The sequence below is a fragment of the Podarcis filfolensis genome (genome assembly GCF_964270895.1).
Source record: "Podarcis filfolensis genome assembly, chromosome: 2".
NCBI classification, from domain to species: Eukaryota; Metazoa; Chordata; class Lepidosauria; order Squamata; family Lacertidae; genus Podarcis; species Podarcis filfolensis.
The window spans coordinates 41,439,605-41,583,783 of record NC_139605.1 but is presented as its reverse complement, the minus strand read 5'-3'; the positions used below and the strand labels follow the sequence as shown (position 1 = coordinate 41,583,783).

Below are 144,179 nucleotides of genomic sequence, written 5' to 3'. Positions count from 1 at the left end.
ATGCTGTTGGACTACAACTCCCATCATCCCTGAGCTCTGGTCTTGCTTGGTGGGAGTTGTAGTTCAACAACATTCTGGGGACCCACAGGTTGAGAAAGGCAGATCTAGTCCATCTTGGCTTAGCTCTGATTTAAGGCAAGTGACAAAATTCCATAAGGAATGGGGACTGGCATGAATGACAGGTGCTGAGCGGAGATGGTAAAAGCATGTAGGCCTTATTGGCCAAAAGGGTATGTTGCTCAAACTGACCCAGAGGCTTGTGTGCCTCAAGAGCCGGAACCATGAAGAGCAGTTAATTATTTTTAATACGCTTCTCTTGTGAAGTTTTGCCAGCTGGTGCCAAGCCAAGGTGGTGAGAACAAGACCCAGGGACTTAGTCAGGCATGGCAGAAGAGATCTCGGAGGAATCTGAAGAAGGGGGCCAGCCAAGCAAAGCAGATTCTTTCATGCTGTGGGCCATACCGAGGCCTCAGGGAAGGGCAAAGGGACAAAGAGGCCGCAGTCCGGTGGTAGAGCATCTGCTCAGCATGCAGAGGTTCATTCCCCAGTATCTCCAGGTAAAGCTGGCAGAGACACCACTCCGAAATTCTGGACAGCCACTGCTGGTCTGTGTACATAGCACTTATCTAGAAGGGCCAATGATCTGGCTCCGTATAAGCCAGCTTTCTATGTAACTTGATCTGTGAATGTATCCCTTTGTGCAATTTTGGGTGGAGCACCACAGAGTACAGGTGTTCCCTGTACTGTGAAGCTGCTTGGGCTCATATTGCTTACAGGACTTGTATGTTTGCCTTTAGCCACCTGCCTCCAATATCAATTTAAACTCCTGTGAAGAAACATATAGCTGCATGGGTCTTTCACACTGAAATAATGTGGTTGTGGCAAGTGCCCCAAACAGTGGCAAACACACATAATGTGCCATTTTAAAAATAGCTAGTTAAGTGGAAAGGAGGCTCACTTAGACAAACCGATCACCTTTTGCATATGGGGCAGGCAGCAGGCTGTTCTGTGTGTTCAATTTCCTGTGTAAGAAACCTGCCCCACGCAAGAGGCAGACAAACCAAACCTACTTCCTCCACATCTGCATGAGTTTTCCAAACCACAGAGATAAGAAATGTCAATTTTAGTGCTTATTTCTCACGATATACATATTTTGGATGCAGTGTTGCCAAACATACCCCTTAATATAATGTATTTTTATGTCAGTTTCAGCAATATACACATTTCTGCACACTCCTACATCTAGCATATGCTTTCTTGTGTTATTTGCTTGGAAAACTGCATCACAAAATTCAGAGAAGTGCAAATTTCAAAGGATGGCTGGGTTTCGTTTTGCATACTGTTTTGGAAAGTGCAAATCAGGTACACTTGCCTTTAAGTGTGAACTGGAGCAAATTTCTCCTCCATCTTTATAGCTAGAGGCAATTAGGCTCAAACTAAACCCTGAGCGCAGGGTTCTGTTATTCACTCCTCCTTTGTTTTAAACACTAAGCAACCTGAGTCAGGCTATGCCTAAGGCGGGCATGAGGAATCTGTAGCCCTCCAGAGACATTGTGGAACTCAAGCTCCCATCAGCCCCAGTCACCACCACCAATGGTTAGGGATGATGAACTCCTGCAGCCTAGCAACATCTAGAGGGCCATAGGTTGCCCACCTCTGCAGTAAGCAAGAGAAGAGCATGTAAAGTGGGGGTGCTTTGCCTGCTGGTTCTGTTTGAGTGACTGGGGAAACCCAGCCAGATGGGCGGGGTATAAATAAATTTATTATTATTATTATTATTATTATTATTATTATTATTATTGCTTAGAATGCCCTTCTGCAAGCTGCTTTGTCACCCATGCAAGAAAAGAGAAGAATTCACTGTACCTTCCCTTTTTCTACACAGGGGTGAGGGGTGGGGTTGGTGAAAAAACAGTTTAAGGATTGTGATTCTGAGCTGGAAAACAATATGCTGCCATGACATGGTGGTTTGAACACCAGCATGTAGCATGGACTGGCTGGATGCAGAGGCACCAGCTGGGGAACCCCCAAGAGAACCCCCAGGGGAAGAAGGCTCAGAGCCAGGGGATTGGCTGTGGGAAAATGATGAGTGGTCAGACGGAGAAGAGGAAGCAGACTGGGAGAGGAGATGGTGGAAGCTGAAGAGGCAACAGGGTTTAGTGAGCAGGAAGAGGCTGTGGCAGAGAGCAGTCCAGAATGAGAGGCAGAAGTGGAGTCTGGAGAGGAGTAGGGAAAGGAAACAGAGATGAGGCAGGCTGTTGAAGAATCCAGGGAGTCTCCCCCTCCTGCTGCAACCAGCTCACCTTCCTCCCTGGTCTCCCAGAACATGAAAAGGAATGAGGAGGACAAAACAATGAGAGACAAGGCAACAGAGCCTTCAGCTGCTGGGGAAGGAATCAAGAGAGGAACTTTAGAGAGTCATGGGAAGGCGGGGATCTTCAGTCCTCTCAGCTGCCTCATTGGGGCAAGACATACTGCGAAGAGTTGCTGGGAGCACTAGGCCTGCACTGTTTTGGTTTCTTTGACTTCACTGACATTGTTGGTTTTATTGTTGACCTATTCCCCACAACTTCAGTTAAAGACAACGTGGAGAAAAATAGTTCTAACCTCTCCTTCTAACAGAAGAAACAGGGGGCAAAGTCACAACACAGAGACAGAAAGGAAAGGAGATCAGCTGCAGTCCAGGGCATCGAAAATCTGCCTAGCTCTCGCTTTTTATCTGTCTTGTTCAAATACTCAAGAGTGAATGGTATTCTCCCCCCTAGGAAGCAAGCGATTGTCTGAGCACGCCTTAGGAATGGCTTTTGGAGCCTTGATGTCAGCTGTGACTTCCCCTTATTTTTGTTCTCTCTTTCTTGGCGCCACCCCTGCCTCCATAGCTTTCTAGATTGCTCTGAAGACAGAGCCACTGTGCAAGCAAAGGACCTTGTGCTTTGCTTGGGAACATGTGGAGATGCAGACTGGTCCTTATCCCTCGAGATTAGCAAAGGCTGTTGCAGATGGTAAGATACGGTGCTACCCCCAAACCTCGCCTGCCCTTGTGCTGCTTGCAGCCCACACAATCAGCTTTACATCCTGCCGGGCTGCACACCATCTGACTCTAGCTAGTTCAAGAGCATTAGGGCACTTTAATTAATAATAAAAAAAGGATCAAGGTTTTTCCCCCAGTGAAAAGGTTTAATTAGCCTCCTCTGGTGACATGAAAGCACATAACGTGCCGTGGGTTAGAACAGCAGCAACTCAAGAAGCAGGCATGGAAAATTCCTCTTAGCTTTGCTATTCCCTCTCCTGCATTCACCACGGCAGGATACATACCCTCTCCAGTGACAACTGCAGCGTTGAGAGGGAAACGTACAATTTTATTTTTTTAATGGGGCCAACTTCTGCTGCCATGGAGCATGCATGTTTTTTCAGTGGCCTGACACACAAAATTGTTCGCAGAGCATCAAGAACGACGAGTGAGCCAGTGTGGTGCAGCTGTTAAGGTATCAGGCTAGGACTTGGGAGACTGGGGTTCGAATCCCCACTCAGCTATGAAGCTCTCCCTGGGTGACCTTGGGCCAGTCACTGCCTCTCAGCCTAACCTACTTCACAGGGTTGTTGTGGGGATTAAATGGGGGGGGGGACACACACATTAGCACCACCTTCAAGCTCAGTGGAGAAAAAGGTGGGATATAAATACAGCAAATAAATAATAAAACTTCTTCTTTTGAATAATATTTTGACTCCAGTGAGTCATTGGGCCTGATCAGTAACCTTTGCAGTCATACACAGATACACAGATACAGGTCTGTGGGTGTGGGTGTACACACACAGAGAGAAAAAACATTTAAGTGGTGTGCAGCAAATAAAGTTCATAGCAGACAAGAAATGTATAAAAGCAGAATATGTCATAACCCTCCCCCCTTTTATCTTCTGTCTCACACACATTCTATCAAATGAGATATTCAGATAAGGAGGTGCTCTTCATTCATTTAAGGTCAAGCTACACATAAATGCATAAAGAGGTGTTCTCATTGCACAGAACCCTTATACCCACACAGGAGTTTGGGTGCTGGAAAACCTTTACAGACAACCGTGGGCCATGTGCTATTGTTGAAGGAAGCTGATGCGATGTCAAGATCAGGGCACAAAGGCCTGTCCCACTCCCTAGTGAACATCACATGGTCTCTATGCACAAGTAACAATAGACTTCATGCGCACAAAGGTTCCTGCTTCAGTCGCAGAGATCAGCATACTGGGGAACATAGTGTAAGGTGGTAATTGCTGGGAGATGGGCTGGAAGCATAGATCTGTCAAAGCCGACAGGTTTACATAACCCAGACAATGTAGATTTAAGTGCATGCCGCCTAACTAGCCACCATTGCACACTCCATGAACAGGGACAGTGGAGACCAGCGACCGCATCGCAATCCTTGGCTGCCGAGAGATTCCCTGGCTCCTCTTCAGTCAGGGGACATAACAAATGAAGTCATAACAAAGGCAGTAACGAGCTCAGCTTTGGAAGCATTCAGAGACTGGCTGAATTAGTAGCCGAGACACAGGAAACATTCGTGCTCAGGGGAGGGAGAGTGGACACCAGAATCATTTAAGGTCTTGTGGCGCTCCTTGCTGAGCATGGCCTAGACTATCTGCTTGTGAACTGTCTCACAAAAACAGGCACAGCTTAATTCCTTGATATAAATCCAGAGATAGTGATGGACCCAGTGAATGGGCTAGAAGAGCTGTGTCCTCTGCCTCCTCCTTTCCTGCCTTGCTCTAGGAAGCAAATGAGGCCTTGTGGGCTGGGTAGAAAGGGACAGGGAGTTGTCAGGCATGTCCCACCGTTGCCTCCAAGTGCAGAGCTTAGGGCATTTAACATTACAAATATAAAAGATGTCCCAGTATTATAGAGTGTGTGTGTGTGTGTGTGTGTGTGTGAGAGAGAGAGAGAGAGAGAGAGAGAGAGAGAGAAGTGAGGGTGGGGGGAAGAGAGGACAGTTCTTCAGGAGACAAGTGATGAGAGGTATAGATGAGAATAGCTTGGTATCATAAGATTGTTGTTGTTGTTTTGTTGTTTAGTTGTGTCCAACTCTTCATGACCCCATGACCAGAGCACGCCAGGCACTCCTGTCTTCCACTGCCTCCTGCAGTTTGGCCAGACTCATGTTCGTAGATTCGAGAACACTGTCCAACCATCTCGTCCTCTGTCGTGCCCTCAATCTTTCCCAACACCAGGGTCTTTTCCAGGGAGTCTTCTCATCTCATGAGGTGGCCAAAGTATTGGAGCCTCAGCTTCAGGATCTGTCCTTCCAGTGAGCACTCAGGGCTCATTTCCTTAAGAATGGATAGGTTTGATCTTCTTGTGGTCCATGGGACTCTCATAAGATTAGCAGTTGATAAATAACCTTTCTCTTGCTCTCAAACTGGATCGTGGTAATTTCTGAGGAATAATCTACCTGATCAGTGGCTGATAAATAACATTTCTCTTCTTCTCAAACTGGATTATATGGTCATCTCTGAGGAATAATCTACCTCGGATGCAGTAGGCCACAAAAAAGAAACCTGTAGCAATTGTTTTCTTTGCCAGCCTTTTCTCTGCTCTTGGCTGCTGATGTGAGGAACCATCGCTCTGGCTCTTGGCTTGCCAGCTTAGCTGCCTCTCTTGTCGCTCCTATTTTACCATGCGCCAGATGTGCTGCCTTCTTCTCACTTGCTCACTTAAGCATGTAAATGGGTCAGTTCTCAGAAAAACTGGCACAGGAAGGGAGGCCCCTGTAAGTCACCACAGGTTGCCCTGCAGGAGCTGGCCAAGCATGAGACACATTCCTGGGAAGTTATTATGTTTTTTCCCATGAACTCAGCTCAGCTTTGATCACAAAATCACAGGCTGCTTGCCTGCGGACTCCTTGCAATACACCTCATGGCAAAAGTACAGGGAGCAGCGAGAGCTATTAAATTGCTGGAAATGTAAGGAAACTGAAGGTACTTTCTACCACCTTTGGTGGACGTGCCCAAGGATCAAGGCCTTCTGAGAAATGATCTATAATGAAATTAAGAAGGTACTTAAGTGTACATTTCATAAGAAACCAGAGGCCTTTCTCCTGGGCATGGTAGGCCAATTGGTGTCAAGGAAAGATAGGACGTTCTTTATGTATGCTACAACAGCAGCAAGAGTTCTTCTAGCAAAGTATTGGAAGACACAAGAACTACCCACACTGGAAGAGTGGCAGACGAAAGTGATTGATTATATGGGACTAGCTGAGATGACTGGCAGAATCCGTGACCAAGGGAAAGAGACGGTGGAAGAAGATTGGAAGAATTTTAAAGTTTATCTTAAGAACTGTTGTAAAATTAATGAGTGCTAAAATGTCATGGGTAATGTAAAACAGAATTGCAGTGATAAATAATTGGGTAAGAGGAAAAAGATTAGAAACTGAATTACAAGTACTGAAATTAGGGGTTGCTGGAAAAGTTTAAAACAGGGATGCAGAAAAGGGAGGTATGGGGAAGTCGTGGAAACAAGGTTCAAGAAAGAGAGGTTAAGAAATTATATGTGTTTACATGTTTGTTTGTTATGTGTCGTCGATTGTTAGTTGTATTGTGTTTTAATATATGTTGTAAAATCAATAAAAATCTATTATAAAAAAAAGAGAGCTATTAAATTGATGGTTCTGATTCTCAGGGTGTCCGTGCTGGTCAATTGTCATGGCATGCATTCTGTTAATACACCACTAACAGCTTTCACAGTGTGTATTTATTACCATATTATGTTGCAATTCATGCTTTACCTTCGGGGTTCTTCACACAAAAGTGGTGCCTAAAAATAGATTGCAACCATACCCCATTGCCCCTTCGCCTTGGCAAAATTATCAGGGCAAAGGTTGCACAAGTCATCCCTTCTCAGCCTTGTTCCTGCTCCCCCACTTATCAGGAGTTACAATGAGAACCGGTTCTGTGTCTTGCTTAATACAACTCAAAGCAGACCAGGAGGTTTGGCTGCTGTTCACAACTGCTGCTGCCACCATCAGATGGCCAGATTATCTGTCATGGCTGCTTTAGTAGAGGTTCCTGCATTGCAGGGGCTTGGCCTAGGTGACCCTTGGATCCTGTGCAACTTGACAAGTCTATGGAATAGCATAGAAGGCGGCAAGCCAAGCAAGGGGGAAACAGGGAGAGAAAGTCTTCCTAGCAGCTGCTCCCCTGATCTCCTTCAGCGGCTCTGTCCAATTCCCTTTGTTCCACAGAGGCCTTCTTGCCCTTGGCTGTTTCTGCTCCCTATTATGTGTCTTACAAACCCCAGCATTGTAGCTCAGCTCAGCCTGCGTCACTAGCGTGGGCAACTGGTATGTAGGGCCTGGGAAGAGCTATGCCACCTTGGTGGATGGTTGAGCACAGTGTTTTCCTCCTGCTCAGAGGAACACTGTCATTTTTATTTTTTACTCTGCCTGGAGAGTAAGTAGCCGACTTTTCTGCTGTAGCCGACTATTCTGCTGACCCAGTGAAGAGCAACAGAGCAGCCTGGAAGCCAGAAGGAGTGGCATTTGGCCAAGACGGGAAAGAGAAGGCACCAGCAAAATCTCTTTTTGGAGGAGTCGGTCCTGTTTGAAGCAGCTGAGCTGCAGGCAAGGAAGAGCCTGCCAAGCTTTCTTCCTGCCTCAGGATCCTCTCCAGGATTAGAAGCACACGTGAAAAATAAATAAACCGGCAGCCAATCCATGGAGGCAAAGCATTCTAGTGGCAACACAACAGAGCAGTGAACATACTTCTGCTTGTGAGAGGAATGCGGTAACCTCCACCTACAGTGGAATGATGCAGATTGCAAAGTCAGTCTAATACCTTAACAAAGGGGTGGATAACCATAGGCAACGGGGGCCAAATGCGGCCCTCCAGGCATCTGCATATGGCTCTTCCCACACCATGCTCCCCTCTGGTTCTGATTTGCACCCTGAGTGTTTGTGCTCAGCTGGAATGTGCCCTTGAACTCTGTGGGGTGTTCTAAGTAGGGTGCAGAAAACAGCCCACTGTGCAAAGGTAAAATGTACATTGCTCCCCCTACTTTTGCCTCTGGCCTTGCCCACTTGGCTCTCAGAAGATCACCTGGAAATGAATGCAGATAGAAGGGGGGGAATGGGGGGAGGGCAAGTGTTTCTAGATGCATCAGCCTTTATGGGGATTTTGAACATCTGACTCTGAAATGATGCGATCATATCATTCTATGCAGTTGCACCTGCCATTCCCTTCCTGCTGCTTTCAGTCCTTCCTCCCTTCCAATCTTTGTCTCCACCTTTCAATACCTTGTCTGCTCATTTTGCAATTTTGGATTATTGTCCCTTCTTGTCTTTTCTAAGAAATTTCCCACAAACACATCTCCAGTAGCCAAAAGCTTGGGTGGCAACCATGTTACTGAAAAAAGTAAAAAGTTGGCAGCCTGATCCTAGCCATGCTTAACTCTGCTGAATGGAAAAAGATATATTTCCAAGCAATTGGAAAGCAGAGCTCAAGGGTTGTTTTATTTGTTCATTTCTGTTTTCCAGCTGTCTATTCAATACATTGTATAACATAATTTTATGCACTCAATTATTTTACCTATGCTATGTAACAATTTTTTGATTGCACATAGCCAAGGGCACTATTCAACTCACTCATCCTATTAGTGCAAAAATTACCACTAGTGTTATGGAACTTTCCCCCCTCTCCTCCCCCAGGTGTGCCCTGTGAGCTCCCCAAATCTGCTTTGGGAGGTTGGGGGAACCCCTGGAACAGATTTAGGTAGGAGAAGAGGTGTGGAAGTCCCATTGCACTTAGGGGACCCTGACTTAGCACTATCTAGAATACAAGCCTGAATGGCTGAACACAAGGAAATGAGATGCCTGTGGCGGAGGAAGCAGAAACCCTAAGCCAGGGTAGTCAGTGCAGTATTCTCCATAAGCTGTGGACTATAACTCCCATCAGGCCCAGCCAGCATAGCCAGTGATCAGGGATGATGGGAGCTGAATCCCAAACATCTGGCGAGTGCCATGTTGGCTATCCCTGCCCTAAGTATATTTCATTAGATGAAGTCTTTCTGCCTGTAGAGTTTTCCCAGAACCTGCTCTTTTTATAGAACAGAAGCCTGTGCCAAAGAGTGACATGGAATCACGTACCGACTATTAGGGAGCGTGGAAGAAAATGCATCTAGTAGCCCTTGCCCGGAGAATATCTCTCTATCTCTCTATATATCTCCTTTAGTGGCTATAAAGAGTGCATGTCAGAACACAAAACACACACCCTCCCCAGAGCCTACAAGTAACTGGCTGCCTTGTTCTGTTATTCAACAGTTCTGGTTGAAAGGTTGCAAACACAGCACACCCTTCCCTGAGGACCAGAGACTGTGGCAGAGGGCCAGATGCCTTATCTCTAATACAACTGATGCAAAGTAAGAGGCCAGGGAAAGAAGGCCTGCTGGAAAGAAGGCCCGCTGTGACCTGCCATATTTGCTCTCTTCATTTAAGGTGACTGGTGCTACCCTTTAGTAGATGTCCGTCTCTCTGTATTTGGAGAGTTCCAGGGGGCGAAAAGGTCCCACAGTAGCTTGGGAGATGGGAATGGCCTGCTCACTTCCTGCTGGGACACTCCTTGCCAGTGAAAGAGGAAATGTTCCTCTCCCATTGCATAATCTTTTGCTGCAATTTTTCTGCTGTTTCTCCAGTCTATGTGAAATCAAATGCTAGGGAAATAGGAGGCTCCCATATATTGGCAGGGATGGGGGGTGCAGGGGGCAGGAATCGATGCAGTCTGCATTTAAAGGTGACCATATGAAATTTTCAGTTTCCAAAACAATATGAGAAGTGGAAGAAAGCCATCTTTTGAAATGTCCACCTCTCTGAATTTTGCAATGGAATTCTCCGGCTAAGTAACGTATACAAAAATGCAGTTACTTGGGTAATGTGACCATTAAAATGCATATATTAGTGGGGAGGGAGTGTGCATATTAGGCAAAATTGCAAAAAAGCATATATATTAGGAGGAATTCACACTAAACTGCTAATGAATTTTCATGAGGACCTTTTTTTAAATGAAAACTTATGGAAATGTGGAAAACTACAGATGGGAAAAGTGAGAAACTGAGAAAAATGGACATTGGCTGATTCACCCATCATTAATCACTGGTTCATTTAGTCATGTTCCCTCCCCAAGTGTATATTTTTTGAGGGGGGTGGCAATCATGGGAAGATACCCTTGGGAAAGAGACCTGTCAAAGTTCAGATAAATAGTTCCAGAGGCTATTGTGGTAAGTGGTTTTGTTTGTCATAAAAAATGGGGAAAGTCTGGGGGTGCAGTTCTCCACCTCACCTTCCCAGAAGCACCCTCTGTGAAGCACAAAGAGCTAATTGCCTGTTTTGTGGGGGAAGCCGCCCCAATAGTCTAATTTCATCGCTTGTGCCCTGCTTTCACAGCCGAAAAGTCCGGAGGAGAATGATGACTCACAGGAAGAACACATTTGTTATTCCTTCCCCAAAGCACAGTGATTTGAGGGCACAGGGGAAATCATTCACCGTGATGGAAAAGCTAGACCTGCCCATCAAAACAAGAGATTTCCCTGCCTCTCCACCCTCTCCCCTTTCAAGCTCCGGTTGTTTCCCAAGTCAGCTTGATTTCATTTCCCAGAAATAAGAAGGCAGCCAGGCTGGGGGAGAAGCTTGCATGTTTAACTTATATGGGGGAAGTGAAGCAACAGTTCTACTCGGAAGGCTGAAAATTCCCTGGTCCACCTCGACACACCTTGCTAGCAGTGCAATCCAACTCAGGAACGTGAGAGACTGCATCTGATCTGGCCCATTGTTTGGGTTGCATGCAGAGCTGATGCACACCCCTAGCATTTCCATCAGGGAAACAGCACACAGAGAAGGCGGAGGCCTCCCTTTCCTGGGGCTGTAGTCCTGATTCAGTCCTACCCACCCACCCATCCCAGGCTGCTTTCAAAAAAGAAAATAGGCAGGAGGTCTGGCCCTTTGAATAAATAGAGAAATATTCACTCCTATAGTTCATACAGGCACTGCCAGCTCCTGCCAGTGCATTTAACTGGCCACAATGGTCAGAGGCAGATAATAGCTGAAGGTGTAAGAGCACGCCAGGCTCTTTTTGTCTCTGAATGTTCTTGCTTTCCTGGCAAGACAATTTTCCTAGCCTCCTTTCTTCCCCAATGTAGTTCTTGTTTTGCCTCATGCAGCCATCAGCATCTTTGTTCCACGATCTTGATGTACTGATTCTCAGTAATGGCAAGAGAAAACTGGTGCTGTGCCAAAAATTTCTTCTGCTTTTCCCCCTCCATCAACCAATAGGAAAAGCAATGGCCTTCAATTCTGGTGAAATTTTCATGGATGCATGCAGTGTTTTTGTTCCCTTTACCTTACATTCAGGGTATCCAGGCTGTTTTATTTTATTCTGCAAATCATCTCTCCCGTGCTAACTCTGCCCATGGGATTTTTCAGATCAGAAAGCGTGGGCAGCTATGGAGGCTGCAGAGTGCTAAAGAAATGTTTCACAGAAAGAAGAGGAAGAAGACGGAACATACCCCCCTTGGCAACTTGATAAGGTAACCTCAGTACCTTACCACACCTATGGAAACTCTGAAGAAATTGCCTGTAAATAAATATAAGTCATGATCTGGAATACTCTGCTGTTGTCAACGGCCCTGTCCTAATGTGACACCCTCTGGAGGCAGCCAATAGGGGGAGAGAGAGACATGGAGGGGGCATGTCTGGGCTGCATAGTCACCTCATTCAAAATCAAGTTATTTATGAGTCAGGTCTTATGGCAAGAGCTTAAATGTTGCCATCACAAAAGATGCATTGAGTTCTGTTGTACTAGCCTGACCGCCTACGACTGCTCTGTGCTCAGTTATATGTGATATAAAGATAAGGCCTGGTGAGGGGAGCAATATCTCAGAGCTTGCAAGGTCATCGGGAATGAAAGCTGAATTGTGAAGCTTTCTGAAGGAGTACAGTGAGAGAGTGCCTGTCCCTTCTAAAGACCACCTCTCTGTCGCCTCCCAGCCCCCTGTGCTGTGATGGCTAAAATTTCACATACCAGGAAAAATCCTACAATATGATTCTAAGAATTCTGCTCAAGGATCAAATGTTTAAAAGCCAGCTAGCTTCAGCTGCATCCTGAGGGCCCCAGCCCAGAGGAGGAGTTAGGGGAGCATGGCTGGTTCAGTTGCACTGGGCACAGAGCCTTGGGGATGCCGTCACTATGGACAAACAGTGGCATACAAATTTAATAAATAATAATAACTATAATGTAGAATGGAAGGCGAGAGGGGTATGTGGGGGGGGGGGGGTGAATTTTGGCATTGCATGGTGCTGCTGACATCTGAGACCCCAAGATCCACCACTGCCCAGTTTCTCCGTCATGTTCTGGTTTCAAAGCTATTTCCGTCACCGTACGTGCACCTCTATGGACTACTATAAGAAGCATCCCTGGGGACGCGCTGCAGCTCACTGGTACAGCAGCTGCCTTGCATGCAGAAGGTCCCATGTTGAGGCTCCAGCATCTCTAGGAAGGGCTAGGAGAGACTCCCATCAAAATCCCTGGAGAGCTGATGGCCAACTAGTGTAGACAATCCTCTGCTATGTTCCTGTTTTCTCCAGATAACTCCACTCAGGGTCCCCATCGCTCTGGCCTTCATGAGGCTCCGCAGGCCTCCACAATCACAGTGATGTCCTCCTCTCTCTAACTTGACTTGAATGGACAGTGATGGTCCAGGCTGTCACTTTTGGCTTCATGTGCAGTGATAGCCTTGCCGTTGTGTTTCTTGTAGAGTGTCCGTGTGTCCTCCTTTACAGAGGACAATCTTTATTCTGAAGGGCTTCCAGGAAGCAAACGCTCTGTCCTCCATTTGAAGGCCTCTCTGATCCAAGTCTGGTTTAACGATCAAGAACCTCAAAAAGGGAGAATGGAGGTCCCGAATTTGTTCATCAGCAGTTAGCAACACCTGCACATTAGAATGAGCCAACACACAAGTCAGCAAGTCACACTCTTCACCACTATGGTGAGATGTAGCACTATTTAAATGCCAGTAAACATTCCGAAATTCCATACACATAAATTAGCAGGTTCAAATCAGTAACTACTTTGGTCCTGGTTTTTGGTAATGTATTTCTCTTTTCGGTTGATGCATAAATGGTCACCTTAGCTGCCGGGTGAGCTGAGGTTGATGGGAAAGTGATGGGAAGCATATTTTGCAAGCAACAGACGCTGTGATGGGTGGTGTTATGGCTGGAGGAGGCTCTTTAAAACAGCACAGAAAGGAGGACAAAGCAGAGATCAGGGCTAATAAGCAGCTGGCTGAAGCCGACTCCCCTGAAAGGAATAGAAATAAGCCTTATGTAACTGGATCTCTGTAATCCGCCTCTCTGTTGGGTTTTGCCTTGGACACTTTGTGAAGCTCAAGGAGGTCTTAAAGTATCTGACAATAAGACAGCATTTAAACACAGCCCAGTGTCCAGCCAGGTGACTACACAGAGACAAGAATAACCTGGTGAGGGCAGGAAGGAGCCATTTGTTGGTTTAATGCAATAGACGGGGGGGGGGGTATATCTCTTATTCCTCCATCCATCCTCCCTTCTTGACATGGCACTAAAGGGGCTTTGAGATTTAGGCCTGAGATGCAATTATGCAGGATAATCCTTTGCTGCCACAGAGATGTAAGGTTCTAAAAAGAAAGGCCTTTCTTTAAATTAAGAGGTACTTGATCCTGTGCAATGACAAGTTGTGTTCCCGAAACTCAAAATATCTGACCCTGCTGTTATAACTGGTGTCAGCATCATTGCATCAGACTTCTGAAGAAGAATGTGGAGGGACTGATTGAACGAGATCTCCAGGTAGGTTGTGGACATGGGCTAGGAGGTTCCTGTGGTTGTGGGGTGGGGGGCTCTAGCAACTAGGATGGAAGAGAAAATCATTCCGTTTGCATTTCTACGTGACCCTATCCAATCTGCACTTCCCAGACAAAGATGTGAATTGAAACATAGTCATCCTTTAACATTTGTACTTCACCCAAAATTTGCAATGCAGTTCTCCAGCTAAAACATGCATGGAAAAATGTACATACCAGGTGAAAGAGTGAGCAAAAATGTGTATATTCGTGAAAGGTATGTACAAAAGGCATTATATTAGGAGAAATTGCTTGCAAAATGCATGCCTTAGGCATATTTGTGTGCAAAAATGCGTATCCTAGAAGACTTTTATTTATTTTTTGCAGAAATCATAGAGTTGGAAGGGACCTTGAGGATTCTAGTCCAACCCCCTGCAATGCAGGAATATCCAGGTGTCCCATACTGCTTGCCCTGTGGAACACCCTCCCACCAGATGTCAAAGAGAACAACAACTACCAGACTATTAGAAGACATCTGAAGGCAGCCCTGTTTAGGGAAGCTTTTAATGTTTGATGCATTATTGTATTTTAATATTTTGTTGGAATTTTGTTGGGTGGGGAACAGCACAGAAAGATTTGCCCATCCCTCCCAGTAACCTGCAAGGCTGCTAACTTCACTCATGATGGTCAAAAGCAAAGTAAATGATTTAGTATGTGCAAACATATGCAAGTTGTTGCTTACAGCTTTCGTAATTCAGTTTCCCTTGATGCTGAATCAACACCTTTCTCTAATCACAGAGTAGGCACTCCAGGAGAGGGATAAACACACGATGGAGAGGGGACAGAAAGGGCTGAGGAGGTTTGGAAACTGACACGAGGCGGAGGAGCACAGCAGTTTCGCTCTTTGGCAACGGGAGGGGGAGAAACAAAGCGCAGAGCTGCGCCGGCTCGTGGCTTTCCTGGCAGCGGCACGTGAGGCAAGAGCTGCTCCAGCTGTAGGAAACAGAAACTGCAGCCTCTGCAGCTGCTGGCTTGTGAGCAACTCTCCTTCCCCGCAGTCTCTCTCAGATGGAGGAGAATCTTCCCCCAGCAGCTCAGTAGGAAAACAAAACAGAAAACGCAAAGGTCTCTTTCTCTTTGCAACATAACAATGTAGATGTAACCTGGATTTCCTTTCCCTTTGTGCCACAGGAGGGAGACAGACCACGAAGGACCATGGAAGAATGATTTCCCTTGAGGCCAGACCACCCACGGCCCATCTTCACCCCCCCCATCCCCGAGCATCAGAAATGTCAGATTTCCAGGTGAAGGTGCTCGTGGGTGCTTCCTCCCCAACCAGACACAAGCAGGTTGCACTGTCTTCATTTCACTTCCCCGTTTCTCTGTTTCCGGTCACAAATACTGAGCAACGCCTCCTCCCCCTTTACAACCTATTGCAGTTTTACTCAACAAATGCAACATAACATCGTCGCATTTTCTCTCCCCTTCCCTGTCTGAGTGATGGGGAACTTCTGGCTCTCCAAGTGTTGAAATACAACTCCTCCCATCCAGAGGCTTAACTAGCAAGTCGGTTGCCCAGTGCGCCCTGACCCTCCTCCCCTCCTAGCTACACCTCTGCCACCATCCCTGGTCCTTTGGAGTCCCAACAACCTCTGCAGGGCCACAGTTACCCCACCCTTCTTCCAGGCAGGTCTGCACCATACATTTAAAGTACAGTGGTACCTCGGGTTAAATTCTTAATTCGTTCCAGAGGTCCGTTCTTAACCTGAAACTGTTCTTAACCTGAAGCACCACTTTAGCTAATGGGGCCTCCTGCTGCTGCTGTGCCGCCGCTGTGCGATTTCTGTTCTCATCCTGAAGCAAAGTTCTTAACCCCAGGTACTATTTCTGGGTTAGCGGAGTCTGTAACCTGAAGCGTCTGTAACCCGAGGTACCACTGTATATGGCTTCCCCCCAAGAATCCTAGGAACTGTGGTTTGTTAAGGGTGCTGCAGCTCTGCGAGGGGGAAACTACAGTTCCCAGGTTTTGGGGGGGGAGTTGTGTGTTTTAAATGTGTGTTGGGTGCCCTTTAAATGTGTTGTGTGGATCTGCCCTCTATCTATCTATCTATCTATCTATCTATCTATCTATCTATCATCTATCTATCATCTCATATCCTCCAACATTTCTCCAATGAAAATAAGGACATCCTAATGAAAAGCAGGACATTCTAGGATCAAATCAGAAACTGGGCTGGCTTCTGTAAATCTGGGATTGTCCCTGGAAAATAGGGACACTTGGAAGGCCTGCTATCCATCTGTCTGTCTGTCTGTCTATCTATCTATCATCTAGTGCTTTTTTTCTTAAAAAAATATGTTTAGGGGTACTCTCGTTTTCCTACTCATATTGAATTACTGTCCCTCAATGAGGCCAAACTTAGATTCACAACATGTGTAGGGGTATGCGTACCCCTGCATACCCCCAGAATAAAAGTGCTGTATCTATCTATCTATGCATGAATGGGTGATATAAGTATAGTTATACTGGGGGATATAGTTATATTCCACAAAGAGGAGTATATGGTTCATTCTACTTCACATATGCTGTATACCTTTCTCTCCCAGAATCACAGTACACATTCCTCTCTGACTGGATATCAGGCAGCTCCCTATGACCTGGCAGGTTACGGACTTCAAGATTCGCAGCCTTTGTTTGCTTCTGATGTAATTCATTTAAGCCAGAGTTGCTACCTCAGTAATAGGCCTGCCTTGTTATGTCGGGGAGTGAATCGATGAGCTGGGATTTCACTCTCCCTTAATTTGATGTGGTGTTTGAGGCTAAGTGGTGCCCCTTCTGTCATAGCCTCTGGCTTTGTGGTGGTCATTAGACCTTTTACGTCTCTGGGGAAACGCGAGCGTCATCGCAAGCCTCACAAGCTGGGAGCTCCCATGAAACTGTATCACCGCAAAGGGCTGTGGGAGGCTCCTGGGTCTTCTTAATGGAACTGAGGTAACTAATGGGACTTGAAGTTTCTCGTACGGAACCTCCCAGTTACGAAACCCAAGTTGTTATTATGTTCCACTTGACAGGTCATCCTAGGGAGGAAAAGATCCAGGCTGCTCTGTCAAAACAAAAAGGAGCCAAGAAAGCATTGCCTCTGAGGATTAATTATACAGACCGTAATGCACAGATGCAAAAAGCACTCAGATCCTAAGCACAACGCACTTTCTTGGAATCAGAAAATTGAGAGCAGATTCTCAAATAAGCCTAAACAGGGTTGTGTTTTCAGACAGCATTGGAAATTGGTAAACAAATTAAAAATGCACTTTCTTACTACCATGGTGCCAAGGGCTGTTCCAGACAGTGGCGGAGCGTCATGCTCCGGCACGGGGAGGGGGGGTGTAGAGCAGGTGGAGGCGGGGCTGGCGCACATCCCAGGGGTGTGACGCGCCACCCACAGGAGCTTGGCATGCATCCTGGGGGTGTGGTGCCCAGCGCGGGCAGGGGGGCAGCCACGATGGCACCCCCCCGCACTCCTCTTTCACTGCCAGTGGCTCCAGATAATCTATTTATTGAGCACTCATTCTGATCTGCTTGCACAAAGCTGACATGGTTGGACTACGGCCAGTCTTTATTGTACATGTACTGTACCACTTTGGTAAGGTCTGGTTGCAAAGTGGTTTGTAAATCTGCAAATAAAGTAAGGGGAAGGGACAAATGTGAAGGGCGGGGGGACTCTGATGAGATGGAAAGATGGGGCAGCTTCAGAAGGTGCTGAGGCCATGGAAAATGAGACTGGACTTGCATAGGATCCCTGAGCCACAGGTTGTCCATCTGTGCTTTATAGCGGGTGTGGGGAACCTTTGGCCTTCCAGTTGTTGCTGAACTGCAGCTCCCATCACCTCTGGCCATTGGCCCTGCTTGCTGGGGCTGCTGGGAGTTGTAGTTCAGCAACATCAGGAGCACCAAAGGTTCCCCATGCCTCCTTTATATAAACACTGACATTATGGTCTCCTCTGTGCTGGAGAAGTGAACCTGCTTGAATGCTTCCTGTGTAAATAAACAAAGGCAACAACCTCCCCAGCCTGCGGAAAACAAGAACATCATAAAGAAGGCAGAGCTAAAATCCATCTCTTGCATGCTCAGCTGCCATGCAGAAAGTTCTGACTGGAGAAGATTAAGGCTCATTGGCCTTCTTGTCCGGGCTGCATATGCTGGACCCATCCTCTGAGTCCCATTGCACTCATGGCCCTTTCAGGGATAGAGTCACACTAGGCAGAATAAATGTTTGCACAGTTCCATATATATCACAGATCGCAGGTTGCTGGTGATTCTGAATGAATTTCAGGCTAGCAAGGATGCAGAGACAGTGTTCCCAGACTGGAAGGGCTAGTAAATCAACCTTGCCCAATAAGAAGAGCCTGAAAGTGCCAGGATTTAATATTTCAGAGAGAAACCTCCCACCTACTAACTGGTTCTCCTGGCAATCTGATGGACAGCATGCTTTTATCAATACTGGTCAACCTTCCCAATTTCACCAATCAACAGTCAAATGCATATGGGTCACTTTTACTCATCCCACAATGAGGAGGTGGTAGACCTGTTCGGCTCTTGCCAGTATCTGATGTGTGAAAGTATCAACACTTCCTACATTAATGAATAACCATTTATGGCCCTCCTGAATCCCCAGCGGCTGTTGACATACGTTGGGATCATTCCTAGGCTAAGCAATTAAAAAGAACTTTTATTGCCACATAACGTTGCGTGTTTTGCCAGGGAGTTCTGGCTTTTTAGGTGGCAAAATACCTTCCTCTAGATTCTAGGTTTCCAAACAGTGCAAAACCGATAAGGAACTTTGGTGTGTCATATTGACAGTACCCTCCTGTGGGTGACAAAGTAGAAGCTCCTCACTCCTTTGCAATCTGCATAAGACCTGGGTGGAATCTACACACATAAAAAATGCTGTGAAAATGCTGTTGTTGTTCTTGTTTTAAAAAAAAACATTTTGAAAAATACATTGAATTTGGCATAGCTCGCTGTCACCATCTAGTGTCTCACTTGTATATTGCACATTACAACACATTTAAAACCTTTTATTTGCAGCTGTATAGCTGAGTCCCTGGATGCCTCTTAGTCTGTGCAGGACACACCTTAGGGCTACTCTGCAATTCTGCACAAGCACAGAATTTTCTTGTTTAAAAGAAAAAGCTAATGGGCTTTAGGACTAGGGAATAGCTCAGTTGGCAGAGCATGAGACTCTTAGGGTCATGGGTTCAAGCCCCATGGTGGGCAAAAGTTTTCTGCATTGCAGGGGGTTGGACTAGATGACCCATGAGACCCCTTCCAAATCTACAATTCTATGATTTTATGATTCTGTAATAACTTCCTGGTAATAATGCCTAAGCTACCCCCTTTACATGAACTAAAATGCATTATTATGCTTTTTTAACGTATAAATGCAAATATATCTCATTTATACAGGTTTCAGCACTTGGCTTTTCTTTGTACAGTTCAGTCACTTGCAGTGCAACATACAGAAAGGGATGGGTTACGTCTTCCCCTCCTAAACATCAATCATATAGAAAGCCAAAATTGCAGTGGAAATAAATTTGGGTAAGTAATCAGCAATTCCTGTCACCCTGTTGCTAAGACAGCATGTATTGGACCCATTCCCTAGTTACATTTCCTAAACTGAAAGCAGATATGTAGAAATTGCCACGAGGATTAGCTTGCCTTTTGTTGTTGTTGCCGTTGCAAATATCTCGGCTCAGCCCTGTGCTGTTGTGAAGTGTGTCAGCCTGGCTGGAGAAAACATCTTCTAGGTTGAAAAGAATCATGGGAGATGTGTGTCTCTCGCATGCTGAGCTGAGGATACAAGTTCCTGATGTCATTTTAAGAAAATCATTGGCCTAATCTTGGCTGGGTCTTTTGTTTGTCTATCATCTGGAGTTTGTTAAATCCTTTTGACTTAGTAGATGTGGATGCTGTTGTGTCATTCATTGCGCTTGCCAGCACAGCAGCCCTCAGCCACTCCTGCTTTGGTTTTTTTTACAGATGTAAAAAAAGAGGGTGACAGTTTATTCCTTTTTCCCCTCCTGCATTGTTGTGTCAGTCATCTAGAGGCCTTCTTGGTGCAACGAAGACTAGAAGTGACTTAGATCATTTCTGCATAGTGGCCCTGAGGATGTCAGCAGAGAGCTTGGGGTTGGGAAGGCAATTATGTGGTGAGATTCTTGCCCATCCTGGCTTGTTAAGGCCAGTTGAGTGAAGCTTAGGAGCCTACTGGCTGAAACCGTCAGCATTCCACTGCTGGGAGGGAGGGACAGTTCTCTGTTAAAAGAGGTGGTTGTCTGCCCGCTCCTGAAGAAACTGTCTTTAGACGAGGAGGATGGAGCCAACCTGTTTTTAAAATCTAAGAAAACCAATCAAACATGTGGTGGCAGAGCAAATTAAGGCGTACACAGATGTTGCATCCTCCCTTGACCCATTTCTGTCAGGTATTGGGCTTGGTTATGGAACTAGGATGGCTTTAGTGGCACTGGTTGTCCTATTTCCTGCCCAAAAAACCATGACAGGTACTCTTACTTGAAAAATGTGAACATTTATTATAGCAGTGTAACAGTACAAACTTGGCATCGAGGAAAAAAACAAGTATCTAGTCTAGGAGCTCTTAAATGGGAAGGGAACAGCAACAAAACAATCCAGCCCAGCATCAAGGGCCAGCATTCAGGCATCTGAGATTAGTAAGAAGGGTTCCAAGACTGAATGGGAGCCATGAGGTTGTTCCAACAAGTTTCCCCGCCTACATGCCAAATGTTTAATCAGAGGTGGTGAATACCCAGTACACATAAGAATCCCTGCCCCTTCAGGATTTCCTGAACTGTAGACAGGCTTTCTGCCTATGGGGTTGAGTTCCCTGTTTCCTCTTGATGCACCAGCTCTCCCGGGTGGCACCACTGAACCCACTCCCCCCCCGAATCCCCCTGCTCCATCAGAGCAGGGTGTGCTCCTGAGCCCCCCTCATCTTCCACAGATGAGTAAAAATACAGCCTCCGGGCCTCCTAGTGTTTATTCAGAATCTCCTTTCTTGTAACTGGAAGCCATAGATTCAGGTCCTACCCTCTGGAGCAGGAGAAAACAAGCTTGCTCCATCTTCCATGTGACAGCCCTTTAGATACTTGAAGATGGCTATCATATCTCCTCTGAGTCTCCTCTTTTCCAGGCTAAACATACCCAACTCCCTCAACCATTCCTCATAAGGCTTGGTTTCCAGACCCTTGATCACCTTGGTTGTCCTCCTCTGCACACGTTCCACCCAGTTTGTCCACATCGTTCTTAAACTGCGGTGCCCAGAACCAAGGCAGAATAGAGTGGCACTATTACTTCCCTTGATCTGGACACTAGACTTCTGTTGATGCAGACTCAAACAGTATTAGTATCTGTTGCTGCTACATCACATTGTGGACTCATGTTAAGTTTTGAGTCTACTAGATCCTTTTCACATGTCTAAACCACAGAGCCTAGGGCAGCGGTTTGAATCCCTGCGACGGGGTGAGCTCCTGTTGTTCGGTCCCTGCTCCTGCCCACCTAGCAGTTCGAAAGCACGTCAAAGTGCAAGTAGATAAATAGGTACCGCTCCAGCGGGAAGGTAAACGGCGTTTCCGTGCGCTGCTCTGGGTAGCCAGAAGCGGCTTAGTCATGCTGGCCACATGACCTGGAAGATGTCTGCGGACAAATGCCGGCTCCCTCGGCCAGTAAAGCGAGATGAGCACTGCAACCAGAGTCGTCCACGACAGGACTTAACGGTCAGGGGTCCCTTTACCTTTACCTATACAGGCATTGCATTGAAATTCATGCTGTTAGCCTGGGGCTAGTTTGAACACAGAACACAGCAAGCTGACTCATACTGAGTCAGGCCATTTTTCATCTACCTCAATATTGTCCACACTGACTGGCAGGAACTCCCCAGGGTTTTAGACAGGACATTCCCAGACCTATCTGGAGTTGCTGGGGGCCTTCTGCTTGCAAACAGATGCTCTAACCACTGAGCGACAGCCCCACTGCTATTGATCCTTTGCATTTAGAAATCTTTGGTTATTTTATTGTCGATTGTATCATTTTACTTTGGAGAAGCTATCAGAAGTTTTTGAGATGTTGTAAAGGAAAATCTGCTTGACCCAAACAACAAAATTGGCTAGTAATGGATTTGTCTTTGGGGTTTATTTAATGCATAGGGCAGCAAAAATGGAGCATAGGTTCCAAGATTAACCTCTTTAAAAATAAAATTCATATATTATTTGAAGGATAAAAATACAGTCTCTGTGGCCCTGTGTTTACCCTGCCGTCTTCAGCGCCCTCCAATTATCTCTCCATCTCTCTTACGCTGCTGTATAATTTATACCCCTGCAGTGGAGTGTTTTGAAGTGGGAGGTCAGGACTTGTGAGCTATGAGCCCGGAGCCTTAAAATTACCCCCTTGAGCCCCTTCGAGGTATCATTACGGAGCCCTCAGAATAGACTGCTGCAAAGTCTTGGCTCATCCTTCAATTTATCTGAATTTGCTTTATTTCTGAGCTGCACCCCTCAACAAGTCTACTGAGCGACCATGACTCTTAAAGAAACGGTGGCCTGAGAAGAAATCCTTGGAGGAGCTGTGGAATATCCTTTTGCCTGGAACACACTGGCTTGTTCCTACATCGCAGCAGAGAACCAGGGTATAAGTCTCCCTGTGTTTTTATTCTCTTTGTGTCAGGCTGCTGCCAGCGACTCCCATGGCTGGTTGCCTAGGAATGTACAAAGACAAGGAAGGTTCTTCCCATCCACTTTTTATTCAGTATTTACAGAGAGAGGCTATAGAACCCAGCCTCTTGGATAATGCCGTTGTCCCAAGTGAATCTCCACTCCACCCACTGTCTCTCCCACTTCCTCATTCGTCAATCTCATCATCTCTACGGGTGCTGATAAGTGCTCTCTGCCTTTGAGCTCTTTGCTCTCCTAATTTCAAGGCTCACCCGGTTCTGGGAGAGGGGGGTCTGGAATGCTTTCTAAAGACAGTGTCCATCAGCTGTCGCCCCCCTGGTGCTTCCTCTTTCTCTTCCTCCTCCTCTCCCATTATTTCCCAACTTTCCTAAATTTATTTCCTAAATCTTCAAGGATGCACTGGCAGCCTCAGTGTCCTATTTGGGAATGACCATCATAATCATAGAATTGTAGAGCTGGAAGGGACCCTGAGGATCATCTAGTCCAGGCATGGGCAAACTCGGCCCTCCAGATGTTTTGGGACTACAACTCCCATCATCCCTAGCTAACAGGACCAGTGGTCAGGGATGATGGGAACTGTAGTCCCAAAACATCTGGAGGGCCGAGTTTGCCCATGCCTGATCTAGTCCAACCCCCTGCAATGCAGGAATATGCACCAGTCCCATAAGGGGATCAAACTTGCAATCTTGCTGTTATCAGCACCATGCTCTAAACCAATTGAGCTATCCAGGCTCGATTTCTTATCTCACTATTGAGTACAGACTGAGGAAATCTTAGGCCTCGTCCACCCTCTCCGTTATGGAGCATCCCTGGTATGGGAAAATCCAAATGGAGGGAGGGGAAAGGGTGAGAAGGCAGTAATTTGGAGGAAAATGGCATATAGACAGCAGAGAATAAATGGAGATACAGGGTGGTCACTATCCACATGGAACAACAATGATGATGGATGAGGCTTTAAACTCAGAGCTGACTCCCCGGCTCTGCCTTTCAAGTATGAGACAACAGGCTTCGCATTCAATTCCACAGTCAAGTGGCAAGTGGGCCATGGAAGTGGGAAGGCAAGAGTGCCTCCTTCTTCAGATCCGTCAAGAAGAGCGAAAACAGCCAGCAGGCATTCTTGGGTGTCCCTACAGTGCCAGAAAAAAAGTGCTTAATTGACAAGAAGAGGCCGTAGCAAAATCAATTGGACTGTTTTTCTTGGGGTAAACAAGCCAAGACGGACAAGTTAATGGCTTGCGAGAGTTTGCCTTGAAACCCTCCATGTGCACATTTGCAGACAGAGAGTCCCTTCACACTCTGCCACCCATCATTCTCACCATTTCCCCCCTTTTCGCTTGCCTTGTTCCCTGGACCTTGTACGACCTTTTGTCTTTTTCTTCTTTTTCACTTCTAGGAATTCCAGCTGTTGACAGCAGCTGAATGTTCCTTCTCTGGGACTTCAAGGGAGGGGCCCTGGGACACTGCCAGGAGCCTCTATAGATTCTCTGCACAACAGGTTATGTAATAGAGCCTTTCGACAAAGAGGGAAATAATACAGAAAGGCAACAACAAAACTCTGCTGCATCTGCAAAGACGAATGATGCCAGCGAGCCACCCAGATGCAGACAGCCCCTTTTTCTTTGGGTTTCTGTTTACTTCTCACTCTCTGTAAGCCAGGCTGGAGATGAACATGCTGGTGTTTTCAATTAGGTCTCCTCGGCCGGCTCTCTCTCCCCTGCCTCACTTCTTCTTGGCAGCAGGGTGACCTTGTGTTTACATGCCCTGCTAATGGAGCCTGATGTCCTCAGCCAGAGGCAGCGGAGATGATTTATTCTCACTGTACAGGGATTGTCTTTCCCTGCTGCTGGCTGGAGACGTTTGTTTTTGTGTTTACCCCTCGATGGAGATAAATGAATTGAATCTTGCCAGTTGAATTCCAAGAGGGAAAAAGGAAGCTAAGTAGTGACTGGCCTAAGGAACAGCACCAGTGCTTTTGAACTGCAATGAGGAGCAGGACTGGCCTTTCCATGAAGCAGAGTAAGGCAGCTGCCTCTGCATACCCTCCGACATTTCGCCAATGAAAATAGGGACGTCCTATTCCATTATTATTATTAGTATTAGTATTTTATAATTTATACCCCACCCATCTGACTGGGTTGCCTCAGCCACTCTGGCCAGCTTTCCAAAATATATAAAATCATAACAAAACATTAAGCATTAAATAAACTTCCCTATATAGGGCAGCCTTCAGATGTCTTCTAAAGGTTGTATAGTTACTTATCTCCTTGGCTCGGGGGTCGCATAACTCCATATCCTTTGACGAAAATAAGGACATCCTAAGGAAAAGAAGGCCATTTCTGGATCAAATCAGAAACTAGGATGGCTTCTGTAAATCCAGAACTGTCCTTGGACAATAGGGACACTTGGAGGGTCTGCCTCAGGTAGCAAATTCTGAAAAGTGGAAAGTGGCAAAAGAAAATGCGTGCCCTGTGGTCTGCCCTGCAGCCTCTAAGCTAAGTTGCTGCCTGAGGTTGAGGTAGTCTTTTAAACTACCTGAGATTGTCTTTTAAACTTCATTCCAGAGGTGTGAGAAGATATGTATGACGGACTCAGTCAAATCTCCACTCTTTTCTCCTTTACATCATGTGTATAGCCATCACCTCGGTCCATGGATCTACCCACCTGTTGCTTTATGTTCCACTTTTGCATAGTGGGGAGATTTGTGTTCTGCTCCGGACTCTGAAGCTGGATATGACACATTGTCCTTAATGTCAACGGCATAGTTTTCCCATCTTTGAGTACGAATACAAAATGCAATTTTGCAACGTTGTGAGATTTCCCCGGAAAAGAATGCTGTGGAACTCTTAGTAGTTTAGGCTGACCCAGCACATGTGCTTGCCAGGAAGGACCTTTCCCCTGCATGATTTCCTGTCTGTGGTGCATGATGTCAGGGTACCATGTTGTGCAAACATTACTGCGTGTGATCAAGCACTGAGGATGAGCTGCCTCACTGGAGAAGGGCAGTGAATCCCTCAGGTTCCTGAGCAGACAATGGCTGGCACTTAGACTTGTTTCCTCTTGTTTGAGAGATTCTCCCATTCTTTGTGTTATCAAAGTAAACTTTGGTAGGGCATGTTTCTACCATCAGTAGCCTCCCTTTGGTCTGAGCATCTCAAAATGGCTACTTTTTAAACCCTTGTAATGCTAAGCTAGGGACCCTCAACCATTAGCTGTCAAATTAAAGTCTTCCTTGCTTTGGTGTGCGTGAAAAAGAGTTAAAATCTGAAGTCTAGAAACAAAGAGGATATAGCCAGTTTTATACTCCTATAAAACCCTGAAAGAAGCTTGAGGCCAGAGAACAAGACATTTTTTTGTCCTTTAAAAGTGAAATCCAATTGGCCCCCATCTAGCATGAACTACACAGTTACTGCTCATTCCTATGTGGTCTATAGAGTAGAAGGCCTTTGTGTATGGAGCTCAAAGGTCAGATGGTCTCCTTCCCAGTCTGCTATTGTGCCCAACATTTGCTGCCTAAGGTTGGCTTCCTGTCCCCTTGTCTTGTGGTCTGCCTGCCTCTGAACACAACCCACCGCCTTTACGCAACATGATCCAGTGAGTATTAATGCTTCTTTCCTTGTTTCATTTGAGAAATGGGGAAGAAACACACCTTGAGTGTTTCATGTTCCCGTTCCAGCCCTGAGGGCCATTAAATCCCATCAAAGCTCCATGTACTTTTTGCTCAGTGCCATATAAAGGTGGAACAGAATAGCTTCTATGAAAAACAACAACACACGTTTGAAGAATGGTTGCTTTGTTTGCGTCATTTCATCTGTTACGCAAGCAGTCTAAGGATTATATAAAGGTATCAAGAACATGGGTGTCCATGTTTATGATACTCTGGAAAATATGGGGCATTTCAGAGAAGCTGGGTGTCAAGGGCAATAGATGCCTGCTTTCTGTGTGCAAGAAGAATCACTTTATACAGAGGGTACATAGAAAATATTACTGCCGCGAACTGCAGCAGTCTGATGAGTGGTGCCTATATGATCCATGTTTGTTGCAATTTGACTATTGATTCATACTCCCTAGAAGTGCCTTTGATTTAAGTGGCTTATTAAATTGGGTTTTTTATATACCGTTCCCTGGGAGGGCTCTAAGCATAGGCCTGCAGCAAGGGTTTGCCTAGACCAGGGGTAGTCAACCTGGTCCCTACTGCCCACTAGTGGGTGTTTCAGGATTCCAGGTGGGCGGTAGGGGGTTCTATGGCACATGTTACTGCAGAACTGGTGGGCGGTAAGGAAACTTCACCATCAAGAAAGATGCATTAGTGGGCGGTAGGTATAAAAAGGTTGACTACCCTGGCCTAGACCAAGGGAAGAGAGGAAGTGGGGAACATATGGAAGTTAGTTGGTTCTGTAGGGAACTGTGCACAACTAACCCTAACACAATTTTAGGTGGACATTCATAGTGCCTGAGGTGTACACCAAAAACTGCAAGTAGAATGGGTTGTGTCCAGATTAATGGACACGACTAACTTAGGTCCATTGATTTCAATGAGCTTATTCTGGGTGCGACTAACATTGGCTACAACTCAATGTGCAAAGTGGTCCCAGAAACTTAGCATGTATGCCTGGAGAATAAGGAGCTGCCGATCAGCCACAGATCAGCTCCAGTTCTACTGCAAACTACCCATCGCCCCCATTTCCGCGTCTGCAGCGGTGCAGAGATGGATAGGACAACATGTAGCCCAGCACCCACCCACCTAATAAAGGCTTACTTCTTGTGGCTGCAACTGAAACAGCCAGCACTTCCACGGAGTCCCTGCTGAATGTGGCATGCATCTGGGAGAAGGGGTGAGCACTCCTTCCCTGCCTAGCACCTTCCCTCTTCAAACCACCCTCCCCATGGTGCTTTCTAGGGTAGAACTAAATGCCATGAAGCAAACATGGGGTTTAAAACCTCAGGTTTGTCTCTTAATGCTCATGTGGGGCCGGAGGGTGTTTGCAGGAGAATCTGTGGGAAGAAAGCGGTGCCTAATGATGATGTCCACCACTCCTCATCCTATGAAAGGAGTCTGGGAGAGGGATGCAGAGGACAGTCAACACATGGAGGAAGGCTGAAGCATCCTCTTCTCCATTGAGTGAGATTCTCCCCCTGCCTCCACATTGCTCCTCACCTATAAGCGTGTTTGGGAAGCATGTTCACTGGTGTGACACCTATTTAGATGTTCTGCCAAGACCTAGGATCCCAGTCTGGGGTCATTTCCACCCGTCTTCTAGTTTGAATCAAAGTGTGGAGAAACTTTTAAGCCAGAGGGAGGGATAGATCAGGCCACTTGCTGTTAGAAGCTGACTCACACTGAATCGGTTTGTTGATCTACGCCACTCACCATTATTTAATCTGGCAGCGGCTTCCCAGTGTTGCAAGCAGAAGTCTTTCCCAGGTCTGCTACTTGTTATGGTTCATCTGGAATTACCAGGATTGAGCCTGGGGCATTATAGTTCCATCACACATGACCTGGGTCACAGCACTTTCTTCCCTCAGAAAAGGCTGGTGTCTCGTTGCCTAGGTGATGGGGCCTGTTTGTCAAATTAGAGGCCATGGCTCTCTTTGCATGCTTCTTGTTTGCTATGGATATACTGTCCTCACCAAGCAATAATTTATGATGTTTGCACAGCACTTGGAATTGCCTAGAAAGCTTTCCTATTGTTACCTCAACAGCCCGTGAACATAGGTAAAGGTAAAAGGTAAAGGACCTCGGGACGGTTAAGTCCAGTTGAATTCGACTATAAGGTTGTGGTGCTCAACTCTGCTTTCAAGCTGAGGGAGCCGGCGTTTCTCGACAGATAGCTTTCCGGGTCATGTGGCCAGCTCTGGTGCACGGAGCACCGTGATGGAAGCCAGAGCAAAAAGAAAACACTGTTTACTTTCCCGCTACCTATTTAACTACTCACACTGGTATGCTTTCAAACTGCAAGGTTGGCAGGAGCTGGGAGAAAGAGAAAATGGGTGGGTGGATTGGAACTGCGGACTTTATAATCTGCAAGCTGAAGTGGGCCGGTGGTTTAGACCACAGCGCCACCCACATCCCTCTTTACCTTTAACATAAGAATGTATGAACACAAGCAAAGCCCCAGAGGCCCATCTCATTTAGCATCCTCTCCTTACAATAGCCAAGCAGGTGTCTCTGAGAAGCCCACACACATAACTTGAGTGCAACAGCACTTTCCCTGTTTGCAATTATCAGCAACTGGTATTCAGTAGTATTGCTGCCTCTGGCTATGCACAGCAGAGCCATCACGGCTGTGAATCACCCTGAGACCTTCAGGTATAGGGTGGTATATAAATTCAATAAATAAAGATAAAATAATAAATAATAATAATGACTAATAGCCACTGATAGCCTTATTGACAGGGCCTGGACTGAGGAGGAATGGTGGGGGCCTCTGCTCCTTTTCCTGAACCTTCCCAAGAACTGGAGGACAGTATAGATTTAGAACAGTGGTTTGCAGAGGGGCATAGTTCAGAGGCTGCAGAGGGGAAAAGCTGGGAAATATTGGAAGAGGAATAGCAGAAAGAAGAACAAGCACCAGGGAAGACACAGCTGACAGACTCAGTGTCCTTGGGAAGCATTCCTGACCCCCCCCCAAACTAGGCGGGCATTACGGGTAATAGAACAGAAAGCTCAGCGACAGAAAGCTCAGATTAACCGGTGCAGGAGTGATGTAGAATAGGGATGACGTAGGGGGGTGGGACTTTACTTGGAGCAATGTCATCATGGCATAAAGCAGGCATAGGCAAACTCAGCCCTCCAGATGTTTTGGGACCAGTGGTCAGGGATGTTGGGAGTTGTAGTCCCAAAACATCTGGAGGGCCGAGTTTGCCTATGCCTGGCATAAAGACTACATTCCTTTCTCTCTCTCTCTCTGAATACTGAATAAATTCTGCGGTAAGGACCCTTAGTGTTATCTGCTTTTTTGGCTGCCACTGGGGGAGGGATAGGATTCCCTGAGCCTTGATACTTATTCTCCATGAATTTCTCAAACCCTCTTTAAACCCATCCAAGTTGGTGGTCATCACTACACACAGTGGGAGTGGATTCTGTCGTTTAACTATGTGCTGTGCACTTTCTTTCGTCTACCTTGGACCCCCACAATCATGGCTCTCAGAAGCACCAGAGAAAGAGGATCAAAGGACCTAAATAAAGGACCCATCAAGATGCAGTGCCCTGGGACAAGCAAGGCATGAGAACTCCTGGCTTTGTCTTCAGTGCAACAGGATGTGAGGGGTGTGCTCTGCATTCAGCTTGTGGCACTTGCTGCGCTGCTGTCTTCATGGAAACGTGGCGTAATTATCCGGAGTGTAAACAACAGCTGAGCACATTCCAGGGAACAAAAGGAGTTGCCTGAACACCTGGCCCCAGCAGCCACCTGTTGCTGCCATTCTGTGTACAGTATGGAGACAAAGCTGGTGCCAAACACCAAAGCAAATTGCAGCATTATAAGGGACTGCTGGGAGGGGATGGGATAGGGCAGGCTTCCTCAACCTCGGCCCTCCAGATGTTTTGAGACTACAATTCCCATCATCCCTGACCACTGGTGCTGCTAGCCAGGGATCATGGGAGTTGTAGGCCAAAAACATCTGGAGGGCCGAGGTTGAGGAAGCCTGGGATAGGGAATCATCCTTGCAGGCTGTGCAGGGTTACTGTTTCTGCAGCCCAGAAAGAGAGTGATGTCTTTTTTACCAGAATCAGGTTCAGAATCAATAATTCCAGGCTAGATGAATTAAGGAAACTTTGTCTGTTCAGGAGACAAGGCAGAGAGTGATAAGGGCCAAATAATTCTAAGATCCATTGCAACTGAGGTCCACCGCTGGACTGGAACTTAGGGGCATAGGTGTAGCCAGATAGAAGCTTTATATAAAGTCAACCATTGATCCATCTAATTTAGTTCTGTCAGCAAGGCTAGCCAACATGGTACTGTCAGGTTGTTCCTGCACTACAGCTCCCATCATCCCTGACCCCTGGCAGTGCTGGCTGAGGCTGATGGGAGTTGGAGTTCAGCAACATCTAGAAGGCATCGTGTTGGCTACCTCTGATCACCAGGGGCTGGCAGTGGCTCTCTGGGGTTTGAAGCAGGAAGTCTTGCCCTGCCCTGTCTGAAGAGATCAGGGGCTGTACCCTGGGAGCCCTTTTGAGTGTGCTCTGTGGCCCAGTGCAAAGCTGGGAACAGGTTGAGAAGGCCAGTTCTATGCATGGAAGGGCCAGGAAAGGCATTGAATGAAAGTTACTACTAAAGCTGTGAGGAGAAACAGAGGGCTGGGCAAAACCGTCCTGAACATGCAGCCACAATGTGCATTTCATGTCTCCTATGGAGACACATTTCTTTGGTCAGTGTACACAAATTGCTGTCCGCATAGTATGCAGGTATGGACCCTTGTAAAGGTAGGTCTACAAAAGGGCTTTTAGAAACCCCGAACTGCAGTACTTCTAAGGCTGAAGTGTATACACAGCCTAAGTGCAGATCCTCATTTTTTCTTCTTCTTCCTCCTCCTCTCTCTCTCTCTCTCTCTCTCTCTCTCTCTCTCTCTCTCTCTGTAGGAGAAAGAATGCATTTTGAACACACACTTGGTGAATTGTGTCCATAATCTCTCCACTGCTACCTGCCAAAAAAGATTCCATCTGCTGAGTCATTTGTGTAGCCTTTAGGCGTTAAAAAAAGCACCCCAATTTGTCTGAAGAACAGAACATGCTTTGGCAGAGATATCCTTCAGCGCTTTGCTCTTTGGACCTCTTATTTCCCTTTGTTTACAGCGTGTCTTTATTTAGCTTCCATTTGTCAAGAGCCCTGGGCTTTTCCTCACCCTGAGAGGGACGCCTTAGCTTCAGGTCACCGGTCGGTACACGTCGCTTTCCCCATCAGCCCTTGAAACGCAATGCTCCTTTGGTGGCTGGGCCCTTATGCCCAGGTGAGGCCTCTGTTCCTTTCCCTTCACGGCAGGAATACAACACTTGGTGTTAGTTTACCTCCATGGAGGGACAGCCAGGTAATCTGAGCGTCTTGCCAAGGTATCATTAGGCCACTCTTGGTTTTGTAGCCCACACATGACATGTGGAAAACTACCCCAGTCCCATCATGCAAATTTCCCTGCTCCCTCAGTTTTGATTCAAACCGGCATTTGACTTTTGCCTCTCACTTTCTGAATAATATGGAGGCAACTCTAATGGCATCAGTGCTTTAGCGACAGGAATCCCCCACCCCACTATGGCAGCTACTAAGGCAGAATGAAAGGCAGAATACTTTAAAAGCTAAGAGAAAACCCTATTGCACATAGTTTCTTTGAACGATCTAGTCCCTCTGTTCACTCTGGAACTGTGCCTTGGCTAATTTAAGATTAGCCATAGTGCAGCCTCAGGGGTGTGGGGGTCTTCTTACAGGGGAATTGTTGAGAGGTCATTCCTGGACGTCTTCCATTTATGGCCTTCTTCTGAACCACAGCAATGGCCGCCTTTCTCACACCATAAGAAGGACACAGAAATCTCCTTTCTACCGAGGTCAGATGAGTTATCCATTTAGCCCAGTGCTGTCTACTCTGATTGGCAGCAGCTGTCCTGGATCTCAGGCAAAGACCATTCACATTATCTGTTCTGATCCATTTACCTGGAAGTTCCGGGAACTGAATATGGTTTTCCACTTATATTTCTGCGGGGTATAGATGTGTGAAAATGTTCTGCGCATGGAACATTCTCATGCTCCTGAACCGAAGCGGGACTGAACTCCCTGCATATCCGCTGGTGCATGGGCAGTTTAGTCCTGCTTCCTGCAGAACACAAGTGTGCCAGCCAGTTCTGTGCAGGGTGGCACGCCCAAAGCAAGCAGGATTGAATTCATGGTGTGAAGTCACATAATCATACCAATAATCATCACAACTGAAATTATGTTAAATTCAACCATAGCAGATTGCAATGCGAATAACATAGTACTGGGCAGAAGACAAACTGCAGCGGAAAAGAAACAGCGTCGTTTATGATGAATACACATTGGAATGGAAATTGCTGCCATCTTATATTCCTGCACAGTGAAATAGCTGCCATCTCCTAGAGGAAAAGAAATGCTGGGTTTACTCATTGTTGATATATGACCATGTATCATTCTATGCAGAAATGTGACATTTCCTGCAAAATATTGTGGTCAGGCTGAGTCGTGTAGCTACATCCGATCGTAAAATAGCAGCTGAATATTGCAGCAAATGAGAAACAGGAACTACAGCAGGTCAATTGAGGCCGTGCTACCACTCACCACCTGCAAGGATGTTACAGTGATCATCATACCATACAAAGTGCAAGCTGGTAACGCTGATCATTGGGCTTCCATTAATTAAGTGAATCTTATAAATGAAACTTGGGGGGGGGGGAGGTGTTGATGCTTACCCTTTTTTCTCCATTTGCAGGAAGGTGGAATATTTATTTCTTCTTATCCCACTCGTCAGCAGAAATTCCTAGGACAGTTCTGCATAAAAGGAAAACACACAGAAACAAAATCAATAAATAAAGCAGAACAAAATGGAACTATAATAAAACACAAGCTAAAAAGGCAGCAAGACCTTAAGAGCCAGATTAAAACAACTGGAGAAGAGCCACAGCACAGTGGCAGAGCATCTGCTTTGCATGCACGAGGTCCCAGGTTCAATCCCCGGCATCTGCTGCCTGAAAACCTGGAGAGCCACTGCCAGTATTGTCAGTGTTGGCAATACTCAGCTAGATGGAGCAATGGCCTGACTTCAGTAAAAGGCAACTTCCTTTTACAAGAAGCAGGGACTAAAATTAAGACTGGGGAAAATAGAAAAGGACTCTGCCTGGCACTGAAAAGTCAACAAAGTATACCATAGGAAAAGCATCTCATAATTGGGGGCCACCATTGAGAAAGTCCTCTCCCTGGTTGTTGTTGTTGTTTAGTCGTTTAGTTGTGTCCAACTCTGTCGGAGCCAGCCTTCACAAATGGCGCTGTTTAGCATAAAATAAAGACACAGAGAGCCAGCAATATTTTCATGGATGGAGGGCAGCTCATTCGAACTCCTTCTCTCCTCTCCGGTATCTTTTATTATCCTTTGTTCTCTCCTCTCTCCTGTCACATGGCTGTTTGCCAATGTCTCACGTTACCTACATCCGGTCATGGCTTTTACCCACCCATCGCCATATAGGGTCATCACTGCCCAGAGGAAACACAACTCCATTTAAAGTCAATACATTCCAATACATTGTAAAGCTTGGAGTGCTGGTCACGAGGTCAGGGGCCCCCTGCAATATTACAAGCCTCTGCTATGGCTTTATGACTCCCACACAACTCTTCTTGACCCCATGGACCAGAGCATGCCAGGCACTCCTGTCTTCCACTGCCTCCCGCAGTTTGGTCAAATTCATGCTGGTAGCTTCAAGAACACTATCCAACCATCTCGTCCTCTGTCGTCCCCTTCTCCTTGTGCCCTCCATCTTTCCCAACATCAGGGTCTTTTCCAGGGAGTCTTCTCTTCTCATGAGGTGGCCAAAGTATTGGAGCCTCAGCTTCATGATCTGTCCTTCCAGTGAGCACTCAGGGCTGATTTCCTTAAGAATGGATAGGTTGGTACCTTGCCTTAAATCGGGGGTGGCTAGGCTGTGGCCCTTCAGATGTTGCCACCCTACAGCTTCTATAGGGTGGCTGGGGCTGATGGAAGTCCAACATCATCTGGAGGGCCACAGGTTAGCCACACCTGGCTTAGATTTTGGGGGGCATTCGCAGAAGGTCCTTGACATGGTTGTGCTAAATGTTGCATGACTGCCAAACTGTACTGCCAAATACTCCAGTACTATAAGCTGCAACCCTAGACGCCGTTACTCACTGAACTAAATAGGACTTATTTTCAAGTAGACGTGTATGCGATTGTTCTGTTAGGCACCGTAGCAGGTGCATTTCAGGCCTCTATGCCGAGTTCTGAGTCATAGCTGCTGTTTTAAAGAAACATTTGTTAAACTCGTAAAACTGTTGACTATTGTCTGAATTGGATGTATGCTAAGTCACTACAACTGGGGAGCCCTCATCAGTCACTAAAATTCCTCTCCTCTGTGAATATTACCTCCGTTAAGCACCTTTTGAATGAAAGCATTAACAGCAATTGGAAAAAACAAAAACGTACTGACAGAGAAATCTTAAGAGAGTTCTCTCTTCTGTCCCTGTCTGGGGAGAAGGGTTCTGCATCTTCATGAGTGTTTCATCTCCCCCAGGAGGCAAAGTGGAGCTGATGGGGTCTGCGCTCAGGCTGTTATTTCATCATTAGCCTAGTAGTTCCTTTGAGAAATAGTGAAGAATATGGCTGTTAAGGTCAAAATTAGGCTTCTAAGATCTTGGCTGTTTTGTTAAGATGGACTTAATGCTAGGGATGTGCATTGGCTCTGGATGGGAATAGAATAATGTGGGAAACTGAGGTTATTTGGGGGTCAAGTGTGATGTCAATAATCCCCTGAGTCAGATTCTGTAGTGTATCGTTCAGCTCTAAATTGTCCTATATATCTCTATGGCCCGTGGGCTTTGCAAGTAATGAGGCTGTCCAAAATGCTGCCTGCAGAACACTGGGTTTTTTGTTTGTTTAAGCATAACAGTGTGGGATTTTTAAAAATTAAAAGTTCCATTTAAGTTTGTTTTTTTAATTATATGTTAGTTTGCTAAAACTAACAACATATAAAACGGGGTGAGCTCCCGTTGCTCGGTCCCTGCTCCTCCCAACCTAGCAGTTCGAAAGCACGTCAAAGTGCAAGTAGATAAATAGGTACCGCTCCGGCGGGAAGGTAAACGGCATTTCCGTGCGCTGCTCTGGTTCGCCAGAAGTGGCTTAGTCATGCTGGCCACATGACCCGGAAGTTGTACGCTGGCTCCCTCGGCCAATAAAGCGAGATGAGCGCCACAACCCCAGAGTCGGTCACGACTGGACCTAATGGTCAGGGGTCCCTTTACCTTTACCTTTACCTTTACCTGCTAAAACTAAAACACTCAGAACTTGCCAGAACTCTGGTTGTTTGTAAGTTGCTTTGGGCAAGATAAAGCAACTAACAAATTTAATAAATAATAATAAATGGTGGAAGACTTCTTTAATATAAGACAGTTTATGGAAGGAACAAACCATGCAGCAGGTTGGTGCTGCTAATGCAGAACTGCAAACTAAACTGCTCACTGCCTAAGAGCTGACTGGTATGGCAAGCCAGGAGAGCCAATACACTATGCAACAGCCAGAAAGGAAGTCTGGAGTAAAGCTGCAAAACATTTTTTAAAAAAAGTAAGCAATAATACACAGCACTTCACCACTTCTTAATTATTTTAGGGAAGAGTCAGCCCCCTTCTCCCACCTCCATAAGGAATTCCTGAGAAATTGGATCCCCTTTGCTCCTCATATAAACAGCGCCTGGACTATCTGTCTGCATGGCAGGCTTAATCCCTAGAGACGAGTGCTGCCAGCCAAACCACTTACATATGTTTTGCCTGTTGTATTCCAATCCTAAACAATTTGGCTGTGTTACATCTAAGCCCTTTGTGTGCTGGAGTATCAAGAGATAATCCCACTACTCACTCTGAAATGGGCTGGCTGAGTTTTTGTGAGCACTTGCTTTGAGCGCTTGATAAAGGTTTATAGGTGCTCAAAAAGCACCCACCTCTGCCATCTCCCTCTTCCTGTAGCTCTTACCTTTTAAGGAAGGGGAAGATGGCAGTACAGTAAGTCCACAATTTATGCACATTTGACTTGTGTGCATTCAGCTTTACGAGTGGCAAAAATAAATAAATAAAAGAGGGAGCAAGGTTCTTGGGGGAAATGTCTTTGGCAATCCCACCCGCCACTGAACCCAATGTGTTTTGAGTATACGTAATTGTGGCAATCGGAAGGTTGGCGGTTCAAATCCCCACGACGGGGTGAGCTCCCGTTGTGCGGTCCCTGCTCCTGCCAACCTAGCAATTCGAAATCACGCAGTGCAAGTAGATAAATAGGTACCGCTCCGGCGGGAAGGTAAATGGCGTTTCCATGCGCTGCTCTGGTTTGCCAGAAGCGGCGTAGTCATGCTGGCCACATGACCCAGAAAAACTGTCTGCGGACAAATGTTGGCTCCCTCGGCCAGTAAAGCAAGATGAGCGCCGCAACCCCAAAGTCGTTCGCGACTGGACTTAACTGTCGGGGGTCCTTTACCTTTTTAATTGTGGCTTTGGGTGTAATACCTGGAATGTAACTCCCACATGAATTGTGGGCATACTGTACTGGTGAAACTTGTTTCCTCACCAACGATGGGATTGGGATTCCCAGTCTCATAATCCCTAAAAGGAAACTGATACTATTTGTGTCATTTCCACCAGACAGAGGAAAGGCCTGGGGGGGGGGGCGTATATCTGCAACATGGTAGCAAAGGGAGGAACTAGATCTCTGACAGGCAAGGATGTTCTAGACACTAGCCAATACTGCCCCACCCCCATTTGCTTCAAAGAAACAGGCTGTATTCTTGCGGCCTGTTTCTTTGGAGAAAAAGGGGTGGGGGTAGTGACATTGCTTGAAATAGTAGTGCTTGCAAGAAAGGTGTTTACTGAGCGAGAGGTTGCAGAGTCTTCCCAGGAAAGCCCAGTTCCTGAAAAAGGCTCCTGGTGACATACAGTACTTGGAAATTAAAGTGCATAATTCAAGCTTGGGCGTTTTGCTGTTCTGATAAATATGATGAAATCTCATAAGGAAATGAATTGTGTTTTCTAAGAAAACCTTGCAGTATTCATCTGAATCATCTGAATTTATTTTCCGTTTGCCTGTTTCTTTGGCTGTTGGTTCTCTAATAAATATTTTATTATTCTTGTGTGCTTTTAATGTTTTGTGCATTTTTTCTTTATTGTCCCAGACTGGGCCAAGGGTGGCTGTCGTGCAATCACAATCATACCCCATCTCTGGCCTGGTGTTTTATTGTAGACCAAGCAGCATGATAATTTAGGATAGCACAGAGCTGGCCCCGAAACATTGCATTTGCATCGACAAACATTGCATTAGCACCCAGTGGGAATGAAACCTGTTTGCATCTGTGCAGCCTGCCAACTTTCCATTCCTGTTTGATCCAGAGAGATCGTAAAGCTGGAAAAAGACAATACATTTCAAGAGCATTCAAAACAAGTTGAGAAAGGCAAACCACTTTTGTTGATATTTCTCTTTTAGTGGAACTCTCCAATACCCCGCAAAACCTGGTTAGTAAGGCCCTGTGCAGGTGTCAAATTGTGGGGATAATGTGGAGGAGTAGGATTGTGCCCAGTAGTCTGGCTCCTGACCACTATATACTGAACATGTCTCTTGTGCATGTAGAAGCTCAGCAAAGAAGATCTGTTGGAGGTGCTGGTGAGGTTCAACCTGCTCCTCCATCCATGCATTAATCATGCCCACATTTTGGTCATGTCCCCAGGAATTAGAGACAAAATTATTATTGATTGATTGCATTGATATACCACCTTTTTCTCCAAGAAATGCAACGTGGTGTACATGATTCTCTCTTTTCTCATTTACTCCCCATAAGAACCCTGTGAGGTAGGTGAATAGCCCAAGGTCACCCAGTGAGCTTCATAGCCAAGTGCAGATTTGAACCTTGTTCTCCCTGATCCTAGCTCAATACTCTAACCACTATATCACACTGGCTCTCAACTAGATTACTTGCAACTAGATGATTCTATATGACCATGAGCAGTGATCCCTCTTTCAAATTACCAGAACAGAAAACCTGTCATCTGCTCCCATCCTAGGCAAGTAAATAAGGGTTTAGAATGGACCTTTTCTATAGCTTTAACAGTGCCCAAATGCACAAGTAACTGAAGTAGTTGGGCAACATGACTTTTTAAGATGCTGGTGGAACATCATACAGTCCAAAAGTTGTGCCCTGGGAAGGATTCCTTGAAAACATGAAAGAGCAATGCCAAAACACCATGCCCAGGTAGCATAAGCTGAGAGATGCATGTGCATGGAGCATATATTAAGGGCTGCAAAATGTCTTAGGCCAGCATGAGATCCAAACATAGATTGCTGTTTGCAAGCATCCCTGCAGATTTAAGCATATTTGTATAAATGGTAGCAGTAAAAGCTCTGCTGAATGAAGTACAATTGCCTCCGGTCTATTTTTTGGGAACTCTGCATCGTGTTTAAGTTTTTTCCACCTCTGGCAATGGCACGACAGAGACGGCTCTGGACCTTGCAGCTCCCTGATGAGCCAGAATATGATGCACCTGCCTCCTCTTTTTCCTGCCCTGGTCCTTGTTGCCCAAACAGCCATGAAATCGCAATGTGTCCGTACATTTATCATGCCTCTTTTAGACATTCCCAATAACAGCTGTTATTTTGGGGGCTAACAGCAGCTCAGAGGAGAGTTTTCCTCAGGATGGTGGCATGGGGTGAAAGGGGCATACTCCCCAGTCCCCACAGACCTGCTCCTGCTCATCTCATGCAGTTGCCATTTTGAAAATTAAAGAGAGAGAGTCAGTGTAGTGTAATGCTGAGACTGTTGGGCTATGACCTAGAAAACCAGGGTTTGAATCCCCGCTCAGTCATGAAGCTCACTGAGGATGACCTTGGGCCAGTCACTGTCTCTCAGCCAAACCCGCTTCACAGGGTTGTTGTGAAGATAAAGTGGGGAGAGGGAGAAGCATGTATGGCACCTTGGGCTTGTTGGAGGAATGGGGGGAGTATGAATGTGAGAAAGACATACAAGATCAAGAAGATGACTTTCTCAGCTGGGTTAGGCACAGCCTGTTGGCCGGGAAACATCTAGTGTAAAAAGTCACAACACAAGTCTCAACTCTTGTGTTTTCCTGGGAGATGACTGAGACCTGTTTATCAGATCCCCTCAGTCCTTTCTTGGTTTGGGGCCAGGTCACCATGACTGAGTAATCAGGCAGAATCAATGGGAATTGTCCAGTATGTATTTTGCTTACCATCAGTCAGTCCATGATTTGGCAAAATTGGCCGGGGGAGGGGGGGCTTGTGTAAAGTTCTTGGGGGTTCCATTTTAGTGCTATGTGCATTGGCAGGGTGTGTTCCTATGACTGGACAAATTCATGGATAATAAGGCTCTCACTGACTACAAGCCATATTAGTGACATTCTGCCTCCACTGTTGATGGGAGTATGCTTCTGAATACCTCTTTCTGGGAATCACAAGAAGGGAGAGTGCTGTAGCATTCAGGTTCTGCTTGTGAGCATCCCATGGGCATCTAGCTGGCCACAGTGAGAACAGGATGCTGGACCAGATGGGCCTTTGGTCTGATCCAGCAGGCTCTTCTTACAAGGAGGGAGGGAGGTACCTGTTTATTTCTGGTCTCCTTCTGGGAAAGCTAGCTTTCACCTCATTTGTGCTTTCTTGGCCATCTTACTTTTTTGCTCACCAGACTCCTGCTTCCTAGTTTCACCCACTCTGCTCTCCACCATCCTTTCAGTCATCTACCACTAGATTCAATCCATATCTGTTTGGGGTGAAAATCTCACATACCCGAAAGCTGGCAAATTAGGCCATTGCCTGCAAAAGATCATGCCACAGCATGTTGCCACACTGTTCTAGATCTGTGCATTTTTATATTTTTATTTTTAGCTGGTAGGGAATAAAAGTAAACCATGACTTCCGAAAGCAAAACAAAACAGTTCAAAGAAAGCAGAAGGCAGAGCTCGAGGGCTTTTCTATATTTGGTAATTTACGAAGGAATTGGATAGCGAAAGAGCTCTGTTTTGCAAGCTCCGATCGCCCTCTACTGAGCATTTGCTGAACTAAAGCTTCATGGATATTGTTAGCCACACACACACACACACACACAGAGAGAGAGAGAGAGAGAGAGAGAGAGAGAGAGAGAGAGAGAGAGAGACCAGACACACAAACACGAGAGTTATCAGCAATCTTGGAGGAACCCCAAGGTTTGCAAAAGTACAAACAACTGCCTACGAAAAGATTACAATGGGAACTCTGCAAAAGAGGACTATCTGAAGTCACAGAATGCTGGTTGATTTTGGTTGGGGAGGGAAGGAAGCTCAGAAAAGGAAAAACTCAGTGGGAGTGTAAATGACATGGAGTATCCAGGAAGGAGGGAATGGCTGGCTGGTTGGAATTCTCAGCAGGAGAACTCCATGCTGCAACACTTCGTTGCAGATTCCACTTGTGGCAATCTAACAGTCCTTTGTCCTTGGAGCTCTGTACTTGGAGCTATAACACTCTGTGAGGACTCAAGAGCCAGCTTTCAATCTCAATTCAGAGACTGATAAGGTTACATCCATACCATACATTTCAATCTCAATTCAGAGACTGATAAGGTTACATCCATACCATACATTTAAAGCCCATTTGAAGCACCTGGCTCCCTCAAACAAATAAAATAAATCATAGCAACTGCAGTTTACCTCTCATAGATTTACAATTCTCAGCACTTTAACAAACTACACTTCACATGATTCTTTGGAAGAAGCAATGTGCTTTAAATGTGGGTATGGCTTGAATAATACATGGAAGCCTCTTTTATTTACAGGTCTAAAAAAAAAGTATTCGTGGGGCATTCATGCAGTTGGGGCTGTGGTTAGTCCTAGAATTAATTTTAATGTCTCTACTGTGACTAGGGCCTTGTTAGATACAACTCTCAATCCCCCCCCCCTGTTTTTACTTGTGTAGCTCCCAAGCTCTGTTGGATCGTTCTACTTTCTTGCCTCTACCATAACTCATGAAAAAGACTGTCATAGTCAAGCCTCCTTGAAACAGTTCCTTTTATTCTCTGTTTTCCATTATCAGCCTTTCAGTCTTACTGTGCCTCTCTCTCTGTCCTTGTCAGGTAGCGGAGAGTGAAAGGAGATATGTGCTCTGTACAGTTCATTTTCACTGGGATTGTCATACCAATTTCAGATGCTTTAAATGAATAGAACTCTGTGTTCTGTTTAAAAAATAAAGAAAACTTGGCAAGTGACTAATCAGTTGTGTTTTGCATGCATTTACATAGTGCAGTACCTTAATAAAGGTGCGTCTTGAAGGTGACAGTTTCTCTTGAGTATAAGGTGACTGAACATTTAAATGTTCTGAAAGCGACCACATTGCTTACGCTAGAGATGCCTGCAGGCAATACCCAGCCTCCCCTCTCATTCCCTTGTCCTCATTCATCCTCTCCCCACTCCTGGCAAGAGTGAAGGGAGCAATCTCTGCTTTCCGCCTGGCTAGCATCACTTCCAGGATGTTAGAAAACTGTGCTGGCAGAGCCAAAAGGGAGTGTGTGAGAACTGGCACTCCGGAGCTTTTTTCAACATAATAGCCAACAACAAACAAACAAACAAGCCTTGGCCCACTACAGACTGTAAAAAAAAAAAAACACCTTTGTGTTTTTACAGTAGATTTACATCTAATTGTTCCAATTTTTTTGCAATTCCTTTACTTATTTATTTCATAAAATTGATATGCCTCTCGAATGTAAAAAAAGAAGACGTCTGCACTTGTCCACAGGTTTCAGGATACAGTGGTACCTCGGGTTAAGTACTTAATTCGTTCCGGTGGTCCGTTCTTAACCTGAAACTGTTCTTAACCTGAAGCACCACTTTAGCTAATGGGCCCTGCTGCTGCTGCCGCGCCGCCGGAGCACGATTTCTGTTCTCATCCTGAAGCAAAGTTATTAACCTGAGGTACTATTTCTGGGTTAGCGGAGTCTGTAACCTGAAGCGTATGTAACCCGAGGTACCACTGTAGTCTTGTTGTACATAATATGCAGCTGGTGACACAGTTCAATGTACAGTATGTCTTTACATTAACCAGTGTCACTGGCAGCAGATTGTAGCTGAAAGGGAAATGGCTTTTTGCTCAAAAGCATATGAGCAAAGAGTGCAGTAAGGGTAGGTACTGATCCCCACTGCTCCAGTATTTCTCACTAACAGTGATCCCAAAGTCAGCTTAGGACATCATCCCAGTGCTTAGATTCATCAATGTCTTCCTGCGCTGCTTTCACTGTCTGTCTCTGAGATTTCACCCTCCTGCACTAGCTTTGAAAACTTGCCACATGCTTTGCAGTGCTGTCCATATGCTAGGCATTTTTCTTTTCTCTTTACATGCTGGTTCCCGCAATACAGGCCTTGTCTCCTGCATGCTCCTTCACTAGGTGGCACATCCTATTTATAGTGATGTCCGGACCGTTGGACAGCATGCACCTGTGTCTCTTGGGTGCCTGCTAGTATTCTAATTCTTGCTTTAGAAAGTTCTGCTGACCTGCGTACGTCCAGGCAGCGATGTAGTGTTAATCTGGTTTCTCGCAACAGCTGCTCATGCAAATGCTGATCTCTTGTCCCCCAAACAATTGTGAATCTGATGAGAGAGTCACCCTAAAATTACAGGTTGATGCTAGAGTCCTTAATACAGCAACATAAGCATCTGCCTTCAGCACCATGTTCCCTCATAAAGAACTTGGCAGTGTCCCACTGTTTCATTTTGTTCAGGTATACAGTATTCATCCAGTTCCTTAAAATATCTCCTCCAGAGTACTGCCAGTGATTAGGCCAAGAGACATGTCCTTCTTGCCCCTTGTCTCCAGTAAAGCAATACGACAGCTTTACTTTGTGATTTTCCTCCTCTCTCTTCAAAGCAAGAACCAGATAAGAGTTCAAACTCTTCTCTCCACTGCCTCCATGCCTGGGCTAGATTAGCTGCAGTGAAATTTGATGGTGAAACTGCCCTCCTCAGTGTGCAGTTATTGTGGATGCATCAGGAAAGAAAGGCCTGTAAGAGCTTTCTTGTTGTTGTGATTGTATGCTTTTAATAGAATATCTATCTACCTATGTTTGTTTTTTGGCAGTTTCTAAAAACCTGTAAGTCACTTTGAGACCCATGAATGAAAAATGAGGGTGCACACACAAATATATATAAAACCACACTACGGTTTTATATTTGCTGTAAGCCACCCAGCTAGATGGGTGGGGCACAAATAATAGAATTCTTCTTATTCTTATTCTACTGCTACTATTTCTAATAAGAATAAGAATAAGGGGAAATGCAGCGTGAGAGAATTTTAGTATAGAGGGGCGCCGGAGACGTTCCCCCAAGGCGGGGCGAGGGACAACTTGACCCAATAACAGCAGCAGCAGCAGCAGCAGCAGCAGCAGCAGCCACTTGGGGCGCTGTTGCTCTTTCCGCCGCCGGCCGCGCTTCCCGCCTCCCTCATAGAGCGGCAGCCCAGCAGGTGGCGCCGCAGCCCCGCGAGCCCGGCAGGGGGCGTGGCTGCGCGCTGACATCGCCGGCGAGGGTGACGCAGCCCGGGGCGGGGGCGGAGCATGGGGAGCCGTGTTTTGCATCGGGAGCCGGCGGCAGCGGCGGAGGAGGCGGCGCTGGCACTTGACCGGAGGGTCCCCTTCGGGTCCGCTGCCCTGTAGTGTGTTTCCCCCCCCCACCCCGCCCCACCTTCGCGGCCGCCATGTACCGGGCCCTGTACGGCTTCCGCTCGGCCGAGCCCAGCTCCCTGGCCTTCGGCGCCGGAGAGACCTTCCTGCTGCTGGAGCGGAGCAACCAGCACTGGTGGCTGGTGACCCGGGCGGGCTCCGGGGAGACGGGCTACGTGCCGGCCTCTTACCTGCAGCGCCTACAGGTCAGGCGGGGGGGCGGGCGGCGGCGGGGGCAGGGGGGCGAGGGAGGCGGCGGCGGGGACGGCTGCCTCGAGGGGGGCGCGGCGGGGCTCCGGCCCCTTCCTCCTCCTGCTGCTGCTCCCCGTCTGCCATGGGTGGGGGGTGGGCCTTGCGCCCGTGCCCCCCCCTTCCAGGTGTGCAAAGCACAGGCACGCAGCTGGTCCTGGGGGGTTTTCCAGGCGCAGCCCATAACTTCGAGGGAAGGAGGCCAGTCCGGATCTGCCTCGCGCGCCGCTCGTGTTTACGACTGCTTCGCTCTCCCGCGCACACCTTTTTGTCGCTGCGCAGGTCCATGGGGCAGGAAGGTGCCCCTGGCCAGGGCTTCCTAGTGCCGCCTATGTAGCCTGGGTGCAGCTCCGGGCACAGAAGAAGCACTTCGGGACTGTGGAAGGAAGGGGCGGAAGCGTCCCCCACCCCCGGGGGCTTTGCTGCCTTTAGAGAGCTGCTGGGCACCCGGTGAGAATGGTGCGCGCACCTTCTGGAAAGTTAGGCGGCACTGGCCTCTGGGTCTCGGCGACGCCGTGCCGCTTTGAATTGTGTCAAGTGGCGCAGGGCCTGCTCCGAGGAGATGGGCTGCTTGGCGTGTCTCACATGGTGTGTTGACAGGGTAGGGGTCAAATGACAAGACTCGTGAGACTTGAAGGTGACTCTGGGCTAGAGAGAGTGTCTCCTTGCTAAAGGAAGCCTCACTTTACGGTGCTTCCTAGTAGTGACTGTGTCACTTAGCACCCCTCCATTTCAGGTCTTCTTCAAAGCTCTTTTGCTGATGTTTGTCCTTGGTTTGTCCCTCAGTGGCCTGGTATTGCGATGCACTTAAATTGACTGTGATTTCTTATAGTTGGGCCAGGCAAATGATTAAAAATAAAAAGAATATTTTGCAGAATGAAAGATGGGATAGTATATCAGATGAGGTGCACCCTAAGATGCTTGGCCTATACCTGCTTCTCATTGCCCAAGGGATGTGATACATGCATTTGGTCCAAACTTTCACAGCAGAAAGTCAAGCTCTAATGTGGGCACGTTCAAGGGTGAGTTGCATACAACCCAAGGTGTTCATGGTATACTGTATTTAGAAACTGATCATGGGGGGGGGCGGAGAGCTAACACACAGTACTTCTCTTTATCTCTAGTGTTTGCAAATCCAATGACCCGTCTTTCACACCTGATCTCCATGTGCAGAATATATAGTGCATTGGAGCTCGAGTGTATTGATGTGGATGAAATGTGAAGGCATTTGTAATGCTGAAAAGGAAAAGGAAAAGCTATGTGGCAGTTACTCCCAAAGGGAGCCTGTGTTGGATGATAGCCATTACAAAGGATTCAGAGCTCGACTAATGCATGTATTTCTTGATGTTTATGTATACGTACATTTGTGTCTGTGTGTACATACACCCACACAAAATCAGGCAGCTGTTTAGAAAGTATCTCTGAAGCTGGCTTTCTGTGTCTACTGAGAATACTGTGACTCCCTGAATGCAGAGGAGAGCAGCAGTGGTTTCAAACCTCCTTCTAATGTGGATTATAATAGAGAGAGGCTAATAACAGGCCTGTCCAACTACTGATGAAGGGGCCAGACGGCTAAGCCTGAGCAAATGTTGTAACAATAGTGGCAGTAATTATAGCCAAGTCAGACATGTTAGCAATTATGGAAAGTGAAAGAACAGATTGCTTCAGCCCAAATAGGAATCAGAGTGATGAGTGATAACACCCTCCTCTCTAGTGTGAGGGTGTATTTAGTGGAGAATTCCTAGGGATAGCATAAACATTGAAATGTGAATTTGCTTTGAAACAAACACAGCTTGGCTTAAAGCATTTAGTTCTAATGCTAGAAACTTGAACTTGTGCCTGAAGCAGCTGCATAAAGAAACCATGCTTTTATGCTTAATAGTTATAATTTACTTACTTAAGAGTCAAACTAGAGGTGATGTTTGTCACATAGTTTACTCTTGCATCGTTGATTCCCTCCCCCATATTTGGGGTGGGGGGTAGCCTCTTTTGGAACAGGCGTGGAAGAAGGGGATCATAAGTCTCTAACTCCAACCACTGTCCTAACCTCCCTCACACTTGCCATTTGCAGTGGGAGAAACACTCCCCTCTATCAATGATGGGAGGGTGCAACATACTTAATTGTAATATTTTAATGCACGTATGAAGCTTCCAATTTTTTGAAAATGCAAAAATCCCCCAGTTCCCTCCCCCCAAACCCCCACAGCACGTGTACAAGGCCCTATAATTTTCAGAATACACTTGTGTCTTAATATAGGCAATTGTTGTTGTTGTTTAGTCGTTTAGTCGTGTCCGACTCTTCGCGACCCCATGGACCAGAGCACGCCAGGCACCTCTGTCCTCCACTACCTCCCGCAGTTTAGTCAAACTCATGCTGGTAACCTCGAAAACACTATCCAACCATCTCATCCTCTGTCGCCCCCTTCTCCTTGTGCCCTCCATCTTTCCCAGCATCAGTGTCTTCTCCAGGGAGTCTTCTCTTCTCATGAGGTGGCCAAAGTACTGGAGCCTCAGCTTCACGATCTGTCCTTCCAGTGAGCACTCAGGGCTGATTTCATTAAGAATGGATGCATTTGATCTTCTTGCAGTCCATGGGACTCTCAAGAGTCTTCTCCAGCACCATAATTCAAAAGCATCAATTCTTCGGCGATCAGCCTTCTTTATGGTCCAGCTCTCACTTCCATACATCACTACTGGGAAAACCATGGCTTTAACTATACGGACCTTTGTTGGCAAGGTGACGTCTCTACTTCTCAAGATGCTGTCTAGGCCTGTCATTGCCCTTCTCCCAAGAAGCAGGCGTCTTTTAATTTCGTGGCTGCTGTCACCATCTGCAGTGATCATGGAGCCCAAGAAAGTAAAATCTCTCACTGCCTCCATTTCTTCCCCTTCTATTTGCCAGGAGGTGATGGGACCAGTGGCCATGATCTTCGTTTTTTTGATGTTGAGCTTCAGACCATATTTTGCACTCTCCTCTTTCACCCTCATTAAAAGGTTCTTTAATTCCTCCTCACTTTCTGCCATCAAGGTTGTGTCATCTGCATATCTGAGGTTGTTGATATTTCTTCCGGCAATCTTAATTCCAGCTTGGGATTCATCCAGCCCAGCCTTTCGCATGATGTATTCTGCGTATAAATTAAATAAGCAGGGAGACAAAATACAGCCTTGTCGTACGCCTTTCCCAATTTTGAACCAATCAGTTGTTCCATATCCAGTTCTAACTGTAGCTTCTTGTCCCACATAGAGATTTCTCAGGAGACAGATGAGGTGATCAGGCACTCCCATTTCTTTAAGAGCTTGCCATAGTTTGCTGTGGTCGACACAGTCAAAGGCTTTTGCATAGTCAATGAAGCAGAAGTAGATGTCTTTCTGGAACTCTCTAGCTTTCTCCATAATCCAGCGCATGTTTGCAATTTGGTCTCTGGTTCCTCTGCCTCTTCTAAATCCAGCTTGCACTTCTGGGAGTTCTCGATCCACATACTGTTTGAGCCTTCCTTGTAGAATTTTAAGCATAACCTTGCTAGCGTGTGAAATGAGTGCAATTGTGCGGTAGTTGGAGCATTCTTTGGCACTGCCCTTCTTTGGGATTGGGATGTAGACTGATCTTCTCCAATCTTCTGGCCACTGCTGAGTTTTCCAAATTTGCTGGCATATTGAGTGTAGCACCTTAACAGCATCATCTTTTAAAATTTTAAATAGTTCAGCTGGAATACCATCACTTCCACTGGCCTTGTTATTTGCAGTGCTTTCTAAGGCCCATTTGACTTCACTTTCCAGGATGTCTGGCTCAAGGTCAGCAATCACACTACCTGGGGTGTACGAGACATCCATATCTTTCTGGTATAATTCCTCTGTGTATTCTTGCCACCTCTTCTTGATGTCTTCTGCTTCTGTTAGGTCCTTACCACTTTTGTCCTTTATTATGGTAATCTTTGTACGAAATGTTCCTTTCATATCTCCAATTTTCTTGAACAGATCTCTGGTTCTTCCCATTCTGTTGTTTTCCTCTATTTGTTTGCACTGCTCGTTTAAGAAGGCCTTCTTGTCTCTCCTTGCTATTCTTTGGAAATCTGCATTCAATTTCCTGTATCTTTCACTATCTCCCTCGCATTTTGCTTGCCTTCTCTCCTCCGCTATTTGTAAGGCCTCGTTGGACAGCCACTTTGCTTTCTTGCATTTCCTTTTCATTGGGATGGTTTTCGTTGCTGCCTCCTGTACAATGTTACGAGCCTCCATCCATAGTTCTTCAGGCACTCTGTCCAGCAAATCTAAATCCTTAAACCTGTTCCTCACTTCCACTGTGTATTCATAAGGGATTTGACTTAGATTGTATCTTACCGGCCCAGTGGTTTTTCCTACTTTCTTCAGTTTAAGCTTGAATTTTGCTATAAGAAGCTGATGATCTGAGCCACAGTCAGCTCCAGGTCTTGTTTTTGCTGACTGTATAGAGCTTCTCCATCTTTGGCTGCAGAGAATATAATCAATCTGATTTCGATACTGCCCATCTGGTGATGTCCATGTGTAGAGACGTCTCTTGTGTTGTTGGAAAAGCGTGTTTGTGATGACCAGCTTGTTCTCTTGACAGAACTCTATTAGCCTTTGCCCTGCTTCATTTTGATCTCCAAGGCCAAACTTGCCAGTTGTTCCTTTTATCTCTTGATTCCCTACTTTAGCATTCCAATCCCCTATAATGAGAAGAACATCCTTCTTTGGTGTCACTTCTATAAGGTCTTGTAAGTCTTCATAAAATTGGTCTATTTCAGTTTCTTCAGCACCAGTGGTTGGTGCATAAACTTGGATTACTGTGATGTTAAAAGGTCTGCCTTGGATTCGTATCGAGATCATTCTATCATTTTTGAGATTGCATCCCAGTACAGCTTTCGCCACTCTTTTGTTGACTATGAGGGCCACTCCATTTCTTTTACGGGTTTCTTGCCCACAGTAGTAGATGTGATGGTCATCCGAACTGAATTCGCCCATTCCCGTCCATTTTAGTTCACTGATGCCCAGGATGTCAATATTTATTCTTGCCATCTCATTTTTGACCACCTCCAACTTACCTAGGTTCATGGTTCTTACATTCCAGGTTCCTATGCAATATTTTTCTTTACAGCATTGGACTTTCCTTTCGCTTCCAGGCATATCCGCAACTGAGCGTCCTTTCGGCTTTGGCCCAGCCGCTTCATCAGCTCTGGATCTACTTGTACTTGCCCTCCGCTCTTCCCCAGTAGCATGTTGGACGCCTTCCGACCTGAGGGGCTCATCTTCCAGCGTCATAACTTTTATATGCCTGTTGTCTTTGTCCATGGAGTTTTCTTGGCAAGGATACTGGAGTGGCTTGCCGGTTCCTCCTCCAGGTGGATCACGTTTGGTCAAAACTCTCCACTATGACCTGTTCATCTTGTGTGCCCTGCTCGGCGTAGTTCATAGCTTCTCTGAGTTCTTCAAGCCCCTTCGCCACGGCAAGGCAGTGATCCATGAAGGGGATATAGGCAATTAATTAGTGTTAAAGAAATTGTGTCTTAAAACAGGTCCGTGACTCATCAGAAGCACTGGCCTTTGTGCTGTTCAGGCTTCCCTATGTTTCAGTTGCTTATTTGTGAAAAGTCCTCTTTTGCTTCAGTATCTGCCTGTCTGCCAAGAGAAAAACGGGGCCAGTGTAAGGATGGTGAAGCCTTGCCCCTTCCAATTAGTGGCCCTGCCACATCCTGCCAACACACCCCTCTGTGGACTGGATAAAGTGGATATGTGGGGTTGGAGCTGATGCAAACCAGCCCTGTCTGCTGTCCCATGCTCCTTATTTACATTGATGTGGACCTAGAACTTGTAAGTCATATTAATTCATGCTTCTTACTTCACGGGTAGCATTTTATATTATGTTGTGTGAAGAGCTCTGAAGTAAATGAGACAATCATGACTGGTTATGGGAAGTTGTGCTTTCATCATAAAATATTTTTCGGCAACTGCTTTATAATGGATATTGGTCTGGAGCCTGTCATTAATTTAATGTCCTGTCAGAATGTACCTGAAACATTTGTTTTTTCAACCTTGCCTGGTGCATGATTATAGGAGTGTGTGCGAGAGAGTGTGCAGGGGAACAGGGAGCAGAATACATTCAAAACAGTAGACTCCACACTGACCTCTGCAAACAGCTCGATGCCAGAATTCCAGTTTTGTATCAAAAAACTGAAAGGATCAGACTGCATTGGGGGTGCGATCTTCATTGATGATGTGAGGGTGGGAGAGAACAGTATTTTTTTTTAATAACTAAATTCAACCAAACAGGAGTAGGGCATTTTGGAAATAGCTTCAAGCATTTTTAGAAAACTGCACAAAAAAAGTTGTATGTGGCGCCTTCCATAGGGAGATGCTGAGTTCCCTGGGGAGACATAAATGCCTCTCATGGAGCAGAATGCCAGCCTATCCCCTGTCTATGCATGCAGTATGAAAGGGTGCTCCAAAACTTCTTTATTTTCACAGTTGAGGATCAGTGTCTCAAGCTTGTCTTTAGCAAGCATTTTCTTTTTCCAGCACCTTAAAATGCATTTTTGAGTCCATCTTTTGCCATCTTTTTGTCTGTATACAGAAGAAAAATAACTAGTGGACTAACTCATCCCTTTTGGTTTAGGGATACTCTGTATTGGTTTTTAAGAGGATTTGCTTTTTGAGCAATCCAGAGAAGTGAACTCCCAACTGATGAGTTATGCTTTTGATGATCAGTTTCTTTCCAGGTTAAATTGCCAGCATCTATAGCACATACTCAGGGACGCGGTTGGTAAAGGTAAAGGTACCCCTGCCCATACGGGCCAGTCGTGTCCGACTCTGGGGTTGCGTGCTCATCTCGCTTAAGAGGCCGGGAGCCAGCGCTGTCCGAAGACACTTCCGGGTCACGTGGCCAGCGTGACGAAGCTGCTCTGGCGAGCCAGCACCAGCGCAGCGCACGGAAACGCCATTGCCTTCCCGCTATAAAGCGGTACGTATTTATCTACTTGCACTTGGGGGTGCTTTCGAACTGCTAGGTGCGCAGGAGCTGGGACCGAACGACGGGAGCTCACCCCGCCGTGGGGATTCGAACCGCCGACCATGCGATCGGCAAGTCCTAGGCACTGAGGTTTTACCCACAGCGCCACCCACGCGGTTGGTGCTGTGGTCTAAATCACAGAGCCTAGGGCTTGCCAATCAGAAGGTTGGTGGTTCGAACCGCCGCAATGGGGTGAACTCCTGTTGCTTGGTCCCTGCTCCTGCCAACCTAGCAGTTCGAAAGCACATCAAAGTGCAAGTAGATAAATAGGTACCACTCTGGTGGGAAGGTAAATGGCACGGTGCTGCTCTCGCTAGCCAGAAGCAGCTTAGTCATGCTGGCCACATGACTGGCTCCCTCAGCCAGTAAAGCAAGATGAGTGCCGCAACCCCAGAGTCGTCTGCGACTGGACCTAACAGTCAGGGGTCCCTTTACCTTTATAGCACATGCTCTGTTCTTCATAACACACTATTTTCTCTTTTGTTGTGTTCAAGCACCAGAAACCTAGCTCTTCTGGTTGTTCAGTAACTTGCTTTTAATTTAGTTGTAACTTTTTTCCCCACACCAGCCTAAAGACATTTCTCCCATGAGTTCATTCTGGTAGGTACTTACAGTGGAGTTTAGCTAGCCTAATCATAGCATCCTGTATTGTAGAATAATTAGCCACTGATTTCAAGGATTTGCTAAGTTATCCATCTATTGATTTTCAATCAAAACAAGGTTTATTTTTTAAATTGCTGTAGCATAGCTAGGCCTAGTGAGCCCAAGGCTTCAATTGCTAGGAGACAGTGTTCTGGTTGTTTACAGTGAACCGAGCAGGAGGTTTCCAGTGTCTCGGTGACTGTAGGACGGCAACCTCTGTCCCAAATATTTCTGAGCTGCTTTCTAACTTTCAGTGTACGTCTATTGCTTCCAGTTTGGTGGTGATGCAAGTGTTGATGGATCGAAGATGCCAATAATAATATTTGGAAATGAACCAAATCTTTTATAGAAAATTCGTATACCAAAGAGTAGCTTAAGGGTTCAAGAGCTGTCTGTTCTTGAGTCTCATTTAGTAAGTGCATTGATGCTAATTAGCAAGATGCTTAAAGGTAATTTATGTTGCCACACTCGCTGCAAGAACATTGCATCATATGATAAGTGACAGTGTGTTGAGACGAGAGAGGATGTGTGGTGCCAGTGAGAATCACTGTTGCAAAAAGTAACCCAGCAGCGAACTTCATTAATAATGCGGTCAGGTTCCAGGTAAACTCCACATGCTGCAAGAGCTACAGTCAGCGGAAGAAAACCTCCCTCAGCTGATGGAACTTCCCAGTGGGAGTTATGAACTGATATCACAGCATGGCAATTGAAATAATGTAATTTAAAGTGGGATCTCTGACTTAAATTAAGGCATTACACCTGTTAATGCCACCTGCATGTTTCCTTTGAGCTCTTCCGTCACATCTTGGCTTCAAGAGGCAAAATGCACAACCAGCTTTGTTTTAGAAAACGTTCTGCCAGGCCGTGTGAGTTTCCTCCAGCTTAGTGGTATGCCAAGCTATTTTTGTTCTGTGCAACTACAGAATGTATAGTGCTTCAGTGCAAAATGGGGCACTGCTAGGGTTTTACTGTTGACCTGGTTGTAAAGAGCAGCTTGAGAATTTGAGGGTCATATCTGGTGAAACCTAGAACACCAAAGGGTTATTGATTTCAGCCGCAAGTGCATAACCTATTGATCCCTGTCCCTACAGGTTACCTGGAACAGATGTCCAAATCCATCTTTTCTCTTGCCTTATCCCCTACCATCTTTCTCCTCAGTAAGAAATGCCAGATTAATTCATGCAAGAGTCCAATTCAGTTTTACTTTGGTGAATTGTTTTTCTCATGTTCAGGATTTGTCACAACATATTTGAACCGAAGAAGCTAGCAGTGATCCTGGGCTTTCTTTTTTGCCTTCCCCTTGAAATTGTGGCTTGAGTCACCTTGAGCTCGTTTCCTGACTGTGTGGCTATTATATTCATCGTAAGTTTGAACACAGATGTAGACAGGGACATAGTGGTAAATGAAAGGTCCCTTTAAGCCAGCCTTGCTTCTAGGAAATGTGTTTAAATTCATGATGCAGATTTTAAGTTCTTGGGCACAGAATTTGTTTGAATTTGAATCCATAGCGTTTTTCCTCGCATGGGGACGGGACGGGACAGCAGCTTCCATGAAGCTGTGTCAACACCACAAAGATCTGGTAAACTGCTTCTTACTCAGCTGCAACGATAATGGGAGAGTTTAATGTAAGCAAGCCTTTAGTGTCTAGCGTTTTGGATACAGGATCTGAGGTCAGCTACACTGTAGGGAACAATGACTCGAACAGGTGCTACAGCTGAGAGGTATGAGAAGTGCACCTGACAGCATCATCTGGTTAATTGCTTGGAGTTACTTGAGAGTCCCTAGTAAGTGCTGCCAATAGTTTAATGCAAAGCAGATGTTGTGGTAGGAAAACCAGCCTATGAACTTCACAGCGTCTGACTAAACAGGAGGATGACAGTTGTTGGAAGATCTCAAGAGTGTAAGAGTGATACTTAAATAGGTTGCGAACAGCAAAAAAAGGTGTGGTGGCTACAATGGAAGCTTTCATCTGAGGCAGAGAATAATTTATTGTAGATAGAAGAGTGAAGTTTTATATGGAGCAATAAAAAAAAAAATCAATTTAAAAGCTTCCTCAGGAGAAAGGGATTTATTCTGTGTGTCAAGGAAGTGAATAGTTGCAGAATAGGAAAGAAAGCCCAATGTAACAAATGAGGGCCTTATGGTTAGGTTAAACAGTCCATACATTATCTTAATAGTAAAACATGTAATCACTTAATGGGAATCTGGATCTCTTCCAAGTTTCAGCTTTTAGACCATAAGGGTTTGGATTGCACCATAGCTGTACAGGATCTTTGTCATCAAAGATGAAAGTGAGAACAATATTGCCTCTATCTCTGCTGTTGAAATCATGACACAAAAAAAATAACAATTTATTATCTGTTGCTGTAGGACTGTTGTCTTCTGTCTCTGAGAGTGAGATGAGGAAAAGACTGGCTCAGCTGTCACTGCAGCCTGTTTATTCAGTTGCGGGAAATGGTCTGTGAAATATTAATCTGTTTTGAAATCCTCATACGTGCAAGCAGGCACATGGGTAACCAGTTGCAGCACAGCTACATGGGTAGAGCTCAACATGACCATGAGCAGCTCATCAGGCAGGTTGGATGGATTCCAGCCATGCCAGTGCAATTCCAGCAAAAATAAATAAATAAAAATGGGGGGGGGGTTGCATTGACATGGCTAATCTATATGAACAATGTAGAGAGCTTCTCTTACATATGGTTTGCTACACGTAACTGCTCCCTTGCTGTGGCTTTATTTAAGAGCACTTGTTACCAGCTTAATATCACAAAAAATCTCTTAAGTGGCATACAAAACTCAGAATATAGAACAGTATAAAACCACGCATCCCACATCATTGTAACAATGGATAAAACACAAGTCACAGTTGTCAGGTACAGGGGTCCAGCTTCAGCAACCAAATGCAGTGGTCAGGGAAAGCGTGGGAGAAGAAATAGGTCTTTTAAAGATCTGTAAAACATAACAGAAGTATGGCAGAAGGAAGAGCATTTCAAAATGCAAGGGCAAAAGAGCCCACAGGACTTGATGCTACAAGTAAGATCACATATGATTGAAGTGATCTATTTCTACGGGCAGGCAGTCTTTCAGGTACCCTGGCCTGAAGTTGTTTAGGGCTGTTATATGTCAACAGCAAGACAGCCATGGACCAATGGATGAATCAGATCTATCTTTTGAGCACTGTGGATTTTCATTGTGGCAGGTTAATTCAGACTTTTATTTCATGTCAAACTCTGAGCATTCCACGCAGCTGATTGTAGAAAGGATGAGTGGTGAGGACAGAGCAATGAGAACACAGCAGATGAGTCAGGGCAGGAGGTTAAGGGTAATGGCCAACAGAAGAAGCAGTTCAGGAGTGGGGAACCTCCAGTTCACAGGCCAGACTTGACCTGCCAGGAAACCACAACTGCTTTTAGAAGGTTTTAACAATGTTTTGGGGTGGCATGCATATTTGTGGTACGACAAGGTTAAAGCACATAAAGCATTTAAGAACCATATTGTCAGGAAAGCTTTGTTCAATGTTTGGACAAGATATAAGGATTTATTGGAAAATAAAACACCAAGGTGGCTGTCACCAATGGAAGCAAAAGCTCAGAAAAAGCTCAATATGGAGGCCAAATGGCCGAAATATTGGGAAATCTTGGAACAAGAGGGAGATAGACTAAAATTGCAGAGTTTTGAGAAACTAAAAAACAAAGTGCGAGATTGGCTTCATTACTATCAGATAATGGAGGCATATAATTTGGACAAGAAAATTGGCTTCCAGGTGGAAAAATCAAAATTAGAAACAGAACTGTTAGAACCCAAAACTAAGATTTTGTCAAGGATGTATAACTTGCTGTTGAAATGGAACACTCAGGATGAAACGGTGAAATCTGCTATGATCAAATGGGCACAAGATGTTGGACATAACATTATGTTTGCGGACTGGGAACAGTTGTGGACCACCGGTATAAAATTTATGGCATGTAATGCCTTAAGAGAGAATATTATGAAAATGATTTACAGGTGGTACATGACCCCAGTCAAGCTTGCAAAAATATATCACCTGCCCGATAATAAATGTTGGAAATGTAAAGAAACTGAAGGTACATTCTTTCACCTTTGGTGGACGTGCCCAAGGATGAAGGCTTTCTGGGAAATGATTTATAATGAAATGAAAAAGGTATTTAAATATACCTTCCTGAAGAAACCAGAGGCCTTTCTTCTGGGCATTGTCGGCCAATTGGTGCCAAAGAAGGACAGAACTTTTTTTATGTACGCTACAACAGCAGCAAGAATACTTATTGCAAAATATTGGAAGACACAAGATTTACCCACTTTGGAAGAATGGCAGATGAAGATGATGGACTATATGGGACTGGCAGAAATGACTGGCAGAATCCGGGACCAGGGAGAAGAGGTGGTGGAAGAAGATTGGAAGAAATTTAAAGACTATTTACAGAAATATTGCAAAATTAATGAATGTTAGAATGATGTTGGATAGAAATTAAGTGGTTTCCAGCTGTAATGCTTTAAGAATATGGAAGAAGGGTAATTAGGTAAAAAAAAATAACTAAAATGGTGTTGGATTGGAAATAAGTGGTATTGGCAACAAAGTTAATAAGAATATGCAAAAATGAATTGATAATGGATGAAAATACAGAGTTATAAAATGTTAAGATATAGAGCTAAGATAAATGAAAGAGGGTAAGGATTTGCTGATTTGATTATTTAAATGGGAATACAAGAAGGGGAGGTGTGAGGAAGTCAAAGAAACAAGCAAACGAGTTTTATGTTATGAAAAATAATTGTTTTTAATTTTTCTTGTGGTTTCTGTATGTTTTATTTATCTTTTTATTTTTTATTTTTTCTCTTTTATTATTATGTGTTTTTGTATATTTGTCTTTGTAAAATCTTAATAAATATTTCTTAAAAAAAAAAAAAGGAAACCACAACTGCTTGTCCTACACCTGAAATCAGGTGTGCGGCGGGTAACTGTGGGACTTCAAAGAAAATGGGCTGCCTGTTGCTCCTTGGCTGGAGCAAGATTACTTTGTTGGAATGTGCCTTGCTCAGCAAGGAGAAACAGTAAATATTCTGTTGGAACTGTGTCTCCCTCTCTGCACTTTGAAGCCTCCCCATGATTCTTTCCATCCCCTCCGTGGTGGTCAAGGAACAACTGTGCTCCCAAATGTTCTTTTGCAGTGAGGCTTCATTTGGCGCTGGATCCAATCCCTGCTGAAAGCAGTGGGACTTGCATTTGGTGCTAAATTTTAAAAGGACTGAGTGCATGCTTCACTGCAAAGGGACAACTGGGATGACACTCTCAGCAGCTGTGCCCTCCCAGTTGCTCTTTGGCAGCAGGGCTTGCAGTTGTCACTGTTTAAATTCAGGGCTGAACGCATCTCTTCCACACCCCATTGCTTTTGGCAGGGATCAGGTCCACCTTAAGCCAGGTGATTGGCAGGTGGGCAGACCCCACCCACCTGTCAGAGGTGGCCCACAGAGGGTTGGCCTCCTGGACAGAAGTGGTTTCTTCTTCTAGGAGGTGAGGAAGTGCACAAGTCTAAAAAACACACAAGCCATTCTGTTTAGGTGGCTTCCTGCTTTCAGTGAGTTCTCATTGGAACGGCCTGTGTTCACGTGCTCAGGCTGGTTTGCTGCTTGAACGCTGCTTCCATTCTGTAGCGTTGTATCCTTCCTTGTGTGAGTTCTCTTGTCCTTCCGCCAACAGTATCGACCAAGTTCAAGGGTTAATCTTGCACTAACCTTGTCCATGGTTAATGCTACCGGAGTTCCCTCTGTAAGCACAGATTGAAACCAAGGCATGAACCTGGTTTGCAAATCATGGTTAAAAGGGAACCTATTTAGCATGCCACTGTAAGTCTTGGACTGTACCTGTGTACCTCAGAGTACCTTGGACCTTTATTGGACTGACCTCTGAGTAGAAGTGGACAGGATTGCACCGCACACTGAGAATGCAACTACAAAACGCTAGCCATGGGACTGTGTGCTCCCTACCCAACCCGTGTCTCCTTGCTCTGGTGGTTAGATTTCTACAGTTGTATTCTCAGTGTGCTAAACTTGAATTTGCAGTGAAATGGTGTGGAAGGTCTACTGTTGCTTTTCATTGGACCCTTCTTCCAGTCTGGGAATAGGATTTTTAATTGCCTAGGTTCACTCTCTAGTGTGATTAATACTGGGTTATTTTAAGCCATGTACAATGGAGTTAATACTCCCTCTCTCAGTGGACTAGAGGATTTTTGTGACAAAGGAGGTACCACTGCAATGCCAATTTTAAAAGGAGCTGTTCTCCTAGTTTATTAGTCTAATTTCGAGTCTTCTCTTTAGAGAAAACAAAGGCATTGCCCATGGATTATAGCAAGGTTTGTAGCTTCTTCCTTGCTCTGATCTCCCTGCCTTAATCAAAGCCTCTGAGGATCAAGCTCAGTTCTGACAGCTCTATTATGCTGGCAGTTAAAACCTTTGTTGCTTTACAGTGCTAAAGAGGGCAAAAATAACTACCTTAGTGGCTGTGGCTAAAATTGCAAAGGCAGGCATTTAACAGTCTTAGATCAGGTGAAGCTGAGTAAGACCAGGTGGTTTCCTTCCTCCTTTGAGGCTACAAGAGCTATGTGCAGAATTGGCCTGATGTGCTGCTGCAAAAACTTGCTCATACTTACTCGGGAGTAAATTCCACCATGCTCTGTGGGCTTGCTCCCAGGTTCGTGTGCATAGGATTGGAACTATTTTCTTCGATAAGCTCCTTTATCAGTTTCTGCAGAATTCTCTAAATGTCAGATTTAGTGATTATCACTGAATCTCAGTGCTATATTTTGTTTCTTATTATAGAGCCATAGGAACAGCACCACGGCTAAGGCATCTTGTTTGTCCAGCATTTACAAAGTCTGAAAATTTTTCTAAAAGTGAGGGTTTGTCCTTTCAGTACGTGTATAAGGTTTGGCATGGGCATCTGCTTCATAAGGGATGTAGGTGGCCAGTGTGTGCTTGTGTGTGGTGTGTGTGTGAGAGAGAGAAAATGAGAACAGTGCTTTGTGTTTACATGTGGGAGGAGGGAAAGGGGTTGCTGCGTGAGAGAAGGTGTTAGGAGTGAGGTGCTGCATGTGTATGTCATTTGGTCAGGTCTATTTCCTGTTGAAAATGTGTTTTCTACATACCATATTTTCTCTCTCTCTTTTACTCTTACTCTTACTATATACTTTGTCTTGTGACTTCAGTTGTAGCCTCTGGGTTGACTCATTCCTTGAGCCATTGAAATTCCTGCCATGGATTTACTTGATCTGCACTCTGTGACAATAATGGGCTACATTCCAAAGTTGTTGTAAACTACTCGGTCTCTGTGTTAGCCCCACCCCACCCCTTTGGGCCAGTGCACAATACTGCATTGCAAAATTGTATGCCTACTATATTTCTGGACCAAATGACAAACGATGAGCATAACAAAGAGGCAAGGTGGGGGTTAATTAAAATGGCCTACATTTTACAGGGCTGATGTAAAGTGATTTCAACACATAAAAGTGCAGTATAATAAGTATTATAAAGCCACAGTGATGTTAAATCTTGCTACTTTAAAGATGGCTTATGTGATTCTGTGAATTGTCAAAAACAAGAAATTGTAGCATTAAAAAACCTCTAGTTTTAAGACTTCAGACTCTTACAGATTCACACATGTACAAAAAAATCACATAAATTTCATGTTAAAGGAAGAACCTTAAGTTGTATGTCATGCAAGCAGCAAGTAATCCATACGTACACTCATTCCTGTTCTGTGCACACTTACAACTACTTTCCTTTGTCTTTCAGCCCCAGGCCCCTGTCTCTGCTTAGGGGATCCACTGGTACTTGCTCTCCCAGCTCCATGGTCCCAATCCAGATTGGCTCTGATGGCTGCTCTTATTTGGCAAAATTTGAAAAGATGGAAGATTCAGTCACAGATCTGTGGTTTCTCTTACTTTGGCATTTAAGATACAGCACAGGCTTTATTCAGTGGTGGTTCTGCACAGCTGTTCCATGCTTGGAAATATTTAACATTGACATCATATTATATATAGCTAAAAGATAGCTAGGTGTAGCCTTGTTCTCCTGTTACTAGGATGATAAAAGCAGCAGCTTAAACTGAAGGAAGCTCTTCTGAAAGTGACAGCCCTTTATCATATTATGTTTTACAAATGAATAGCTTATTTGGAAAGACTAAACAAATGGAGAACGAATGCAGAAAATGCATCACCTGGGTTATTGGTAAGTTTTCAATTCCTTACAGTTAAAAGTAATGATACAAAATGTAGCAGCAAACGTTGAAAAGATGTTGATGGAAAGTTTAACAGTTGGGGTGGCAGGGTTGGGAAAGGAGATATGAACAGAGGAGCTAAAATATTCTAGGCCAGAATAGCTGAGGCTCCCTTTCTCCCTGTCTTCATACAAGAATAACCTGGCATGCAATGAATCGAGAGTAAATACTCTGCCAACAAGCAGTCTGTGAAATTCACACCCACAGCATACGGCTGAGGATATATATAGGAATAACACTGCTGCTTTAATAGAATTGTGAAGATAAGCATTTGTTTTTGTGTTCCAGAGTGAAAACCACAAGGTTTTCAAGCAAGCCAAAGTTCCTCTAAATATCTACCACACTTGCTCTTGAACTGCAGGATTGGGCTATTTGGGGGTGACCCTTGATGGATCAGATCAAAGACTTACCTAGTCCAGCATCCTGTTATCAAAAGTTGTCAGCCAGGTGATGCTTTGGAGTTCATATGAAGGGTATTCTGCCCCCTAGCAACTGATATTTAGAGAGATACTGTATCTGAACCTGAAAGTTTGATTGACTCATCTTGGCTGATACCTGTTGATAGTTCTGTTCTCCATGGATTTTTCTGAAACACGGGATCTGATTGTTAGGCCAGTTCTTCACCTCCTCCACTCCATGGACCAGCTTTGACACAGATGGGCACAGCCACCCATCTGTCAATTCTCTGACATTACAATGACGATCAGTCGTCCTGCTTTCCAGCTGATTTTCAGCATCTGCAGAGCCCTGTGCCTTTGTAAGCAGTGTCATGATCATTGGCACTTAAGAGGTGCCACAGGGCTTCACAAGCCTCTGCAGCCAGATGACCTGCTGTGCCTTTGCATGTGGCATTCATTGCAGTGGCTGTACAGGGCTGTCGCCCCACATTTCTGAGCAGTAGATGCATTTCCACTTGATGGTTCTCTGCCTATAGAGTTGTTGCCAGAGTTTCTCTGCCATTTCAGACAGGGTGCATCCAGAAACGCTTGATGCACTAACTGCTCCCACCAATGACTGCCACTGCGAGAGATCTACTACAACTGCAGGTAGTGTCTTAGTTGCAGGCAAGGGTAAGGGCAACATCCCTATGACTTGCAGTTCCTGTCTTCTTCCTACAGATCACAGGGCTAGCCCTACAAAGGTTTGAAAGGTTGCCCTGAATTACCAATTCTTTCATCCTCTGCCACCTTAGGAAACTCTACAGATACACAATGTATTGACTGATTGTGGAATGGGGGTACCACAAGCAATACCTTGATGTAAAATTACAGCACAATACCACTTGGAGTGGTATTTAACAATTTCCCTATTGTGCAACTCTGTTCATAAACCAAATAAAGTAAAAGGAATGTGTGCAGGCAAATGGAGGTGAACTGGTGCCTTTTCCTGCTGGGTCAGACCGAGAGTCCATCTAGTCTAGCATCCTGTTTCTAGCGGGGACTGGCCAGATTTTTCAGAAAAAAGAAAAAGAAAAAAGAAAAAAAAGCCCCCAAGCAGCACTTGAAAAGTAACAGCCCTCCTCTCAGAACCTGGAACTTCCCTGTGTGTTTTGGCAGCCCTAAGAATTCAAGGAAAACCCAGTTTATTGCCATGGTGATGTTTAGTCTGAACTCGATGATATATTTGGCTATTATGCTGTTAATTGTTTTTAGTTTTTCAGGGGGCATTGAAATGGTTTTTTGGGGGGAGGTTGTATTTTGAAACAAGGGTGCTGTGGTGGTTGTAATGGTCTTTGGCCAAAAGCAATAAAAACATATTAACTACAACAAACCATAATGGAGGGGAGGGGGATATTTCCTTCTGCCTGTTAGAATAGCAAAGATACTCAGCTGGAATTTTATTTGAAATTAGATTGATCAGTTGCTATAGTTAGCTTCCACTAATTACTATAGCTATACAGTATTTTTATTGGAAATCCCATTTTTGCACCATTCATAGTAATTAAAGTTTATAAGCTAATGATTTTTGGACCATTTAAGTGTGAATATGGATAGAGTGTGCTCATTTCGGGCATTTTGAGCAGAAATAAATTGAATCCTTGGTACTGAGTAAAATTGATCACTATGCTTGGATTCCCAAGTGTGAGTGACGTTGGCAGTCCAGGGCTGACTGTGCAATCCATTGCTCACACGTTCTATCAGGCGATGCCTCTGCACAAACAACTCTTCACTTATTCAGACAGCATAGCACTGGAGCATGCTAGGGATGTGTAAACCTCTTTACAGAATTTGCTGTGATGACATCTGCCATCTAGTGTTGCCCTGATCACACAAGTTGACCTCTCCCTTAAGCAGTTGTTGTAGAAGATTCATTTTGAAACAGGTTTCAACCCAGTCTAGAGCTGTGCTTCTAGAGTTTTGGGTCTGGGTTAGAAGCACTCTATATTCACTCCAAACACTTTCTCTTTAAAGGTTATGCTCAGAAAAAGGTTATTTTAAGTCTGTAGCATAGGCCACCATACATGGTGCTGATTGGTTGGCATGCTATGATGTCACCAAGACCACCCACCCTCACATTCAGAACAGCTTTGCACTTTATAACTTCTAGGTAATGAGGGCATAAATGTGCATAAAAAAGGTAAAGGTACCCCTGCCCGTTCAGGCCAGTCTTGCCAGACTCTAGGGTTGTGCGCTCATCTCACTCTATAGGCCGGGAGCCAGCGCTGTCCGCAGACACTTCTGGGTCACGTGGCCAGCGTTACAAGCTGCATCTGGTGAGCCAGCGCAGCACACGGAACGCCGTTTACCTTCCCGCTGGTAAGCGGTCCCTATTTATCTACTTGCACCCGGGGGTGCTTTCGAACTGCTAGGTTGGCAGGCGCTGGGACTGAACGACGGGAGCGCACCCCGCCGCGGGGATTCGAACCACCGACCATGCAATCGGCAAGTCCTAGGTACTGAGGTTTTACCCACAGCGCCACCCGTGTCCCTCCATAAATGTGCATGCAGCACTTAAAAAAAAAAGAAACAGGCAGATCACGGGGAGCATGTGGAGAAGAGTAAAAGTCAGCTTCATGGTTTGCAAGGCTCATCCAAATTGCAAAGCAAGGATGAAGCCAAGCTTATCTATGCCTAAGGGTCATGTTGTGAATTCTTTTTATATTGGGCTCTCTCTTCAACCAGAGGGGTAAAGTCCACCTTGTGAGTTTTGGAATGCTACACGTTTTGGAAATGGGGAAATGGGTTGATGTCCTTTCTAAGTGTCTGCACATTTGAAAGATGTGTTCATGCTAGCAGTCTGGTTTACTGCTATAATTACCCCCTGGAAGTGGCTCTGCCCTGCAGATTTATCCTTTTTCAGTAGCAGATGGGTGTTAAATTATCACAAAAAGCACCTAGCAGAAGTTTCAAGCATGCTGGGGATACATGTTAGAAAACAATTAAAGGGTTTCTGGATAGATAGAAAGTTCTGCATTTGCATTTTTCTGGGCACATATACTTGTTGGGGTTTTTTAAAGATAGGAAGCTGAAAGTATTCTCTTTATGCAAGGCAATATGAATGGGACTTCTATTGATATTGGGGAGGGGAGTAAAGACAGATTCAGCGCACATGGCAGAGGCAGTACAGACCACTCAGAAATGTGCTTTTACTGCTGAAGTTAATGTTAGGTTAGTCTACTAATGTTTGAAGAGGTAAGTGTGAATGTGTCTAATTTTCAATTTGGGCTCCCTTAGAGGTCTTTAGACTACTTGACGGATGCATCTTAGTATCTTATTTTAGAAAAATAAAAATTCAATAATGCTTCTTTTCCTCGTGAGATTGGGAATTAATGTCTGCGAAACCATGATATGCTGAATTGGAATGGAAAGCACTAAAGAGAAATACAGTTGCCATTGGTACTAATTGAAATGATTTGCATTTGCTGACATGTTGTGTAACAGCAGAGATAATTGAGCCATACTAGAAGAAAAATGCATGTGCTGTGAGAAATAGGGTTGCCCTAAGGAGAGGCTGAGATGTAGGGTACTCTGGCTCTGAGCACAGGACATACTGCATAGTGCCCTAGTTGCAGCTATAGCTATTATCATGCCCCTTGAGACAGCCAGCCAATCTGCTTGCTTCCAAATAGGCATTCACTTCCGTTCAGATGTAAGCTGAGAATCTCTCTCCTGTCCTTTACAGGAGCAATACTCAGGGTACTGCTTCCCACCTTAGCTTGAGGGATCCCTGGAAAGAGCAAGGCAAGTGGTAGAGCAGCAGCTGATCTGTGGCTTGCCTCACGGCAACTCTTAAATGCTCTCTGTAAATAGGATTTTGCCAGTGGTCATCAGATCCACCCATCATGCAGGTGGATCGCAGGTGCCTTAAACAGGAAATAGTTCTCCCCTCTTAAACAGTCTACTGACAGTGCCCATCTTACATATGCTCTTGAGGCCAGTCACTCTTCAAGCATGTAATCCATCGCCCTTTCAAGTCTTGCATAGGTGCCATATACATTTGGCAGGAATTAAAAAAAAAATCTTCACCGTTCTATTTCGCTTCCTAGCATCTCTCATTAAACAATCCCTCATAGCAGGGCCTGGAAAAACCTTTATCTGAGACTTCAGGTGCTGTTGGGGAAGACAAGACATGACTGGGTTGGATAAACCACGGGTCAGACTTTCCATATCAAACCACAACATCAGCATTTGTTTCCTTGGCTGCATGTTTTGTCTCAAGCTACAAAGGTAGAGGGATGTATGTCTCTCTGTGTGTGTGATGTTGAAGCAGATGTAGGAAGATGTAGGAAGAACTTCCTGACAGTAAGAGCTGTTCAACAGTGGAATTTGCTGCCAAGGAGTGTGGTGGAGTCTCCTTCTTTGGAGGTCTTTAAGCAGAGGCTTGACAGCCATATGTCAGGAGTGCTCTGATGGTGTTTCCTGCTTGGCAGGGGGTTGGACTCGATGGCCCTTGTGGTCTCTTCCAACTCTATGATTCTATGAAGCACAAGTGTTGACACATGGTTTGTGCTCAAACCCATGTCCAAATCATGGATGTTATGGAACGTACTGGAAGGATGCTTCATTACTGCATGTACATAGTTAACCTCTATACACAGCTAAAATGAGGGAATGGCCATGCCCACAGGATTAACGTCAAATAAAATTATGTTAAGGTTGTTCTTCTAGGGAAGGAGAAAAGGAGCCCTGTAAAGATTTGGTGGGATAGTTGGAGTTGTATCTAGCTAAGTCATTGGATGCATGGAACAACATCCACAAGAAAAACAGAATTTTGCTTCTGCCCTTTGGAGCAGATTTGGGGGTGGGAAGGAGGAGAAAGGGAAGGTCTGTTGCACTCATGGAAGGGATTCTGCGCACAGTGATCTCTTTGGATCCAACCCAGATCCTCTGAGCACAACCTCCATGTGTGTAGTAGAATAATGGGAGTAACAGCAGAGGCTTGGTTAGAAATCTAGTCCCTTAAAAAGCACTGATAAGTAAGTAGAGATCATTTTTGCAAGCGTTGATATTTGGCAGTGGCTATTCTGACCTTGCTGATAAAGAAATCCTTTATAGGGCGTGTCAGTGTCTCAGACCTGGGCAAACACTTAGGCCTCTGTTTCTGTTACAGAGACCAATCTTTTCTCTTCCTCTTTTGGTAGGGTTTCAGTGTAAATAAAAATAAACAGAATTTTTAATAATGTCTTGGCGCAGTTCCCGGTGAACAATTTCAGCTTCATTCTGTCTCTAGCTAAGATTATGTATTCAGCAACTGAGCTGTCAGGGAGCTAGTAAAAGGATAAATCCTGAAGGAGTTTTGAAAATTAAATACAAAATAGCCCTGATACACAATCATAGTATCAGTCTTCCAAAAAACAAACAAACTCCTTTCGTTCTCTAAACTTAAACACTGACACGAGTGGTCAGCAGTAACTCAAATTACATAGCCACCAGGTTGTGAAGGATCCACAGTGTGCAAAGTATTAAATAGGTAATTATATTATTCTGTGATTCCGGAGAGGCTTAAATTGCATCCTTTCTTCATTACTATAGCAATTTCAGTTGTATAATGTGCTTTGCCACCAGATGCATTTTGAATAAATCGTTGCAAATGCCAAGCAACCATTTGGAGCCCCATTGATCCTAACAAACCCATACCAAATCCAAGAGCTTTCCTTTCTGATATATATGATTAGGTTGTATGTTTGTGAAGTGTGATATTGCCAGTGAAGGCATCTTCAGAACTAGCTTGCTACACTGCTGTGGAAAGTGCAGCATCTTGCACAACACCATGTTAAACGTATTTTAACTCTGCTCACAAACTAATGCAGTAAAGCAACAAAATAAATCTGCCTGACAGGTGACAAACTAGATTCCTTCTTAAAATGCTGATAATCAATAAAAACAAACCTCTTCTAATCCATTGTTGCTGCTAAAATAAAACGGAGTACTTCATTGTAAGTCAGAGAGGCGACTTAAACACTACCAAGAAAACACATGTGTTTTCCCCTGCTAGAGACGGTTGCCATCTGTCTGTTTTTGCTTTTGTTCTAGCTGTGGGTTGGATCAAGTCTGGAGTCATTTAAGCGTTTAAGAGTTGAAGTTAGTATGATGCAGGCATCATTTTCCGTGGTACATGCACTCAAATTTAGGGCCCACTTTAAAAATAAAATAAATGCATTCCACAGGTGACCCTGGAATGACTGAACATGCCAGGAACAGTTTGGTATTTTCAACATGTGTGAACTGTTACGTTACCTTCACTTAAAATGGATCTGTTAGCTTTCCTTTTGATTCTCATGGTATGGTGCAGTGTGTTTCCATTTCTATATGTGCTAGCACATATATTTAGAAAATGATAGTTTAAACTCAACAAGAGTCTTGCTGGATCAGGCCAAAGGACCATTTATCCAGTCTCCTGTTCTTACAGTGGCCAGTCAGAAGCAAGCAGGACTTCACCTGCAACGGCCCACTCTACGCTTGTGATTCTCAGCAAGTGGTGTTCACAGGCATACTACCTCCTACAGTGGAGTTGGTTGTTGTTGTTGTTTAATCGTTTAGTCGTGTCCGACTCTTCATGACCCCATGGACCAGAGCACGCCAGACACTTCTGTCTTCCACTGCCTCCCGCAGTTTGGTCAAACTCATGCTGGTAGCTTCGAGAACACTATCCAATCATCTTGTCCTCTGTCGTCCCCTTCTCCTTGTGCCCTCCATCTTTCCCAACATCAGGGTCTTTTCCAGGGAGTCTTCTCTTCTCATGAGGTGGCCAAAGTATTGGAGCCTCAGCTTCACGATCTGTCCTTTCAGTGGGCACTCAGGGCTAATTTCCTTAAGAATGGATAGGTTTGATCTTCTTGCAGTCCATGGGACTCTCAAGAGTCTCCTACAGCACCATAATTCAAAAGCATCAATTCTTCGGCGATCAGCCTTCTTTATGGTCCAGCTCTCACTTCCATACATCACTACTGGGAAAACCATAGTGTTAACTATATGGACCTTTGTTGACAAGGTGCTGTCTCTGCTTTTTAAGATGCTGTCTAGGTTTGTCATTGCCTTTCTCCCAAAAAGCAGGTGTCTTTTAATTTCGTGACTACTGTCACCATCTGCAGTGATCATGGAGCCCAAGAAAGTAAAATCTCTCACTGCCTCCATTTCTTCCCCTTCTATTTGCCAGGAGGTGATGGGACCAGTGGCCATGATCTTAGTTTGTTTGATGTTGAGCTTCAGACCATATTTTTGCTCTCCTCTTTCACCCTCATTCAAAGGTTCTTTAATTCCGCCTCACTTTCTGCCATCAAGGTTGTGTCATCTGCGTATCTGAGGTTTCTTCCGGCAATCTTAATTCCAGCTTGGGATTCATCCAGTCCAGCCTTTCGCATGATGAATTCTGCATATAAGTTAAATAAGCAGGGAGACAATATACAGCCTTGTCGTACTCCTTTCCCAATTTTGAACTAATCAGTTATTCCATATCCAGTTCTAACTGTAGCTTCATGTCCCACATAGAGATTTCTCAGGAGACAGATGAGGTGATCAGGCACTCCTATTTCTTTAAGAACTTGCCATAGTTTGCTGTGGTCGACACAGTCAAATGCTTTTGCGTAGTCAGTGAAGCAGAAGTAGATGTCTTTCTGGAACTCTCTAACTTTATAGGCTTATCCAGCATGAATCTGCCTTAAGCCCTTTAAAGGCCAGTCAGTTTTATAGAAGGCACCAGCACCACTGGAAATTGCTATTGCACCCAGGTAGTTTCCTTTCAGTACTAGGAAAGGAAAACACTTAAGTTTACATCATCATCATCATCATCATAAATAATATTTATGGCCCAGCCACTCTGGGCAACTTACAGCACATATAAAAACATAGTAAAACATCAAACATTAAAAACTTCCTGATACAGGGCTTCCTTCAGATGTCTTCTAAAAGTTCTGTAGTTCTTTATTTCCTTTGCATCCTAAGGGAGGGCGTTCCACAGAGGGTGCCACTACTGAGAAGGCCCTCTGCCTGGTTCCCTGTAACTTTGCTTCTCGCAGGGAGGGCAACAAGACACATGTGGACAGAAATGCCCATGCTGTTATGCCATTGTGGTATTTATTTATGAGTCGAACTACTCCAGTTTCTCTCTTCTGTAGCCTAGCTGATGTTCTTGCCTTTCTCCCGACTCCCGTTTATGGCTTGCACGGTAATATCGTTTGGGTAGTGCATGAGTACATAGGGGCTAAGTACTCTGATGTTTTATTAGAGGTTTATTTTAAAAGATTGAGCTACAAGGCAAGCAAACACCATGTACACACCTGACTTCTATGTTACCTGGGTGCATAACCTTACATGCTCTCGTTTGCTAAGTCATTTGGTGTAAGTGATGGTGACATTACAAGCACATAATGCATTAGTTGCATTTTTCTAAGTGATCACCAGTTGAATTCACGCATGAAGAAACATGGACTGACTCCCCTCCATGGAAAGAGTTAAGTGTTCTGCCATCAGTAATGGTGAAATTTTATGATTATGGTTCTTTTGGTTGTTGATCTCACCACAAAATTGGGCATTCTCTAGAAAGTTGACCCTGAGGGACTTATACCTTATTTATTTGTGTACTTACTGGAGAGTTGCACAGCTATATCTCTGTCATTATGCCATTCTTAAATAACATACTGTATACTCTGTGGATATGTGCATTTTGACAAAACCGTTTATCATATCAAATGTATGTGAAGGCCTATCACACATAAAATAGCTGTATTCTAGACATTTTTCTAGTCCTTCACACCAATTTCCTCCTGTTCTCCTCCCCTTGTGTTAGCAGAGATCCATTTAATAAGCAGTATTAGAGAAGGTTATAGCCTTTTGAATTGTAGTATCTTGCCTCTTGCATTATAGAAACCTAGGTGGTGTTCCTTATAAAATATAATGCTAGATATAATAAAGGATGAATGCTTTTGGAGGTAACAGCTATGTGAGTAGTAGAAATTTATTACTTACAGTGATGACATAAATATTCATTCTTTCCTTAGCCTGTTGTTCACTGCTGTATTTATTCGCCCAGATTTTAGTGTGATGTTAAAATGCTGCTAACCCTTTTCTTTGTTCTTTGGATATTTAATATATTTATTTATTGGTTGAAGCATAATTGGATCTGTTCTTTTTTAAGCAATGTACAAGAGCTTGCCCTAAAGTGAAGAGAATGAAGACTACACAACATAAAGTCTATTTAAAGGCTGAAAGGCAGAACTTTAAATTGCAGCTGAGAAATTTTGAAGGAAGCTGTTTACATCTCACCACTATGCTAATCTATTGGGAAATATGATAGACAGCCTTGCTTTTTCTACCAAAGTTAACAGGCTCCCACTTGATATTGGCTGTGGAATTGTTGCAAACACTTTTAACTGCTTGTAACTCTTAATGCATCTTGTGTTTTTTGAGAGTAGACAACAAATGGCAAGTGAATAGCACATATTAGAAAATGGTGCTTGCAAAATGTGTTCTGAATTAACAGTGAGCCATAGGAACTTGCTGACATTTATCTGACCCATAAAAAATTACTTACTTGGAAGTGTTCCTCTCTGGTGGCTTGGAGATCTGGGCAGCCCATGTATATATTTGAATATCATATTGTACCTCACTTTTTTTAAAGGCTTAGTATAGGCTAAAGTAAATTTAAACTGCTTGAATATGAAAACTCATTATACCATCCAAATAAAATGTACCTTAGTCGTCTGGGCAGCCCAGGACCTCCATATTCACTGCCCAGGCTTGTGCCCCATGGACATCACTTCGGTGCTGCCAGTGCAGCAGTTTGACTTAACTCCCAGAGGTGCACTCCATTGTCTCTTGAGACTGACAGGGACTCAAGGTGCCTTACAGATAAAATAAGAACAGCTAAAAACCTAGGAAAAAATAAGCATTCAACAGTTATAGTAGGCCAGCAGTCTGATTTTCCCCTGGCTATTTTTAGGACAATAAATGTGCAGTTGATAACTCCATTTTGTGTAGCATTCCAGGTCTTTCTCCACTGAAATATCTTGTTGCTGGGAAATTTAGGGTTTCCCCTCAGGTAGTGTGTATGTTGCAGTTAGGAGTATTGTGTGGAACATGTAAAAGCACTCTATTGCATGGACCCTGTGTTAAGCGACACAGCTTTACTTCCCTAATTACCTAAAACACTTTGGAAACTTTTTAATTTTATCGCTTTTTCCTTGAAGGTTTAACAACTTTTGCTATACAGTAAGTGCACAGCTTATGCAGGGGTTGTGTTCCAGGGATCTCACCTAAAGCAAAAATTGCACATAGTCTGTACACATTGGGTTAAAATGGTGGGTGGGATTGCCAAAGCCATTTTCCCTGGAAGCCTACTTCCTTTCTGCCCCCCTTAAAAAAATGGCAACGCTCATAAAGCTGAATGAACACAGTTAAATGCACGTAAGTTGCAGGCTTATTGTATGGCTCATTTGTACCTAACTTAAAAACAAAATATAAACAGGAACACACCCACCCACCCACTCCCCTTAACTGTAGAGATGCTTCACTCTATTGCGAAACCTCTGTATGGAACGTGTTGTCTTTCATTTGGAGAGTACCCTCACTTGTCACGAGGGTAACTGAGCATTGTCCATTTTGCTTCTGCTAGTAATAGTTATTTGTTAAAGAGGGCAGGTGAAATTTGGCCACAGCCCATTTCATGGTTGCTATGAGACTTGTAACATTTGCATTCCACCTGTTGCTTTTTGCATAGCATGCATTTCCCCGGTAAATCAGGGGGCTACTTGGACTCCACATGTGAAAGCAATCAAGTCCATAGCTCCTTCTACCTCACCATATCATAGCAAGACTAGATAGACCTTTAATGGGAATGCCAGCCATGTCAACCAGAAACATTCTTGAAGCATTCAGAAATCCATTGGATTCTGTAAGCCTGCGCAAGTAGAACATCTTAATGGCTCCTACACCACTGCAAAGGGGATTAGCTACTTCCAAGCAAAACTACACCAGGAAGCGGTCTATCCATGCCCATGAGGTTATTAAAACACACTAATTTCAGACCATTACACTCCAGCCCTGTTGAAAATACTAGATCTGGAGCTTGTCCTGCAAAATGTTTTGACCAGTGATGTTTTGAGGCAGCACTGTGGTTGTTATAGTAGCCATGAAGCTCTGAGCTGGTCCTCCCAAGGCATGGTCCTCCCAATATGGATGTTAAAATCCACAGCTGTGTGTGGGTTTTCCCAACACTGCAGCTCAAACAAGGAGACTGATGGGCAATGGGATGATTTTTATAACAACAGAGTTTATGTGTATTACCTATATATAATGACAAATGTTAAACGTGTAGATTAAAATGGTGGGTGGGGGATGATGCATGTGAGTCTTCCAGTGTTTTTGTAAAAGACAACATGAGGGGATTCTAGCCTCTCCATACAAACAGAATTCTATGCATGGGAAATAATAATAATATAATATTCCATGCTGAGTAATAATGGTGAGTTTCCTCCACATAGATAAATGCAGTGCTATATTGATACATGAAATCTTTTACCATGTACAAGCCCCCCCCCCCAAAAAAAACCCATATGAAAGTGACTTTTCTCTACATTCCTTGTGATGGAGATTCACATGATAATAAGCTATAGTAAGAGTTATTTTGAATGCATATGACATTAGAATTTATGTGGGTGTTTTTGTTGTGAGGTGATGGCCCAAAGATAACCCCGTTTTAGGAAAACAGCCGTGTGAATGACCTTGTTTAATATGAGCGTGTCCCGTACGAGGCAAAGCCTTGTCCTTTAGATCAGAATAAAACGTGTTCAGGGAACATCTCAAGGTCTCTTTAAAGTTTGTGCTGATGCCTTTAAATTTCACAATGACAGCTTTGTAGGAAGAAGTGGAGGCTTCTCTGTCAAGCCCCTGGGTTCTCTTCCGATTGCTGTTAAAAAGATCCTTGGGATTTGTGTCTCTGGTTTACTGTTCTCTTTGTACAATTTCTCTCACATCTGTCCAGGAAGAAAAATGTAACTAGTGGCATTTTCTTTCCAAGTCCGTCCCTTGAGCATAAGAGGAGTGCCTTTCCCTCATTAGTGGCTTTATTAAAGTACACATGGCTTTCCTTATGTAGCTTATACCTGAAAGCTATGTTTTGTTTTTGCATGGGTTTTAAGTCCACAGCTTCCCCACTGGCTTCATTGATCCCGTTCCTTCCCCCTTTGCAGCTGGGCTGTTGACTGTAGAGCTGTGTGACTGCTGGCAGCTTCCCTTTTAATAACTACTTGCTGATGCTGGCTATTGATCAAGCAGCAAGCTGAGCTTCAGCTCAGGGGAGTAAGGTCAGTTTATTCTTCCTCACTTTTCCTTTCCTGTCAAGTCAGTGCAGAACTCCCTTTTGAGCTGTGAAACTTCAGAACTCATGGCTGGTACTGTGCCTGTGGCAAACAGGCACTATCTACCTGGCATATGCCAGTCGTGAGGAATGTAACCCGGCTGTGCAAAGGAAGGGAGGGAATTTACCCCTTGTGTACTAAATATCTGCCCCGTAAACTAATTCTGCATGTAGCCGGGGGTGTTTTCGGTGCAGGGAGAAGAAAGGATGGAGACGTGGTTATGTTCCCTTGGTAAGGGATGGCGTTTGCTAAGATGCCAGGGTTCTTTTGGATATCAGCACCTCCACAGCTAGAGGATAGCCAGGGCAAAGGAGCATTTATTCGTTTATTGCGTTCACTCCACACCTTTCACCAAATGGGCTTCACTGCAGCATACAATATAAAACACTAAACTAGATGGGGGAAGAGGGTGGACTTCATTGGGTGTCTAAAAAATAACAAAGAAAGCACCAGGATAACATTTCTGGGGTAGGTGTTGCATAGTTTGGGCACCATCAGACTAAAGGCTGTGTTACTGTAGTTTAGCCGATAGGTTACTAGTGCATGGATAATTAGCCAGACTGTGGACACAGTCCATGCATCACTTTAAAGTGAGCTGGTGCATATTGCTTGAAAGTCCCTGCAAGCAGCTCCTCTGCTCCTACATGTGAACCAGGCCATTATCAAGAGCTCTGGAAACTAGTTTTAATGGACAAGCCTATGAAAGAAAGTCAATGTGTCTTGACAATTTCATTGAGAGCTGGTACCTACTTGCATAGTATGCCAACCAGCATTCATCCTGTGGACATATTGCTAGAATGTCTGAGTAGTTCTACTTGAATATTTTACCGTATAATTTCATGGCTATTCTGCTATAATTCTAACAATTTTTCTACCTCTATGACCTTTATTGCTTCTATCGCCGTAGTTGTACTCTCAGTGCTTTCTATGTTTATAAGGTTCAAAATTTATTTTTCTCTTCATTTTTATTACTCTTGTGAAAATCCATAAAAATGTAATGAAGAAATGAATCCTGAAACAGGGATGGTTTAAAGCCCTCAGTGTGCACTGCCAGGAATCTGCTTATACAAAAAGCCGCACAACTTGTTTTTGCCTGGGAGAAATCTAAGGGTGCTATCCAATGCTACTCAGAGTAGACCCGTTGAAATTACAATTGGTGACTAACATAGGTCCCTTTATTTCAGTGGACAGGATTTGCCTAACGTCATGTCAGCAGAAGCCCTGCTCAAGAACTTCTTGCGCAATGGGGCTTCCCCTCCTCCTCCTGTGTGCCCTTGCCCTTGAAATTGGATAAGCCCCCCAGAACAGGGTTCAGGGGGAGGAGAGTGGGGATTGTTTCATCTGTGAGATGCTTGCACTGGTAGGAGGTTTCAGTTACAGATAGGTAGCCGTGTTGGTCTGCCATAGTCAAAACAAAAAAAATTTTTTTCCTTCCAGTAGCACCTTAAAGACCAACTAAGTTAGTTCTTGGTATGAGCTTTCGTGTGCATGCACACTTCTTCAGATACACTGAAACAGAAGTAGCCAGATCCTTCTATATAGTGAGAAGGTGGGGAGGGGTATTACTCAGAAGGGTGGTGGGAATGGGTGGTTGGCAGATAGCTGAGATGAGCCTGTTGACGGCTCTTAACGACTGCAATAGGTCTTACAGGAAAAAACAAGGGGTGAGAAGGTGAAAAATGGCTTTGTCATGTATAATGAGATGGTAGGAGGTTTGTAATAGTACAACATTGAATTCCACCCATTGGGTCTAGCATTAGGTTTGGAGACAGCCCTAATAGGGTTTCTCTCTCTCTCTCTCTCTCTCTCTCTCTCTCTCTCTCTCTGTGTGTGTGTGTGTGTGCTTTTCACACCTAACCCCTAATTTAAACCTCTTGTCCATTTAGATTCAAGAAACACACTCACAGTTCAAGACTTATTGCTTTTACTTTGCTCCATGTAAACATGAGTTTCCCACTGGCCTTTTTGTAAGTGTGAGATACTAGTTTTTAAAAATACTGTGGTACCCGGGTTAAGAACTTAATTCGTTCTGGAGGTCCGTTCTTAACCTGAAGCTGTTCTTAACCTGAGGTACCACTTTAGCTAATGGGGCCTTCCGCTGCTGCTGTGCTGCCGCCGCGCAATTTCTGTTCTCATCCTGAAGCAAAGTTCTTAACCCAAGGTACTATTTCTGGGTTAGCGGAGTCTGTAACCTGAAGCGTCTGTATCCTGAGGTACCACTGTAATGTGAAATGGAATCTGTAATGTGAAATGGAAGAGCTAAGTAATAGCATTTCTGCCCTTGAATTGCTATAGACCTTTACTCATTTCCTGGATTCTAGTTACAGGTAGGTAGCCATGTTGGTCTGCCATAGTTGAAACAAAATTAAAAAATTCCTTCCAGTAGCACCTTAGAGACCAACTAAGTTTGTTAGGAATTTTTTTTATTTTGTTTCATTTCCTGGAGTCTCTGCTTAATGAACCAGTCCAAATGTGATATGTACAATCTGTTGGAAAGTGGGATTCTCAACTAAAATCTGATTTTGTAGTCCTCTAAACTTAGCGCTGGCGGAACAATTCTTTCTGTCTTCATCCAGGAAAAAATGGCTCACTAAAACCAGAATTTCCACTGTTAGCAAATGTTTATTATAACACAAGGCTTTCTGAAACAGTTTCCTAAGTTTATTTTATTTATTCCCCATGCAAGTCAGCAGCAATGTAAAATGTCTGCCTGGCCCCACTGAAGTGCTGTAAATCCACGAACTCAGTAAGCTGGCACTTGTGTGAGTCTACCACATCAAGGCACTAAGAAGCAATCAAAAGCAATTTCAGAGGTATTTGACCCAACTTACAGGAAAAGTGGTCCGTTCAGCTGTCATATGTTGGCTAACACCATGTAGTTTGTGTCCCCAACTTGTATGGCAGTGATTAGGGCAGTTTCCATGCTTCTTCGCCTATATTTTTATTGCAATGGATGTATTTTTCAGATAAGAGGGGGGAAACATGGATGTATTGATCCTGACAATGTTGAGCTCCTATCTCCTTCATTTTAGCCCTCTGCTATTAGTGTTGGAACTAATGCTCGATAGCCAGATTTGTTTGGGAAGGAGAGGAGCAGCTGCTGATAAAGGAGAAGTAGTGCTGTTCTTCTAGGCTCCTCAGGTGGGGGAAGGGAGCCTTGCACATTGTGTTATCCAAGGCGATCCAAGTTGGTAAAGGTAAAGGGACCCCTGACCATTAGGTCCAGTCGTGACCGACTCTGGGGTTGCGCGCTGATTGTACTATTAATATGTATATTTTGGTCCGAGTCAGGGGTAGACAGGCTGTGGCCCTCCAGATCTGCCTCAGTGAACCTGGCAAATGGCCAGAGATTTGGGGAGTTGGAGTCCAACAACATCTGGAAGATCACAGCCTTCCTATCCCAGGGTAAGAGTAATTCAGTCCATTATAATGGCTTGCCCTATAATTACTCTGAGGGAAAAACTGTCATTTGGAACAATCAGGCAACCCCTAAGGGAGCAGAATGTTCTGGCCGCTTATGGTCTCTGAGTTTGTATTGTATTCTTGGGTGCACCTTCTCTGTTGAAATGGGAATTTAGAAACAATGTAGCTATTTATTTAGGCAAGTTTTTAAAAAAAGAATTTACACTAAATTCTTCCATGGAGTCCATATTCACAGTACAGAATCGCATGGACAAAAGTTAGGGGGAACCACATGTACCTTCATGCATTACAGTACTGAGATCATGGCTAGCGTAAAAAGTGCAACTGTAATCATAGATATGTTTTCTTTTTCTCCATGTGTACATGCAGGTGCACACCAACCTTTTTCCATGTGGCTGTGGACACTTGACTATATGATCTCACAGAGGAATGCAACAACTGGCCTTTTGTTTCTACATGTGCAATAAGCCTGGCCCTTGAGGACATAACACTTTAACCACGATTAAGTGTTGTGTCTGAAAACTTAAAGCTATTCTTTGCTTTTTCACTACCTTTATATCCTGCCTTTCCTCTGAGTAGCTCAAGGTGGCTCTCTCTTCCCACTCATTTTTATTTTCACAACAATCCTGTGAGGTAGCTGAGTCTGAGAGACAAAGACTGATCCAATTGTACCCAGTTGAGATTCACAGTCCAGTTTGGATTTGAACCTTGGTCTCCCAAGCCCCGATCCAACACTTCAGGCACCACACCGCCACACTCACTTTTCAGTGCTTAAGAATTGGTCACAGAGCAGGTTGTAAGCAATGTTTAGCACTAACCATGGTTAAGCATTTACAGTGGTACCTCTGGATGCGAGCGGGATCCGTTCTGGAGCCCTGTTCGCATCTTGAAGCGAACGCAACCTGAGTGCACAGGTTGTGATTTGCCGCTTCCGCGCATGTGCATGATGTCATTTTGACCGTCTGCGCATGCGCGAGTGGCGAAACTCAGAAGTAACATGCTCCGTTACTTCCGGGTCGCCGCAGCACGCAACCCAAAAATACTCATCCCAAAGCTACTTTAACCCGAGGTATGACTGTAATTTGCACTGAGCAAAGTGTGATTCAGGCAATTTCTTCACCTCACAAGCTGGTTCTGATACCACCTTCACACTGGCATCTTTTGGGTGGAAAGTAATGAAGAAAAGTGCAGCTAGCAGCAGTGGCAAGCATGATTTCTGCTGCTTCCAAAACCTTACAATTTTGCGGCAACAGCAACAAAAAGGTGAGTGTGTGGTTTCACATACTCTTCTGTTTTCCTGCACTGAGCTGAAGAGTCTCTAAAGACCTTCTGGCATGGCTCTGATTTTAACTGGGTTAAGTCAGCCAGCCATGGTTATGCAAAATATGGTTAAGCATTATGTCTGCAGGAAGCCACTGCAGCAGAAAACACCTGAACAACATCTTTGTTTCCCCTCTGTCTGCTTCCTTGGGAGGGTATGCAAACTATTGTTGACACTTGCTTGAATGTGGTACATTAGCTTCTGTAAGTAATTCAAATTCCTAACCTTGAATGTAGAAAGCATCTTGCTTCTAATTTAGCATGTGACCTCTGGAATGAAACCATTTCAGGCCTGTGTTGCTGTCCCCTAAATTGGGAGAGACAAGGAAGGAGTAGAATATTATTGTGCTTAATCTAACCTTGCCAAAGGAAAGGAAAAACTTGGTTTGAAAGGCACATTTTTCAGGGGCTTGTCATATCTGTAATAGGCCCATTGCCTTAAATATGTAAATTGCACGCACAGCGCATGCCTGCAGTCCATCTTTGGTTCTGTCAGCAAACCCTATAAGATCCCATTTGTCTAGAAAAATGCTTTTCTGAAAGGTATGATTATTCTAGACTGCTGAACAAGTTTTCCTATGTGACTGGCATTTAAACAACCATGGTGTTTTGTAGAGTGACACTTAGAGAAGTACTCAGCAGGAGTGATATAAGTGTGTTGGAGGGAGGCAGAAAATGGAAAAGAGAAAAGTGGTTGGGGGATGGGGTGTAGAAAGAAACATACTGTACCATCATAACGTCCTCCCTCCCCTTCTGATCAGCACAAAAGCCTGAATCTTCTACAGTCAGAAGATTCCGAGCAATGACTGCAAAGAGATGGAATTTTGTGGAGAAAGGGGTGAAGGCAGTTCTTTTGGGAAATGCTGATTAGTAGCTTGAACACTTGCATGAATATTCTGTAACTGAGTTTAATTAAAAATGCTTCTGAAAAGTGAAGATAATCTGTCCTGTTAGTTGTTGTGAAAAGAGCAATTTATTTTTATGTTGGTCTCAAATGCAGGCTCAAGCATGTTGTATGGAGCTTTCAAGCAGGAAATGTCTTATTTATATTATTTGTTGTCTTAATCCAGCAGAGAAGTAAGATGCCCTCTGAGATTCGATGATTAAATTGCCTGTTTGCTCATGTTAATAACAGAGATTGGAAATATCTGTGTCTTGATTCAGTTCTATAGCTTTGCCTCTTGCTAGACTATAAAAGAAGGTATCCTCTGCACAATTAATGTTTGATGATTCAGGCCTCTTCCAAAGTCAATCTAAAATGTTTGAGCAACATGGACCTCTTATAGTACCATGAAAACACACCATGGGGTCAATCACCGCTGTAAAGAAAAGCTTCCACATTTATTTGGTTCACGTAATAGTTATACCTGCTTTGACTCCTTTATTTGAAACCTGCTCTGTGTTTCTCACATCTTTAAACATGCATTCTTACAAAATTCATTCTATTGTACAAAGACATCTACATTTCCCAGCAACGGTTTCTTTGCTGGTAGTGATTGTGCAGGGATTAGGAATGCTAAACCATTGAGGTATCTGTCGGCATTATAAAAGGGCAAAAAGCCTACTAGACCCATACAGGTGAGTCTAGCACCCTCATTGTATAGCTTCTGTCATATGGTACAAATGCAACTCTTTGACACCTAAGATACATGTTTTAAGGTCCTAACCTTCTTATTTTAAATGGTTTTAACTGATTTTAATATGGTACGTTTATATCATTGTAACCTGCCTTAGAACATTATGGTGAAGGTTGGGTAAGAAATTCAGTTAATACTATATGAAGGTTATCGTTATCATCACCATCTTCTTTCATGAATTTATTGAATAATGCTCCTTTTAAACTCACATCTAAGTCAGACTGGTTTTGTCTCAGGGGCATGTCATAAAGTCCTAATAGCATGGTTTCCTTTTCAAAACAGCTGTCGATTGAGGCACTTTGAAGCAGTGAAGGAGCAGAAGGGAAGGGTGTACTTACCCCTTTCCCCGCCTTCCTATTTTCCTATTAATCTCCCCATCTCCTAAACGCTGTATACTAATAATAAAAAAATCATAATGAATGCATTTTATTTATAAGAATAATAAATCTCTATTGCAGTCCAAAGACCCATAGAACAATTTCAGAACAAAATACAGTTAAGACAGCCAACCACAAAAGAGAGAGAAACCGAGGCGGTCATTTTGTTATGTCTCAAGCATGACAGGTCCAATGATATTACACTGGCCGTGGCATTTTATTTATATGCCATTCTTCTGCTGTCGTACCCCAGAGTGTAGCCAGGGCCAGCCCTGAGGCAAACCACAAAATGCTTCCCACCCCAACCAGGGAAGAAGGTGTGAGTGAAGATCTACATCAGGAGCAAGGGCAGGAGGAGACCAGCAGCCCCTCCCATTCACCAAGAAGCCCCTTTAGAAGTGGCATGGGATTTGATTTGTAATTTACAATTGCAATGTACTGTTTTTTATCCCTGAGCTATAGGCAGGGCGAACCCGTGAAGCAAGATAAGGCAACTGCACCAGGCAGCAGGACCCACGGGGGCAGCAGATCCAGCTTCCAAGGAATGCATTGCCCACTGCTGCTGATACAGTGGCAGTGACAACTGTGGCGCACTCCTTGGGGGTCGGATCTGCTGTCTCCTTGGCCTTTTGGCCAAGGCAGAAGGTGAAGGTTGACAGGGGAGATGCCCCTTTAATGTGCCGGTTCCCAGGCTGGTGCAGTGAAGAGGCCTGGATAAGTTGTTGCCATCATGGGCCAGCTCCTGAACTAGCATTTCAGGATATTTTGTTGGCTGCTGCTAGCAGAGATGCTATCAACAGTACCTTCCCCTACATTTTGGGTTGGGTGAATTGGGGTGCTCCTTGCTGGTGGGGCTCCCTTGCTGATGAAGGCTGGGATGGACAGAGGAACACACCCCACTTGTATAGGGGCTTGGATGGTTCTGTTAAACAATGGTTTAAAACACTGAAGAGATCTGTCTAAATCAAGTTTCCACTTTGTCATTCATAGATCCCTTGAAAAGGAGTACCTGCTACTTGGCTACTATACCAATGGAAACATGATAGTTTACAACTTTTTAAAGGGTTGAAACTACCTGGGAGCATGCTCTAAAACTTCTGGTCTTGCAGATCATGCTTACTTAAGAAACAAGGGGTTAGGACTGGAATTGTGAAATAATGGATTTCTGTCTGGCTCTTCGGTACACACTGAAAGGCAATAAGCAAGGTCATTTGCCTAAAGGTAACTTTAATTCAGGATAGAGTTCAGTGTGCTGGGTTGTAGGTTTGTTTCCAGAAGCAACTTACTGCTTACTATTTGATAAAACTGTATTTCTCCACGAGATGGAAAGTAAATTTCTGTGAAGCTAGTTATAAATATTCATAATTTGCTGTAATACATTGTCTGCAATCCATTTTAATACAGAATTAAGCATGCTTAAATCCACTGAAAACAATTGGCTTAAGCATACTTTATGTTCTATTTATAATGCTTGACCTGACACCTCTTCTCCATAGAGAAGAGTAGGCTTAAACTCAGGGTGTTTGATGGAGGGCCATGAACGGAGTTTCATGAGCAGCGCAGAATTTAATACGTTAGTATTAAATTCAGATTTTATGTTTAACTGGATTTTTAAAAAGTGACAATTGATCTAATGTGGGAGGGGAGACTGACCTTTAAAAACATGGTTGTACATGATGGTGGCTTTGCATCAATCATGTGATCATTCCTCCTACTGATCACAGCCCTTTGTGCCATAGCCTGTACTGTTTGAGGGATCCCCAGTGCTTAGAAGAAGCCAGCGGTGGAACGTATGCCTGTGCTGCCCAGGGTGGGTTCACGGGGCATGGAAGCCACCCTCCGTGCGCCACGGTTCAGGGTTAGGAGACGGGCAGGGAAGCTGCTTGCCCACTCTCCTGCTCTCTACCACCAGGTCAGGCACCAGGCAGAAGCACTGCAGCCAAGGCACAGCTCCTTCTGGAATGGAGCCAGGCTCCGATGAAAGAGTCTGCTGTGGGGGTTCCTGTTTGCGCCCCCTCTCAACATTGCCCCCGGGGCCACGGCACCCCCTGCTATGCCTCGGGGAGAAGCAGGCATCCTGTCTTGTGCAAGGAGAAGCAATTCTGCTAGCACTACAATTTGTTAATTTTTACCCGCTCTGGATGTGATGCTGGTGGCATAATCTGCAGCGCTTCTCTGGAAAGAGAGGTGTCTGTTTGGGGTGGGCTGTCAGTCCCCGATGCAGTTTTTCTACTCGGAAGAACAGGTGGTGCCTAGGGCTAGGAGCTGCTTTTAACAGCAAATCAGCTGTGCTCCTGCTCCAAAATCGGGAATTTTGGCATCTTTTATCATGCATTTGTAGTCTTGAGGATCATTTTAAGATTATGCCATTCTACCAGGGACTGCTTTGAATATGACTTGCAGCTTTAATTTAGTGCAAAATGCTGCATGTTGCCTCCTTGTAGAAGTGTGAATGTGAGGATGTATTCAGCCAGTATTGTGGTCACTGTAGTGGTTCTGTTGGTTTTCTCAGCCCCTTCACAACCTGTTAACAACATATACCACCCACCTGGGTCGCTTTGTCAAGAACCTCCAATGTAAAAGAAGCAATAACTGCTGTGGGGTGGATTATGACGTTTGTGCAGCAGCCCCAAGACTTTAGAATATGTCCCTCCCAAGTTATGCTTTAAAATGATAACATTTTTAGAAACCATTTCTTTAGGTGCTGGTGGTTTTGAGGGATAACTTGGTGCCGCTTATGGCGTAGTTTAAGTACTTTTGTGTGTGACAGAAGTTACTTGAATTTTAAGAAAAGAGGGGGTGCTTTTTTAAAAAGACATGCAGTGTTAACATGATAACTGAAGGGCTGTGTGTGTGTGCATTGCGTAGCATTGTTAAAGTCAATAAAGGCACATAGCTTATGTTCAGAAGCTTTTGCTGTGAATTCATAGAAATGATGTAGTGCCTGACTCAGAGGAGCAAAGAAAGGAGGGGAAGCGCAAATGAGATGATAGCTGACAAAGATGCTCTAAATGTCTTAATTGTTCAGTTTTAGTTGACGCCAGTAAGATGATGTCACAGGAATAAACAACAACCTCTTCTTTGGAGAAGTCTGCACAGTTTGATACTGCTGTTCGGGGGGGGGGGGTGAGCTACCCAAAAGGGTAGCTCATAGTTGTACAAGAAGCATTGTTTGTGGTGAAGGGTGGGATTCTCAAGGAATTACCTCAGCTGTAAACTGACTTCATCTACATCTCCTGGCCTGGTGTATGGATCAAGCAAAGTTGCCCTCTTATTTTATCACTTTGTAGAATTGTTAGTAATTAACGTTGTTAGTAATTTTTGCACATTTTTTAAAAAACTAAAAATTTTGGTAACATGATGGAATGGACTTGGTGTTAGCATATGCAATGACACAAACTGGAAATAGACTCTTCCATTTGTCTCTAGGTGAAGGTGTTAAATTGATTTAAGAACTGGTTTATGTGGTGCTCTTATTTAAATGTCATTCTGATAGCTATTTTAAATTCTGGAAATGTGTTGATCTGTTGTAACCGCTGGGCATGCACCCTAAAAAAGTATGTGAGACCGTCATAAAATGATAGTGAATAGTAAACTTATTTTAATAGTGATTTCGTTATTACTAGGGCAACATCTTTGGCCTGTTGGTAAACAGATCAGGGAAGATTCCCAAAATAACTTCTTCCAAGCATGAGAAGCAATTCTCATTTGCTGAGCTGCATTGTCGTAGAAGACAAGCTGAATTTCTCCTCAAGTTCTTTACTAGTCTCGTTGGGGCCATGTCCTCTGCAGCCATCACCATGACTTTAGTGGTCTTGATTGCATGAATTGTTTGGGAGAGGGTGTGGCAGATCTTACAACTTGGGTGGGAGATTAGACCATGTCACCATTTGGATCCTTTCTACTCTGAATTTAAATACGTAATAGCTTTCCCTACAGAAAGCTAAGATAACCTGCAAATGAGATTCAGTTATCTTCTGCTTCGACTATTAATCACACAGTATCTCATACTCTCACTCTCCATAGGAAAGGTTTAGAGAGGGCTTTCTCACAGATTTGTATTAAAAACACCAAGGTAGCTTAGACCCACTTTTGATATTTTTAATGAGTCCACAGAGTGTTAATGAAATTCAGACTCTTCTCTCCCATTTCTTCTCCCTATCTTTTCTCTTGTAAGATAATTATTTTGAAAAACCCCCGGAAGTTTCATCTTGACCTGAAAGCTCAGCTGATGGCAGCGTGGTATCTAAATTTTGGAGGACTGCGAGGTCACTTCCCTTTGTCATCTTTGAAAGTCTGTTTCCATAGTATTCATATAATTCTTTAAGTACAGATTTGACATAGTATTGTAATGCCTTCATAATGTACAGTGCTTTATGGCATTCATATTCCTTTGTATGGGCAACAAAGATCTTAACCCCCTGGGGAGCTGGTACCTTCTGCTGTACAAGAATCCTGCCTAAGGCAAATAAAGTTTCCAAACACTCCTTAACTGAGCAGAGAAGATGGTTGGCATTTAGATGGCATTAACCCATCTAAGCAAATTGGGTTTTGCCCACTAAAGGCTAATACGTAAAGGCTAATACATCAAATGTCAGTGGTAGGGCCACAAAGCTGATCCTGTGCTCTGCTTCATAAAATGGAACATTAGGCTTATAGTACTGGTAAAAGGAATTTTCTAAATATTGCTCTGACTTGGGGAGTTGCCGCAACATCTGTATCTAACAGATTGAGGTTGAATCCTGACAAGACAGAAGTACTGTTTTGGGTGGACAGGAGGCGGGCAGTTGTGAAGGACTCCCTGGTCCTAAATGGGATAACTTTGCCCCTGAAGGACCAGGTGCACAGCCTGGGAGTCATTTTGGACTTGCAGCTGTCCATGGAGGTGCAGGTCAATTTTATGTCCAGGGCAGCTGTTTACCAGCTCCATCTGGTATGCCGGATGAGACCCTATCTGCCCGCTCTAGTTATCTCTCTCTTGGACTACTGCAATTCGCTCTATGTGGGGCTACCTTTGAAGGTGACCCAGAAACTACAACTAATCCAGAATGCGGCAGCTAAACTGATGACTGGGAGTGGCCGCTGAGACCACATAACACCAGTCTTGAAAGACCTACATTGGCTCCCAGTACGTTTCCGGGCACAATTCAAAGTGTTGGTGCTGACCTTTAAAGCCCTAAATGACCTTGGTCCAGTATACCTGAAGGAGCGTTTCCACCCTCATTGTTCTACCCGGACACTGAGGTCCAGCGCGGAGGGCCTTCTGGCGGTTCCCTTTCTGCGAGAAGCCAAGTTACAGGGAACCAGGCAGAAGGCCTTCTCGGTAGTGGCACTTGGCCTGTGGAATGCCCTCCCACCAGATGTCAAAGAGAAAAACAACTACCAGACATTTAGAAGACATCTGAAGACAGCCCTGTTTAGGGAAGCTTTTAATGTTTGATGGACTATTGTATTTTAATATTTTGTTGGAAGCTGCCCAGATGAGCGGGGTATAAATAAATTATTATTATTATTATTATTATTATTATTATTATTATTATTATTATTATATCTGGGTAGCTGTAGCTAGAACTCTGCTGCACTAGCATGGGGAGAATGGGGAAAGAGTGCTGGGCAGAAGCCTTGGAGCCAACCAGCCACTATCTCTAGAGCTAGATCCATGTCTATCAAATTCTGGAATAATTGAGTGATGGCAAACGTAATGGTGGGCTTTGAAGCAGGTTTTAGCAAGGAGTGGACTGCACAGCTCTGCCCCTCCCTACTTTCACAGAATGCCCCTAAAGCTGCAGACTTGCAGTGGAGGTTGGGATTGGGCTTCCCAACTTCATAACATGCTGGCCTTTAGTGGGTCAGAACCCACTACCAGGCCACAGCCTGATCTAAATTGGGTTGCAACAGCAGCATCCAGCACTGTAAAATAAAAATAGGAATGGGTCCTCAATTGCATGTTTGGGTTAAAGGTGGGTCCTGAGTTAGCAAACATTGAAGACTATGGATCTATTGAGCTCCTGGTTGCGCTTCCCTTCAGATCAGGGCCTTTTTGTACTACGTAAACACTTACTGATTAGTCAGAGGAAGTTAAAATAATAGCCATGTTCTTGACCAGCAAGAATTCCTTCTCCTTGACTTCACCTTCACATAATGCTTTCCCCGTTTTCCACCTTTCAATTTTATAACTTTCATTTCATTACAACTCCTTCAGCTTTCCAACAGGACCTTGCCACTGCTAACAGCAGCATATATAACTAATCCAAGAAAGGTCACACTCAGTATGTCAGATCATGCAGAGCCAATATGTGAGTGTCAGTGATGACTTGTGCCTGCAGTGAAGCGAATGGAAGACCGTAGCCAGCAGTCATCAACATTCATTTGTTTTCATAAGCATATTAAATGTCTGGGGTAGATAACATTTTGGTGAATGTGAGATTCATGATTTGCCTTAAAAAGATTTGACAAAAACAAAGTTGGTTGATGAAGGGCATGCCCGTTTGCTTGGAGAACAATAGCGATAGGGATAACCTTACCACAAGGTTGCTGTCTAAAGGGGCTATAGTGCAACAGAAGTAGGGTGAAAATAAACCTGAATAGTTGTTGTATAAATGGTACAGGATTTCAGAAGTAACAGGATATGCGCTGACTGGAAATGAAGCAATAGGACCACCCTACAACTTTTGCCGGTGCAAGAAATATTTAAAGTGGGATCGTGTATGACTGCCCTGATAACAGCATGAGCACAAATCATCATGAACGTGCAATAAAAAAGGCCATCAGGAGGAGCCTTAAGTAGTATGAATCATGGGATAGCTGTTCTCAGGTGTTTGGTTGCCTGACGTATTTCAAGTCAATGCTTGCGCCTATATTTTTTCAAGATGGGTGTTGGCGGTAAGTGGGAATCTAGCCCCTTCGTTCTATTCTAAAGGCAAGCAAAGATAGTGGAAGGAAACACGCTTCAAATTGTCACAACTTGCAGTGGAGGGTGGAAGAGTCACTGTGGCAATTTGAATGTGAAATTGATCTGAAGAGCTGCTTTGCGCCTCTGAAGTCTTGCCATTGATCTTCATGTAATGAATTGCTGGGGCTCCAGGGCCCAAGATGGGTGAGTGGAGTTGTGATGTATCCTCTGCTGCCTCCAAACAAATGTTTTTCTACTCCGCCAATAAATCTTGCACAGACAGAATCCATTTTGTATATTACTTTTTTAAAACACACGCACACACACACACACACCCCTTGGGGTTTATTTTTTGTTTATTTTTAAAGAAACTTTTATCAAATACCCATAAGAAACAAAATGAGGGAATTGATTTCTGTTACGAATGTACGCTGTGGTTGAGTACCAAAACAATGAGAGAGTATCAAAGTCTGTCCATAAAACAGAATTAAGATGGCTACGCTTGTCAGTTTCACATTGTCATTATAAGTGTTGATGGGGAGATGAAAGTGAAGGTGTTTAACACAATGCCTGTTACATTCCTTAGGTGCTGGAACAAGATGTGGTTCTGCAGTCTATTGACAGAGCTATTGAGGCCATTCATAATGCTGCGATGAAGAATGGGGGGAAATACAACTTGGAGCAGAGGGATGTCCTCCAGTAAGTACAGCAAGTAGGAATATTCAAGACAGTATGGAAATAATGTTAGGGAAGGCACATCTGAAGGAAAATGGCTGTAAGGCATGCAGTTAGCATTCAGGTGTCATTCAAGGTGCCAAGCCAGGTGCTCTATCACTTTTTTGTACTCCAGTCTCATCAGGAATTGTTGGAGCTAAACACCTGATTACTTCACATCTCTGCATAATCACAAAACTTGCTCTCTAAAAAATAAAATAACACTAACAACGTTATTATTTGTACTCTGCCCATCTGACTGGGTTGCCCCAGCCACTCTGGGCAGCTTCCAGCATATACAGGATATGATAAAACATCAAACATTAAAAAGAACCTGGTGCCTCCAGAGAATGGAGAGGGAGGAAGGAGCAACAAGTCCTGGAAGCCTAGAGCTTCCTTAGCCAGCAACTCCTCGCAGCCACTTTGAACCGAGAAGCACAGAGGGCGGAGCAGGGCAGACACATTCAGAAAAATCGGACTAAGCACAACCCAATAGTGGACAAAGAAACATGGGTTTTCTGGAGAGGGTCCAGGGCAAAAGTAGAAAGTGCACACGTGAACCTCAGGATTTTGCTAGCAATTCTAGATCAGCCCTGAGAAACTATCCATTTACTACAGATTTTCTCATGATAGTCCCACCTAGAAAAGGCTGCTGGGTACCTGGGCTTGACATGTGCAGACACGATCTTTCTTTTGTAATATATTTTAATTGTTTTTCAATTGGTGGAGTCTTATCTGGCACTAATAACGGTGGCTAAAACTACTACCCATTCCCTTTCCCAGCCCTGCCCACCCAATAAAGGAAAAGGGGAAAAAACAGACGAAAGCAGTAGGCTACTAGAATAAGCAACCCAATGTGGTAAGCAGTAAGGAAGACAAAAGGCTTGAATATGCAAGAAGAAGTGGGAAGGGTAGGGAGAATGGGATATAGGAGGGATGTTCAGCAGCAGAGTAACCCAGATAATATGAGAGTCACAAAGAAAACCATGCCATATAAATGGGAAGATGTCAGCATGCTTGCCAGTGATTAAGTGATGCTAATCCAGACACCCTCCTGGGGGAAACATGAGGATTTCCAGTTGTAATAAGATGATCCTTTTGGCAACCAAAGCACCTCTATGAATCCAGAGCACCTGATTTTTCAGAAGTGCCCATAGAATTGGTATGTATTCCAGATCAAAGTATTAAAATTTAAGGAAGAAGATAAAGCCACAGTAGTTCTATCATGAATTATGTGCAGGTGCCAAGATACCAAAGAGTTGTGTAATCTTGAAATCAATGAAGCTTTGTTTCCAAGGTGCTAACCAAAGCTTAAAATGCTGCATTCACACTGTTTGCAATCCAGTTTCATTGGAGGGGAAGTAAAGAGCTTTGCAGAGTTTCTTCCTCTAAACTGAACTCCTTGGTTTGCTAGGCTAAAAATGTCTGGTGCCTGCAAATCAAAACAGGTTTGCTTTAATAATAATAATAATAATAATAATAATAATAATAATAATTTTTATTTATACCCCGCCCTCCCCAGCCAAGGCTGGGCTCAGAGCGGCTTACAAGCAATAATAAAAACAAGTTAAATGATTACAACTTAAAAACAAAATTAAAAAATACAACATTAAAATACTGAAACATTAAAATATTAAAATGTAGCCTAATCACAGAAGGAGAAGGAAAAGAAAAAAGAAAGAGAGGGAGGGAATCAAATTGGCTCCAAGCCAAAGGCCAGGCGGAACAACTCTGTCTTACAGGCCCTGCGGAAAGAAATCAGATCCTGCAGGGCCCTGGTCTCGTGAGGCAGAGCGTTCCACCAGACCGGAGCCAGAGTTGAAAAGGCCCTGGCTCTGGTTGAAGCCAATCTAACTTCCTTAGGGCCCAGGACCACAAGGGTGTTGCTATTTATGGACCTTGAGGCTCTCTGTGGGGCATACTGGGAGAGGCGGTCCCGTTGGTACGAGGGTCCTAGGCCGTGAAGGGCTTTAAAGGTCAAAAGCAGCACCTTAAATCTGATCCTGTACTCCACCGGGAGCCAGTGCAGCTTGAAAAGCACTGGGTGAATATGCTCCCATGGCAGAGACCCCGTGAGGAGTCTCGCTGCAGCATTCTGCACCCGCTGGAGTTTCTGGGACAGCTTCAAGGGCAGCCCCGCGAAGAGCGAATTACAGTAGTCAAGCCTGGAGATGACCGTCACATGGATCACTGTGGCCAGGTCGGGGCGGGAAAGGTAAGGGACCAACTGCTTGATGCGGCGAAGGTGGAAAAATATCGCCTTGGCTGTTGCTGTAACTTGCGCCTCACTGGAAAGGGAGGCGTCAAGGATTACACCCAAACTCTTAACGGAAGGCGATGGCACTAATTGGGCCCCCGCAAGAGAAGGGAGTTGGTCCTTCATCCCATGCCATCCCGACCCAGCCATAGGACCTCTGTCTTCGAAGGATTTAGTTTCAATCAGCTCCCACGAAACCATCCAGCCACAGCTTCCAAGGATCTGGTCAGTGTGTTTGGGGCCGAGTCGGTGTGGCCATCCATCAGCAGATAGAGCTGAGTGTCATCAGCATATTGGTGACAGCCCAGCCCAAAGCTCCGGATAATCTGGGCAAGGGGGCGCATAAAGATGTTAAAAAGCATTGGGGAGAGGATTGCACCCTGCGGCACTCCACACACCAAGGAGTGGCGCGACGACATTTCCCTCCCTAGTGCCACCCTCTGTCCCCGACCAGAGATAAAAGAGCACAGCCAGTTACGGGCTATGCCCTGTATCCCCACGTCTGCGAGGCGGTGGTCCAGAAGATCATGATCAACCATGTCAAAGGCTGCTGACAAATCTAAAAGGATCACCAGTCCTGACCTGCCTCGATCCAGCTGTCTACGGAGATCATCTGTTAGGGCAACCAGAGCCATCTCGGTCCCAAAACCAGGACGGAAACCAGACTGAAATGGATCTAAAGCCGATGTTTCCTCCAGAAACCTACCAAGCTGTTCAGCAACCACACTCTCAATTACCTTACCCAGATATGGAAGATTTGAAACTGGGCGGTAATTGGATAGGTCTAAGGGATCTAATGAAGTTTTCTTTAAGAGTGGACATACAACTGCTTCCTTCAGTTCCCCTGGGAATGTCCCCATGTCAAGGGACAAATTGATAATTTCAACCAGGGGGGTCCGCGCAACATCTGGACACTCCCTAATCAGCCAAGATGGGCACAGATCAAGGAGGCAGGTGGTGGGCCTACTAACTTGGAGGAATCTATCCACATCAGCAGGGAGGATTCGATCGAAATGGTCCAACACTGGACCTGAAGTCAGTCGAGGGGCCTCCAGTTCAGTCACTGTATCTAAATTGGCAGGGAGGTCACGGCGGAGCAACAGGACTTTCTCCGCAAAAAAGCTCGCGAATGCCTCACAGCTGTGGGTCAAATTTGTGCTTAAATTTGGTTGTCCTCCTAAGGACGTTATTGATCTAATTATTCTAAAAAGTTGTGCCGGGCGAGAGCTAGCGGATGCAATGGAAGCTGCGAAGTAAGATTTCTTAGCTTTCATAGCCATCTCATAGGCTTTCATAAGCGTCCTATAAGATGTTCTTGAGGCTCTGTCACGAGTCCGTCGCCACACTCACTCTAGCCGTCTGAGATCCCGCTTCATTTTCCGCAGCTCCTCAGTAAACGAAGGGGCCCGGTTTCGACGGGGTCGCAGAGGGCGCTTAGGCGCAATCTCATCAATGGCTGCCAAGAGCTGGTTATTCCAGTCCTCAACAAGGTCATCTAATGAGTCGCCAGGAGGAGCAGGGTCCCGCAAGACTTGTCGGAATCTATCAGGATCCATCAGTTTTCACGGACGAGCCCAAATAGGTTTGCCACGTGAGCAGGGGAGGAGCGGGAAGTCAATCTTGGCTTTCAGAGCGTAGTGATCAGACCAGGGCACTTCCACAGGGGGGAGCATGATCACATCTATGCCAGCCCCAAAGATCAGATCCAGTGTGTGGCCTGCTTGATGAGTGGGGCCCAAAACAAACTGGGAGAGCCCTAGTGTTGCCATGGAAGTCACTAGGTCCAGAGCCTGTGAGGAGGGAGCGGCATCGGCATGGACGTTGAAGTCTCCCAAAACCAGTAGGCTTGGGAACTCCAAGGCCCAGCCTGCCACCACCTCCAGCAGGTCTGACAGGGTGGCTGCCGGTGTGCTGGGTGGTCGGTACACCAGACAGCCAAGCTCTCCTTGGTGCCCCACACGAGACCAACACATTCAATGCCGGAGATCGCCGGTGATGGCAGGGCTCTGAAAGAGCAATCCTCCCGGATTAACAACACTACTCCGACCCACAGACCGCGCTTGATGGAGGACAGAGAAACCTGGTGGTGTTATCTCATGTAGGGAGACTACTTCGCCTTCCCGTACCCAGGTCTCCATCACGCAAGCCAGGTCAATCCCCTGCGAGACAAAAAAGTCACGCATGGTGGCGGTTTTGTTGCCTATGGACCTGGCATTGCACAGCACCAAGGACGGAGGTGGGTAATCCTTGCTCTCCCTACCCTCATCCCTTGGGATGGGGCGTAGATTGGAAGGGGTTCGAGGATCACTGCATCTCAAAACCCTTTGCCGATAGAGATTTCTAGCCCCACTGCCATTCCTCCCTAGCCCTTCAATAGTGGAAATCCCAGACCCGATACTAGCCTCCCCAATAGAGGGGTAACATCCCCTCAATAACAAATCATCCTTGGGCCAGGACTCCTGGGTCAAAATGGTCCAACATTGGTACTTCAGTTTCATGAGAGATACACTCTTTCCTCGCACACATCTTTTTGTCGTCAAATATGTCATGAATCATGAACAAAAGGGCAAGAAATAGTAAACCTTGCACACCATGAGTAGGAGATGGGAACATTCATTGGGAGGAATTCAGCATTGCACAGTGGAAACTTTTCAGCTTGTCAGATGGAATGATCCCCTCCCCACTTGCATGTTGCTCTGGGAGTTCTCCCAAGCCCCTCTCAGAGCCAGTTTCTAGGGATGCAAGGAAGTGGGGGAGCCCTGTTGTGAAAGTGGAAGACCTTGCAAAGGCACTCATTACATGAATCCTGCCCATAGCTTTCAATAGCTCAGTGGAATTGGATTCATTCTGCCATTGAAGTAAGTTCTTCAAGGTCAGTCCGTGTTCACAGTTCAGTAATAGGACTTCAGCTTTGGAACTCTGGACCAGTCCTGTGAGCTCTACTTCCTCAATATGGCTGTTGTTTTATATTGCCAGGAAGCTGATACATCATCGGAAAGAAACTGTTTCCCGCAAAAGTCACTCACCATCCACTCAAGGAATGACTCCATCTTCCAGTGATCATCACCTGGACCTAGCCAGGCAACCCAATGGCGTCTGCAGGACTGGATATGAGCGACACCATAGCTTGCCTAACACAGATCCCCAAGAGGAGGAAGTTGGTGTTTACCAGGTGAGATTTGTGGCATATTTAATCCTTTATCTTACAAGATATCTACTCCATGTGCTAATCTTGTCGATTTTTTTTCTTGGGTGGGAAAGAGAGAATTTCCACCTCTTGCACTTAACCATTTATAGCTGGCTGTGAGTGTTGATCCTAGAGAATAAGTAAAGAGCTGGGGGTTTTTTTATTGGACCTGCCAGCTATTTAGAAGCTTAACCTCCATGCGTTATTTTATTGAGCGTAGGTGAAAATATGTTACATGCCACCTGCTGTTTCTTGTCAGTGTTCTGTTTTGAGAATGAAGGAGGTGACTGCAGGTGATATTAACTGAACGGCAGCTTGAGATCAGTTCTTAAGTTGTGTTCACTACAGTTGACAAGCACTATAGAGTAGCTGAACCTATGATAGACCTGGCTACTGTGTGTGATGGTTTCATTTGTAAAACTTTGGGGAACTCCCGGGAAGAGGCCAATAGGAGAGAGATTTGTGAGAGCAGATTAGGGCATTCAGCAGTCTCGTAACTCGCTTTTAAAGAGATGCTGATTTCTCAGATAAGTAGGAAAAATGTATTTGGGACAGTGTTTCTTGTTGTCTTGCCCGTTCTTCGACAGATTAGTTCTTTTAACTACAGTGACTGCTTGTTCCCCAGTTTACTGCATTGCACAATATGCCTTAAATTTTCTGTGCTGATGATAAACTAAGGAAGGAAGCACAGGAAATATGATTTGTAAGCAGAGATTTGTTTATTTAAGGCATTTATATCCTGTTTCTCTAAAAAGACTGTTGGAGCAGCTTACAAAAGTTAGTTCTAGGCTGGTCCATGGCACACTAGGAAAAAAAGGATGGGAGGGACGAAGGAAGCAAAACTTAGTTTTGTAGACATTTAAACATATTCTGAGACTTCTCTGATGCCCGTGTATGTCTTTCAATTGGTAGGCTGAGTTCTGAAGCTGATAGTACGGTTTGCTGGAATTACTGGCCCAGTAAAGTTTGGGTTCCTTTCCCTCCCAAAGGAACAGGGAGACTCTTCTTTTATAAATGACGCTATTTGTCTTAGTGATTGTTAGGACATTAATATTGACGGGAACTATAAAAAAGGTCGTCCGAATGGAATGGAGCATGTCACTTGCCATAACAACTTGTTTCTTGATCTATTTATATCTACACTCAAGGCAAATAAACTCATTAGATCTCCTTTGGAAGAGGCCAGAGAATGCTTCTTTATAGACAGAAAAATGAATGATGGAAATCCACTCATTAGATCTCCTTTGGAAGAGGCCAGAGAATGCTTCTTTATAGACAGAAAAATGAATGATGGAAATCCACTCCCCATCTGTATTCTCCATCATGACCCTCAGTGCCAGTGAAGCTCTAGCAAAACATGAAGTGCCTTGACTAATAGGAAGGAAGCTTCCCAAACCCAATTTGGCTATAAATCCTCCACAATCTCTTTTGAGTGTGCTCCTGATGGAACGCGCTTTGCACTGTGATAAACAGATGATGAATTTAGAATTGCTGGAGAGAAAATACTTTTTGAACATCCAAATTGAAGAATACCAACCTGTCAGCTCTCCTGATTGTTAAGATTGACTTCTCTTTGGCACCGTCATCACCGTTGTTTCCCAAGTAGAGTTGTTAGCAAAGGTAAACAGGGAATTGCCACCAAAATGATATTGAGGATGGGGCAATGGGGTTTGGAAGACACGTGTCGTAGGGCACACATCTTGCAGAGCCAATGCCCCTCCCCAGATTCTTTTAAAGATCCTTAAAAAAAAAATAACCCAGAAACCTTGGACTTGGAGGAAGCATGTTCTGTTAGACAGCTTGCTGTCAGCCCCCCATACTAGGGATTTTCTGGATATTGGGACATGTGTTCCTTTTTGCACAAGAATCTCTAGCTAGCAAGGGTATGCTAAACCTGAAGTGATCAGAACTCATTTAAGGGTGTGACCTGTGATATGGTCTTACACATGAAACCAGCTTGCAAGGAGAGAAGGAAGATGGAAGTAGATTCACCAACAACAACCCCCCCCCCATTTCTTTTCAGTATTCCCTTATTGTTGGTGCTTCTCTTATAAAGCATCAAAGCATCAGCAGCGTGAAATTGACCTGATTCTTTGAAATTTCACAGGCTCTCACTTCTGGTTGACGTCCAGAAAAGCAGCAAGCAGCAAACATGTTCAGAACTGGGCTATTCTTGTCATTCTACAAAGCAAGGGTAGATGCAGAGGAAACTCAGGCAGCTTCAACATTGAGAGCAGAATTGTGCATCATTATGGAAATATGCCGTTTCCAAGCTTGAGTTGCCTGGTAGTGCTAAATAGGGACGGGACATTTACATGGGAGAATTCTTCAACCACTGAGTGGTATTGACAATATCCCTCTCCCGGCCATTTAAAAAAACTGTTCTGCTCACCATCATGGGCTCTGAGGCTGGAAAAAATCTGGCTGTTGGGAGAAAAACATTTTTGTGGGTATTGACAGGGCAGGATTAGCAGGAGCTGTTGAGCTTTCTTGCCCGCAGGCACACTAACCAGCAGGAATGTATTTGAGAAATATATATTTATTTGCCTGTGCAAAGCATACTTACAGCTACACCTGCAGATGAGCTTCCAGCCTTTATAACAATAATGATGGTGTTGCTTTATAATCTTATGAAGTCTCAGACGGAAGTTTTAAAAATAACTCCTGTTTATGCAAAACAACAAACTATATTTTATCTGTGTTGCATCCTGTTTTGGGGTTTTAAAAAAGATTTCCTGAAAACCACCCAGGACTAAAGTACAAATTTTCATCATTTTGTAAAAAAGAAAAGAACAAATAGGGGTCAATTTGAGAAGTTTGATGGAAACCATTGAAAAACCAAGATCCTTTTCTTAGCTGACTTCAATGGAACATTTAAAATAACTGGCTTATTTAGTTATGTTTATTTGTTGGTTTCCAAGTGGCGTGAAGCACTTTTATTCACAGTTTTGCACACTGCCCTAGAATCCTTTATTGGAGCGCCGCTAAGAAGTAACTTAAATAAATAATATAAAAACAAATTCTGCTGCTTCCTTGTCATACCAAGCAAGTTGTTCAGAGCCTTTAAAGTTTACAGAATGCCAAGGATTGAAGATTTAAGTTGACTTGGTGCATGTGCGTTTATATCATCTTTTAGGGCAGGGGTGGCCAACTCCCCAAAGACTGCGATCTACTCACAGAATTAAAATCTGGCAGTGATCTACCCCCTTTTTTGGGGTTCAGGTCAAAGTTGTTGAGCTTTTTTAGGGAGGAGGAAAGCCCTGATTTTTAAGAATTCAAGGGGACAAAGGGGGAAAGCGCCACTCACCAACGGATCACTGTCGAAACAAACAGCCTCACTGAATAAACTCCGTCTTCCATTCTGCAGATCGTGCAACAATGGGGGGCCAGGGGCGGGGCCAGATTCTATCTTACCAATGCTAAGGAAAGGGACCCAGCCATCAACCGCAATCTACCAGAACCTCCCAGGGATCTAACAGTAGATCACGATCGACCTGTTGGACATCCCTGCTTTGGGGGAAAGGAAGAGGCATTTTGCCAGTATTTTGAAAGACACCCTTTATGTCCTTACCTCCCAGCTGTGTGATATTTATTGAGACAGAATACCAATAATTTCTAGATGAACAAATGAGTTGTTGTCTTTTGTTAGAATCATGTGTAAGCATTGCCATTTTTCAAACGAGTAACAAATTTCCTTTAAACTTAAAAAAAAGGGACTGAGCTTGAGCTTCATCATGGTTTTAAGTATTGTGTTTATGAACTGTAACTGTTAATTCTGGGCTTGAAGTAAAGAATGACTGTGGAAGGCAAACACATAGGCCTCACTATGGTAATGTAGTGAATGGGATGGAGCTGTTTAAATAGTATCTTTCATTTTTAAAAAATTCATTTCATTTTATCTATTTATTTATTTTTTATTCTGGATTATGCTTGTCAGAATGATAAAAGGCCAGAAACAAAGTATGGCGTAAGTTAACATATTTTATGGTTGTAGTTTCTAACTCCATATACCCTAACTTTAACTTTTTCATACTTAAGTGTAAAACGTTCTGCAAAACATAATCATAGGCTATGCTTGTTTTGTTCAAAAGCTGCATTTCATTTTAGTTTCCATTTATCTCCTGCCCACTGCTGTTTAACCAATAATGTTTATATGTGACTTTTAGTCCCAAACATCTGGTGTAGCTTCTAGAGGAGCCAGGTTTGATTCCTTTTTACTTTATTTATAAAGCACATTATAAAATGATAAATTCAGCAGCAGACCATAAAATGATAAATTCAACAATAGACTAAAATAATGATTTCTAAAACAGTATTTGTTTTAGATATGACACGCAGTTCAGCAAAGCAATAGGACCTTGAGCAAAAAAAACCCTCAGCTTCCACCAAAGGCCTGAGTGAACAGATGTGTCTTAAGTAGATGCCCCAAGCGCAGAAGTGTTGAAGCCACTAGTGTCTCCAAGAGCAGAGAATTGCACAATCTACTGTACATCATCACACAGCAAGCTGCACCTAATGATAGGACAACTAGAAAGGCCCACCAACAATCTCTATGTTTGCACTTTTTAAAAACATGAAAACCAAGACCAACACTTACAAACCAAAGGAAGCATGCCTAACTCATTGTGCAGTGGATTGGGGCCATACTTGCGAGGAGTGTTAAAGACCTCCCTATCCTCCAAGCTATGCTCGTGATCCAAACTGGGCCCCTTGCACTGGCAACGTGTGGGAAAGAAAGAACCACCTACACATACAAGCACAGCTACATATCTTAACATAATGCGTAGTTTAACTCTGAGTGGTGCATCCAATAAACGAGCATTCGCCAAACCGATGCCCTCCAAAGGTTTTAGATTACAACCTCCATAAATTTTCCATAAATTGGAAAAGGTTGCTTACTAATAGAAGACACTGGACATTCCTTTTGTAAATGCTGTGTCCTTTTCTAAGAGATCACTCGCTGTTTAACGCGTATCAAGAATGAGGAACCTGCAGCCCTCAGTGCTGTTGGGCTGCAGCCCAGCTGCCATCATCCTTGGCCATGCTAGCTGGGGCTGGTTGATGGTAAGGAGTCCAAGGACATCAGAAAGGCCTGAGGTTCCCCATTCCTGATGCGTATGGTGAGATCTTGTTTCTGTGGTATATTACAGGTCCCATAAAGAACACTCATAAGTAAGATGGCTTTGTTTTTGTTTTTTTTAATATTGTCACAGAGTTGGAGAGTGTGGAGGACTAGATGCTACTGAGTTGCCAAAGGAGCAACAGATGGATTGGGAGATGGAGGTTAAAGATGGAAGAGCTATGGTGGACTCTTTCTTTGGGAGCTAACCAATAAAACACACACAGAGAGAAAGAAGGACAGAGCCTCTGACTCCAGGATATTTGAATCCTCTGGATTTCTGCCCCCCCCCCTTTATATACTTTTATACTGCCATTTCACAGGGTTTAGGTTATGTTCTTGTTTTAATGATACATTAACTGTTTTAGGCTGTACACCGCTTAGATAATTTTGAAATAATAATCAGTATATAAAGGTATTTAAATAAGTATAAGGAAAGGACTGTCCTTTTTTTCTGGGAAGGGGAGAGAAGAGAGGGGACAAACATAGATGAGGAAGAAGAGTGCAAGAGATGAGTGCTGGCCCAAAGGGTGAGATTTTTGGTCTCCGCCATCCAGACTCCTGCAAATAAGTGTTGGTGTCAAGAGAGTTGCCTCCAGCTGCCACCTGAGTGGCAAGAACTCCAGGAGCAGAATGAGGCCAAATAAAGGAAATCAGGTGCAGGACCCCTGTGGCGATGCAGCCCTAAGTTTGGGGAAGTGGGCTGTGTTAAGGAGCCCAGGATGACGTGTGCCATTGAATGGGAAACTGTTCTCTAGCTGGCTAACTGCCTTTGTTATAACAAACACTAATGGGAAGCAGTGTTAGAAACTGAGATATGAAAGCTAGGAGCTAAATGGCACCTTAAGCCTAGGTTATGGGCACAACAATGGAATGTCTAGGCACACTTTTTTATAGCAAGAATACAAAGCTGAAAATGAATGAACTGCAGCTAAAATAATATGTTCATTTTTCACGTGGTCTATTCCTTCACCTGCCCACTCCCCTAATATTATTAAGAGGGTCTCTTCTCCAGTCTTCAGAAAGTAGCTGAAAGTGGGCAGGCAGAAAAAGGTCCTCTTTTCCTTCCATTCTGCAGTTTTAATCTGAAATTGTAGGCGCAGTACGGCACCTAAACTGATTGTGCTAATGAAATTCCCTGTTGCAAAATGCGCCTAGAACAATGGGAGTTTCTAAGATGGATGGGAAGTGCTTCTCCTGTATCCCAAAAGAAGGAAATTGAGCCTTAAAACCTAGAGCTACTTCTGTCTAATCCAGATGTCACAGACGGACTATCTAATCTAGCCTCTGCCCCACTCACCTCCCCCCACTGCTGATCAAGCTATGCAATTAATATTCCAGCCTTATCTGCTCACAGAAGAATTGTGTGACTTTGGAAGTGTGCTAGCTGTAGGGAGCTCTAAGCACCGTGCACGAGTCAAAGCTTTCCTTGTCAGGAGCCTCTGCAGGGAATGAATGGCATTGTAAATGGCCTTGTCTAGCCTGAGACTTTTTTCCGGTCTCAGTAAAAAATGCTCTGAATGCATTAATGCGAAGAAAACCTACATGCTTCTAGTCTTTGTCTTTATCCCTTTGCGAGCATAATTTGTTGCATGGATCGCTCCAAATGCATCTAATATGCACATGGCTTGCTGCCTCTGTGGAGGGGCTGAGAGGAAGGCAAAGTGTACGTGTTTGACAGGTCTGTGTAACACAAGCACAGTGCACTGCTGAATGTAGCAATTAAACATGCTGCTTGTCTTGTCCATGGGAGGGAGGAAAGCGACACGTTCAGACGCTTCCGCTTTGCTCTTGGAGGAAACTGATTATTATTAACATTGCTATCCTCCAGCGGCATCTTTAAGGAATGAAAAGAGCAATATTGGGACAAATTTGTGCACACAGAGAAAAAAAATAATTTATTTTTTATGTGTCTGTCTTCGCTACTTCCTTTGATTGTTCTAAAACCTTTCTTCTAGATCCCACCACAGTCACGCCGTGCTGCTCCCGTTACTCCGCCACCGCCAGAGAAATACAAAAACACACAGATGGCTGCCTCTGTTAAAAGTAAGAAAAAAGCTTTTTGCAGCTGTATGACACTGAGGATCAGATGCATTGCTGAGCTAACTTATTTGGTTGTCAACAATTAGGAATGTGGAAAACTTGCTTATAGTATGTCAGGCTGTTGATCTGTCAAGCTCAGTATTGTCTACATCACGGTGGGGATCCTCCGAGTCACAGGCCTGGTTAGGCCCACCAGGCCTCCCCGTTTGAACTGTCAGGTCGTTTTGGCCAAGCCACGTCCACCGGCCCTATAAACATCTGGTGTGGGGTGGGTAACGTACCGCTGAGCTACTTCCGGCTGTGTGTGTTCCACAAGATGGAAAGGAGTATATTATAGATAAGAGTTTATTCCAAATGTTTTGCTTTTGTATTTTTTGCCATGGAACTTTGAAGAAGGCTTGCAGTCCTAGAACGATTTTTTCCAATTGTTCTAAAAACTTCTAGCAGAAAGCTTTCCAAACTTCTCATGTTGGTGACACACTGTTTAGACATGCATCATTTTGCAACACAGTAATTCAGTTTTACTAGCAAACCGGAGGTTAAACTAACCCCTTTCCAGCCCTGGAAGCAGCATGGGGAGCATTTGCGTGACACACCTACACACTGCAGCCGACACACTAACGTGTCATGGCACACGATTTGGAAAGCTCTGTTCTAGCATGATTTCAGCTAGTTGAGAACTTCAGGTTGTTCCCATATGATTTTTTTTTTTACAAAACCACCAGTCCTATGACTTAAAGTTGTTATCATGGGAAGATTTGCATGAGTATTTTAGAAAGCTCGGGAATGGATTGGTGTATCTTTGTGTCCTTTGTGGCTAGATTTAGGTATTCCAGAAACTGCTGGAATCTTTCATCAGTTAGAGAGATACATGTGCCTAGGGCTCCCACCTTAAGAATTTTGGTTCTGATAGTAACTTGGAGGGAGAACTTAAGAGATTGATGATAAATAGCTTGATGGGAACCACCATCCCTCCTCCTTCCTTTCTAGTCAGTTTCAGATGAGCTGGAAGTGGCAGTGGTTGGTCTTTCCCAAAAGACCTGGCAATATTTGAATGACAGACATGCCTCTGTGCAGTTAGTTGCTTTGGCTAAGGTGCAGAAGCACTTCTTGTTGTTCTTTGGAGTACTGCAACCAAGTGTACTGAGAATCCCAGCTTTCCCCTGACCAGGATGTGATAATTCCATAGATCACCAGGGGGAGCCCACTAATAATGCAATGATGAAGGGCTCAATTAAGAACGAGCTTTCTGGGAACAATCCATCCTGCTCTTTGTTCGGAGCTGAACATTGTAGAAGCGGTGCTCTCGGGAACCATATTCTTTCAGCTTTTACCAGGAGGGTGTGTCAGTTATGTAACAGCTGGCCGTCAATGATGTATGTTCATTAAATCTGAAATGCCCAGTGTTGTTGAGAACAAAGCAGATAATTCTCTGGTGCTATGCTTTTTTAAAAAATGGATTATCCAGAGGGTCAACCTTACTCAATGGGAACTATTTTCTTCAGTAATGCCCAGTGCAGACGTAAAACATAGCCATGGTTAGAACCAATCAGCATTTATTGCTTTAACCCTGGTTAAGGTTCCTAAGCTAATTGTTTCCCCTTTAAGTCACCAGTGAAGACCCACTTGTCACCTTGTAATCAGAAATGTTTGAGTGTCGGAAGCTGAGCCTAAGTCATAGACCAGGGTTGCTCATTCTGGATTTCACTCAGTCCTGACTACTTCTAACCATAGTTATAATAGCTGTACACACAGCCTCTTTGCTTCACTCTTCCTTTCATGCACATAGTAAAACAAACCAGGAAATTGCAGTTAATGTCTGAAATGGGCAACTGTGGTTAATGCCTTCCAAACAAGTCGGGGAACTACAGGTGAATTTTAAACCATAGATCCATACCTGCCTTGCTTCTAAGCCATTAGTTTGGGCATGTTGCCATCGGCTTTCTGCCTGCTTCCCCTGCTTATGCAAAGGGAGGAGTGAAGAAGGAGCAAAAGGTGCATGTATAGATTCAGGCTGAAATTTTCAATAACAATAACTCCAACACATCTAGAATCAAGAGCACTAGGAAGAAACTTTGTCCAATAATTTTTCCGTCTGTTTCCTCTTCAGAGATAGATAGCTAAACATTCAAAAAAGTTGGAAGGAACCATGAACCTTACTAAACTAGGCACATAGTGAGGCAAATACAACAAAAGCAACTCATATTGTTTATAAAACCAAACAGGAGGCTTGAGGTGTGACGGTCAAAGTATTGGATTGCGTGTAGGTACTAATAATTTACTTAGTACCAGATTGAGCACATACAATGAGTTTCATTATTTAAAGTTTAATCATGCTGGATTATTAGGTGCAAAGGAATTGTGCTAGATCAGCCCTAGTCACCCAGGGGAAATTTATACTCTGTTGAAGCAACTAGGCAAATGATAGCATTGAAAACTTGGTGTAAGGAAAACAAACATTGGTTAAGCATTATGACTTAGGCCAAAAAGAATAAAGTATAGTATTTAAACTTGTGCGTTACTTGGGTCCTACTGGTCTTTGACCGTAATAAATTATCTGAATCTGAGTCCTACTCTGTATAGAAAAGAGATCAGTAGGTATAGAGGTTGCCAATGTTTCTTTTAAATAAATAAAGTAAAGGAAATATTCTGGAGCCAGATCCTGCTAGGCATGTGTGCAGAGTACAAGGCATTGAGAGCGTGTTAGTCATTCATTATCAATTTTAAAAATCCTTTTGGGAATTGAGAATAAATCTGTTCCCCTTTGGTTTTTAAGAGTGGTGGGTAACATAAGGGTGATACAGTTAATCAAGAATTAGAATCGGTGTTGTTGCCTTTTGAAAGTACTGCTTCTTTCCTTTTACAGATAAGGTTCTCAAGTTGTTCATCTATGTCACTATTTACTATATATACTCTTCCTTGTCTTAGCAATGAAAGACTGACTGTGGGATATATAGTAGCCTATTTTGGGAAGATAAGGAATAAAACTTAGTACGGAAATGCAGGCAGAATCTTAAACAAGACATTCCAGCGGTTGGACTATTCGTACATATATGCTTGATTTGCCTTAAGTATTTGGGTTGTGAAGGTATGAGTTTACTGCCGCAAAAATAGCGTGGTACTTAGCCTTAACCAGCAAGATTGCTGAAGAAAATAAATTACGCAAATCTTATTTATTTGTTTGTTTGTTTGTTTGTTTGTTTAACTTATTAGGTACAAACCATTCCTATTATCTGTAAAAGTTGCAACTGGTTATTTCCACTTCTTAACAACGCCAGCCATGCAAGAGCAAATTGTAATATAATGCAAGGTGGTTTTTTTGTTACTGAAAACCAAAGGGCATCCAGAAATTCCATGCAGGAGGAAGATCCCTGACCAATTTTAGGATAAACCTTGTGAACCAACATCCCATTGTGTTGGTTAACAAGCTAAAGGTCAGGCATGCAGAACTTTTTGGCTTGGAGGGCCAGACCTTTATCTCCACCCCACAGGACAGTTTTGTCAGGCGGATGGGACCACATACTGGTCAGTCATATGACAACATAATGATTCCAGGTGATTGACACCTGTCTAAACACAGTGCTCTTCACAGTGCTTTCCAAGCATCCAACATCCAACTGATTGTTGGGCACTTCTGAAATGCTGCGTGAAGCACTTTGTGAGCTGTGCGCTTGGTGACTGTCAGCCAGCCAGCAGGGCCTGCAAAGCCCATCAGTCAACATCCTATGACCTCACTTAACGTCCTATGACTTCAGGCGTATGTTAGGTGGGCATGGCTTACCTGAAATAGCCTTGTGGGCCAAATGGACAGCCCTGGCAGGCTAAGTTTTGCCCATGAGCCACAAGTGCTATAGAGGGGTGGCGGTCAGTACCGTTTAGCCAGTGATCTCTGTTGTTGACCTCCGTACATAGTACATTCTCAACTGGTGCTTGAAAGTAGCTGCAGAAAGGAAAAGGGGGATGCTTCAGCAATGGGCAGTTTTCCTCTTGTAATTTGAAATATGTAAGAAACATTATTCAAAAGTAATAGCTGTATGCTTAAAAATGAAAGAGAGAAAAAAGTGCATCTATTCCTGCGGGGAAAATCTCTTCCACCCGCAGATTAATGCTTTTTAATAAAAACCCTGGGATCTTTGAAGAAAATTCATGTCTGCAGAGCAGCTTTTTCTCCCTTGTTGGAAAGAGGTTAGTGATCAGGAATACTCAAGAGAGAGTTAATACAATTTTGCTTTGAGATAAGTGAACCAGGAAGGCTAGTTAAACTACTTTGGAAGCATGCACAATGAGCTTCTTAATGGACTCTGCTGTTGCAGTTTGTTTTTTCCCCTCCTTTCCTTTGATGCTGTTGCTAAGACATTTTAATCGTTGCTTTTCAGACGCAGTTGAAATCACCTCTCGGTCAGTTTCTAGTGCCTCCTCTGTAAGCACAACTTCGCTGGATACCTTGTACACTGGCTCGACAGAGTCGGCTCTCCCGACTGCTACTCCCAGCCCCAGCAACACCCCTCCCCCTGTCCCCAGCAGAAGTGCCCACACGATGGCATCACAAAGCTTGGATATTAGCCCGCCAGGGCAAAGAAAGCATGGGAGTGCAAGCAAATCACCCCAGACCAAGAGGGCTGCCCCACAAGTGCCCGTGCAAGCAGGGGCTCCAGGTGCAAATGAAGAGAAGACCGTACAAGCCAAGGAGACTGTGCCAGTTGCTCCTGCAGAGGCAGAGGATTTTGACTCCCTTTGCCCGGAAGATAAAAAGTCGGCCGATGTAGACGATGCAGATCATGAATCACCGAGCCTAGTAGTATCTGTGCCAAAGACAATAGGCGCAGAATTGATTGAACTCGTCCGCAGGAACACGAATCTCAGCTATGAGCTCTCCCGGGTTGCCATTGGTGTAGTAATTGGCCATATCCAAACTTCTGTTCCTGCCACTAATAGCATCATGGAGCAGATTCTCATCTCATTGGTGGAAAGCAAGGTAGGAAAATACATAGGTTGAAAAGCATTTTCTGTGGCTTACTGGCTGATGAACTTTGTTTTTAGAAGGCATGGGGTTTTTTTGGTGTGCAGGCAGTAACATGAGTTGGGAGCTCAAGTACTTAGGTGACTGAGGCAGCGTGGATCATATTCTGTCCAGCATAAGAGTGGACATATCCCCTTGAAGATATGTCGGCTCCTTTAGAGATGGTTGAACTTCAGACTAGCAGGGTGTCCTTGATTCTTTTGTTCTAGAATCCCAAGATCCACCAATCACAGCCAGGTGCAAAATACATTGAATAAGAATTAAATAATTTTGAGCCCAGAAATTTGATTCCAGAACCAGAGCTGAATTGAGGTCACAGTCCTTTCAGACAAGAATCTGCTCCTAACTACCCCTTCCCCCTGGTGTGTCAGAAGTATAATTTGTGGCCGGGAAGGGGGTGTTGTTATTGTTAAACAATTGGGAGTCAATAATCCTTGCCAATCTGCTTCAAATTACCCAGATCTACCAGTATATCCTGCTTTCTGCCCATCCCTACTCTATGGTGTATTTGTTACCTCAGAAAGTAGCAGAATGCATGTTCAGTTACTGGGCTTTATTTATGAAGAGATGGTAGAATTACTGAACACTTCATATGCCAGAAGAGCAACAGAATAAAAAGGGAATGGGATCATGCGGTCTTGTTGACATCCTTATTGGTAAATAATACACTGGCAATGTAGGGTTAGGCATACAGAGAAAGAACTGCATAAATCTGGCCTGCATAGTTTGGAACCCTAAATCGGAGATGATTTAGGCAGCAACTTAATGACCCTGGTTGGTATAGACTGAGTTAGTGTTATAAAAATAGCAGTTGTCTATAAAGGGGAAAAATAATACAGAATCTGCAAAGAGGTGGGAGAACCATAAGCAACATTGGTTCATTGCGAGGTCCTGTTCAGATTATTTTATCCAAAACCACATTTCCCTCCCTAAATGAAGAGTTCTAGAGATAAGGCTGTTACACTGCTTTGCGTTCATATGGCCCCAAAAGTCAAATCCTTTGGTCTCTGTCAACCTGGGGTACGATGTTCTCTTTTTCTTTTATTTATCTATAAGCTAGTTTTATTTCTATCCTGCTACATCTTTTATTTACCAGCGTATGGTCTGAGGTCACGGCCTTGCTGAAGCTAAGCAGGTCTGGATCTGGTCAGTGCCTGGATGGGTGTCCGTCTGAGAAACAAGTGTAAAAATTAGTGTAAAATAATCCTAGCAACATTATCACAGGACAGAAACAGCATCAAGGGCATTGCCATAAAAAGTGTGTTTGGAGAGGGTCCTTGATTTCCTGGCTCAGTGTGCTCAATGACATGGAAAGCCAGATCTCCCACAGCTATGAATTACATGATGTGAGCACTGATTATGAGAAGGTCTGATCCGTGTCCTCTACACCTCATAGGTAGATGGATGCTTAACACAGATTCTGATGGGTGCAGCATGTAGGGCCAGGTTTATGCTTTGTTCACAGTTTCCAATTCCCTCTTTAACTCACCAAGTGGCATCTTCAAACCACTTGAGCTACGCTGGAACTGCTCATTCCCCCAACATTAAATTGCACACTCTTGCCACTGACTCCATAGTCTGTCTGGCTAACTGGCTTTAAGTGGAAAAATATTAAATTCAGTTCCTTTCTGTTTTGTGGTAGTGGAGAAGGAAACTTCCTACTGACCTCTAATAGGAAAGCTTTATTGATGCTGGCAAGATTACAAAAGGGTTTAGCGAGGCATACAGATATGGAAAACTGTTTTGCTCAAAATTCAGATCAAATCGTAATCCAGTTAGCTGTCCATAGTGAACACAATCGCTAGATGCAGCAGCGGAACTTCACATTTCTGGGATCATGTGACCCACTGGGTAATCAAGATAATTGCTTTTTAACTTGATAAAGATGGCGTATCAATACTCAGCCTCAATTCAGCAGAAACCTATAAGCAATTTCATGCTGCAGCCTTTTCTCCCCGCAACCTCTCTACAATTTGGCTTAGACTGTTGGTTTCTGTTCCTGTTCTATGGCTCAAAGGAAACAACTACAATACTTTGAGCTGACCGTATCCTGATAAAACACTAACAAAACCATTTTTTTAATTGAAGACTGGAAATGTGTGGAGTCTGTGCACCAACTTCTCGTGTAAAGATAATTTTAAAGGGCTGTATCCAGTGCTACTGCTACTCACAGTTGCCCCATTGAAATTAATGGGCATGACTAGCTTAGGTCTCTTAATTTCAGTGGGTCAACTCTAAGTAGGACTAGCACTGGATCCAACCCCAAATGTGGAACCTCTCTTGTCACTTTTTCCCTACTCAGAAAAACAAGACCGTGGTTTTTCCCCCATTGGCAGCGTATGGCAAAATATTAGCAATATTATTAATTCAATTTCTGTACTGCTTTATATTTTAAAGAAAATTTTCAAAAGTGTTTTAGAACACATTAAATAATCAAATAAAACAATCCAGAATAAAACATTACTGAAGAAAGTCAAATATAAAGTATACAGTCAAAGCAACAGGGCAGCCAAGAGTGTCTACGAACCCAGGCAATTTCTGTAATACTTTAGTGGGAGTGAAGAAACCACCAAAATCTTAAAAACAGAGCTAAACCACAATCCTAGAAGTATTGTTCTGAGTTAGAGGGGCGGCATGTAACAGTATTGCTTCAAGATTCATCTCAAGGTCAACCCCATCCCAATTACCTTTTTTTTAGCTGATTATAACAACCTAATTGCATAGTGTTTGAGTGAACTAATTCAGCACTTATTATAAAATAAAACCTACAAGCATGAAATTGTTGACAAGGGAAGCCATGTGTATAAAAATTATTCGGGGCCAGCAACAAATTTAAAAAACCAAATTAAAATTGCGATGATAAAATGTTGGGGCAAGCAAAGCCTTAGAGCCCACATATTTTCACAATTGCTCTGAAGCGCTTTCCCCACCTTTTAACAGTCCACTTTACTTCCCTCCCATCTCCTATCCACAGGGTTTCCGCTGTGAACCAAGCCGTTAATGGACTTGAACGAGATTAATCTATTAGCAAAGCTCTCTAATCTGACTAACTTCTTGACATATCATGCGCCTCCTTAATGCGATTTCATCACTAACTCCATTTCTTTCACTCGCACTGCTAGGGTCAGATCTGCTCTTATTAAGTAACTAGCAAGTATTACTGCTGTATAGCCACCCCATACATTTCCAGGAACCAGACTATGCCTTACAAAAGCCAACTTAAATGATTTACACTACAGTATTTGTAAGATGTGCCTTAAGCTCATCTGTGTTTGTCATTCTGCATTTGGAGGGCAAAATTATACGCGGGAAACATCCAGTTGCAATCTTTTCCGCTGAAGAGAACATGATTATTTTGGGAAAGTTCCCTCTGCTGCTATCTCGCCTCCACTGCTAACAGATGGAATGACAATTCTGCTGTGCAAACGTGGCTGCACTTCTGCAAAAGCTGCTCTGCTCCTTTCCCCCCAAGTCCTGGCTATCCATTCTAAAAAGCCAATGGCACTCTCAAAAAAATGTAGGCAATATTTTTAGGGGGGGTTGTTTGTTTTTTGAGTGGGTGTGCACAATCATCTCCCCCGAGCCCTAAATAAATAAATAAAAAGGTATCATTGTACATTACTCCGTTGATGACTGTGTGATAGATCCCTGTACTAACCTATGCTTAATGCAAGAGATGGGGCTGCCATCTCAACAGCACACCCTAGGAGACTCCAGCCCAGATTAACAGTGCCGAGTGAGACAGACACTTAATTCAATTTATTGAGCCTCTCTCTAGGGTAGAGCCTTTGGAAACTTAGTGTTTCATTTAGGAGCAAGCTCAGCTCCCTGAGCTGAGTGTGTAGTAATTACAGGGTGTTTCCTTCCTCCTCCTTCTGGAGTTATAATCCTCTTACAGAGAAGGCTATTGTACAGCGCAATGGAGGCAAGTGCTTACAGGTGTTCAGCAGCACCGGACAGCAAGAGGAGTTTTTTTGGTTTCTCCTATTGCAATAATTATGCTTCCCTCACTTTGCCTGTCAGGTATTCCCATCGTCATCTGTAGGCCAGTCACTCAAACACTCCTTCCACAGAGTTATTGGGCCGCAAGATATGCTTTGGTGGCTGCAGTCAAGGGACTTAAGGCACAGTCAGGTTTCCTGATCCCAGAAGGATCCCAATGTTTGTCTTGCAAAACTGGAAGCGCTGAACAGCACCAGACACCAAGCTGGGTTTCTTTTATTTATATATAAACTTACATTTATTTCTATCCTTGTGTGTGAATCACAACAGTCACTTCTGCTCCAAATGTAGTAACTTTCCCTGTACTAGTTTGGCTGTCCAATTCCAGTACTTGTTTCAGCTCTGGATCTGGCTCTCCCATATTTATAGGAGGAGGCAATATCATGAAGCATTTTCAATTGAAGACCCCATAGTAATGCAATGGGCATAGGCCCCAGCCAAGAAAAAGCAAATCCCATAGCTGCTTATAGATCAAACCAAACCCCTACAAGAGGATGTTTGGAGCTATTTAGTCTAGGGAGAATTTTTTAAAAAATGAGTAAGAGGGGACGCTATGGAAGTTCACAAAATTACACATTGTGCAGAGAAAGCACACTGGGTGATTTTTTTCCTCTCCCCTCCTGTCATAATAGCAGAACCCAAAAAGCCATCCAATGAAGCTAAACGGTGGGAGATTCAGAACAGACAAAAGGAAATACACAGTGCATCTTTATGCAGTGCACAGTTAAACTATGGAATTTGAAGTCCAAAGACGGCCAACATTAAAAGAGGATTAGTCAAATTCCTGTAGGATAAGGCCTATAATGACCATTATTCATTCATGATGGCTATAGATTACATTGAGTGTCAGAAAATCAGTACCTCTGGGTACCAGTTGTTGGAGATTATGAGCAGGAGAGTGCTGCTTCCCTCACCCCCTGCTTGTAGGCTTCCTACACAGACATTTGGTTGGCCACTGCGGAAGGAGGATGCTAAACTTGATAGGCCTCTGGTCTGATCCAGAAGGGCTGCTCTTTTGATCTTATGGATGAATCCATGTTTGCCACACTTGGATATCAAATAAAATGTGCAGAGGGCATGTGTGCAGGGGCACTGAAGTTACCACAGGAGCAGCTTACAGGGCGTGCGAGTGGGCCTTCAGCAGCCTGTCATTATGTGGATGTATGTTCTCTTACATTGCCCAAATGGGCAATATGTTAAAAGGCAATTTAGAGAAATAGGTGGAAACCCAAAGCTCAAGGGAAAGCTAGCTTCTACTGACATTTAAAAAAGAAGTCTCTCCTACATCAAAGGAGGCCTGAATTACACCTTTGGCTAGATTCTCTCCATTCCTGCCATATTTAGGTATATGAGAGTACCTGAGAGGTACAAGTTCCTCCTTTTTGAAATTGCTTCCACTATAGAATAAGTGCAAGGACACCCTGGCAGACTATGTTCAACATCAGAGGTATGAGTATATTTCTTTTCCCTTGATCCTTGTATTGCATGAACACAACAGCAAGGCAGACCTGAAAAATACCACAAGCAATTCATCCTTCAAAAGAGCACATTGGGAATAAGTCTGTGGTAATGGATTCTAGAATTGATTTAGTAAAGCAGTGCTTTGACTTTTAATTTAAAGTAGGAGGACAGAAGAAAGGATACAACTAATTAAAGAATGTAATATGAAGCCTGAAAAAAGGTTGAGAGATTTAGTATAGAGCAGCAGGAAGCTTTAATCAATGATGATCTCTTATTCCATTTGGGAGGAAAAAATTCTTAGAAAATCTTTCAGCTCCCTCCTCCAATTCTCACTTTCCCCAGAGAGAACATAGTTAAAGTTGTTTGAGAAAGAAGCACTTAACTTCATGCTGAAGCTAGCACTGCTGTCCATACACACTTCATGAGTTTGTAAAAAAACATGCTCACATTCTCAGAAACACTACTTATACTCAAAAAGCTTGCTTATACTCAAAACTTAGTCAAGTTTAGCTTGAGGCACCCTGATGGGCTGCACAGAGGTTCCTTGAAGGAAAGACCCTCAAGACAGGGAATTGCCCCCACCCCCAATAGCACGGGGACCATGCTGCTTTGAGGCAACCCCTTGGGGCTGGGAACAACGTCTCAGTGTTGCAAACCTGTGAGGCCACTGCCTCATCACTATGCCCAGTGTTCAAAACTCCCATTGTTCTAGGCACATTTTGTGACAGGCAATTTCATTAGCGCAAGCAGTTGCTGAGCTCAGGGCGCGGTACTGCGCCTAAGATTTCAGATTAAAACTGCAGAGTGGAAGGAAAGGAGGACCTTTTTCTGCCTGCCCACTTCCAGATACTCTCTGAAGACTGGAGAAGAGACCCTCTTAAGAATATTAGGGGGTGGGCAGGGGAAGGACTAGACCATGTGGAAAATGAACATGATATTTTGGCTGCAGTTCATTCATTTTGTATTTTTGTTATAAAAAAGTGCGCCTAGACATTCTGTTGTTGTGCCCGTAGCTTAGGTTTAAGGTGTCATTTAGCTCCTAGCTTTCATATCTCGGTTTCTAACACTATGCTGCTCCCACACTGCTGTTGACTAGTCTAAAGGTCATCTTATATGACACATTAGTTAAGCCCTATCTTGCTGATTACAGAACAAAGTTAGTTATTGCACTAAGCAAATAGCAGACTTGGATCTTGAAGTCATTATAGTTTCGTGATAAGTTACATCAACCCAATTTTCAATCCATATACACCCAGGGCACACATAGTGGCTCTTCAGGAGGAAGGACTGGATATAAATTTAAGAAATGCACAAGTAACATAGTGGAACTGCAATTATGGCTGCCCAGCATGGATAGAGGGGGAACAGTTTTGAATGTGCAGCTGCCCAAATACACTGACCTTTGACTTCTTTATCATCATGGAGAGTCTGGTCATGATCCCTCAAAATGACAGTGTAAAACTAGGGTCTAACTTGTCTTCCAACGACACAGCTTATTTGCGCACCTTTGCTCGCAAACACCTTTTGTTTACACTCTATCAATGAAACACTTTAGTTCTGCACTCTTCAGACTACCGACTCTTAAATAGTCAGCCAACTACAAATTTAGTTTATTTCTTACCCAACTGGCAATATGGAGAGCATGGAAGTGAAATACTTTAACTTACTTCTGGATTAAACTTTTGCTGTTTAGGAACTTGTGTTGGGAACTTGTCTGATTTGTCTGATCACATAGTGGTTCTGCATGTACCTTAGCATCATACAATGCTTCTCCTCTGGTTTGGGTCATATTATGGTCTGAATTGATCTGTTTGTGGAAAATCCTGTCTCAGGCCATAGGGCTGGATAAAGACCTCCATCACTATAAGTCTATGTGAAGATAAAAGCATAAAGTTTTATCTTGGTCCTAAACAAATGTTGCATGAACCATCTGTAAGGCTCAGTCAGTGTGGATGCACAGAACAAGGACTTATTTATTGTGGCATCACTTGTTTGGGGACACTTCTCCAGGAGAAGCCTGTTTTTTGTTTCACCAAGCTTTTGCGGTTTTCAGAGCCTAGTATCTTTTGTCCTTATTCCGCTCTCCCACCCTCATCCCAAATATAAGGCCTCGGGTTCAATCTCTGACATTTCAAGGAACTGCTGGGCATTCCTCCCATCTGAAACTGCTGAACTATGGCCAACCACTGTAGTTGGGTCAGCGTGTAGCTAAGTGAACTAATGGTCTGACAGTATAAGGCGGCTTCCAATTTCCTTCCTTGCAAATTGCTCAGATACTGAGAGATGACATTTCAAGGTGCTGATGGCAAATTCTAGGGCATGTTTTGCATGGAAATCAGGCCTCTAGAGAAATCATCTTGCTCAGTTCCAACCATGTGTTACCCTTTCTACATGAATTACTTTTCAAAGATCGCCCCCATCCACACTGCAAATTAGCCAGCTAAGGAACTCTTGGATGCATCTAAGCAACTGCCCCTGTATGGTTTTTGTTGTGGTGGGTGGTGGGGAGGCACCCAAAAAAACATTAGCATGATCCTTTACCTATTCCCAATATAGTACCAGTAGCGCTCCGTCTAAGGAAGGGAGAGAAAGGGTTGGAGAAATCTGATAGAGTTAATGGTGTTTCTGTTCTCACAGTGTTGATTTAAAATGAGGTTGAATGAACAGTGTGATGGGAGATGGAGATTCTTACCATCTGAACTCTAAAACGATGCAAGGCTCTTTTAGTTGGGTTCCTAGGGCTATGATTTTCATCACATTTTGCAAGCACATAGGGTCACTTTCATGCCTTGTGAGAAAACGAAAGTTGCACAAATAGGGAGAAATAGATTTCTAATCTTCAAGAGAATCACAGTTGCTTTATACACCCCCTCTGCCAATGTGAATTCATTTGTTTAATCAGGTTAATGGCACAGTTGGCAGGTGCAAAAACCCAACAGTTGTAAGATTCCCAAACTGCCTTCTTCCTTACAGATATGATTGTGCCCAATGAGCTGTATTGTATTGACACTTCTGCTCCCCAGGTTATACACATCTTTGAGGAATATCGTTTTCTGTGTACCAGCTGAATTAACTAATTGTTCAAGCTGTTTGCCATCCGTTTCCCAGGACACTGAGCAGAACAGACATTTCAGTTTTCAGAGTACTAATTCATGCTTATGACTGTGAGGGTATTCTCATAAGTGATACTAACCCCATTCAACCTCTTGTGGCCAGTTCAAATAAAACCTTTATTATTATGGCCAATGACCATTAAGAAACCAGGGTAAGAAACAAATAGAAGACATTATCCTGATGTGGAATAAAATAAAGTAAAATAAGTCACTTGTGGCATTTTTGGATGCCTGTACATGATTTGCAAATGGCAGTTCATTGAAGGCCTTCACTTGGAAGGTGCACTTACCTTAGCCATTTAAATCTCAGTTGAAAATTAAATTACAGTTGAAAACAAGTGCTTTTCCAGTAAGTGTGTCCTGTTAAAGTGATGTGTATTATTTTTGTTGCAGGATCTTTGTTCAGGACTGCCTTCTGGTCAGATCTGCCATGATGAACAGAGGCTAAAGGTTATATTTGCAGATCTGGCCCGCCATAAAGATGATGCCCAACAACGCAGCTGGGCCCTCTATGAAGACGAAAACGTCATTTGCTGTTACTTGGAGGAACTGCTTCGTATTCTGGTAATTTCCTGCTCTGGCTTTTGCATGGCTGGAGACTTGGTTACTTTCTCAGAATTCTGTTCAGCAGAAATGTAAAATTTGATTTATGTATTATTTATTGAATTTATACCCCCACGTATCCTCCCGGAGGAGCCCCGAGTAGCAATCAAGACAGGGTAACTTAGAGCTTTCCAAACTTTTCATGTTGGTGACACACTTTTTAGACATGCATCATTTTGCGACACAGTAATTCAGTTTTACCCATTAAACCAACCCCTTTCCAGCCCCGGGAGGAGCGTGGGGAAGCGTTTGCTCAATACAACTACACACTGCAGCCAACACACTAACATATTGTGACACAGTTTGGAAAGCTCTGGTGTAACTTTTTAGCTGGGGTGGGGATGAAAAAAAAAGAATGATACAGATGCATTTCTGTTATATATGTGGCATGATAACCTTGCCTTGATCCATATCTCTCTTGAGAGGCCAGCATGTGTACAAACATGAATGTGAACTGAAATGTGAAATTGCCTAATGTTGCTTGTTTTTAGAGTGAACTTCAATAGCATTTCTAAAGTAAGGAGTCTGCAGGTGTAAATTTACATTAAAAGGCTGACTCTTTCGGAAGAGGCATCTATTAGCAAGCAGGAAAGAAGTCCAAAACAACTTATACCTCTCATATTTGGTGCATTTTAGTGAATGTTCATTGTTTAAGGATGCGATTGGCTTGAGGGGGTCCTTTTCCTCTTCCAGGCCTGAAATTAAATTGGAAATTTGGGGTTTTGGGGAAAAAACCCTTATAAGCTATTTTATCTTCCAGAATGAGAGATATATTACTTTATAGGTAGCAGCATGCTCTTGTTTCAGCAGCTTGCATAGCTCTCTGGAATTATATATGGGTTTTTTGTTTGGACCATACATCTGTAGACTGTTTTTGCTTCAGGACAGAGACTTGTTTTGGTACTGAATATAACTTTAGTTTGCATTATATTAGTTTATGTTTGGGGAATGGAAAGATTGTGGTTTGGGACAGATCTGTAGGTTCATCTTGCATGGCTATTGTCAGAAACAATCCATTCTTGGTTCACTGGGAAACTGATTTTTCCATCCACATTTCCAGACCGATGCGGATCCTGAAGTCTGCAAGAAGATGTGCAAGAAGAATGACTTCGAATCGGTTATGTCCCTTGTTACATATTATCAGATGGTATGAGGCTGCAGTCAATATTTTTTGTTTCCAGAGAATGGTAGAGGATGTTTTATCCCATGTTGATGGCCTTTCAGCTGATTCCCTGGTGGCCCACTGGAATGCAGAGTTAACCGGGGCTATCGACTGTCTAGGGACGGCGGGTGGCGCTGTGGGTAAAACCTCAGTGCCTAGGACTTGCTGATCGTCAGGTCAGCGGTTCGAATCCCCGCGGCAGGGTGCGCTTCCGTTGCTCGGTCCCAGCGGCTGCCAACCTAGCATTTCGAAAGCACCCCCGGGTGCAAGTAGATAAATAGGGACTGCTTACTAGCGGGAAGGTAAACGGCGTATCCGTGTGCTGCGCTGGCTTGCCAGATGCAGCTTGTCACCCTGGCCACGTGACCCGGAAGTGTCTGCGGACAGCGTTGGCCCCCGGCCTCTTAAGTGAGATGGGCGCACAACCCTAGAGTCGGACACGACTGGCCCATACGGGCAGGGGTACCTTTACCTTTACCTATCGACTGTCTGGCTCCAAAGTGCCCTCTCTGATTTCATGGAGCCCGGACAGCCCCGTGGTTTTCCCCAGAGCTGAGGGCAAGGAAACAGTCGTTGAGACGGCTAGAGCACCAGTGGTGAAAAACTCATTCTGAATCTGACCAGACACGGGTGTAGAGCTCCAGAGTGGCTGAGGAAACCCAGCCAGATGGGCGGGGTATAAATAAATTATTATTGTTGTTATCATCATCATCGCAGCTGCATGTAGGGGGCACACTGTTTTTATGTAATCCTTGTTCACAAATCAAAACCGATGGAGAGTTTTTGGGGACAGGAGTAAGTGAAAATGTGAACACAAGTTTACAACAGTGTTGTCAAGAACCTTAACCTCCTCCTGGCATTCTCGGTTCCAGGAATATTTCTAATTGGTTTGTCTAGCCTGTGAATAGTAAACCTTTAGCCATCCAGGTGCTGTTGGAGTCCAACTCCCATCGGGCCAGTGGTTAGAGATAATGGATGTTGTAGTCTGGCAACATCTGGTGGGGGGCATAGTTTCCCCATGCATGGGCTTGCCAGTTAAATCAGGCAACTGTGAAGGCTGTAGCATTCCACACTACGATCAAGTAGCCAAACAGTAAGAGCAGAGGAAGAATATGAGCATGCTGAGTGTGAACTTAACGCTGTAAATCTAGAGAGCGTAAGCTGTAAATGAACCCATAACAAAGGACTGCTTATTTCCAAAGCTTATTTGTGGCATCAGGAAAAGTGTGCCTGAAAACAAGCCTTATATCTGGGTCATGGACACATCTCTGCTAGCAGCTTGGAAGATAAATCTAGCTGCCCCTTATAAAAACACACACAAAAGCACTCCACTCAGGAACAGAGGTAGCAGCTTTGCTGTCATCGAGAGGAAGGATTTCTGAGAATGCCTTGGGAACATTGGCAGGCTGTTCCTGCTCTTCTCTTAATTGATGCACATCTGTGCATTCATAAACAGCTTTGGGTAGGAAATTAGGTTATGAAGATACTTCTCTGGGACAAAGGAAGGAAATCAAGTATGCGGAGGAACATGTAGGTGTTTCTCTTTAGTGCCTACAAGAATGCTTCTTTGCTCCTTCCCTTTCCGAGGGCTCGCTGTTACAGCCATCTGCCCTAGATAATCCACTCTCCTATGCTTGTCATAATTAATTCATTTTATTTTAAACATGTTTTTATTTAAAAAAATCCAGCGCATGGAAAGTAGGGGGAGGTCTGTTGTTTACTGCTGGAGCATCTTCTTTGCATGCAGAAGGTTCCTGGTTCAATACCCAGCATCCCCAGGTAGGTCTGGGAGATGGAGATATTCCTGTCTAAAACCCCAGACAGCCACTACCAGTCATTGTAGTTGCGTCTGAACTAGATCGGCCAACGGTATGACTTGGTACGAGACGTGTTCCTGTGTGGTGAGACATTGTGACAGATAGTCCACTTGTATGGATCAGAAATTAGTTTTACAAGTGTAATGTTTCCTTTCTGTGATGAAATATCTGAAAGGATCTTCACACACAAAAAGAAATTATAGAGGAGTTGGAGTTATTTATTAGTGGATAATTCATCTGTTCCCAGTTGTATCAATTAGGAGACTCTCTCTTGAGGAGTAAGCTTACTTTCCTCTAATCCCAAGCAATGCTTGGATTGCACTCTATCACAAAACTTGTGTGATGCTACAAATTGACGCAGAAGGCAAATTGGAAGGTGGTAATAAATGGGTCTGCCTCAAGTAGGAAGAGGTTATCTGGCACTGTCTTTTAGTGTTTAGAGCTAGTTTTGACAAACCAGGAAGTCTAGGTTAACTGTCATTTCTCTGTACTTCGAGTCCAGGAAACAGTGGTTAATAACTCCCAAACAAGCTGTAGCTTCATTTCTGGCTTGTCACTAACCTTGGTTTCCTGGTTTATTGATTATCTTATTCATAAAGAACTAGGCAAGAAACACTAATGGTGAAATCCAGTTCACCACCATTTTGCACACCCTGAGAGGCCAACTTCCATGTGACCTCACTAACTTGAAACTGTTTCAGTGAAGATAAATGTACTCGCTTTGCTGAGCTCAGTTCTTAAACTAAATACTTAACCTTGGTGAGTACTGATAACAAACAGGAAGTATTTTCCTGGCATTTTGTCATTTAAAATTTGTTGTTTATAATTTTTTAGGAGCACAGAGTGCCATTGCGGCTGCTGCTTCTAAAGTGTTTTGGAGCAATGTGCAACTTGGATGCTGCTATTATCTCTGCTCTGGTGAATTCGGTCCTGCCAATGGAACTAGCTCGAGACATGCAGACTCATACCCAAGGTAAGGCAAGCTTATAAAATGGCTCTTGCTACATCTCTGCTGCTTCTCATGGAGATCTTGAGGTGGTATTATTATTAATATTACTACTACTACTACTACTACCTACCCACCCATCTGATCTGACTGGGTTGCCCAAGCCACTCTGGGCAGCTTGTGAGGTATTGTGGGGTTATGAAGATTGGGCATCCAAAATAATTGTTACAGGTATTTGGACAGCAATCTAATCCACCATTGCAAGAGTCTCTGAGATGGGTGTTAGTAGGAAATTAAGACTGATGGGCACAGTGGAGTTTTGCCACCAAGTTGAAGCAGATAAGGGCTGAGGCTGGACTATAAACAGGAAGCGAAGAGAGGGAGGGAAAGTAGATCTGAAAGTACATTCTCTTACCCGTATCCTTGATCAATTGCCTGGCATTTCTTCCATGCTTCTACATCCTTGGAAATCCCGTTGCAAGCTGAGGAAGCAGCTCACGATAGCCAAAGAGAGAGTGCTTGAGTTTTAGTTTGGGTTTTGCAAGCATCTCCCGGGTAGCTGAGCGAGTAGTAAGGTGCTGGTCTATGCGTTTTGAGTTTACTGGCCTCCTTCTAAATGATCATTCAAGTAGCTTAATTTTCAAGTGGCTCAGAAGATGGCTTGGGTGAGTTTGGGGACCATTGATAAAGGTTTTTTGGGGGAACGATACCTTGTCCGTTCTATGATGGAAAGTGTATGTAAATCTTGGGGAAGGGTGGCCTTGTATATTTCTGATCTAGAAATGAGGGAAGAGCAATAGCATGGATATGGCTGGGTGGGGGGTGAACTTGCCTGGTTCAGGCAGTTTAAAAAGGGTTGGTAGATCTTGATCTCATGGGTGACCTCGTGTGAAGCCATGTCTTTGAAAGCAAAGTTTTGCAGAAGAAAAAGATTGGAAGTGCTTTCATTAGACAGAGAACATTTTTTATTAACTAGGTTTAGCAGAGCCAGCTACTTCTGCTCTTCGATATGTATAAAATATGCAGCAGGCTGAATAAATTAATTCTGCAGTTTGTTTATTGCTGCCAAGTGCCGATTTAAATCTCTTGGCTTTCTATCTGTTCCATGGCTTTGATGGGCAATGCATACATATCTCGGAGAAAGAAGCCCATGGTGTCTTTCTAGTGGGCTGTATCTTGTTTCCTTTTACCTTTTTATATTCAGCTGCTGAACGTGGAATAGTTAAAAAAAAGAGTTGCTGTCTTTGACTTAGCGGTGTTGTCACCTGTTGCCATCTAGTACACTGGCAAAAGAGTGGGAGTTTTATTGGGATTTAATGGGCTATTTGATTTTTTAAAAAATCAGTTAAGTATCCCTTAAAAATTATCTGGCTTAGTATCACACACACACACACATGCTGCAACAGACTGCCACCATGGGAACTAGTTTAATTAGAACTCTGAAACTAATGCAAGCGCACATGATAAAGTCTAGACCCTTAATCTTTTAAAACTGAATCCATAATCCACTATCAAACGTGGCATTAACAGCCTGCTTTTCTATACAAATGAATAACCCTTTGAAGGTAAGCATTATAAATGATGATTATATGACTACCCATATTTGCATCCCATCCTTTGACTGAGCTCAGGGGTAGTGAGCTACCTGTACAGGTGAACTACCTCACTGTATCCTCATAGCATACTGGTGGGAGGTTAGACAGAGGGTGTTAGCTGTGTAAGCTTAACTCTGATCTTCCCAGTCCAAGTTCAGCGCTAACCTTTGCACCCCACTGCCTCCTGCGATACAATCCTGTTCAGGTCTGCTCAGTAGTAAGCTCCACTGAGTTCAGTGAGACTTCCTCTCATCCAGGTGAGCACAGGATTGCAGCCTTACCAGCTCTGGGTGGGATTCAGCTGCACAGCATACATCCACACAAGCATTTCAGCTTGCCATATGGAACAACCCACCCCTTTCCTCTGTGAAGCTATATACAGTGGAACCTCGGTTGTTGAACGTAATCCATTCCAGAAGGCCATTTGACTTCCAAAACTTTTGACAACCGAGGCACAATGGGTGGGCGGAAGATTCCATTGAGAAACGCGTCTCGGAAGCCGTTCGACTTCCAAGGCACGTTCGAAAACGGAAGCAATTACTTCCGGGTTTTCAGCATTTGAAAACCAAAACGTTTGGCTTCCGAGATACTCAAAAACCGAGTTTCCACTGTATCTAAAATGAGGTTTGCTGTCAGACATCCCAAGGCTTCTGATAAAGGATTTAGAAGCTTAATGGCTTTAATCTAGAGTTACGGGTTAGAGGGAAGAACCGGACATTTACCAAACGGGTGCAACATAGCTATGGTAATGAGAAACTGTGTTCCGTCTGTCTAGGGTGCAAACAGATCTGTTCGATAAGTCCAAACAGAGGCTCACTACACGGTTTCTTTGAAGAACAAAACTTTGAAGGGAATCCTTTGGCCAGCCTTAAGAAAACCGCAGTTCTGTTTTGTTTCATTTGTCGCATTCAAAAACCATTCAAGGGGTACACTCGGGTGCTAAGCATAGGGTTGATATGTACCAGTAAGACGGCCTTTCCTCAGTGCAAGCGGCAAACAAGAGAGAGGGGATTAATTAAAGCCAGCAGAAGCACAAGGTAGGCTAGAGAACATGAATGCCCTGCGCTTGATCGGATGCAACTCTAAGCCTTGCTGAGCTGCAAGGGGATGAGAGGGAATGCCAGGCTGCCGTTATCTGCATACAGATAGCCAAGATGGTTCTGCCCTGAAGGTATAAAAAATCCGACAGTCACACTTAACACAAACAAAATGGGAAAACTACAGAGCAGAACTAGCATGGGGAGCAGGCAGGCGATGTGTGTTCTTGAGTGGGTGGGATGGTGATCTGGGAGATGGCAACTGGCTTCTCACGCAACGACCCAGCTACGCTCTGTGATACATTCATTCATTCCCTGTGTTGCTGCAATGCAAATATGATCTGTGCCTGCACTTTATACTTGTTATGCTTATAGATGTCTGAGCTTTCTCTTTATCACAGCAGTTTATTGATTGTCCACAGTGTCTGAAGTTGTTAGCATTTTTTATCTTGGCATGCAAAAGTCTCTGTAAGGGTGCTTATTTCTGCTGGTTAAGATGGCAGTACTTGAAGCTGTAGTTCTCATTGTTCACTCTAGCGGGAAGCTTGCCTGGATTTCAAGATTAGTCCTAGCTTGCTGGCATCTAAAAATAAACTTTCGGCTCCATACAGCACGAATTTATAAGTTCGTCTACAGGCAGATGTTTTTATTCTATACTCCGTATTTCTCACAAATGGATTCCTTTTTTCATCTACTGCTTGGATAATTCAGAGTTCAGGTGCCCTTTTAGACCTCTAACTTGTCTTTGTTGGGGGCGCTGAAAAAGAAGGTCTTTTTTGTCTCCCGTTTCTTCCTCCCTCCTACAAGTCCATCCTGCCAGAGCTGTGTGGTAGCACCTGCACAACCTGGCCAGCCATTTTAGCTGTCACCAAATGTACAGACCATGTTCTCCTGGTAGCTGCCCTGGGCTGTTCCTTTGTGAACTCCCTACAGATAGTACCTTCCAATCTTCTAGAGTCAGCCTCTGGCTTTGCGGCCAGTAGTTGCTTCCTGGTTAGTATTAACTAGCTTTTGTGCAATTATGCCCTAACAGTTTTGTTTTTCAGTTCTGCGTGCTTCAAATACAATACAAATAAGCTGCTAGGGGAAGAGACCATAAGGCTAGATTATAAATATTACATATGCTTTCGTTTGACTGAAGCATCTGCTTCTGGAAAGGTATTCTGCCCCATGCCCTCCTGTCACGTTTATTTTCAGCTTGAGCATTTTCTATCCCCATACAGCACATCTGAGGAGCATTCATCTTGAGCACACACTATTGCTCATGTGTTAGCAATGGCAGACCTTGACAGGTATGTGATTTTGACAGCCAAAACTATCCAGCGCTTTCCCTTCATGTCAGTTACCAGTTCATTTGAAATAACACTTCACAGTGAAACAGGACTGATCACCGAGACAATGAAAAAGTGGCAAGGGGCAGTGAATACTTTGCCACCGGTCCATGTCAGCCATTTCTTTCTTTCCAGGGGCCATTTTGTGCAACAGTGCTTAGATGATTTCTTTTTCTTTTTCTGCTGTTGCTGTCACAAAACTGTAAACAGATTCTCTCATGAAAAATGACCTTGAGTGCTGGAGTGATAGAGGCTTACTTTGTTGCTTGGAACTTGGGAATCGAGGCTGATCTGTCTTCTGATAGACTGCAGAGCATCTAATCCCTTTTGCGGATGGCAAAGAGCAGAGCTATCCATGCCAACTCTCAGGCGGCTGGGGATTGTTGTCAAGCCAGAAGCAAGCGTTCCATTGGATCCTGCCTGGTGCTTAAGGAGGAATACTGGAGGCTAAAGCTCTCTGCATGGATTCTGGATGCTTTTGATGAAATAATGCTTTCCCCTTGTGCTGATGCAAGCACCTTGGCTGCTGTCCAACTTTTTCTGCTAGATGCTTCTTGCCCCTGGACAGCCACTTTCCTGTGGTGCTTCTAGTCTGCAAATCTTTTCCACATGGTATTTTTTGGGGGAAGCTTATTATAAGACGCAGCAAGGCAGTATTAACTAGAACAATTCTGTTTATAATCCACTCCTGTAATCAACTGTCCCTTGTCATTGCTACATAGAGACACAACACTGCTGTCAGTTCTACATTTTTCTTCGGCTCTCTCCTTTTTTATGAGCTTCACTTTTCGAGCCCTTCCAAAGTCCTAATCTTCCTTTGTTGCATTTGTGGTCCAGAGGATTGGCTTTGTGGTTAAGTTCAGAAAACATTCAAGCTGACTCAAAACTCTGGGTAATGCAGTTTTCATTTCCTCTGCCCTTCATAAACTGGCCTCAGCTTTGTGTGTAGGGTCAGTCATCAGAGGTCCCCCCTGGTGAATTGCAGTACTGTGTCTTCAAAGTGAATTGGGTTGAATCGTGGTTTTTTAGTCTTCGTAGAGCTACTGGTAACCCTTTCCCCTCCTCCTTTAATACGCCCAGGATAGAAAAGTGACTGGTCACATTAGCTAAGGACGCACCATTTTGCCATGGCTTAAGAGAAATGAACTAGGTGCTCAGAACAAATCTTAAGGTTTTGTATCAATGAATTTAGCATGCATTGAATAATTGAATTAGCTTACATATTGCATTCGGCTTCTAGCATTCCAGATATATTTCTTACAAATCTTTAATTGCCTTAGCTCTTTTCATTCCTCTGCGAGTAACTGCTACCGGGTACAATACCAGAGAAGATGGTAGCAGGGGCCAGTGGCAGCTTGTACATTGCCACTTGCCACTGCTGCCCAGTGCAAAACCTGCTGCAGTGATGGCTAGATATCTTTAGAAGGCCCATCATCCCAAAATAGTTCCTTGCCTAGAATCCCCATACACTGGTGGGCATGCTATTTGAATAGCAGAGACCCTATACCGCAAAACATGTTTCATTGTTCTGCTCTTTCCTTGTTTTAGTTTTAGGGTGCTTTTGAGTTGTTGACATCTTGTCAGATCATGTATCGTTTTCCCCAGTTTCTTTATCCTTTCTCTTGGCTAACTGGGGCTTCTGCTCCTTGACTCCTTTCCCAGGCAGCCAAAGGCCTTCTCCCAGGCAGCTGCACCCATAAACAAAGCTGATGGTGTCTGGACACGAGAGTTTCCCCTAGGGTGGCTCATTTGCTGGTAAAATAACAAAGCGAGGTACATATGAAACATTGGTGCTCCCTAACTTGTTCTGGAGCTTCAGGGAAGCCTGTGTCCAACCCTGCCACAAATTCTTTTGTTCATCTGCCTGACTGGCGGTCACATCCAGCGGAGGGGGATGGTTGTGCCAGATGAAAGTTGGGACCCACCTGGGAAACAAAACATGTTGAGAGAGAAATGGACAAATCCACACTTTCGAAGTCCAAGTACTTTCCTGCTAATCGTCACATAGAGTACATAACCCAAGTATTGGCCTATACAGAAATGAGCCAACTTTTACTGGGTTATTCATCGCTGCACATAATAACTAGGCTGTGTAAACCTCTCCATGCTTTAATGATCTCTTGTAAACAGTGCAGTGCATATTTCATTGTGGCCATATGCCCTATCATGTGGCGTTTCTTATTTAAACCCCTACTGGAACATGCCAACTAATTAAGATTCAGGAAAGGCAGTGGCTGTGATTCTGTGGAGCGCTCATGTATAGATGCTGCCAGTGAAAATTGTGCTATACTAGCAGGCTGCAGGACAGGTTGATGCATGAGGTACAAATGTGCACTGGAAAGGAAGCGAAAACACACACCTGGAATAGTCTGAATCTCAGGTGACTTGTAGCCAAACTATTGCTGATTTATGAGAAAGAAATGTGTTCTACAGGAATGGCTGTAAAAAACAACAACACCAAACCAAATTACAATATATGTGAGATCTTGAAATACTATTTGTGGTAGGGGAAGCTGTTTAACCCAGTTTTATTATATTTTTTAAATTGTCCTGCTTTTCTTTCACGTAGGAGCTCAACACAATTAGCAGAAAAGCAAACAAACAAATCCATATACAAAGGGCAGAATTTAATGTGTGAGCAAATTTCCAATCGTGCCCAGAACCTCCCCTTTCCCCTTTCCCCCTTCCCCCTTCCCCCTTGCAGCCCCTCCCCCACTATCCCAAAATCTGTTCCAGAGGCTCCCCATACCTTTTGGAGAAGACTCTGAGGTCCATGGAAGGCTCTGGGAAGTGGGGTGGGGAGAAAAGCGGTGAAATTCCTCTGGGCAAGCAGGAGTCTGTTCTTCTCCAGCACAGCATTTGATAATGTGCCGTACCCCCCTGTTTTATTAAAAAGCAATCAAATCAGAATTTAATACTACAATAATACAATTAGCAGTCAGAGAAATAGGAGAAGAGGTCCTGTCCCGATGTGCATCAGTAACGAGTTAAGACCAGGAATTTTTATTAAATCCATTTTTCTTTAAATGTGTGCTCTAATGCCTTAACCAACCTTGTTTTTCCTTTGAAAAGCAAGTTTATCCTCCACAGTGAACTTCATTTGTGTAAAATTTACTTCCGGTTTGGTCTAGTCAATTTCACCAATCTGAAATGTATTGGGCAAGAGGTGATTGGAATTAGGAAATATGAAAGCAGGGACTGAATAGACTCTTTCCTGTACTGCCAATTATGTTTGTGCTATCAGAGCCAATGGATGGAGTCACCCTTTGCAGTAAGGAGTAAGTCACCACTATTTTGCTCAACAGCAGGGGTGGCTAATCTGTGACTCTCAGGTGTTGATGGCATACAACTCACATCGTCCTTTACCATTGGGGCTGATGGGACTTGGAGTCCAACAACATGTGAAGGCCCACAGATTTCCCATCCTTGCCCTGCAGAAATCAAACTCTGTTGCCTTAACCAGACAGAATGGATATCTGAAAGTTCACTTAGAATTAACATAGAACAAGAATTGTAGAAAAAAGAAAAATCCAGCAGACGTGGAGCTTGGCCCTTGCCTTTTGCAGTGACATGCTGGTCTTTGGACCAGAGATGAGGAACCTGTGGACCTCCAGATCTTGCTCAACTCCAAGTCCCATCAGCTTTAGCCAGCATGGTCAGGGGTCGGGGATGGTGAGAATTATAGAGCAACATCTGGCAGTGGGCAAATTCCCTCTATTTAAACTTAACAGTTCTGCATGTAGCTCTTGCATACTCCACTTCAAGACTCAAGACTTTGTTGATGGTATCAAATATCAAGAGAAATGTACCGTATTGGCCCAAATATAAGCCACACTCCCCCCCCCAAAAAAATTCAACTGTGTAAAGTTAAAATGTGGCTTAAATTTGTGATCTTACAAAAATTGGCTGTTATGATATCATTGCTGAAACGGAATGGGTGTGAGTGCCTGCGGAATTTTAAGGCAGCAGCTTATATTTGGGTATTGTCTTTTTTTCCTTTCCCCCCCTTGAATTTTAAAGGTGTGGCTTATATGCGGTTGCAGCTTATATTCGGGCCAATACGGTATCTGTTTAAGAGCTGACACCATGCCGGAAATGTAACGCATATCTTCTGATCTGCTGCATTCATTGTATAACCTCTTTTTCCATCTTGACTTTTTTCAATGTGGCAGAAATTTTGCCTTAGGGAAGAAAGAGAGCAGACCTCCAAGCAAGCCAGCTGCCTTCCTTCAATGGCTGTTCTAGATGCTTGCCATGTTTAGATCGCATGAGCATGTGCCCTGGCGCAGGTGTAACTAAACTCGTGGCTTTCTTTTCCAGACCATCAGAAGATGTGCTACTCTGCTTTGGTGCTGGCTATGATATTCTGTATGGGAGAACCGCTGCCATATCATCACTATGGTGAGAAAAAGCTCCACCACAGGGGGTGGATGGCAAGCTGCCACCGAGCAGAGGATTTCTGCAGTTTTTTTAACCTATAATTAAAGAGAGACAGCTTGATCCGAGATTGCTCTCCACAGTCTGGGAAACGGCTCACCAAAAACGCTTACAGGGAATATGGGAACTGGATGGAGCCCAGATGAGTGAAAACTTGCTTGGTCTTCCCTTCAGAACTGTGTGTTGAATTCAGCTTCCCTGAGATCAGTTGTTGGAGGGCAGCCATATCTTTCTTATTAGCTGATAAATGGCCCTAAGCCTTCAACTCCGTCCTTCCACAGTCTGTGTCTGTCTATTTCATTTATACCCCACCTTTCCTCCAAGGAGCTCAAAGTAGCATACATGTTCTCATCCTCATTTTATCCTCACAAACAACCCTGTGCAATAGGTTATGATGAGAGCAGGAGAAACTGGCCCAAGGTCACCCAGTGAGTTTCATGGATGAGTGGAAATTTGAACGCTGGTCTCCCAGATCCTAGCCAGGCACTCTAACCACGACACCACACTGGCTCTCAGTAAACCACCCTTTCAGGGCAAACAGCAGCTTGGGAGGAGCAACTTTTCAAGGGAAAATATGCAAGAGGAAAGGGGTGAAATCTCCGTCTCCCAGCACCATAGCTACCAATCCTAGTCCCTCTCCCCAAGAGCTGTGTTTAACCAGCAGGTGGGTGGGGCGAGGGCATAACAGGGATCCATACTTGGATTACCCCTCTTTTATCATTTAGTTTGGGTCCTCAGTTAATGGAACTGTTTGGCCTTGGTGACTGCTGTGCACCTACTTAATACAAATACAATACAATATGATCCATTTAATGCACATCAGATACAGACTTCCTGTCGTTATCAAATGGACATGACTAACATAGTTTCATTTATTTCAGTGGATCTACTCTGAATAGAACTTAAATACAACCCAAAATGAATAACCCCAGTGTCTCATTTGCTACTCAGCTTTGTGAAATGTAGTGGCTGGACTTATAGTTTTGCTCCGCATACCAGAAATCACGTCCCCTGTGGAGTCTTTTAAAAACAACAACAGAACAAAAACATTTCTAAACATATTTTATTTTGCACAGAGCACCTCAATTCCCAGTTTGTCCAGTTTCTGTTGGATGTGATTGAAGATGGGTTGCCATCAGACACCACAGACCAGCTGCCTGACCTGTTCATTAATGTTCTTCTGGCTTTTAACCTTCACATTCCAGGTGAGTAATAAAAGTTTTCCCAGCTGAGATGATGCCAAGGTTTGCAGTGAGCTGTGGAAGATCTTTCACTGTACTTTGTTTAAGTTGCAAGAAGCCTCTGTCTAGGTTTTGGAATGGGTAAGATACAGATTTAAATAAGACACTTGGCCATGCTCTACAGGTGGAAGGGGAGCAGATTTACATTTCTGAAAATATGAGCTCAGGTATTATTAAGGGAAATTTAAACTGCTTCCGGACTTGCCAGCAAGCTCTCATTTCTGCACCTCTTCCTCGAGAGGGAACACTTTCCTGCCCACTTGGTAAACATGGTTGGCAGTTTTCCCCTTGGAACTTTACACTGACCTATCAGAGCTCTCCTTTTGCGCTGTGATTAGTATTTCCAATTGGCTCAGCAACATGCACACATCTTGACACAATTCAAGATTAAATCCACAGTCACCTCCATTCTAGCCAGTTCCATGGCCAACTCTTCTAGGGCACTGTCATTTGAGGTATCTAGATATTTTGCCTCTTTGTCCGGGTCAGAACACACACATGCCCAGTCTGTGTGAGGCACATTGAAGTCATGCATTAGGATCGTGCTTTCTATGTTGGATGCTTCCCTGATGGTATGTCTTCAGTGCGGAATTAGTTTGAGGCTGACAGAATTGTTTTGTGGATGAAGTTGTTCCATTGGGGAGTCCTGGTTTGTTTGGCACTGTGCCCTCTTTGATGTCCACAGTATGCCCTTCCCTGTATCCCCCATTTCTCTTTCCACTAGGTTTCCTTTTTGCCCACTACATCTATGGCCCCCTTTTAAAAATGAGCACGCCTATTCTACTGTCTTGACTTGGAGGCTTCTGTTGGTAGGATATAAACACCTATACATGTTTCCCCCTACACCCTTTAGCTTCTTTGACTGACTGTATGCTCATTGCTTAATATTAACCTGTCAATATTAACATGTGGACAATCAAAAACAGCTTCATCCTCCTCCCCCCTGCTTTCCCCAATAGGTAAAGTTTGCATGTGAGAACTGCACTTTCATAGTTCTGCTCCATGAAATGTGGAGACTCAAAGCTGGGGTGCTGGGAGGAAATTCCAGTCTGAGACTTCGTTGTAACAAGTACCGGGTCCTTAGCAATGCAGTTAACTGGGCATCTTCCTCCTTTCGGTGATTGGCAGGTGTTCTGCTTATCCCTTGCTGTGCCTTGTGAATTTCATTAGCTGTAGAAGCACTGTAGGTTATTCCTTATAATGGCATTCTGCTGGGCAGCACTTTCTCCAGGAATACTTGATCTCCCCTTGTTCCTGCCAGGCTGAGCCTTTTGGGAAGCAGCTTAGCTTAGCCTTGCTGTTGGTGATTGCAGGCACTTTTTAATGTAATTTTTTGAGTGGGCAGTCATAAGCAGGCCAAAACACACCGTGGTATCAGGCTGCATCTTGTTAATCCTGAATATCTTGGCAAATTATTACGCTGCCAAGTTCTCATGGCCTTGCCTTAATTGCTTTCTGCTTTTGCATAGGATGCCTTTCCACCTTGGCTTCATGAAGTGGAATGGATTAAGCAGCTATAAACACATCCAGTAATTTGCCACGTAGTATTTAAGGGATAACATCATTAAGATATGGGTTATAGTAAAGTGTGTGTGTGTGTGTGTGTGTGTGTGTGTGTGTGTAAATAAATAAATCTGTTGCATTATTAATCACCTAATAGAAACGGTTTTAAATCTATTTTTTCTTCCCTTTTATTCGTTACAGTTTTATTCTTTCAGTGCTGGCTAGTTTGAGTAATTACACTGTTTCACCTGACGGGCAGAACATTTCTATGAATTATTTTGTGCCCACCTGGGGTACAGTGGGAAACTGGAACTTAGTCAAGAACTTAGAAACTAATGCTCAGCCTCTTTTTCGACTGCATTTCTTTTTGTGTGGAAAAAAGTCTATGTCTTTCAAGCCACCAGAGTGTGTAATGCAGAAAAGGCCACAAAATCTGCTTCTCTGAAACCTGTTCAGTGTGTGTGTGTTGTCTTCGGCATGACGCTTTCTGAAATGCTACAGATATTTCCCGGCATGTAGAGGTTCTACCGTTTTCTTCCCTGACACACCTCTGCCTTTCTGTTGTCTTGCTCTGATTTGCCCTAAGAGTGCCAACTAGTATTAGACACAGCATTCAGTAAGTGCAGATGGAGGGAGCAGTAATGGAGGCAAAGACGTCACCATAGCAAGCTGAGGTCATTTGCAAATTGCAAGGGATGGCAAGACAGAATCAGTTGCCTTCTTCCAGCCTTATGGGTTTCCCTCCCCACTTCATATATAGCCGTATTGTATGGTTCTGAAACAAAAACAAATAAGCCCAAATTCTTATTATAACCATGTATCTCTTCCATCCTAGGCCTTCCAAAGCAAGTTGCAGTTGAAAAAGCATAAATAATGTAAAATTAAAAAAATAATGTAAAAGTGGTATCACAATCTTAAGGAATAAGATTCTTTATTTAAGGAATAAAGTACAAAAACATAAAATAGAACAGAAAGAAATCCTTAAAAATATTCCTCCCTACACATGAATAGTAATGAGATTGTTGTCCATGAAACAAGGGGTGGGAGGTAGCTGGCGCAAAGTCAGGTGACTCAGACAGACCAATGGTAGCCCTGATTGGGCAGAGGCTATGGCATCTCAATGTTGTTGTTGTTTTTTTAAAAAAATAAATCATTTGCCTTCATTTGCTGCCTTCATTACAAGTTGTTCAGGATGGGAGTATGAAACATACAAAATTAAACTTAAACCAGACTGTGAAATACTAGCTTTTTCACAGGGAGGAAGGGAGCTGTTGACTACTTACTCCTGTCGCTTCCTCCTGCACTTCCATGCCCATGCTGTGTGATAGAATGGCATCAATTATGGAATGTGCCGAAATAGCGGTGGGCCTCCACTGCGTGGCATTGTCTGAGCCTCTTTCTGGCGTCTTCCCATCCCCTGTGGTGGTGTAGCGTAGGTAAGCTCAATTTTCTATATGGTTGTCTGAATAATCTTGGCTTCTTAGTTGAGCAGGTGTAGTTTGCTGACTGGAGAACAGGGAGCTTCACATTACCTAGCAAGACAGATTTCTGCAGCTGAATTTTGCAGCATAAACCCTGATGACTATTTCAGGAGCAAGCTGTGAGCCCCTGTTTTGAAACAGTGCCTGACGCAGTGACTAGATGCAAACGCACATGGTAGAAATGAAGAAGTGTGTATTGTATAAGTTAAACATTTGTTCTAGAATCTTCGACCAGATTTTGAATACGGGCTTCCATGGCTTTAATGCTTGATAATGGCTAGTAGCAAATTTAGTAGTTTCATGTATGAAAATAACAAAAAGCTATATTTTTAAAAAAGAAAGTAGTGGTGTTGATTTTTTTTTCCTCAGGTGTATAAAGTAATAAAGAAAACTAATAAATGGAGGATACAGGTGACAGCCCAAAGATTGCGGAGGGGACACATGTATAAAATGAAAATGGCATTTTTAACGAACAACTACATTACAACACTGGTTGCACCATAACAAGGCTTCATACAGCAAGGGTTCCTCCAGATGACATATTTCTTGAGCATTCATCTTGACACGCTTACAGAAAGTTTACACAGAGGTTATACAGTGTCAGTTGTTTACTGAACATTGGTCCTGATTGGTTTGCGAGGAAGTTATATGACAGTGAACAGTCATTCTGATTTGCTTGCTCCATGTCTTTGTTACTTCATTTCATTTCATTTGTTCATTTATTAATCATTTATTAATCCAAAGATTTATTAATCCAAAGATCTCAGGGCAGTTCACAAGATAAAAATACAGGATCAAAGTGCAAATAAATACAGTGGTACATCAGTTTAAGAATGGTCCAGTTTAAGAACGATCTGGTTTACAAACTCCGCAAAACCGGAAATAGTGTCTTGGTTTGAGAACTTTACCTCAGTCTAAGAACGGAATCCAAACGGTGGAAGGGCACCGGCAGCGGGAGACCTCATTAGGGAAAGCGTTTCTCAGTTTAAGAACAGTTTTGGTTTAAGAACGGACTTTCGGAATGGATTAAGTTCGTAAACTGAGGTACCACTGTAGTGAGAACAAAAACAAAACCATAAGCCACCCCCCAAACACATTTAAAAGGCCATAGAATATTAATCAGCTTGACATCTAGTATTATGCGAGAGCGAGAACACCCTTTCCCTATCTACTTTCTCCACACCAAGCATAATTGTATACACCTCTGTCATGTCTCCTCTTACTTGCCTTTTCTCTAAACTAAAAAGTCCCTTGCCTCCATTCCTTTGATAATTTTGGCAACCCTTTTTATTGTGATCTTGCTTCAGCTCTGCAGTAGCTGTTCATGGCATTCCCGGTGCAGTCCCACCTTAGGCAACAGCATTATGATATTGATATGTTCGTGTTTGTCGAGTGAACACTAGCCCTGTTCAGTTATTCTGCTTGGTTGCAAGCCTTAAACACAAGCAGAGACAAACATACAGAGCTCCACCATTACCCATGTCGCTATCCCTATTGTGGAGGATGACTATGAAGCCGGGAGCCTCCTCTACTAATAAAAGATTCCCACACATTGTAGGCTCCTGAATAAGTGGTATTTTGATTGGCACAGAGACCCTCCATTCATTCATAGAGAGAGACCCCAACTTTGCATCGCGACGCTCCAGAAGTTGGGGGTGGGCAGTGGAGATGTGTCTTCCCCCCAGCTCTTTTTCCCCATCACTGATAGGTATTGTAACTAAGCCAGTTATAGGCAGCTGGTCACTTCTAATAAAGCCTGTTTTATTTCCTAGTGCCTGAGCATAATGTGATCATGGTTACCGTGAGCAAGCACCCCAATGTCAAAACCTTCACAGAAAAGCTTCTTCTTCTCTTGAATCGTGCGGGTGAGTTTGTCTGCAGGTTTCTATTACTGTTTTGAGAAAACGGCAGCACTAATGGCCAAGTAGATCTGAAGAGTGGCACCTGCTGACATTGCAGAGGAGGAATAATTGGCAAACAGTTTCTAAGCTCCCGTGAAGTTTTCTGCCTTTTAAAGTTTCTAGGCCAGGGGAGTCGGTTCTGCCTCTGTGGTATAAGGAGATTGACCTGCTGGAATGCAGGTAATTGCTCAGTTAGTGGCAGAACGGCAGGCAGTGACCTTATCTGGCCAAAGAGCTGTATTCCAGGTGTGTAGAACTAGACAAAGCGCCGTTTGGAGTGTAGCTCCCCCAACATTTTAACCGTGGTGTCCTTAGAACTGTATTTTTGGGAAGTGAATTTTTAATAGCTGTTTGCAATCACTTTGGAGTGTCTTGGTTGCGAAGCAGAATAAAAGTATAATAAATATTTAGTGCAAAGCTCTGTGCAGCTGTTTCTCAGGGATTTTGAGATCTGTATAACCAGGGAAGATGGTATTGAATAAAGGATCTGGTAGCTGATGTGAAATCCTAATAACCCTCCCCACTTCTTAAAAGCATGCTTTCTCGCCTTGGTAGTCACTGTAACAAACCCAAGGGTCTCCCACCTTTGTTCTGTATTTTGCTTCTGCTTTTCCCTTCCCTCCTTCAAAAGGATTTATGGTTCGACAAACTGGTCTTGTCATCAGCTTTGGATCTATACTGATTCTCTTTGTGCCCAACCTCCAGGGATATTTTGAAACCAGGGTGTGTGAGTGGTTGTGTATGTCTCAACAACTGGATTTTCTTCCCCATTGGCACACTCTGTGAACCAAAAACCTCCAGAGTCTAGCTTCTTAGGGGATCCTGTTGTGTTTTCTTTCTCTCCCAACCCACCAGCTTTTCAAGTAACCCACCTATAGAATACTTTGCCAGCGCTGAACATTGTGTTGAGTCTGCTGTAGAGCCTATTGTAAAGCACTTCATTAAAGCAGGAGAGCTTTTCCCCTACACTCTCTAATTCCCTAAGTATTCTACCTATGCCTTCCTAACAAAGGATTGTGTGGACTAATGTATTTAGGAGCATGGGGGGTCCTGCTTGCTTGTGTGTGTGTTCAGGCTCCCTTTACTTTGTTGATTTGCTCTTAAATGACTTCCAGTGTTTCATGCTTCTACTTTATTCCTGGTTTAAGCCCTTTTCCAGACTGAAAATGATGTTCTTAGCACACTGCAGGCTGTTTTTAGCTTTTGAATCTCCTTGCCTTGGCCTCCTTTCAGATCCTTAGTTGTTGCTAGAAAGCCTACTCTTGACACCTCACTTTGAGTTTATTTCTCAAATGCCAAGACTTAAGCAAGGTTCTCCTTGATCGCCTCCCTACAGCTACCGTCTTTGTCCCTTGTGCAGGAGTATATGTCCTGCACTTACGCTTTTTCATGTACGGAGCTGCAGTGAAGTGGTCCATGGAAGAAGTGGGTGTCTTAGGGGGTAAGCTAAATGTTACAGTTGTATGATCCATGTGTCACAATACAGTTTATGCCAATTTTCTATAAAGAGAGGCGCTGATAGAGAATACAAGGCGAGGGTAATGCACTTGTGGAAAGCTTTCTCTCTCCTCCTAGGGCAGTACTGCAATGGGGAGGGAAATCTCTCTGCTCTTCAAGAGACTGGTTTCTTTGCTGCTCAGAAACTACCGTATTTTTCCCTCTATAACACGCAGATTTTTTCTCCTAAAAAGGAAGGGGAAATGTCTGTGCGTGTTATTGAGCGAATGTGTGGTCCCTGGAGCCAAATGGCAAAAAAATCAGGCAAAAATCAAATCGCGCGTCTCGGAGAAGGGAAACCTGAAAAGAGGAAGTGGCTGCTTTCCTGCATTCTGCCTCAGGGTCTTACTGCCCACCCTCCTCTGTTTCCTTGCTGTGTTTGCTCAAACGGAACAAAGAGCAGGGAAAGCCCCTCCCCTCCAGGCAAGCAGAGTGTCGTCTCTGTGCTCCGGTGCTGCTGAAAACATGCAGGAGGGAGAGAGAGAGAGAGAGAGAGAGAGAGCTGGCTGGCTTGGGTGGGTAGGTGAGGGAAAACTTTTGCCTTCCTTTCCTCCCTCCCGTTATACCCCTCTCCTGCATTCTTAGCCAGCTGCTTCTCTGCACACCCCTCTCGTGCTCCTTGTCCATTCTGTATTTTTCCTTCCTTCCCCACTTAAAATGTGGTTAAAAAGCATGGATCCACATGGATCCTCAGGATCTTTGCATTGGGTCACCCCAAATTCACCATCAGATCACATAGCATGTCCATGGCTACAGCCTGCCCCCCAAAAATCACACACGCACTGTTGCCTGGGGCTGCAATGGTGCAAAAATGTGGTTAAAAAGCATGGATCCACATGGATCCTCAGGATCTTTGCATTGGGTCACCCCAAATTCACCATCAGATCACATAGCATGTCCATGGCTACAGCCTGCCCCCCCCAAATCACGCACCCACTGTTGCCTGGGGCTGCAATGGTGCAAAAACGTGGTTACAAAACATGGATCCTCAGGATCTTTGCATTGGGTCACCCCAAATTCACCATCAGAGCACATAGCATGTCCATGGCTACAGCCTGCCCCCCCCAAAATCACACACCCACTGTTGCCTGGGGCTGCAATGGTGCAAAAACGTGGTTACAAAGCATGGATCCACAGGGATTCTCAGGATTTTTGCATTGGGTCACCCCAAATTCACCATCAGATCACATGTCTGTGGCCACAGCATGAAGCACAAAAATGATACATCCACTGTTTCATTCAGAATGTTTTTCCCTTGTTTTCCTCCTCTAAAAACGATGTGCGTGTTATGGTCAGGTGCGTGTTATCGAGCGAAAAATACGGTAGCTAAGCCTCTCCGTCCACGCACATTGTGTATAAATTGCTTCCTTCGGCTAAAGGGAGCTCGTGTCTATGCATGTCACAACAAGCTTCTTTCTCTCTAACCTGTGATCAGACGACCCCGTGTGCATCTTCAAGCACCAGCCGCAGCCGCCCCACTCCGTGCTGAAATTTCTACAGGACATCTTTGCCAGCAAGGACACGGCAAACATCTTCTACCACACAGACATGATGGTGATGATCGACATAATTGTGAGGCAGATTGCAGATCTCTCTCCCGGAGAAAAGGTACTTACAGAAAGAAAAAGAAAGCCCATGCCTCCTCTTTGGAAGTTTGAAAAGAGAGAGGCAGAACTGAACATGAGTGAAGAGGTAGAAGCTTCCTGGTGTGTGTCTGAATGGATAGGCAGCTCTTCCAGCTTGCAGGCATTTGCCACACACTTAAAAGGAAATCTTCGCATCCAGCAGGGTTAGAAAGATGCTCTTAAGAAGCCGAAAGGGACAGCCAGTGCTACAGCTTCTACCTTTTGTCGGTGGGGTTTGTGTACAGGCTCTGAGGCTACACTTGCTGTATAATGAAGGTGCATCTTCTGGTAGTGATGGAATGCTAGAAGCACATTATGCCAATGCTCTAGAACTGCAGTCTTCAACCTTTTCAGACCCAAGGCCCATCTTCAACCCAAACATGCATTTGGGGACCCACTGCTTAAGTTTTCAGCCATATATTTGTGTGGTGGAAGCACTGCTGTTGTGACTCACCATAGATCAGGCCACACCCCAATACAGTTGTACCTTGGGAGTTGAACGGAATCTGTTCCGGAAGTCCGTTCAACTTCCAAAATGTTCGGAAACCAAAGCGTGGCTTCTGATTGGCTGCAGGAAGCTCCTGCAGCCAATTGGAAGCCGCTGAAGCTCCGTCAGACGTTCGGGTTTCAAAGAACGTTCGCAAACCAGAACACTCACTTCCAGATTTGTGGCATTCGGGAGCCAAAACGTTCAGCTTGCAAAGCGTTTGGGATCCAGGGTACAGCTGTATAAGGTCCTGAACCACCTGTTGATGACTAATGGTCTAGAATCTGCATTTGCCTCCCAGGACCAATTCAATGTGCTCCTGTTTTGCAATGAAGTTCTGATGGGTTTGGGGCACCAATATTTCGGCATCTTGCTTCTGAAATCACTTTAATATCATCCTGATAGCATTTGTGCTCCAGAAGCTCAAATGGGCACAAAGGTTGTGTTTTGTTCTAGTCTTTCCATTGCTGAACTACTTTTTCTAGTGATTCACTAAAAGCCTGAATTATGCATGCATAAGATATATTTTTATATTTCATAGTTGTAAAGAACATCTGTTCTTAAAGCTGTCACCCATCTCAAAGTTTTTCCGATAGGGTAGACTACAAGACCAATAAATATGCATGGCTGACAGCTTCTTTTCAGAGGAGGGCTTCTCAGTTTACTGGGCCTTTGGCTGGTCAAGGTTGGGGATTTTAGCTGTCTCTCTTTTTGGATTCACACAGTGAGCCTGAAACCTAAAGGAATGTTTCTACCATCTCCTTTCTCCCCTGTGTAATGCAATGAGGCTGTATATTCTAGAGTCTGCATTCTTTCTGGCCAGGGTTAGTTGAGTAATTGTTCTCATCCCCGAAGCTGCTTGAAATGGAAGAGGCAAATCTACCACTGGGATGTTGTTTATTGAGCCACTTGAGTCCGAGTCCAGTTGACTAGTATTTGAAAGCCATTCAGCTAATTCGATTGGTTGGCTAAATAGATATCCAGAACTCCTCTGAAAGTGAGGTCCCCTACAGACCAATGGGGAAAACAAAGATTGCAGGGGAATCTTTCACCTATGAGCCTATTCTGTTTGCAGTTGTTTGTGCTGCAGTCTTGCGCTTGACGAACAGATTGTTTTCCAATGTGTGTGTTTCCGCTTGTGTTTATCTTGCTGCTAAAGCCCTTTTCGATGTCTTCTGTTCCCGCAGCTGCGGATGGAATACTTGTCTCTGATGCATTCTATCATCCGGTCGACGCCATACCTGCAGCACAAGCACCGTTACACTGACTTGCAGAGGACCTTGCAGCGCATCATGGTGGAAGAGGAGGAGAGTCAGCAGTGCCAGATGGACAAAATGATAATCCAAGAGATCTATAAGGAGTTTCCAGAAATATCTCCTGGAGACAGCTAACTGGTGCGGGGAAAGGACAGTTTGGGATAAGAATGCCTCTTGTGGTTGTATCCTTTCCATCCCTTTTTCCAGTACCACTCATACCTTATTATCCCTTCAGGTGAGCCCTAAGGTTTAAGTGAGTGCCATAAAGCCCTACAGAAGAAATGTTCAGCATTTATGCAAGTCAGTGGGCAGTTAGCTAAAGTTGATTGTTGTCTGCCCATTTCTAAGGGGTGGGGCAAAACAGCTGGAGACAAAAGAGGTGTCTTGACAGATGGAGTGCTTTGACAAGTCTAGGAGAATATACCTCCCTAGTGACCTTTGCACAGGAGAGAGGGCAGAGGCCTGTGGCCTTGAGGGTCTTTGAGCTGCACCTAGGATCCCAAAGCAAGAGGTCTCTGCTGTCAGCATCCATTTCCACCGGCATTTCTTGTCCTGCCGCTACCCAGTGGAGTAGGCCAGTGTTTGCGGCCAGCTTTTGTAACATCTCGTCTGCTGTGTCTAGTGCTCAAGTGCTGCAATCCTAGCCAAGGGAGCTGCTGCTTGCTGCTCTCTTAGTCCTGTGTCCAGTGAGCCTTTTAGTCCGTTTTAAACCCCGCTGCTTGATCTCTGGGTTAGAGACCGGCTTATCTGGGGTCTAATACAAGTAAGCACCTGCTTCTCTTCCTGTTCTATGCCGTGGTGTTTGCGCTTGAATTTCTCGCCTACGGCGCCAGCAGAGAGATAACGATGGTCCAGGCAGCAGGGGTTCCTTCGACAGATCTTCTGCCTGGACTCACTGCTAAGGTGTGTCCTTTTTGAGAGTTGCTGCTTGTCTCCTGCGATGTACTGGCCTTGTTGCCTCTGGCACTGCACACACAAGGACCATGTATCTGTAGATGGCAGCGCACGCTCTTCTCCCTTCAGCCTGGGGGTGTTTCTTGCCTTGAGCTTAATAGCAATTGGTTCTGCGTAGCTTTACCTTTTTATGTCCTGAAGGCTGCTTAAGCCTGGTATCTGATAGCTCTGCTCCTTAATATGCACAAATCGGGAGAGCTCCCTTTTCTTTATCTAATTCCTCCAGGTCTCCTGCAAAATGGATTTGCCTGCTTTTTTCCTATTTAGATCTTTCCAACAGGCTCACATACTAATACGGGTCTGTAATATCTTAATAAACATGCACGCTGCCAAAGCTCTTTGCAGAGTGGGTAAACAAGAGCTTTGCAACCTTCAGTGTAGAAGTAGCTTGAATTAAAACTGGAAATATTTGGATAACCTCTAAACCTAATGTGAACCAAATAAATTAAGGAATTGCCTTGGGCCGGGGCAACTGCTTTGGTATGATGTCAGTGCCAGGAGCCTCCAGAATTGGCCATCAGGTTTGAGCTGGTGAGCAAAGTGTTAGTTTGGGGGTCACTGTCTGAGACGAGTGAACAGCCCTGTTTTTAAGTGAAATGTTTAAAATAAAAACTATTGTGAACATTGAAAGGGATTTGTATTTTCATAGAATCAAATAAACGTAGTCAATGGATAAATATTTGTGTGTGTGTTTTTAATTTGATAATATTTGCACATTCTGTATCAGTTGCAGGATATTGGAAGTGTGTTTTTACAAAGGGCAAGACAACACTGCAAAATTGCTAGCTAAAGCAGTCTGCACATGTCGCTAACGCTTTGTTTTATAGCCTTGGGCCTGGTGAGGCCTGGTGACTTCAAAACCTGGTTGCCCCTGTTCTCCCTTGCCTGCTCCACTTCACTCCCAGAACCAGCTCAACAACGCAGATAAAGTGGATATCTGGGGTGTCCCAATGCAACAGGCACCCAGCCATACAAATAGGAGCACATGAACTTAGACCATTGCACTGCTTCTGGTGCGACAAACTCCTCTGCCCTGTCTAGGACAACCATATAATGCTTGCAATTTTCCTTCTCCCTGTCCCCACCTCAAATATGGGAGGATGAACAAAATGAGAACCACCACTCCAACAGGGTTTGAGTCTATTCGTTTTATTGTAAATGATAAAAAACCTTGCAACTTTCCTCCTCCACTTTGACATACAGCTTTTGCCAGGGGAGGCTGGTAGGAAGCACCAAGACTGTAATGGCAGAGCAAATGGTGCAGACTGGGGGGGTTTCTCTTTGTTTGTTTGTTTGTTTGTTTGTTTGTTTGTTTGTTTGTTTGTTTCATCCCAGCAATGAATGACGTAGGTGGCTGGCATTGAGGAAACTGCCAAGAGCTTCTGCAGCCCTCTGTGTTCATTTGATTATCTTAAAATGATTCAATTACAGTTGCTTCCTAGCTTTGGGAGTTTGGGCGATTTCAGCTAGTCAGTGAGAACAAATAAGCTCCAGGTGTCTTTACTATTGGTGGGGGTTGTTTAAAACACCATCTTTTGCTTGAGAAGTGCATTAAGTGAGGATAATTCAGCTTCTCTTCTCCAGTCAGGATGTCATGTCCAGTGCCGAATTTATGTATAAGCTAAACAAGTTATAGCTTAGGGTCCCACTCTCTTGGAGGCCCCCCCAAAAAATTAAAGGGGAAAAAACTGGATGTACATTTCCAAAATATAAGATAAAAAAATAAAATAAAATAAAACCTACATACAGTTAGAACTTAATAATTATTTCACTATTAATATTAATTTTTCGCTCTATAAGACGCACCAGACCCCAAGACGCACCTAGTTTTTGGAGGAGGAAAACAAGAAAAAAAATATTCTGAATCTCAGAAGCCAGAACAGCAAGAGGGATCGCTGCGCAGTGATATCTGTGATAGCTGCGCAGCCTGCATTCGCTCCATAAGACGCACACACATTTCCCCTTACTTTTTAGAAGGGAAAAAGTGAGTCTTATAGAGCAAAAATACGGTACTTCTTCTTAATTGTATTGCACTATTAATATACTTCTTAATTGTATTTCAGTTCAACAATTACTTTGATAAAATACATACTTTATTATGTGCAAATGGCCTTAGATACCTATTAGGTCCATAAATTACCATATAGCATATATTCAACACAAAAAACAGTCACAATTTGTTGTTGACAAAGGACAGCTGGACATATAAAGGGCTTGGGGCCTCATCAAACCTAAATCCAGCCCTGATCATGTCCTAGTGTGGTCAGATAATTGCTTCTCCCATCTTTGGTTCTGCAGATCATGAAGAATTCTTCCTTTTCGCTTCATAGATTAAAACCATGACTGACCACTCGGTGGGCACTCCTCCTGTGTGACACAGAGCACTTAAGTCAGGGATGGCAAACCTGTGGCCCTCTGTATGGTGTTGGACTGCAACTCTCATGATCATTATCTATGATGGCTGGGGGCTGCCACCCAAACCCCTCAAATATTTTATTGGGGGGACCGAAGGGACCTCGGTCGCCAGGAGTTGGCTCCTATGCTCCTGACTTCCTACCTAGTTCAGTATTTTGTGGAACTTTTTGGAACATCAAGAGGACATTAACTGAATACTTCATTCCTTGCTGTAGAGGCCAAATTTGTTGGGATTATAAACAACCTATGCATGATAATACATCAAAATTAAGGTAGAGATAGATCTGTCACCCATGAATTGCATTTTGTCTGCATTTAAAATTGCAGACCATCACATTTTTGCTTGCAGGACTGAATTCTTTTTTTTTAAGAAAAGCAATGCGTGATGGCAGCAGGTACTGCTGACTGCTCCCTACACAATCTCTCTCTCAGATTGAAAATAGGTGTAGTGCAGTTATGCTTGTCTGCCAATCTCTGCTCTTCTGTGGCAGTGAAATAACTTCAATAAATTGAGAAGGAACTAATATCTCCAAGGTGCTTGATAAGGCCTTTCCAGGATATTGTACAAGGAAGATGAATAGCTTTTGCAAAGCCTTCCTCATATTGTGATAAGGCCCATTATGTAATAACGGTGTCCTATAAACTGAAGGAGACATCTTGTCAAAGAGTCTGATTGGAACGGAGCAGGCCTGGCATTTAATGAGATGCCTTTGACCCCTATGTCTGCCTAAACGCCTTTCCTAAAAGAGGCTAAGGGGAGGGGGATGCTATAAGCAGCCCCCTAGCAAGGCTATCTTTGTTCACTTTTGCATGTATGCCTTGTGCTGTACCCACTGTTGGCCCTAGAAATTTAAAAAATTGTGTGTATTTTTGCTTTCATTTTTGACCCTACCATAAGAGTCCCTTAATCTTTTTATGCATTTAGTTGATGTCTTGGAAGCCTGGCAAAAGGTGAAATGGGCAAGGTTGTTCCTGGTGTCTGTAGGAGGGGTATGCCACTCTAAGGACAGTTTTGACAGCATGGGAGTGAATTGTTGGATAGTCTGCAGTGGGGGAATCAAAACTACATTTATGTATATCTGATCGTACAAGGATATCCCTACACAGTGCAGAAGAGAGAATGTACATATAACATTTTTTAATTCATTTTGCTAGCTGATCCTGGGTGACTGGCTCCCCGCCCCCCCTACTGATACTATAGAAATGCATCTCCTCCGATCTGAAATTTTACAGATGAGCAAGATGTGTTTTTTGCTCACGAATTTTGTGGAGGAATTCAGAAATATGATGTCTCCTAGGCCCCTTAGTCCTTGTTCCAGTGAGAATGTTTGGCTTTCCCTTCCCTCTCCCCCAGTTGGTATAAGCTGCATTCATTTTTTTTTACTTTGCATTTTCTGAAAGAGGCAACTCAGGAGTTGAATCAGTACTTACTTGCTAGAAAAAAATGGAAGTGGGTGCAGGATTAGCAACTAAAATTCTAGGTTTGAACTTAATTTTTCTTATTCTTTGAGTGTGCACGCATCAACATGTCTGTGTGCATGCGGATTTAAAAAAACATGTACAATGATTTTAAAATCTGACTATTAAGCAGTATATAAATACTTGAAATAAATAATAAATGTCATCTTCTCTGTAAGAAACATCTCAAAAAGGAAACCCTTCAGTGGTTAGTTGTTGCCAGAAGATTCACTGACATTGTTGAAAATGTATTTTTAACCACCTGCTCTGGTAAGAAGGGGCAGTCTGTGTTTTGATTTGTTTGAAAGACACCTGTCAGAGCAGAATTGCAGACTTGGAAAGTTTGTAAAGCAAATTTTTATTTGTGTGTGTGTGGTTTAAAATGTGATTTTAATGCAAACATGGTGCGGGCTGACTCTATCTTCGGGTGGGATTCAGTCACATACCTGTAAATTCAAGTAGTGCAATTATAGTGGGCTGGGAAGTCTGGCCCAACAAATGAATCAGAACGAAAGCTCATTAAATAGCCACTGTTGTCTAAATTTCCTGCAACGAATGCTCAACGAACAGGTCATCTAGAAGTGTCCATTGTCTCTCAAAGCTGAATCCATGAACCTTTACTGAACACAGAAGCTGAATGCTGCTTTTTCTGCAGAAAGAGAATCTGTTCAGTGCAGGCAATGTTATGGCTTAAATCCAACCAAGAGTTAGGCATGCATTGAATTTAGTAGGCTTGAGAATGCCCCAAGCTCTGTTCGGTTTAGGCCTAAAAATATTGCCACAGCAGGTGTCCTATTATTTTACCCTGAGCTTAAAAATGGGGACCAGAAACTAGTTCGCCATCACAGCATCCAGGCCCTGCTTCAGAAGATGCTCTCCTCAACCATCCCTTGGCCACCTGCATGCACTCACACTGCGGTGCAGCTAGGGCTCAATCTTGGGGCTGAAGTCCAGGGGTCTACAACTTGGAGGGGCCCCAAATGACCACCCAGAGAGCAGCAGCAGATAGCAAACTGGCCAGTATCAGCCCCTAGGACTGTCATGGGCATGTTGGAGCTATTGGGATTGATGCTGGTCCTCACAGCATCCTTTCAGAACCACCTGGGGAGACATGTACAGGGTTAAAGAGCCTATTTTTATCGTTTGTACTTTTAGACTATATTAACCTTGTCTACAGCAACATGGGGGGACAAAAAAAGCAACCATCTTATCCCTGTCGCCAGGATGGTGCTATGATTTAAGTGAGGCTTTTTAAAAAAATGGGAAATTGCACATGCTCAGGAGATTTTTTCTTACTAGGGTTGGCAAGCTGCTTTTTGCTCTAACACATCAGGAAAGTAGAAGCAGTTGTATGGGGAGGTGTGGAGGGAGGTGTGCACAGCATCACATAAATTTGCACCTGGGTACTCTCCAAGCACATTCACTGGTCCCAACGCAAGAAAGTGTAATGTTGTGACGGCAATCTGCCCCAGTTACAACTTTTCCATCTATCCCTTCTTAAGTCGCTAATTCGGCCGCCACATTCAGTAGATTGCAGCTCCTCTAAATACAGCATGGTAAGAGGGAGGAAAAATGGAACCCAAGATACTGATGAGCAAGGGTTAAAAATACTGATTAACCAAAAACAAAACCCTTCCTCCTCTCCCTCCACTCATCGCCACATCCCTGACGGTTTGTTTCCATAAAGATAGTCATCTTTTTCTTTTTAACTTCCTTATCCCAACATCTTTATAAAATGTGGTTGCCCGAAAGGGAAGCCTTGTTGTGGGTCTCTGGAGTTGAAACTGTGTGCATTGTGGTCTTGTGTAAGGCTAAAACAAAGGCAGCTTTGGGAGTTAAATAACGAAGCTGATGACAGGTTTGCAAATGGAACAAAGCCTAAGTTAGCGGACAGCCTCTTGCCTCCATTTC

General features: G+C 44.1%; 1 protein-coding gene and 2 long non-coding RNA genes across 4 annotated transcripts; 2 read left to right on the top strand and 1 right to left on the bottom strand.

Annotated features, from left to right (window-relative positions):
- Positions 1 to 9,248: 9,248 nt before the first annotated feature.
- Positions 9,249 to 14,439, top strand: LOC310757687. Its single transcript, XR_014545412.1, has 3 exons — positions 9,249 to 9,473; positions 11,454 to 11,557; positions 14,228 to 14,439. It is a non-coding gene; the product is annotated as an uncharacterized lncRNA (long non-coding RNA).
- Positions 14,440 to 43,816: 29,377 nt separating this feature from the next.
- NCKIPSD (NCK interacting protein with SH3 domain) lies at positions 43,817 to 139,072 on the top strand. Of its 2 annotated transcripts, XM_083603027.1 has the most exons (14): positions 43,838 to 44,171; positions 87,193 to 87,305; positions 92,554 to 92,749; positions 96,702 to 96,731; positions 99,842 to 99,929; positions 104,303 to 104,901; positions 113,916 to 114,086; positions 115,186 to 115,272; positions 117,939 to 118,077; positions 126,334 to 126,414; positions 127,527 to 127,655; positions 132,448 to 132,540; positions 135,509 to 135,681; positions 137,373 to 139,072. In XM_083603027.1, the coding sequence occupies exons 1-14, from the start codon at positions 44,001 to 44,003 to the stop codon at positions 137,574 to 137,576; spliced, it is 2,274 nt and encodes a 757-aa protein (XP_083459153.1). In that variant the 5' UTR covers positions 43,838 to 44,000; the 3' UTR covers positions 137,577 to 139,072. The 2 variants fall into 2 exon arrangements, with proteins under 2 accessions (XP_083459154.1, XP_083459153.1); XM_083603028.1 differs by lacking the exon at positions 96,702 to 96,731 and having other exon boundaries at positions 43,817 to 44,171.
- On the bottom strand, positions 88,797 to 90,821 carry LOC310757707. Its single transcript, XR_014545435.1, has 2 exons — positions 89,995 to 90,821; positions 88,797 to 89,550 (listed from the first exon to the last, which is right to left on the bottom strand). It is a non-coding gene; the product is annotated as an uncharacterized lncRNA (long non-coding RNA).
- Positions 139,073 to 144,179: the final 5,107 nt, after the last annotated feature.

Coding starts and splice junctions, on each gene's coding strand:
- NCKIPSD (XM_083603027.1), top strand. CDS start 44,001: ATGTACCGGGCCCTGTACGGCTTCCGCTCGGCCGAGCCCAGCTCCCTG. Junction 92,750..96,701: donor AGGAAGTTGGTGTTTACCAG/GTGAGATTTGTG, acceptor TATGCTTGTCAG/AATGATAAAAGGCCAGAAAC. Junction 135,682..137,372: donor ATCTCTCTCCCGGAGAAAAG/GTACTTACAGAA, acceptor CTGTTCCCGCAG/CTGCGGATGGAATACTTGTC.